The 141,282-nt window shown below is 40.8% G+C and overlaps 5 protein-coding genes across 12 annotated transcripts; 3 read left to right on the top strand and 2 right to left on the bottom strand.

The window, feature by feature from the left end:
* Positions 1-4,819: 4,819 nt before the first annotated feature.
* Positions 4,820-71,669, bottom strand: slc30a6 (solute carrier family 30 member 6). Its single transcript, XM_051418162.1, has 15 exons — positions 71,462-71,669; positions 69,580-69,626; positions 68,079-68,165; positions 59,327-59,411; positions 37,776-37,818; positions 36,490-36,555; positions 32,090-32,170; positions 29,433-29,468; positions 27,192-27,286; positions 20,710-20,758; positions 11,170-11,289; positions 10,120-10,222; positions 9,946-9,993; positions 9,155-9,223; positions 4,820-6,180 (listed from the first exon to the last, which is right to left on the bottom strand). The coding sequence occupies exons 1-15, from the start codon at positions 71,643-71,645 to the stop codon at positions 5,551-5,553; spliced, it is 1,743 nt and encodes a 580-aa protein (XP_051274122.1). The 5' UTR covers positions 71,646-71,669; the 3' UTR covers positions 4,820-5,550.
* An 8,027-nt stretch (positions 71,670-79,696) lies between these two features.
* sult6b1 (sulfotransferase family, cytosolic, 6b, member 1) lies at positions 79,697-96,055 on the top strand. Its single transcript, XM_051418339.1, has 7 exons — positions 79,697-80,081; positions 84,982-85,094; positions 89,830-89,919; positions 90,234-90,357; positions 92,624-92,718; positions 93,071-93,227; positions 94,522-96,055. The coding sequence occupies exons 1-7, from the start codon at positions 79,898-79,900 to the stop codon at positions 94,647-94,649; spliced, it is 891 nt and encodes a 296-aa protein (XP_051274299.1). The 5' UTR covers positions 79,697-79,897; the 3' UTR covers positions 94,650-96,055.
* Positions 96,056-97,144: 1,089 nt separating this feature from the next.
* znf365 (zinc finger protein 365) lies at positions 97,145-111,025 on the top strand. 8 transcript variants are annotated; one of them, XM_051418259.1, is made up of 7 exons: positions 97,145-97,269; positions 99,337-99,997; positions 101,405-101,712; positions 101,803-101,974; positions 103,195-103,241; positions 104,494-104,706; positions 110,720-111,025. In XM_051418259.1, exons 2-7 carry the CDS (start codon positions 99,347-99,349, stop codon positions 110,784-110,786), a joined length of 1,458 nt encoding a protein of 485 aa, XP_051274219.1. In that variant the 5' UTR covers positions 97,145-97,269; positions 99,337-99,346; the 3' UTR covers positions 110,787-111,025. The 8 variants fall into 8 exon arrangements, with proteins under 8 accessions (XP_051274219.1, XP_051274238.1, XP_051274203.1 ...); XM_051418243.1 differs by having other exon boundaries at positions 97,146-97,276; positions 99,337-100,001; positions 101,403-101,712; positions 110,720-111,016; XM_051418227.1 differs by having other exon boundaries at positions 97,146-97,309; positions 99,337-100,001; positions 101,403-101,712; positions 110,720-111,015.
* A 15,754-nt stretch (positions 111,026-126,779) lies between these two features.
* Positions 126,780-129,884, top strand: adob (2-aminoethanethiol (cysteamine) dioxygenase b). The gene has a single exon (XM_051418378.1). It carries the CDS (start codon positions 126,845-126,847, stop codon positions 127,613-127,615), a length of 771 nt encoding a protein of 256 aa, XP_051274338.1. The 5' UTR covers positions 126,780-126,844; the 3' UTR covers positions 127,616-129,884.
* A 2,820-nt stretch (positions 129,885-132,704) lies between these two features.
* Positions 132,705-135,802, bottom strand: LOC127373648 (early growth response protein 2b-like). The gene is made up of 2 exons (XM_051418300.1): positions 135,465-135,802; positions 132,705-135,266 (listed from the first exon to the last, which is right to left on the bottom strand). The coding sequence occupies exons 1-2, from the start codon at positions 135,637-135,639 to the stop codon at positions 134,191-134,193; spliced, it is 1,251 nt and encodes a 416-aa protein (XP_051274260.1). The 5' UTR covers positions 135,640-135,802; the 3' UTR covers positions 132,705-134,190.
* Between the last annotated feature and the right edge of the window lie 5,480 nt (positions 135,803-141,282).

Genomic DNA, 141,282 nt, shown 5'->3' on the forward strand with positions numbered 1-141,282 from the left:
TTTTATGTGGAAGGACATGCATTCAACATATTTGTGAGGGCTTGAGGAATCCTAGTGTGTTCTGATGAGAAACACTGAATGTCACCAGACCCCGACCTGGGCTTTCATTTCTTTTGCAGAAGTTAAAGTGGGTTTTTCAGTGAGCCTCTGGTAATGTTTGGCACTTCTACAGTCGCTGCATCTTTAGATTTCAAACAAACCCAGTTATCAATGAGTACTGGTCCGGAAAAAAAGGGGGAACTTGGGCCTATTAGTGGTTTTTGGAGACCAGGCGGGTCTTTCAGTAATGGGGTCAGGAGTCTGTTGGCCTCCTAACACATTGCGACTCTGCCGGACTCTAAGCTGTCTCCTCACTTCAACCTCACGCGGCGGCCCGCAGCGCCGCTCATTCATTTGAATATTTTCTGGGCTGATGAGGATGCGAGGGCGACGAACTGTGGGCCAAAAGAATAACATGATTGCAGGGGACAAAATAATGACCAGACGCTGCAAAGTTGCTAAAGTGTGTCATACATTATTATGCAAGCAGTGCAGCGTGTGGCTAAAATAGAATGCAAGAGAAGGAACATTGTTGGGTTTGTGCCGTTTGCCAAAAGAGTCCAAATGAGTCTGACGCAGTTTGCTTTTTATTAATGCTTTGGTGTTTTCTCTCTGTTAACAGAAGTCAAGTGAATGCAGCAATACCACAGTCAAATGACACTTAATTACTCTTTAATGTGGCTATAATCTGTATTTTAATATTAACAATGAATGAAATGAAAATGTATTTGGTGTCTCTGGTAGATAATATTGCTGAATCGTCAGCTTCCTCTGCTTTACAGAGCTTTATAGAGTGTCAGATCATTGTTTGTCTGTCTGGCCACAACTTTACTTTACTTTACATAAGAGTTATTTTAGGAGAAAAAGCTGTAAAAATGCATATTAGTTGTACATTAGCTGATCAGCAGCACAAACACAGTGACACAGCAGCTAAAGAGCCAAAGAATGAAGGAAAGGCAAATGAAGGAGGGACATATGTACGGAAGCCTAGAAATGCTGTGCTTGCCATTATTTTTTTTAATGCCGTTTAATGCAGAAAAAAAAATCCAATTTCCTGAGACAGTGAGATAATTCATCGGGAGAAAATAGCTTTTTTAAAATTGGATAATTATGGAGAACTTGAAAATGAGGTTCATTTTATCTCTCCTGATTTCAGTGTTCAAGATCAGTATCATGACTGTCGGGGAGGATTCATTACTCAACTTAAAAGAGTTGTTCCCAGAATGAACATCTGAGAGTTCATTTCAGATATTAATTGTCCAGCAATGTGACGTAATATAGTGACAAAATATATCAGGAGAAGATGGAGACTTATTAAATGAGCTCAAAGATTCTTTTCATGCTCTTTATCCTGGCTGCTGGTCAGTGAGAAAATGAATGTTAACTTCCACGTTGTCTGTCATTCCTCCATGCATTGTCCATTATGTTGAACCAATGCTACATCTATAATATGCCAACTATGCATGCTGGGATAGCACTCCTGACTTCTGATAAGCATTATGAATAAAAAGGAAACAACCGTTGGTTTTCTTGTGATAACAGGGTGATTATCTCGTTACTTGTGAAGATATGTGCTTTTGTTTTTAGGATTGTGTTGTTTAGTTGTTTTAACATAATTTAGAATATATAACATGTCAAAAGTTCTAAGTCACAAAAAGTGGACATGTTTGTGAAAAAGAAAAGACCTGACAACCAGATCTCTCAGACACTCACACAATGTTGTAATTAATAGTGCATTAATAAAAGTAAGGAAATATATTCAGAAAGTTTTTTTTTTTTTACATTTGCTGTCTGTGGGTTTTTTAAAGATCTTGCAAGAGTGTGTGGCCGGCCTTGGCATGGAAAAGTTTGGGAACCCCTGACTTATACAACAGGATTAAAGATTTACACTCTTTTCTCTGGATTCTCAGGGTTTCTTGCAGTAGAAGAAGTTTGATTTTAAAAACAACTGTAGGTAATAAATCATTAATTTACTTTTATACTGTACCACAATTGAAGAACTTGTTTGTCAGTGCTGTAATGGAAATGAGTATCATCTTTACAACAGATGCTGTAGGGTCAGAAAGTCACCAGTTCACGCCAGCGACAATGAGGAGAACAGGTTTCCCAGAAAGCCTTGAGGGAGCGAAAGACTCATACACTAATGTAGATCAGTGACGCCTGGAGAAGCAAATGGATTACACAGAGACAACTGACTTTCCTTTGGATTAAAAACAATAAGGGCACTGGTTTGGACACAATGTGGAGGAAAGAACAGCCCGTATCTCCCTCGCTCCTATAACGAATTTATCACAGTGTGAGATCGACACTATGAAGGCTCAATAAAGTCAAACCTTCATCTGCGTTAACTGCCTCTAATTATAAATTACAATGTGGACAAGTTAAAGTTCCCCTTCTTTGCTCTTTAAACCCCTTAGAAGAAATGTCCATTTTGTGTCGATTCTGGCAGCCCCTGTGAACAACAGTGGTAGTGTTTCTACAGCTTCGTTTATTGATTTCAAGGGGAATCCGACCGAATCTGACCCAGTGGCAGGCATTAAGACTAATGCATGATAGCCAATCTTCTCACTGATGGTATGGTCTGTTTATGAGGGTCATATAGAGACATCAGTATTACATTTCAGATCCAATTAAAAACAGGATGTAAGGTGTTTGTTCTGTTTGGTTCCTGATTTAATGCCAAATTAATCCACTATGTGTTTTTGTTTTTTGACTTCCAACCTCAGAAAACAAACCAACACAGCACACAAGACCAGGACATTCCTACTTTTCAACTTGAGTCCATGTTACAGATTTGTTTAAAGCCAGCAGGTGACGGCTGAGATACAACAGATGAAGAAATGATGAGAAAAAGTATCAAATCTCATGACCTGTTTTAAATAACAGTCCCAGTCGGTATTTTTAAATAAACAGGGAATATGTCTCATGAGGGTGCAGTGTCCGATTGAAGGTTTTCCAACAATACTGTTTATTCTATAAAGTTGCCATGTTACTGCACGTTTGCCTGTTCTGTGTTATACCGTAATATTGTTTATTCTCCATATTGATTTCTCAGCTCTGATGCAACCATTCAACATTTTATCCATGTTTAAGGGCGGTTTGATTCTCTAAATGGGAGAAAGACAGCCTATAAGGAATGAACAAGGAGTTAAAGTTTTATAACACTCAGCCCCGAATTCAGATTAAAAACATAAATAAAAAGAAAAAAAATCTCATCCTCCCAGTCAAATATTCACTCCCAGTAGAGTACATGAAATCGTCCCCTTCATGAAAATCAGACCCGTTCAATTCTACTCCCTCACAGGCTCCATCAAACCTTTCTTCCCAGACCTCTAAATCTGGCTTTTTTTTTGAGGCTGTAAAAGAGTCTGAAGAGGCAAATGTCTGCAGAGCTTCTGCTGACCACATGGAGGAAAACCACTAATGTTTCCTAACTTGATAATGTTTGTTTTTAAGGGAAGATTCTGCCGATAATTTGTCAGCAAGACACGCACTGAGAGCTGCAACAATTAGTCTGCGAATCTGCGAATATTTTGGTATCTGATGAATTGTTCAGGAAAAAAAACCACAAAGAAATGTGTTGGTTCCAGTTTATCAAATGTAAAGAGTCGCCATTTCTTCTACATTTATGAAACTAAAGTGTAACTAAACCTCTAAATTCTGCTAGCTCTCTCCATCCCAGCAACCTATTCAATAAACAACAATAAAATGCAGCAGAAAATCATTTGTCTTGTAATTTCATATAAAGCGTGTGGTGCAGGAGGTAACACTGCCCAGAGTGACAGAGTACCACTCAGTGTAGCAGGAGTACAGCTGCCGGTAGTCAGAGCTAACCGGGCTAACCAGCCAGGAGCTTTGACACTAGAAGCACATTTAGAGCTGTTTGGAAGTTTCTGGAAGTTTCTGGAAGTTTCTGTGTGGTACCTGTGTTGTAAAGTTAGCTTTACGGCTCAGAGAGGCTAACTCTCCGGTGTCAGCTAAACACACACACCTCCCTGCACTGCTTCACAACACTGTCCGATTACCAGCATGCCGGCCCAGAGATAATAAACTATAAAGGCACAAAAAGACATTACCTTACGAGTCATGGTTCTGGAGAATGGCTCTTCAGGTGAGTTTAAATAGTGGTTTCCACACGATTATAATCTAACAGACATTACTGATGAATTACAGTATGAACAGTCAACAGTTGGCAATTGAAAAGGTTTAGGTTATATCCTGCTAAATGATAAGATTATGCCACCTGTTGTACATTTGTGCCAGCAGTGGGTAGTAATAGTAAAGGGGAGACTGACAGGCTGCAATCTACTAAATACCCATATATGGAGCTTTTCAGCTAAGTGGTTTGGGGGTTTAGTTACTCTTTAAAATGAAAATCTTGTGTCAAATAGAGTTTGAGAAAACCGCAATGGTATTTTTCTTCACTTTCTTACATATCAGAGACTAAATTATTGAACGTCGTATAAAAAAATAATGTGCAAATGATATAATTAAGTGTTAGCCCTACACAAGAAGACATATACTATTTTGTTTTTCATGTGTTCCTCAAGGTGACAAACTGTACAGTACTTTGTTTTAATGGCAGCAGCAGTTCTGTAGTCAAAACATTTAATGTTTGTACTGACGAACTTCAGAGCAGAGGAAAAAAAGTTCAATTCAATTACCAATAAGTGGACAGGGAAATATACAAATGTGATTTGGGAAATGAGGCTGGCCTGGAACCACAACAGAGGAGGAGCGAACTGAAGACTTTTACTCACAAATGAAAACAATCATGCTGTTTTGGTTTTAAAGATGATATTTCATGTTTGAATTCAGGTCGTGTGGGCGTAAAACACTCAGGACACATTATGGCAACACATTAGAGCAGATGTCTCAATGATTTTCAGCTGGACAGAAAAAAAAAAGATGTTTTCTAAATCTTCTCCGTCAGTTTGGTCCAATACGCTGTCTTCATACCTCCCTTTGTCTTATCATTCATAGGACACTAGATATCATCAGTCTGTTGTCGCCTCTGACCTTTCACCTCCTGACTCTGAAATCTAAAATATAACGCAGGAATTTAATTCAATTCAAGACTTTATTTCCTCTCACCTGGAATGCTATTTGATGACATTTCCTCGCAGCCTTTATTCTTACAAAATAAACATACAACGTAATAAGTACGGACACCCTGCTCTCTTACAGTCAGCCCCACACTGGCGCTGTTTCCCAAAATCTGGATTAAAAAAACTGACTCAAACATCCCAAATTCAAGTCAACCTTTTGGTCCCCTTGTTGATAAAATAAATACCACAACACACTCACCATCTCTCTTCTAAAGTTGGGGGGCTCACACTACAAGAGTTGACAAAGCTTCGCCTTCTAAAGTTATCATCTTGTTGTCACACTGGGAGTAAATGTTGTTGTCAGCCGTCCGTAAATCTTATCAGAGTTTCAAATATCTGAACTGAGGTGTGGAGAAACCGACCTTCATCACCTCTACAGAAGAAGAGTTCTGGCCCGGCACAATCAGGGTCTGTATTGTCTGTACTGCGACTGTGAAGCCAGAGGGTTGCCGGTTCCGAACCGGAGTGGTGCCGTCGACCCTCCGAAGGCAGTTCTGTAGCTCTGAGAGGAAGGCACCCCGCTCCCGCTCACACCCAATCCGTACCCCGCCCCCAGACCCTGCACACCGAGTCCCAGCCCGCCGCCGGGCCGTGCCAGGCCCTGGTTCATCATCCCTGTGTAGGGAGGCGCTCCGTAGGGGAGTCCCAGGCCTCCGTAAGGCCTGTGGGCGTGGTGCCCCGGGGCAGGGAGGACCACCGGCTGCACATTTCTCCCTGGTGTGTCGAAGGCAAACTCTGGAGGGGGGCTGCTGGGTTTGGCGGGCGTAGATGTCAGCGGGTCTAGCTCTCCTCCTGAGGACATCAGCATAGGAGGCAGAGAGGAGGAGGAGAGGGCGGCGTAGCCTTCAGCAGGACCCAGAGGGGCAATAGAGGCGGAGGAGGAGAGGGCCCCGGTGAGGAGCGGTCTGGTCCAGTCATCTTTGAAGATCTGGACCGTCAGCGTGGAGACGAGCGGCAGCAGCCGGTTGGTGACGTGAGCCAGAACCAGCTGCTCGTTGGCGTCCCGGCGGATGCGAACGTGGGCAGAGCCGGCCTGGAACACAAAGGTACAGAGGGGCAGGGAGGGCAGTGAAGGGGTATGAGGCAGGAAGAGGTAAATTAATAAAATATGGCTTCACATTTAGATACTTTCACAGCAATAATTACAAAGTGCTTTCCAAAACAAACACTGTTCCAACAAATTATTATGTTTTTCACACATTTTTGTCTCTGAAAGTTTTAATTCTGGATGCATTCAGGCACAGTTTTCAGTGTAGGTCACCCACGTATTGGCATCACTCAGAGCCCAACACACAATCACTCGAGTAGCGCACATAAAACAGAAGAAAATAGACCTGAAACGTAAAAATACGTAGCCTCTGTAGAAAGCTGGATCGATTACAATAGACGCAAACCTGTTCCGTCAAGACACCAGATGGACGACTGAAAAACACAGCTGAAACATCTCCTGTGTAGAGGTTTTGAAAGGGAAGAGAATGGAACTGAATGATGCAGCAAATATTTGCTGAAAGCATGAAAATCCAATTGTTGCACCATGTATGAAGAGCTGCATGCTCACTTCCGATCCATCAGACTGGATTTTATTGCAGTTCAGTTGTTAAGCCACGATGCTGCTTTTTTAAAAGAACAAACCGTCCAGCAGCTGGTTAAATAAACTAAAATCAAAAAGACTCAATGACCTTCATCACAGCTCGCCTCACCTCAACATTCAGCCTCTAACTTCTAAATCTGACCTTAAAACACTAAACTGAGTTCTTCATTTTGTCCTTGTTTGCTAATTTTACCATCCTCATGGGAATATTCAGACCTCAAAAGGACAGAACAGACACACACACACACACACACACACACACACACACACACACACACACACACACACACACACACACACACACACACACACACACACACACACACACACACACACACACACACACACACACACACACACACACACACACACACACACACACACACCGTGGGGCAGAAGTGCAGTCAGAGGGTCAAATGAGTTTGGACAGCTGCTCTGTTAGCAGTGGGCCAACAACCAACAGTTGTGTAACTGCAGCAACATCAGTGACAACAACATCGATAACATAAATAAAAACAACAATAAACACTGCATCAAAGCTGAGGTAAACAGAAGACGCTGCTCCACCTGCAGGCAGTCGGAAGTACAACTGCTACCTAGAAACACACACACACACACACACACACACACACACACACACACACACACACACACACACACACACACACACACACACACACACACACACACACACACACAGTGACTAAGACTAACATCAGTGATTTAAAAAAGGAGACAGAGGGATTCATTTGCATAACGTCACACACTTGCCACGTCATTCTACAGATTCACTGTTTCATAAACAATAGATGTCTCACACGCAGAAATATTGAGGCCATGACGTCAAAAAATACCAAAAATCAGGACTTTAAAACCCTGTGAAATATTCAAGTGCTATATTTGGGTACAACCATGTACACAGATTCTTACATAAAACCAATGTGATAAACCCAAGTGACGGTTAAAAGAGGAATGAGTTTGTCTTTAAGTGTCCTGAATGTTGAGTGTTATCTCTGTGTGTGTTCTTTCCTCATTTGACCTCCACGTACAGAACGTTCTTTCCTTTTCCTTTACCTATTTACTTTAATTCACATTATTGTGGTTGATTCATTATGAAAGCTGCTGAAAATGTGCATCCCAAACGTGTTAAGTGCATATTATACACCTCTCACTTTCCTGTCTGTATCTCTACCACCACAATTAAATAATGGAAAGACTTCCCAAAATTAAAAAACATAAAAACAGTTTGGCAAAAAATCCTCAATACAAGGTCCATTTAGCTGGTGTTTTTGAAGTTTTCAGCCTTGTAGGAGGTGGGCACAGAATAAGCCTCACAGAAAGTGTTCCTTATGTTGAGAAGTCAAACTGCAACTTCCATCAAGAATTAACCCTCAGGGTAAACAACAGTTCAGTTTAATTAGTCCCAATTAATAATTTGTATTCCATTCTCACAGCAGAGTGTGTTTCTGAGAGATGTTTGTGTGTGTGTGTGTGTGTGTGTGTGTGTGTGTGTGTGTGTGTGTGTGTGTGTGTGTGTGTGTGTGTGTGTGTGTTTCCAAGGAAAGCCAGCTGGGCTTGTTTGCTGTCGCTACAACAACGTGCAACACAGACGACGACAACTCAACACAAACAACAACAACAGTGTTCCCTCCAAAAACTGGAGAAGAGAGAGAGAGAGAGAGAGAGAGAGAGAGAGAGAAAATCTCCGCATGAATGACTTGTTCCTTCTTTTCGTCTGGGTGAACAAATCCCTTCAGATCGTCACGCTGAACCAACGAATGACAGAGAGGGATGAACGAGACGAAGGAGGGAAGAAGGGGGAGGGAGAGAAATCTAGAAAGTGTTTCTACTGTGTCTGTGTGTGCTGGTTGCATGTTAATTGGAAATGTGTTATAGAATTTGCTGCCCATTATATCTTGCTTCACAGGGGGCATTTTCTTGAATAAAGTTGATCAAATTACTACAAACTAACTGACTAGGGTGAGCGTATTCAAACCCCCAAACTGGGACCCTTAGTGTACCACATATTCATCTAGTGCACCATAGGCGTTTTCATCAGGATGGGGGTGATTATCTCAGCACTTAGCACGCCTACCGAGCGCAACTTTCAACACCATGGCCACCATTAACGCAGCATTTTTGTTTCTGGGTACTTTAGGAGTAAGCGTCCTGGAGCTCTTAAGAAGAGACAGACTTTCTCTCAAGTTCTGATATAACCCTAACCTCTTTAGCAGCTGCTATTGTTGTTTAATGAACAGTGTCTTGTCCTGCGTCAGAGCTAGCACCCACCCCCGTAGCTGCGAGTACTTCCTCAAAGGACGCTGATTAGTCTAGTACCACTGTACCAGCCCCAAACACATAGAGAGAAGAGCAAGATGGATTCTCAAGATTATAGTTCTGTGGCTGAGAAACGTACCAGAGATCCAAAGCCAACAGTCCAGAAGTGCTCGTTGCGAACCTCCAGCACACCATCCAGAGTTGACACCTGATTGGACACAAAGAAGAACAAATAACCAATAAGAATCAAAATGTCATGAACTTCACATGTTGCCTGTCTGTTGATTCTGACAGACACGTTTGGGACATATTCAGGAAAATAAAGTCTAGATCATTTTTGATTCTAAAAACTTCTTGTCTTCCAGCCCTGTTAAAGTACTGTAGCTGTGCTGGATGACATTTATATTCCTTATACTGCCGACTTTAATTTAAATGATTATCAAGAGTAGAACCTACAGGCTAAAAATTAAGCACACAGATTCTATTTGACCTGAGAATAGAACCTTGATTAGTATCAATAGTAACACCTGTGTTTACCCTACTATTTCATGTCAAAATGGCAAATACTCATTAGGTTTGACAGAGTTTCATCAGGTTAAAACTTTTTAAGACCTTTTCAAGATAATAAAGAATGCACTTTAAGATCTAATTTATGTCCATACTGACAAAAAAGGATATGAAAGAAAATAGAGATTGGTTCCATGTCCGTTTGGTTCTGTAGATGTTACAGCATGACCAATACAAATGATCCCCCTTTTTAAGACCCTACTGAGACCATTTTTAAGAAGACTTGTGGATGGCCATTAAAAGGATGAGGTTTATAACAGCAGAGCAAAGCTTTAATGTGTCCAAGGGTAAGTCAAATTACAGATGTCAAGTTTGCTTTGGAAGTTGATATTACTGCTGATGTAACACAGATTACTGACTCACCTCTCTGAGCAGTTTGTCCAGTTGGCCGATGATGTGGGACGGTGTGGTCTGTGATTGAGAGACAACAAAAACATTTAATCAAGCTACCTGCTTGCTTGAAGAGTGCTGTATAAGAAAAGTTTATTATTATTATTACCTACAAAATACGAATAGAGAAACATGTGTTCGTCTTACCTGCAGGAGCACTTTGCCGCTGTAGACGCTCATGGGATACATGGTACCGAAGGTCATAAGAGCAATGGCGACCGCCGACGCTGTGTCAACTGCATTATAGTTACTGAGCAAACACACACAGCACAGGAAATCAACATGAATAATGTTTAAAAAAAAATAAAATAAAAGATAAAAATCGTTCTGGCTTAGTGTGTGGTCTCTAAGATTAGGAATTCAAGGTGAATACAGACTTTTGATCATTCTTCTTTGGCATCAAAAAAATATACAGTATTTAATTCTTATCTTTGAGAAAACAATCACAACACAAGGTCCATTTATAAGCTTTTTAATCTTATCACATGATCTTCCTCACCAGATGGAGTTTGCCCATGTTGTCATGGAACAGTAGATTTTCTGAACAGTGATTATGATTATGCAATATCACAAAAAGCCCCAGAAGAGCAAATAAATGGACCTCGTCGTTTTCTCAGCTGCTGTTTCCAAGCTCAAGAATTAACTTTGAACCTCAGCTTTTAAACCGAAATGCACAATAAGTCCCTAATGTGCTCAGTAAAAACTGAAACTTAAAACAACTACAGCTCTATCTGCAGAGGATGTGATGTGATCAAAAGCTGAGTGATTTGTAACATAGACTTACTCAATGATTGTATGGGACCATAGTTTGTATTTTTCCATAATCTGAGCCGGTGGAAGCATGTTGGGGAACTCCCTCATTTTTATATTTTCATCATCGGCACTCTAAATAATTTAAAGAACAAGATTCACTTCACTTCACTTTTGCCATCAATTTAAGAGAATCTGAGTCTCATTTCCTGTCCCATGTCTGCATGCTCTTTCCACACCAGTGTTTTGCATCAAGACACATTTACAGTTCAGTGCAGATAAAGATCAGGGCAGTTTAAAGCAGAGAGAGGGAATTTCCAGCAGTGGCGATGGAAACCTGACATCACTAAACCCAAGCAAAGCAAAGGTTTCAATGTGTTGGTTAAACAGTGACGGACGCTGGTTAATTTGGGGATTTACCAGCCGCAGAGGGAGATGAATTCTTACTTGATTTCTATGAGCATGTAGGTGATGCAGAGGGAAAGAGCTCCTGCCATGTTGATCAGGACGAACGGGTTCATACGAGGCAGCAGCACACTGCTCAGACCTGGAATGATGCCACACAAACTGTACACACACATACACAAACAAAAACACAACGGGATTAGTGCACATGATCACCTCCAGACTTTCCCAATAAATCAAATCCAAATGGTCTACAGCTCAGCTTCAAAAATGGAAACACAATACAAAGTGAATTAAATAAGTATCATCAAAAAGAAAATTTGAAAAAAAAAATTGGACAAATTAAGAAACATAAGTCACTTGAGTTGTTTTTCATCCAGCCTAAGCAGAACAACATGTTACACCAAGACACAAAACATGTGTTTTTAGATGAGCATCAATTCAACACACATTTATAAAAAACAAATGAATAAATAACCATCAACAACCTTCTTCCTCTCTTCTCGGCCTTAGTTTGCTGCTAAAAGAGTTAAAGAAGCAGATGGATTTAATAGCTTCCAAGAGTGGATTAAAAGATCAATGACAGGAGACGGAAAGGAACTCTTTTTTGCCCCATTGAGTTTTTAAAAAACTAGCATTATATTTACTTTACTGCTAGTTCAATCAAGTATGTTCAATTTTAGCATTAATACGCTCCGTTGCCAGTTTATTAGGTACAAGTAGCTACAATTAATGGAATTGAATACAACAATGAATCCTCCTTCATCGAGGTTATAAAGTTCTGTTATTGTTGAAACAGATTTAAAAAGGTGTTCTACTAGATGCTTGTTTTGGAGGCTGTAGTTTGCAGCGCTGAATTATATTGAACTGGAGTGTATCTCCAAGTTCTCCGCTAAAATTTATATTTTGTTTTTTTTTGGTTTCTGGGGAAAAGTGCCGGAGGTGTTTGTACTTTTGTCTGTTGATTCATTTTTGTTTATTTCACAATTGTTTTTAATTTGACGAGAGTATGGCCAAAGGCAAATATTCAACCAATAGTTTGTACACTGGAGTCAACCAGTCCCAGAAACATAAATAATAACAGAGGTTAATTCATATTATAGATAGATCGATAGCTACTTTATTTATCCCGAGGGAAATTCAAGTATCCAGTAGCATACAAAATACAAAACATACATTAAACATACATCAGACTAAAATTAAAATCCCTAACCTTAAGAATAAAATAAAAAATAAAATAGAAGATAAAATAGAAAGTATTATATATATATATATATATAATATATATAAAATTAACAGTAGCTACAGTAAACAGTGCAAACAATAAACTAAACGAGCCAGCTTCTGCATCTGCTCCCTCCTCCTCTCTAAGCTGTAGCTCTGTGTTTATGTTTGTCTTTAGGATTAGGCCTTTAACCCGATCACACCGTCATAATGGACTTTAGGGGAATTGAACTGGAGTTGATGGGATCATTGTTGTTTTGTTTCATGTTTTGTTGGTCTAAGACAGCACTCTAAGCTGCTTCGACAACAGTGAAGGAAGCTACACAGTTCAGACAGAAAAGTCACTCCTGAAACAACTCTACTGTCTCACAAGTCAGTGAGTGCAAACTCTGATCTAGAAGTGGCACTGGAGAAGATTTTGTCTTAGTTTAGAAGGCTAATTTGGGCTGTAACACTGACCAGGTAATCATCCCTGCTCAGCAACAGTCTGCAGAAGCTGATGGATCCCCACTTAATCCATAAAACATTATTCTTCCTCTCTTGTTCATCTGGTTCTTCGGTATTAAATATCTGACAGCTGATTATTTTTCCATTTAGCCTATACAATGTTAAACAATAGTCAAAAATGTGCATCATAATTTGAAAGAGCCTGAAGAGGCCTGAACCAGTTTGGTATGTTTTCTCAATAAATGAATCACTGACTAATTACACTGACTTTCAGCACTAAATATTGCACACACTGCAGAGCACAGAGTGTTTAAAAATAAAATGTTATGATGATTTTCTCAGGATTGTGACAGTGTTTGCCATTGCACTTCAAATGAATTAAAAATGTACAATACTAAAGTTATTATTATTATTATTATTATATACTAAGAAGTAATTTTTAGGAAATGTGGAAACTTTACTAGTTCCAGCTTCACCAGTGTGAATGTTTGCAGCTTCTTCTTTAAGATGCTGAATATTTGATCTGAATATCTTTGGGTTTTGGACTGTTGATCAAAATAATTGATCACAACTTCCTGGTTCTACATTAACCTGCAAGAATACATTTTAACATTATCAGATCTCTTTGTCACATTAATAATGGTGGGGAAGTTTTTTTCTCTATTTTCACACCTCGGAGCAGAGTGCTCTACAGAGCAGCACCTGTGGAGCTGCAAAAGATTGAGCGTCAATTCAGCAGGAAGTGATGGATCTGATGTGGTTCAATGTGGTCTGACTCCATGATGTGATGCAGCATGGTGTGACACATGAAGACAGGACGCGGGATGCTGTCGTGATGAAGCATCACGTGACACAGCGTGACAACGTGCTTTTAACAACAGCTGCGTGCTCTGGATGCCCGGGCTGAGAAGCAGATTTAATCAGCGGGACTTGACTGCTGTTAGTTTAATTGAACGAGGTCACTGAGGACACACATCAATAACTCCTCTTCCATCAACTGAGACAAAACAGAGCCTGTAAAATTGTTTTTTTAAGGGCTCAACATCATCCTGCTGGCAGAGAAGTTGATTTAAAGGCAAGAATGATCTTCTATGACCTAGTAAAAAATTCTCAAATCAATGTTCTCGTATTATACATAGAAATCAGATGGAGCCAAAGAGGTACACGATAGAGGGTGACACAGGAGCAGATTTTCAGTCCTGTCCCATCACACTCCCACAAAAATACTCCTGTTCCGTCCCATCCCGTTCCCATCTTGAGTCTTCCAGCAATGCAATGATTTTGATTGAAGTGTTCAGTTTATTCATCTTAGAACTGCATATTTATGAAACTGATCTATTGTTTTTATGATCCCTGTCCTGCAAACTCCCATTGACTTTTTCTCCTGTCCTGTCCCATGAATAGTGAAATTGACTCACATCCCATAGTACTGCAAATGTATTTTTGCCGTGTGCAGTGTGTGCTGCACGTGTCAAATGATGCAATGCTACGCAGCGCAGCCCGGTTACTGTCACACTTGAGTAAGAATACCGATGCCTTTGCTTCTTCAATTTAAAATGACACTTTTTAATCCTGGTGGAGCAACCTGTCTTAAGACCAAGCAGATTTTAGATGTCAGTTGTAAGAATAAAACATATCAGTTCATACAGCTTCAACTTTTCTCTGCAACGTTCTAAACGGTTTCAACTTGTTGTGTCTCCCTGTCTGACCTCGGCTTAACAGAAAGCTAGAAGTCCATCCCATCAATGCTTCTGAAAAATAAAATCATGTCCCCATTCATACAGCTATTTGTCTTGGATAAGAAAAGAAATCTATTAAAATGTCCTTTCCTGACTTTCCCCTTCTTGCATAAATAGCAGACGTGAATTTGGATTCTTCGGCCCGGTTTGGCCCTGCAGGGAAAATCAAACATTCAACTGATTCCCCAAAACTCTAAACAGAGACGACCCTGCATGCTCTCTGAGTAACACACCGGCCCGGCGTTCCTGGAACCGATTAACGGGTCAATGAACGCATCTCCGGGGCGGATTGGCCCCCGTGCTGAGTGTCAGATTGAATTTCCGATACGTCAAAGGCTAGCACTCTGAAGCCACTGCGGCGGATGGCGTCGAGCGCTGTCATAAACATGAGGAGGAGCACAGTGCCTGGGTGCCGCAAGGTGTTTGTCATTAGATAATGTTTAAAAACAAAACAGTGACATGGATGTCAACTCGCAATTAATGTCAAACATGTCATTTAGACAGTCACATGTTTGCCACGGGCAGGACTTTCAGAAAACTGGAAAAGGAGTAAGGGAGAGGACGTAAAAGGAAAGAAAGCGGGGGAAGACTAACTAAAATATGTGTGTGGGTTATGAAAGTTTTTCACTACCTATTAGTTTGTTTAGCCCTAACAATAAAATCAGATGTTATTTCTTTAATGCAGTGCAGCTTAGTTTTAATGAGTGAATCTGAAGCAGAGTCTCGTTTAGCTGGACAGCGGAGACAGAGGGTGGTGATGATGTCATCTGAGACGGATCCTACAGCGGCTCCTCAGACGGTGAATAATGGAAGGACTGCTGGGAGTGTGTGACAGCGGCCGTGGTGATGTTACTGGGATGTATGAGCACAGGTTGTGATTCACTGCTGGACGCTCTGGGTTCATATCAAACCCACAGAGTCAGTCAATCCCACAGAGCCTCGGTTTCCTAAAGCTGAGCAATGAGTCACAACATTTGAGCCAATGGGTTCGCACCGTCATCTTTAAGATTCTTTTTTCTTCGGATTCGTGCAGACACTACGGTTTCATGTTTAGTTCCGCAGCCTCACATACATCTGTTCATAACTGTGACATCTGAAGCTATACACAGTAGCATTATCTTTCTACTTCTACCCTTTTTACACCAAAACTAGTGAGTATTATGCAGGTTGTTTAAATGCAGGTAAACTCTTCAAAATAGGTGATTTGCCTTGTTTTTCTGATCTGTCACGTTTAAAGTCACAGACGAGCTGCAAAATAGGGTTAGCCAACAGTAGAAAGCAGCATTTGGTACTTGCCTTGATATGTTGTATTTCACACTCTGTCTCTGAGTGCCAGCAGTTTAGCACAGACGTTATTAACACAATGGTCGGAATGAAACTGCCAAATGTGCCATAATGCAAGAATCAAAAGAAAATTTGAGAGTTGGGGATGAGATTGACAGTCCAGGCGCTCCCATAATCCCCCTAGATGCATTGATATAATTTGACATGTGACCTTGTGTGTGTATGTGTGTGTTAATCCAGACACGTTGCAGACAGAGAGCGATGGATTAAAGCAGAGAGACGAACAAACACTTGATACTCAGGTCTGTTGGCTCCACACTGGACTCAGTAATGAACAGGGGACACAAAACCGTCACTAAACACAAGATCACATCCTAAATATTAAAGCTGCAGTAGGTAACTTTTATGAAAACTATTTTTTTGTCGTATTTGCTTTCACTATATCCAGAGTAGTACATGCTTGTAAGTGCTTCTAATGTGAACAAAAACAACCAATCAGAGCTAAGAAAGCTGATTGTTGAGTCTCATTCTAAGGTGGCCTGAACCTTTGGAACCCCAAATGTTTGTTTTTGATGACCTGGGAATGAAACTTAACAATTAACTGTCTTTCTTAGCTCTGATGGGTTGTTTTTGTTCAGGTGTGGTGGATTTTTGCAAATGCCATTAGGAGCATCTTTTACAGATTATCTGTCTCAGGTACTACTGTCAGAATATAGTGACAGCTTTAGCAAATATGACAAAACAATATTTTTATAAATGTTACCGACTGCAGCTTTAAACTTATTCTTTCGCTAGATTTAAACATCTATGATAACTGTATAATGTAATTTATTTAAGATTTTTTTAAACAGTTGTTGGTTTTTGAATATGACAATTTTTCATAAACCTACTACAAGTATTTTTTCACTGGTTATAAAACCAACCAATTTAATACTGTTGCCTCTATATGACCTACATAAACAGACAAGACCATCAGTGAGAAGGTTGGCTATTTCTGTGTCGTTATTATTATATATAATATTAATGCCTACCATCGGGTCAGATTTGGTTAGAGTCCCCTTGAAATCAATGAAACGAGGCAGTGGAAACACTACCGCTTGTGTCCACAGAGGCTGCCAGAAACAATACAAAAGGAAAGTACCTTGTAGGGGCTTTAAACAAATATGGTTAAATAGAAAACTCACAGTAAGTAAGTCTGTTTTCAATAATGAGAATGGTACATTCATTTAGATTAACAACCAGTTTTCACCTGGCATTACCCTCTGATTTGTATATGTTCTGTGGATGAGATCGGATCACGGGCCTTTGCATGGCGGACTAACAACCGTGGTTTGCTCAGGTGAAGCAAAGCGATGCAGGACACTCTGAAGGGATCAGTTTGGCGTGCATGGACAGGGTTACATAACAGCTGAAGTCATCCTTTGGCTAATTTTCAGTAGCCTTGCTAACTATACTCACATTGCTTAGATCAGATCACATTTGGGGGTGGTTTGACATTCTGACTGCAATGTGTCACTGCATGTATTTACACCTGCATTAACATGATTCAGATAAGCTGTCCAGATGCAAATGTTAAAAACTGCTGCTTTTTAATGCCAGAGGGAGGTGAGGACAAAGGGAATTCAAAAATACCTTTTTGTTTAAGAGCAATGATTTCCTTTATTAAATCTGCTGAAAACTAACCTAATGAGTTCACTTTCTATTACAGTAATGAGACAAGAATGAGGATCAGGATCTGATAACGACAATCAGCTAAATTTCTCTTTCTTTCTTTGTCATACAGTTTTTTTTTAAATATCTGTCTGCCTTCTCCCCAATGACACACACACACAGACACACAAACACACAGACAGACACAGACACACAAACACACAGACACACACAGACACACACAGAGAGAGAGCTCAGGCCTCTGGCTGGTGAGGCCAACAGAGCAGCAGGCTTTATATAACCCAGTTGGCCCCCAGACCCTGCTGGGGTTAAGTAGGGACGGGCTATTACAACACAGACAGTAACACACACACACAGTCAAGCAAACACAATATATGCAAGCACACACTGGGAAACGCACACATGCAGACACAAAGTGCGCGTATGAAGGCATAGCATCTCTGTCTCACTCTCGCTTACACACACGCACACACACACACACACACACACACACACACACACAAACACTCAAAGACTGGAAACTAGGCTGGGACGTCCTGTTCATTTCTGCCCTTTCAGCCAATCACAGCTCAGTTCTGCTGCACAACTCTCCAGGCTGTCGCCCCGAGTAACCTGCACCAACTAAGCTGCTGACTCTGTGTGTCTATGTGTGTGAGTATACTTCACCCACTTCAGATGTGGGAATACACAGTGGGATGTAATATTTATCACAACAGTCGACACTGAGCATCAGTCTACTTTGGAGTCAGTGTATATGTTACTATAGCCGCTTTTCTACCACATGCTACAGCTCGACCCTACTCGCTCTTTTTGCTTTTCCATTATAGATTGTACCTGCTGCTGCTATTTAATGGTTGTTAAGACCGAACATCACAATAGGAAATAAATGAGATCCAAGTGTGACAGAGTATCTAAGAAATCGCTTATCTCCTCATATGTTCATGCATATGAGTTTCTACAGTCTCATTCATCCAACAGCCCAACAGTATATGAGCATCAGTTCTCCGAGAAAAAATGTGACAATGAAGATGATAAAGTAAGAATGCTAACACAATGAATGGTACTCAGTACAAGAGAGATGTGCCTATGACAGTGGCCACTGAGTGTAAAATGTGGCACACTGCATATTTAAAAGCTATGCTGTCCAGCTGCAAACTGACATATTTACTGGACAGCAGTTTTGAGCCAATACTACTTTGAAAATCTATAAAAAAGAAAAAAATCTACTACTTTCTACTTCTAAATCAGACTACATGATAACAACCCAAAAACATTTTAATATATTTCCCTTGTCTTGCCACATCATCTCAATGCTTCAGATGCTAGAGCTCTTAACATTTCTCACCTGTGAAGACCTCTGGAACTTTCTTTTCAAGCAGGTTGTGAAAAAAACTATTATTGATCAGAGTTAAAGGAAATGTGACCAACATATATACTGACTGAGACGTTTTACATGTGGAAAATAAACATCAGTGCTCTCTAGTGGGCATACGGTTTCTAAATGACCTCACATTACTGTACAGCAGTTCTTGTTATATATCAGTTGACAATGTTTACACCGATACCACTACATCTGACATGTATGTACAATTTACTTGTATTTTCTTACCCTGGGTTGAATAGTTTTACTGAACCAAGTCCGGTTTTAAAGGCTTTTTCTCCCCCACTGGCAAAAAATTGTGCAAGAACCAGAGAACTCTTTGGGGAATCATTTTTCATCAACAGAATTTAAGAGCTATTCAATTCTGGTGCAACGTATCAGCTTCTAACCACGAATATCAAATGTCCAGTGGTCAGACTTCTAGCTTAGAACAGAAACACATTACAGCCTCACATCTGCAGGGAAACAATCTGTTCCAGAGTGTTTATTCAAGAAAAAATGTGAAATTAGGAGCGATAAATATGACAGAAAACACCTCAAGAATGTGTCATTGGTAAACAAGGTGAAATATTGTACTTTATGATACAGTTATGATGAACCACTCCAACATTCACTTTATAGCCCTAAAGTGGCTTGAAAAGTACATTACGGTTCTATCTGCTGGTTCGAGCACTTAATTGAAATATTGTACAGTATATTCAGCCAAATATCAAAATCAAGTATAATCTAGATATCTTTTTGTATTTAGTGCACACTTTTAAGCACACTTCCCCAGATTCTGCCTGTCATACATAGTGATCTTGACTACAATTAAAAGAATATTCTGTAGGTTTGAATATAGCTTGTTGCTTCAACACAAGTTTGAAATTATGGAGCTGCTGGAGTAAAGCAGATTATTCTCATTATTGAGTAATCTGCAGATTATTTTACTAATTAATTGTTAAGGGTTTGGTGTACAAAAGGTCAGAAAAGATAAATATGGGTATAAAATGTCAGAAATGTCTTGTTTTGTCCAACCAACAGACTTTCTGTATACTGAGACAAATTTAACCATATACATATTTGCACTGTAGAAAAAGCTTAAATGCTCTGTGGAGTCGAAGGAGTTGCACAATGACCTCTCTGACACATCCTGTAGCTAAAAAAGCCTGCATCTGGATTGGTTCTGAACCAAGGCTTTTAAAATGACACTGACCTTCATGACAGTAGTGTTACTGAACTGGCCACACACACACACACACACACACACACACACACACACACACACACACACACACACACACACACACACACACACACACACACACACACACACACACACACACAGCTGACAGCTGATCAGTCAGCTATGGATAAAGTGTAGTTTTACCAAAAGATCATTATGATAACAATGACCTGTGACCTTTGACCCTTGAACTCAGGTTAACAGGGGGAAGCTGAGCAGATGTGTCTGCGTTCCTGTATGTACCCTTTGGGAAACAATGCAACAACTGATCTTACAGCTCTTTCTGAGACGCTCAATCAATGAGCCACCACAATGACCGAGGGCAACCTTTGACCTTACAGAAAGGCCATATGTGCCTGCATATACACACACATGGACACCCAGATTCCCACTGTAAGCAGTGACACGCAGGGTGGGTACTTATACCCCTGTCAGGAGAGAGTGTGTGTTGAGTCAGTGTAAGTGGATCCTTCCTGTTCCTACCTGAGAGCGAAATCTGCTAACAATGCAGAAAGAGAGAGTAAGAGAGAAAGGCTGAAAAACAGAGAGGATGGATGAGAGGAAGAGATGGGCAGAGAGAAAAAAGGATGAATTGATGAAGATGTTCTTACCTTCGACTCAGATCCGCCACATGTTCTTGAAGCCAACTGCTGCTGGCCGCTGGAGAGAAAGAGAGAAAGAGAGAAAGAGAGAGAGGCCTTCAATGACCAAGAAAAAAATGATTTCAAATAACAACAAATAAACAGAGCTTCTACAATCTATCAGGGGGTTTATGAAGGTTGCTGTCTTTTCTAAATGCTTTGTAAATTGGGAGATTAGTGAAACCCCATTTCCTCAGGTGTTTCGAGTTTCTCTTGGTGCAAGGAACTAGTCTTTACTGAAGTTTCAAGTCCATCCAAATGCAATACATTTCTGCACTCATGGTCACATTTCTACATCTATATTTATTCAGTCATGCATCTTTTATTCACACATCACAGTTTTTATCTTAAAACCTGCCATTTTGAATTTTGGGATGTTAAAGGTTTTATACAATTGCAGCCCCAAAGAAGTTTAACTCCAATGTATAGGATTTAGTGGCATCTAGTGCTGTGGTTGCTAATTAAAACCAAAAAATACTTAGCTGCTGATTATTTTACTTTTGATAAACTTATTCGATTAATCAACCAATTGCTTCAGCTCTTGTCAAGGTAACTGTCTAATCCAAAACACTTGAATAAAACTTGTGTGCTTGTGGAGATTTCATGTTGTCTCATAAGCAACATACTTCCCTGGAGTATACATTTTCTATAGTCTGACATGAACTGAGGAACAGAGAAGTTTCTGATGGAAGAAAGAACAGAAACATCTTTCTAGTTCAATGCTGCATGAAATATTAAGACACACAGCTGTTTTATTTCACAGCTGACTCCATCTGCTCTGTCCTATAGATGTAAGCATCGTCTGGAAGGCTGCAGTTTCACATTAAACAACCTCACAAACTGCAGTATTGAAGGGACAGTTCATCCAAAATACATGTTTTCCCTCCTACCTGTAGGGTTATTTATCCATCTAAATTGTTTTGGTGTGAGTTGCTGAGTTTTGGAGATATTGGCCATAGAGATGTGGAGATCTTCTCACTAAAATAATGGAACCAGATGGCACTCGGCTTGGCGCTCAAAACGCCAATCGGCACATTTGAAAAACTCAACAGCATCGTCTCTTTCCCTTGTCTTGCCTACTTTGACAACATTTACAACATCATCTGTGATGCTTCAGATGCTAGAGCTCTTAACATTTCTCACTTGCGAAGAACTCTGGAACTTCCTTTACAAGCAGGTTGTGAAAAAAACTATTATTGATCAGAGTTAAAGGAAATGTGACCAACATATAAACTGACTGAGACGTTTTATATGTGGAAAATAAACATCAGTGCTCTCTAGTGGGCAAACGGTTTCTAAATGACCTCATATTTCTGTACAGCAGTTCTTAGCAGTTATATATCAGTTGACAATGTTTACACCAACAACTCACAACGAGGTTCGTAGATTATCTGGAGTAATCAGGTCCTGATTTCTGGAAAGAGATGCAACAAGACTTTTTCAAAAGTAACTTTTTGCCATTGAGCACCACAAGCTGAGTGCCATTTGGTTCCATAATACTGGAGAGAAGGCTGACATCTCTACAACCGATACCCCGAACTTCAGCAACTCACACCAAAACTATCTAGATGGCTATATAGCACAACAGGTAAGAGTAATATGTATTTTTTAATTTTGGAACTTTGTGAACTGTTCCTTTAAGTTTTTCTCAGATCCAAGACCAAAACTCTGATCGAATTCAAACAGAGACGCGTAGGAGCAGTCAACCCCACCGTCACGATGAGCGAGGAAGGAGGGGCTACCGTATCGCCCACTCGTTTTTAAAAAAAGATAAGCACTCTCGCTCTGTTGCGTCGTCCCACCTTTAATGTTTGACGACACTGTGGGGCCCGAAGGCTCTGCGTCGGGTCAAAGGCCTTTCACATCCCATCCTGCTCATACCTTAGTGTGTGTGTGAGTGTGTGTGTGTGTGTGTATGTGTGTGGAGGGGGGGTTTGTTTGTTTTGCTAGCAGCGTGAGTCAGTCTAAACAAACATTTTAATAGAGTGACTTATTTATGATCTGTGTGTACGAGGAGGACGTACGATGTTTCTGAGTGTGAGTGTGTGTGTGTGCGTGTGTGTGTTTGGGTGCATGTGAGTGTGTGTTGGCATGTCTCTCTGCCCGCCTGGCCCTCTGGCACACTACATTACCACTGTCTGGGACATGGTTGCGTAATGCACTTTTAGTCTCGCTCTGTCAGAGAGAGAGAGAGAGAGAGAGAGAGAGAGAGAGAGAGAGAGTGTGTGTGTGTGTGTGTGTGTGTGTAATGAGTGAGAGATATTGTGTGTTTTGGCAAAGTTAAGTGTCTGTGTGTGTTTATGTGTGTGTAGTAATGCCGCTCCCTCCCAAAATGTCAGATGTTAAGTGATGTTGAGACTGCTCCGAATGCAAGAGCAGACAGCTGACACACACATACGTGCGCGCACGCACACACACACACACACACACACACACACACACACACACACACACACACACACACACACACACACACACACACACACACACACACACACACACACACACACACACACACACACACACACACACACTCTCTCTCTCTCTCTCTCTGACCTAATTCATCAGTAGACTGTTCATACAGATAGTGAGTCAGCCTGAAAGGACCGGAGAGGACAAAACAGGGAAGAGGAGAGAAAGGGAGAGGAGGACAAAATAGGAAAGAGGGGAGGAGCAAATGGAGGAGAGGAGAGGATGAAACTTGGAGAGGAGAGGAGAGGAGAGGAGAGGAGGGGAGCAAATGGGTAGAGGACAGGATGAAAACACAGAATAGTGGAGAGGAGAAGAGAGGACGAAACTCAAGGCAGAGGTGAGAAAGAAATGGAGAGAGCAGAGGAGAGGAGGAGATGGGAGGGTAGAGAAGGATAAAACGGGAGTAAAGAAGAGAGGAGAAGAGAGAGGAGAAGCCAGAGAGGAGAATAAAGAAGGAGAGGAGGAAATGGGGAGAGGAGAAGAGAAGATAGGAGGGGAGGAGAAGAAAGGTTGGAGGGGAGAACAAAGAAAAGAGGGAGGAGAGGAGGAAATGGGGAAAGGAGCGGAGAAAAAGGGGCAGTGGAGAGAAGAGGAGAGGCGGAAATGGGGCACAGGACAGGAAAAAAAGAGGAGAGGAAGAAAAAAGAGAGGAGAGGAAAAAATGGAGGAATGGAAAGAAAGGTTGAAATGAAAAGAAGAAAAAAAGGGAGAGAAGGATGAGAGGATTAAACAGCGGAGATGAGATAACAAGTGAGGAAAGTGAGAGGAGCAGGAGAAGATGAGAGACGAGGATCTTTCCCTTCTGTCACCCATCTTCTGACCTTTTTTCCTGGCCTTCGACAGTTGCCTCCATTTTTTCATTTTGACAATTTGTGTCCTATTCAGAAAGAAATGATGGGAAGTAGAGGAAGACAGTAAGAAAGAAGGAAAGAAAGAGAGAGATGGGACGAGGAGAGGAAGAGAATAAAGAAAAGTTGGAGGGAGATAGGAAGGAGTATGAAATAGGGAGGATGGATCTTTGGATAGGGATGTTTTATACCAGATTGTAATCTCCTCCTTTTTTCATCTCCTAAAAAGTGTGTGTGTGTGTGTGTGTGTGTGTGATGGGGCTGGCAGCCTGTGTGTGTGTGTGTGTGTTTCAGTCAGTCTGTATTAGCATAAGACTGAGTCTCAGTGAGGTTAATATGTCCTGGGGTCGACATTGGCCCGGCCTGCCCTCCCTCCCTCCCTCCCAGTCTGCATCAGTGTGTACATATGTGTGTGTTTGTGTATGTGTTTCTACTCTCTCACATATAATACACCGATCAGCCATAACATTGTGAGCACTGACAGGTGAAGTGAATAACACTGATTATCTGGTAATCATGGCTCCTGTCAGTGGGTGGGATATATCAGGCAGCAAGTGAACATTTTGTCCTCAAGTTGATGTGTTAGAAGCAGGAAAAATGGCTTTGACAAGGCTCATTGAAGCTTGTGGGGAGTGAAGGCTGGCCCGTGTGGTCCGATCCAACAGACGAGCTACTGTAGCTCAAACTGCTGAAACAGTGAATGCTGGTTCTGATAGAAAGGGGTCAGAACACACAGTGCAGAGCAGTTTGTTGGTCTGGGGCTGCAGAACATTATGACCACCAGGGGGCCCAGGGGCTCACAATGTTATTGCTGATGTATGTGTTTTTATGTTTCCATGTAAAGTTGGTACTAGTCTTTATATTTTTATCTTGTGCTCATGCAGGTGTATGTATATCATGTAGGTGAGTGTTTGTGCTCATGTACTAGGTTTGTAAGGACTGGAGACATTTCTTCCTCACAAAGAGTTTGTGAAACTCTAATCAGGTACTTCACTTTACTAGTCACCCTCCATTACGATTAATGTTCCATTGTTCAATCTGAGGAATCATAACTTTACATGCTGTTTATATTAGAGACTGCATGGAGACCATGGAGTCAATAAATGAAGTTGAAAAGAAGATTAAAGTTTGATTTTACAAAAACCCGCAAAGCAGGGCAAGTCTGATATTTGGAGAAAGTCTTTTCACCTGCAGGACAAAAGAAGACACAAAATCTCTATTGTGTGCGTGCGAATGGTCATCATTTTTGTGGTTGCAGGCGAAGTGAACACACACATAGCGGGAGCAGCCGGTAATGGTCAGAAATACAGCAGGAGCGGGATTAAGAAAACAGTCCCGCGCAGGGCTCTAGTTTATATGATGCTTATAGACATACGGTCTGCTGCCAGTTCACAGGCTGAGGAACAACATCCCAAACGTCTGTGCAAATAAATGAAGGAACAGTTTAAAGGATAACTTTGGTATTTGATGTCAACCTGGGCAGTATTTGGAGTGCAGCCAGCAGACACATAACTGGCAACAGGCGTTTAACCTTTTTTGTTTAACCATAAACAGCAGTTCTATCGGTGTTCAAACAACCAGACAGTAAGTTTACTTCCTACCTACTATAACTAGATGTACATGGCTGCAGCGTCCTCTCTGGATACTAGAACAATTTCAACAACAATTCTCCCCATATCCCATTATGGGATGGGAAAACAGGGTCCAGGTTGAAAAATACAGGTACCCTTTAAGTAAGGTGCTGTCCTACTACTGATTTTTGAATTCAGCACCCATCTATACATACAGGGAGTTCACAATGACACTGACTCATTATCTATTCATATGCTCTGTTAACCAAAACGGAGGTTAAGGTCTCATACAGACAGGCAGTTAATTTCAAGAAACTTCATCCTGTTTACACAAATCTGTCTGCTTGACATTAAAGATAGTCTGAAATTGGCACAAAGACATGATGGTGGGTTTGATGGTACCAAGTGAGTCAACAGGAAGAAAAACTGGTCATTATGGTTGGAGCTTTGGTTAAGGTCTCTTCTGATGAGATAATGGAGAATTACGTTAACTCTTCCATTGAGCTGCATTTTAATCTCTCAGCATCAGACTCGACTACAGGACTAGCAATGTCTTCTTGCTCTTGCTTTTGTAAACAAATATCCCAGAGACATTTGTCCTGCTGTGGAAACTTTGCAGGGGCAGAGAATTAAAGAAGCCTGATTAAAGTCATGCAGAAGCTGAATGGCAGCTGGTGATTTTTTTCTTTTAAACTGGAAACATTAAACCAGAGAAGAAGAGGCTTTTCCTCAGTCAACAATATTTTATTTAATTAATCAATTAGTCTGTTAACAGAAGACTGATCATCAGCAGTTTTTATTATCTAATTCAATAACCAAGCAATATTTCTGTTATTTCCTCTGTTTTTTGTCATTGTGAATTGAATATTTTGGGGTTTTAGACTGTGGGTCGGGCAAAACAAAATATTACGTGTGACCTTGAGGTCTGGGGAACTGGGATGGTCATTTTTTTAAATTTTCCAACATTTTACGAAACAATTAATCAAACGCTGTCACAATCGTTAGCTTCAACCCTAAGAAGGACAAAAATGTCAGTACTAGTTTGGTACATGTGCCGACATATAACATGTTTGGTTTGAATCCAGCTCATACATACTGTGCTGCATGTCAACTCACAGCCATATTTCCCGTCCCTCTATTCTGCCAAAACACCCCAAAAATAATCTTTGAAATTAATTTGAAAAACATATATTGTCATATTTTAAGACCAAACAACTTTGTGTGGTTTTATAACTTACTGATGTGTGCGAGGGACTAACCTCTGATCCCACTGCTGCCATTTGTAATTTATTTACTGACAAAACAGTGAGCCAGCATTTAATTTTACTTCAATAATCCCCCAAAATATAACAAAAGCCCTGTTCCCCAGTGAGGGGGGGGATTACCTATCCTCAACTGTCCAGAGGAGAAACCCAAAAGACACAAAAATCACTAAATCCACCCTGCCTGCCTCCTTAAAAACACTGTTTAAAACACAGCGAAAAATCAGGTATGATGGTGTAACATCGCCACAAAACACACACTGTTTGAGTTAACAGGGAGTGAGGGGGGGTGACTGTACCTTCTGAGACGTAGGAAAACGGTTTGTTCCTGACCGACAGCAGAGTCAACAGGTTGAAGAACAGAGCGACGAAAGTCCCGACCAACAGACGACCACTGCAGAGAGAGACAGAGCATGACTGTAATAATACACTGCATTCACCAATGGAGAAATATTTAACACAGTGTTAAGAGGGTTGTCTAACAGTTAGCAGCTGGATCAAACCTACTGTGAACATATGGTGCACTTCATAATTGAAGACAACTTTAGTGTGGAGACGTTGGGAGTGCAGTGCATTGTGGGACAATCTACCTTTATGGTACCTATGGAGTGCTGCAGGAATGACGTATATGACGCCAAACTTTTGTCATGTGCAGGTGGAGCCAATAAATAATGATTATTTTCATTTTGGGTTTATCTGTGAATCATTTTCTTGATTAATTGATTATCCATTGATAATCCATTATCACTATAGCTGGTTATTCATTTAATAGCTGACAATTAATCAACTAATCTTTGCAGCTCTACCCTCAGAGAGAAGACATGTGGGGTCCAAGACAAAGGGGTCCAGCACTCAAAAAAGGCTGAGAACCACCAATGGGATTTTTTCTAGTTCCTATCAGTATATAAAACACTTTCAGGGCAGAAAACATTCTGTCTTCTGTGTTATTTGTAATTTATATTTATGGGTCATAATGTTTAAATAACCAAAAACACTTATAATAAACCAAACAAACCCGGCTCGTAAGCACAAACAACACAGACACACAGAGCACACAACTGTACTCTTCAATACACTAATCACATGGGACAATCCATTTAAGAGCCTAAAATTGGTCCAAACAATCAGTGGGAGGCGAAGGGCTGCCCGACAGTGAGCCACAATAACTGGATGATAAACCCCCCCAAACCCCAACGCACCTCCCTCTAAGAACAGATTAAAGAGAGAGAGAGTGTGTGCGTCTGTCTCTCTACTCAGCAGACACCTGTCCCTCCGGTTAGCGGCCGTCTCTCATGCCGTCCAATCGCATCCACTCAGAGAAAAAGAGAGTGAGAGCGAAAGACAAGAGGGGAGTGAGGGGGGGGCGAGGGGGGTAATCTCGTCACAGGAGACAGGTTTAAGTCTCGCTGTGTTTTAGGTTATAAAAGCCGCCACTAATCTGTTTTATTATGGAGAGATGATGGACGGAGGAGAGAGAGAGAGAGAGAGAGAGAGAGAGAGAGAGAGAGAGAGAGAGAGGAAGCAAACTACAGAGCAAAAGAGTGAGCAAAGCAGGTGATCCGCCTGTATGAATCTGAGTGCTGGGCGAGAGAGGTAAAAGAGCAATGAAAGAAAGAGAAAGAGAGAGAGAGTCTGAGTCAAAGCCTTACTAATCAACAGCCCGTGTTTCATCAGTGGATTGATTAACAACCACAGAATGAATTGATCAGTCTCTATTGATCATAACTGACAGAAATGATAGACAGAACTGTGAAAATAAGACTTGAGTTGTAAACTGAGGGAGAACATGCTGCTTTCTGTCTTTCAGGAATCAATTTTAGCACATTTAAGTGATTTGATACACAGGTGTCTCTACACACTGATAAGATGTTTCCAGCTGAGGCTGCTTTAATTCTTCAAGGAAGCTTTAAAGGTCCAGTGTGTAACATTGAGGAGGATCTATTGGCAGAAATGGAAGGTAATATTTATAGGTATGTTATCATTAGTGTAAAATCACCTGAATATAAGAACTGAGAGTTTGAGGGGAGCTTAAAACTTTTCAGTAAAATAAACAACAAAATGTGTGTCTTACATAAACAACTTTTGGTCTTCTCCTATTGCATTTTATAAGCTGTTAAAAAATATTTGTTGTGTCTCCGACAGAGCTGATGTTACCCTGAGGCGAGTGTTCAACACAGTCTCTATGTGTTTAATTAACTCTGCTGGTGTGGACACATATACACACTGTCAGAGTGTGAAATTAACAATGAACGTGTCGCTGTCAGTCAGTCTGATTCTTTGACTCCCTGACTACGTAATTCTGTCTGTCTGTTTGTCTGACCCAAATGTTTGGGATGTTCTGTTCTGACAACAGCTGGCACGGTGTGTGTGCGGTTTTACATGGGGACACAGGAGTGTATCATGTTGTGTCTGTTTATTTTAGAACGTGATGAGGGAATTTGTGTTTGTGTGTGTGTGTGTGTGTGTGTGTGTGTGTGTGTGTGTGTGTGTGTGTGTGTGTGTGTGTGTGTGTGTGTGTGTGTGTGTGTGGTAATACTTACGTATGGACCTCAGGCTGCTCCATGAAGCGCTCCACACTGACAAAACAGAAACAAACACAGTCAACAACACTGGCCAGGTGGGACTACTCTGGCTGTGTGTGTGTGTGTGTGTGTGTGTGTGTGTGACAGAGAGAGAGAATGAGTGAGCTGGAGAGACAGTGATGGAGACAAATGAAATGAACGAAAGGAGACAAGGAGCGAACAAACAGAGAGAGAAAACAGGAAATACATTAACACACACAAGCATGCACTCCCAACACCACACATACATGAAAAAAACTAAATGGTACACACACACAGTCCTCTGTCTCCTCGCTCTGTGCCGCTGCCCTACTGAGCCATTCATGACAGGCACTGTATGGGTTGGCAACTGTGTGTGTGTGTGTGTGTGTGTGTGTGTGTGTGTGTGTGTGTGTGTGTGTCTCAAACATGCAGGGAAATGGCAAAACAAAGACAACAGCACAAAGAGGGATAGAAATGTTCACTGTGATACTTCCAGGTCTCTGCAGGGTTCATCAAGGAACATTTGAAACTTTTTGTGACCTTTGAATACCACGCAGGATGCACTTTAATACCATCTTAATGGTCGAACCAGCCAAAGTAAGTAAACAAGTATAGAAAACAAAAATAAAATCGATATCATTTTTATACTTGACCGTCTATGTGTTCAACTATTGCCTGCCCAGATACTGCGGGGGAAAATTTGCGATTCTGGCTAACTCTGGCACATTTCCAGAAATCAGAATCAGAAAGAGAAAGAAGGGTTTATTGCCAAGTAGGTTGGTGCATTTAACAAATTAAACGAAGTTCCATATAGTCTGAAGCATCAATAATGTTGCTATGGTTACCTACAGTTCTATATACCTTGACCTGTAATTTAAAACAATGGTTACAGTTGTCAATCAGAACTACATTTGGCAATTTTAAATCAGAAATCAGTAATGAGAAGTCAGTATTATCTTTTGCGACATTATGAAGTAAAATAAATACATCAAGAGTCTAGGGATGTCCCGATCAGATCTCAAAGATCAATATTGGGGCTGATTGAGGCATACTTTAACTCATTGGTATCAGCTATACTGAGCTATATTGAACCCGATACGAAACCACACACACACACACACGTGTTAGCAGGCAGTGTTAGCAGGCAGTGTGCTAACTGCTTGACCCGCATTTGTGTGTTATTGTGTTGTTATTCTGGAAATGTACCCCTCCCTACCCTAAGAGATGACCGCAAGACAACCCCACACAGGGCGCCTGGAGGTGTGTGTGTACGTGTGTGTGTGTGTCACAATGACAGACACAGCCAGGCAGTGACATTCCCACAGCCCTAAAAAATTCAGTTGTTAACACCCCCCCCCCGCGCGCACACACACACTGACACACACACTCCTCCCCTTTAAGAGTAAGTCCATGACCACCCCTCTAAAGCATTACTGTGTTCTCAGATGCTGAGAGACAAAGTTGTCAACAGATTTTACCAGTCTCTCTCTCACACACACACACACACACACACACACACACACACACACACACACACACACACACACACACACACACACACACACACACACACACACACACACACACACACACACACACACACACACACACACACACACACACGATATTGAAAGTCATTTGGTCTTGAAATGTGCAGATTCTCGTGTGTGTTACCAAGGAAGATCTTTATGTCCCAACAGCTTCAAATCTGGCATCTTTAGACTGTGGAAGTGCGTTTACATGTTAAAAGGTTCAAAACTGGGAAGAACCACGTCTCCCGTGAATTATGGAGAGACCTCTTTTTTTCTTTGTTTTTTTACTTAATTTACTAGGGCTGCAACAGCATAGGATTTTCACAGCATGATACCCATCTCTGAAAATATCACGGTTTCACAATATTACACAATTATTATAACAGTTAATTTAACAGTTACAAGATTTTTTTGGTTGAACAAATGATTATACTTTCACAAAATATTATGTCCTGACAGACATGAAACTTGATATAAACCTGAAACCTATATTTTTTAGATAACATTCATACGGTAGAATTCAATAGCAAAGAATAGCAAGTGTAAACAGTATGATAACAACCCGAATACACCATATCATATATTATAGCACTGTATTACTACTTTTTACATTTTATTTATTATTGCTAATATATCTGATGATGATAATCTGGGTTATAATAAATGAAAACTTTTGTTGCAGATGTGGCTCTAATATCCTGGGGTCCAATTATTGCATTTTTTAAATTGTCTGATGGCAAAGTAGAGCTGAGACCGGAGAAAAACATGCACCCTGAGAGGATAATTAATAATGAGGACAAAGACACAGACAAAAGAGAGAAACAATTGGAAGTATTTTGTGTATTGCTTTGGAAATATTGATTGTGTTGTTGCGTTGAGTCACGCAAAGAAAATAATTGAAATTTTAATCGAGAGAGACAGAGTGAGAGAGACACAGAAAGAGATGCAGACAAAGATGCGTGGGACATGGGATCTTAATCTGGCTCCAAGTGCTGATTTGTTTAATTTTGATGAATTCATTCCTCATATTTAGTCCTTTATTGTCTCCTTTTAAAGTTGAAATCACTGATTCAAGTGTGTTTACACTTTCTACGGGTGTTTGTGTTTGGGAGACATACACACCTCTCCTTCAGGATGAACAAGGCTCCCAGCTGGACGAGAACAGTGGAGGCAAAAACTGCCAAAACCTCCAGTCTTTCAAACCTGGAGAGACAGAGAGAGGCAGAGAAAATGAGACACTGTCATCCATACTGGGACAAAATGTCCACAACAACACTCTGAGGTTGCTTTTCATCCCTGACCAATCCACTTATTCCAAGACCAACAATGCTCTTTAAGCCATATTTCCACTACATGGTGTGGCTCCACTCAATGTTGGTACTTCGTCTTCCACAGTAGATAGCACCCTCTCAACGTCGGCCTAGCTGACGCAGTTGGGAAACAACCAGGCCTTAGGATATTCTTATTTGTTGAAATCTTAATGCTCATGCGCAGGAACATAGCCTGATATCACCTTTCAGTGAGAGAGAAATACACAACTGACCAACTTCTGACCACTAACTTGCCCTACGGACATGATTATCACGGTGTGGTCAACAAGAAGAAAAAACAGCTGAAGCTCTGTGGAAGCCCAGCTCTGCATCTCATCAAAGGGACGGTACAGAGGTCTAAACAATGTTAGATACATTCATTCATTTGCAGCATTCTCAGATTATTTCATCTGAAGATGTAAAACAGGAAATAAACTCAAAGATGTACAATAACTCCAAAGTAGGGATGTACGATTATTATTCAGCCAATTCCAAAACCAATACCTGCTTCTCATGGCCAATACTGACAACCAACAACTTCTCATTTTATTATTTTAAAAAGAAGATCATAACCTGTAGTTTATGCACACCTGACGGTAAGAAAGGCTAAAATGTAATAAGCCAAGATGGATGATTTAATATTCCATAGCTCTGTAGTTAACATAACAGAAAAAATCTGTTCTGATGATAAAAAAATGTTTGTATCGTACATCCAAAAATCCACAAATAAATTATTATTATCAAACGATTATTCATCTGCAATAATTTACTAATATAAATTTGGCAGTACCATCCAATAATATATCAGCCCTGATAATTATCTTACCTACTTCAAATGGTTTATGTCACGTTGTTCTACCACATTTACATTTATGTTAAAGATGAGATAAGATTTAGACTTTATTGATCACACAACGGGGGAACTTTTTTTTTCAAGAGACAACACAAGACAATATACTGATAGATAAGTATATATTTTATACATAAAATAAAAAGAAAAAAGAAAAACACAAGACGTAATTGGAACAGAAAATAAGAGCTATTATTACCTTGACTTAAGATTAGTGCTTTGCCACTGGGAAGAAAGTATCAGGGGACTGTTGCAACATGGAGCTCTGTCGTAACACTGGGGGTCACTTACTGGTGCACAGTTGCATATGCTGATTGTACTAGCTGCTGCCACTAGATAGTGAGCTGTCCTATTTCCTGACTGTACCTGGGACTGGGAACCCAGGGGACGGGTTGTTAAACACTACTAGCGTAGGAGCGGGGGGGTTCAGTGGGGGAAACTGCCAAAGCTCAGCCTCAATGGAGGCCATCAAATCTATATGAACCACTAATTAATGTTCACTTAAAATGTACAAAAAGGATGTGCGCTGAGACAAGCGTGTTGTTTGAGCCCCTAATTCTTCAGTATTTATAGAAATACATGCGTTCATTAATTAGAGCAGTCCACATTCTCTCTATTTATATGTGAAACGTGACAGACAACACTAACAAAATGTCAACGTCGGGCCCATACATGAATGTAACTGTTGCTGAACTTCTAACCTTATGACAAGGTCACAGGTCGATCCTGTTGCAGTCTGTTCAGGATGAGCAGCTTTGTCTCAGTGAGTGGTCTGTTGGGCTTATCGGGGTTAAACCTGGCGCTGACTGTCAGTGATCTGATGATCTGTCGCTCTACAGCAACATGAAACCACTAAACTAAGAGCTTCTGACAGAACTAAGTGAAGTACATTACGGATTAGCGCAGGAGAGACGTGACCACGTACGTGTAGAGGGTGAACAGGGGTGACATGAGGACACATTAATACTGAGAAAAATGGAGATACAGCGACAGACATAAAAACTGTGAGGCTGCAATTTAAACACTATTGTTTTTTTTTGTTTCAGTTAATGACTAACGACTATATTTTGTGTGTTAAGGAAAAGTCCTTCTGAATTGTTTCTGTTAGAGGTGCAAACACAAAATCTGCTGTGGAAACTGTCAACACATGAACAAGATTATTCAACAATTATCATGCCTTAACTGATAGACAAAGTAGATCTTTTTGTTTGCAAAAAAAAAGATCCAAAAACAAGTCTAACATTCATTTGACATGTTCACAGTGTCCCACAACTGTTTCATTCACAATCATACAAAAAAGAAAAAAGCAGTACTCACATTTAAGAACCTGGTAACAGCTAATGTTTAGCATTATTGCATTAATCATTATTTATTTTTTTTTCATAATAGCTACTACAGTCTTATTATACCGTGTTATCATGACTCATTAAAATACCAAATATTTAGATAATAATAAAGAGAACATTATTAATATGACATAGAACATGTTAGTGTGTGGACTATATCAACTAAAACACTGTACATAAATTATGTTCCAATATTTAGGAAAAACACCACATTTCTATTCCGTTTGTGAGGTCGGGGCATCTGGATATACTGTAAGTGTGGACCTCTGTGTGTGTGTGTGTGTGTGTGCGTGCGTGCGTGCGTGCGTGTGTGTGTGTGTGTGTGTGTGTGTATGTGTATGAGTGAAGAAGCTTGTTAATAGTCCCTTTTTCTTGTGTGTGCATGTGAGACTAAAAGAGAGACCTTTGTCCAACCGATGAGCCAATGAACAAACACCCACAGGTTAATAGGTTGTCTATGTTTACTGGGACTGCTGGATGAACACACACACACACACACAATATCTACACACTCCATCTCCCTTCGAACATTTGGCGCCCACTGTTTGGCCTGATCTCCTCCATGCTGCTGGGTCAGAGGTCACGCTCTACACAGCCAACAGCCTGTGGTTAATCCATGGGGCGCCACTTAAAAAATCGGCTGTCTACTGGATACTGACTCAAATCATCGTCTGTCTCTGCCACGATATGAATACATGGTTCTCCACAGCGGTTTAGAGCAGCAGTGGTCCACTGCCTACTCTAACGTCAGTAAAAATGAATACGCTTACACTGATACACTAAAATAAGTCATTAACTTGAGCTGCCAAAGTCGCGCGTTTGGTTAGAGATCATCCAGTAAGGTAAGAAACAATGACAAAAACAGAACAGAGGAGTCGGGAAAAAGGATGGGAGGTTTATGAAGAAAGAACGAAAATGTTCTTTCATGAGGCCTAATGGCTTAAATAAATCTGCAGATTGAAGTCAGTATGCAGGCATTACATCGCCATTAAACGTTCATTTCCTACAGCAATGCCTGCAGGGATGTGTGTGTAGATACAATATTCTCTCAATATAGCTAACCAGAAATGTTGTTTTTTCTTTACTACGGCTTGCAGTTGAGGTGAAGGGGATCAGACTAATTCCTGGAAGGCCCGGCTCTGCTGCTACAGGGTTTAAAAGAGTCAGAAGCTGCTGCTGGTTAAACTTGGCAATCTGCAGCTGAGCCATTGTTCTGTAACTGGCAGTCCACACACACACACACACACACACACACACACACACACACACACACACACACACACACACACACACACACACACACACACACACACACACACACACACACACACACACTCTACTCAAACGAACACACATGCATGTAGTGATGCCCAAAAAAAAAAAAAACCCACACACACAGATGTAAACTTAAACTCAACCCCACACACACACACACACACACACACACACACACACACACACACACACACACACACACACACACACACACACACCATTATAAGAGCCAAGTGAAGCTGAAAAGCAGATTTCCACTCGATCACTACTCTTCTACACCTTAAGGTCAGAGGTCACCTGTCAGCAGCAAATACACTGTGTTTACAGTGTGTGTGTGTGTGTGTGTGCGTGTGTTTGTGTGTTTGTGTGTGTTACGGGACACCGTAAATGGGAGCACATAAACAAACACAGATGGAGCTTTGACTAAAAAAATCTATCTATTAAAGCTACAGCCCATGATTTAAATGTATAGCAAAGGGTCTTTAAACGCCAGATTGTTAATGTTGTTAGAGGAAAAGGACGATATTTTCAATTATAATCAGAGGAGCTGATTCGTCATCTATTTGACAAACTCTTCAGTTATATAAAGAGTACGTGAATATACAATTAATTAAAAGCAGCTCCATTCTCAAAGAGAGATTGCCTGGCTGAAGCATATTTTTCGGTCTTTCTCAGAGACTGGTCAAACTCTGTGATGTATTGCTGTGTACACTATATAACAGATCGCCATGGTGAACTCACCCAAATGAGTAGACCTGACTGGGTTTCTTCATGGTCACCCAGGAACTGATGAGACAGGTGATCAAACTGAAGGAGGAGAGGGGGAGGGAAGAGAGGAAAGGTGATAACAGCGAAAGAGAAAGTTATAGATGGAGACACAAAGACACAGAATGACAGGAGGAGGAGGGACAGGAGGAGAGAGTAAATAGGAAGAGAGACAGAGAGGTCAGCTACAGTTCAATTCTTGTTTAATTTATCTTTTATTCATCATAATCTCAGATTTAATTTTTCATGAGTGGAAATTCTCCATCAAAACATCAAACCCCCACACAGCTGAGCAGACTTATCTCACATCTGAATGTGTTTCTATACGTTTTACACTTCAAAATGAACTATACATATTATTTGTATTATTGATTCAACTGCCAGAACACTTTTCCAATTAATCAATTGTTTAATCTATAAATCTATCTATATAAGAAAGTAATGAAAAATGTCTTTACAATTTCCCAGAGCCTAATATAATGCCGTTAAATGCCCTTGGTCTCAATGAAACAGCTTGATTTACTATCTTATCAGACAAAATGAGCAATTATGAAAATTGTTGTAACCAATCACTGAAACCAATTGTTTCAGCTCTAATGCATAATATTTTCACAAGAATAATATTTTTAGGGATAGTGGGTAACTGGAAAATTTCCTGGACATTGATCATTTATTATATTTTAGGGTTTTCTTTCTTTTTGTTCAAAAAATGTATATTAGTGCTGGGAGGTATGACCACAATTTGTATCATGGGATTATTTAAGATTTTGGGTTTCACTGTATTTATTTATTTTTTGCATGAGTAGGCCTTTATTTTGGTTTATAGTGGCTTATTCTACTGTCGGGAGTGGATATACTGAAGGCTTTGATTGATATAGGGTTTTCTTGGCCCAAGAAAATTATACAATATATGAAAGAATCCAAATGTAAACAATTTTTGTGCAACATAGTTAAAACAGAATTTAAAAATTAAAAAGATATGCCAACAACTTTAACATTGCTTCCATTTCAATGCTAAATATTTTCAAACAGTATAAAGTGACATAACATACTGAAAATATTCAAGTATTCAAGGAGATATTTCTGAAATACTGTTTCAGCTGTGCACTGCTATACTTGTATTTAAAAAGTTCATATAATATAGGAAATCAAAACCAGTATCATCCAGTATATCGCCCAGCACTTATTGATACGAACAATATTTTGGGAAAAATGCTGGTAAGAGAAACTTATCATGTTTCCTTAGAGGAGGACACACTCACCTAAAGAGGTCGAAGATGGTGAGGTACGTGTAGGCAGTTAAGGCTGAAATGACAAAACAAAGGAACAAAGACTGTCACAATTCAAATACAAGGTTTGGCATTGTAAAGACAACCCAAAGAACCAAGTTAGATACTTGATTAGTTAATTCATCATTTTGATGGTGTAGCATTATTTCAATCAACATCTATTCAAGGACGATAACTATCACAATACAGGGGTTCAAGATATTGCAATAAATTGCAAGTTCAATCAAATCAAAGTTTAAAACAGTGTTTAAAATTGTAAACAGTGTCATATATATGTACCAGCAATATATATTCTGCTTTAAAAGGTCCACATTCTGTTATAGTATGTATGCTAGCCACAACCACTGCCACAAATGTTTGCATGTAAACTATGTATTACAAATAGACACAGTGTTAAGTGTCAAATTAACCCTTGTGTAGTCCTCCCGTCAACCATGCGACTTTCAAAAATGACCCGATGATATTAGACTGTTTTTAGGACATGTAGAAAAAAATAATTAACTTCAAGTCAAGACCAACACATCGATATATAATTTTCACCTTTTTTTCCGGAAATAATGTTCAGTTTTAGTCAAATATACAAAATAGGCCTCATTTACGAGTGGAAAAAAAGTAATAAAACCTGAAACTTTTTTTTAATAGTTATATTGACAAAATATTGACCACAGAGTGGGATATGTGAAGTTTTGGTCAAACTTATGTTTTGAAAGCATTGTAAATTCTTGGACGGCAGCAAAAACAATGACAAAATCACACCTGTGGTCCTCCCGGGTCAAAAATGACCCGGTACAAATGAACCGTGTAGAGCCAATATAGACAAAACGTATAATTTTTTTTTGTTTTGTTATAACTTCTCAGTCAATTCACAACACATTGAACAACAACACATTTATTCAGTATTTTCAATCACAAGCTGTTGTACGTCAAATATTGTGTGTATCTGTATGTGTGACTATGTGTGCATGCATGGGTGCTTGTTGCTCTGTGTGTGTGCATCCTTATAAGATGATATCTATCTGTGTGTGTGTGTGTGTGTGTGTGTGAGTGTGTGTCTATGATTCTGTGGGCCTTGTGTGTGTGTGTGTGTGTGTGTGTGTGTGTGTGTGTGTGTGTGTCTCTATGATTCTGTGTGCCTGTGTGTGGGATTGTGTGTGCGCTTGCCTTTATATGCATCATGGATAATGTGTGGTCACAGTTCTGTGACTTTTGCAAATATACGCATTGCATTTGCTACACTTGATACTTGTTTTGTTGTCGTTACTGCAGAATTTACACCGTCTCCTTGTGTGTGAACGGGTCATCGGGACTGACAATCATGCTGTAAAAGACAGCAGTATGAGAAATGCCTCTGGGTGTGCACGTGTGAGTTTATTGTGCCAGAAATGACAATATTGTGACCATTATGCTCCATTTTGTGTGCCGGGTCCATTTGTGTCCTGGAAGACCACAGGTGCTATAAATATCCATAAAACACGTACAAATTTATGAAGCAAGTTCTATAAAGGATGCAGAGGGACACAATCCCTGAAAATTTCACGCAATTCTATGAATTAACCTTTAATAATGATATGGCGAAAATGATTTCGGGTCAAAAAGGACCCGTAGACCACACAAGGGTTAAGTAGAATAATAGAATAATCATCATACTAATAAACCTATTAAAAGAAATGTATAAAGTATAATTGTTTGTTGCATGTACAATTAACAATTATCAACCACAACAACTAATGTAGAGTGAGAGGCTAATGCTATTAATATTTACCAGGACGGCATCGTTTATTTCCAGGATGTTTGTTTATCAATTTATTTCCAGGTTTTTCCATGACTGGAAAACTAATCCGTAAATTTGCAGGTTTTCCAGATTTACAGTATCACAACACACAGTAATACTGAAGTGTATTGATATTTTCTTACACCCATACTGATTTGAACCCGATGTCAATCATATGGTCAGCAATTGGAGCCTCCGTGACACACCGCTCACGGAGGAAACTAAGGTACCTGACAACGCTCAGACAATTTGTGTTAAAAATCTTTTGAATTATAACTCAATTAACATAGAAATCCGCTTAGAAATCATACAAAAAAGCTGCTCCTTATAACTCCAGAACTTGCCTGGCAGTCATTATATTTTACATTTCCTTCATTACCAAAGAAATGCAGTGATTGTTATGAGTACTTTGCAAACAGATATTGCTAATAGCTAATCTGGCATATTTGCTGTGGTGCCAGTTTGACTAAATGTTAACAAATACAGGCAAAAAAAAAAAAACATGCCTTAATTAGCCATCAAGTTAGACAGTCAGAAGCCTTGTCACTAGCTTGTCTGCTAGCCACTGACTCATTAAAGGTAGCAAGTCATTGAATCAGCAGATAGTCAGCCCGGCTTTCCCTGAGTCAATTACCTGGACAGCAACCTGGCTAGCAGCCAGTCGGTCAGCCAACAGGTAAGCTGAAGGGTCAGTTAGTCAGTCAGTAGGTTAATTAGTCAGTCAGCCAACAAGCCAATAAACTAATCAGTCAGTCAACCAGCCAGCTACCGAGAGATTCAGTGTTGTCCAACTGGCTTAAATACCCACTGCCGATCCTGCCTGTCCGTCAGTCCATCTTTCTGCCTGCCTGCCTGTCTGTCTGTCTTAATGCCGACCAACCAGCTTTCTGTAATCAGGCTCTGCTGTGGGGGATGAGGAGAGCGGATTAGAGCGGCTTTGTGCTGAGAGGAACATTTTGTTTCCCCACCACCGGCGTCCATGTTGGCCAACCTGACGCCATGTAATCCTGACAGAGCGGCCCAGACAGACAGACCAACAGAAAGAGAGACAGGCAGCAGGACTGCGGCTGAGTGACAGAGCGACAGGCAGGGAGGGAGAGAGAGAGAGAGAGAGAGAGAGAGAGAGAGAGAGAGAGAGAGAGAGAGATCAGGACAGATATATACGATCAGAGAGAGAGTTTAGTAGACAGATAGACACACTGAGGGACATGTACACAGACAGGCAGCTAGAAAGTGAATGAGAATGAGAGAGAGAGAGAGAGCGGAGAGAGAGAGAGAGAGAGAGAGAGAGAGAGAGAGAGAGAGGATCCCTAAGCTCTGACTATCACTAGAAGCATGTTTATGTCTCTTTGAGGGAGTCAGTGTGTGGGTATCTGTGTTGTAGCCGTGCTAGCAGCTCCACTATGAGTGTGTGTTTTTGTGTGTAGTGCCAGTACATATCCATAGCCCTGCTGTGTATCAAAGTCAATGGTACAGGAGAATCTATGTAGGGTTCCTCTTTAAGTCATTCTAACTGTGGTTTGGATTATACATGATGAACCAGAGCAAATAGGAGCTGATCTGAATAAGTTTATCAGTGCTAAACACAAGTGATAGTTTCAAAGTGGATACAAATCAGACTGCTAGCGGACAGGTCTCACTAACATGTTATGACTTCCATCTAATTCAATTTCCATGCAGTTGTTTGACAGTTGTGAAAGGTCTATGGGTAAACACTGCTTTAGTGTTAGTGAGAGAAGAAACTCAAAAAACATGTTGTCTTGTTTCCCCCTGTGTAGAGAAGGCCTTTTTTACACAGCCCACGATTTCAACAGATCTTGGAGGGAGTAATCAAATCATTTAGTGAGGTAAAAGTAGTAAAAACATAGTGGAAAAGTACTCTATTACAAGACAGAAGCTGCAGATGTTAGCTTGCTAACATGTTAAATTAAGAGCTTCCATATTTTATAATATTTCATGAGATTATGGATATAAATATATATTGTATACTTAATACATGTGTTTTCTAAAAAATCCTTCTATGTCATTAAAACTTCCAGAATCTCTGAATATGCAAATGTAGTTGATTTCTAAAGTTTTCCTGCTGGACACAAGATGTCTCCTCCTTCACTGTAAAGTCCATTCTCAGTGGATGTGCACTGGTGGCTTCAAGTTTCTACATCACACTGTACAAGTTGATACTGGACCAGGACTGACTTCCTAACTATTTGTGATGTCACAAATCCTGCTGGTAGACCCCGCCCCTTAAAATCAGATGTTCAGTGAGCACAGAGAAACTTTCCACTTTCAGCAGATGAATGTGAAAACATCCTTCTAGAGTCAAACTCTGCACAGACATCAAACAGCACGCTGACTGGAGGGGGGCTTTAATTCAGCCTGTATAGCAGACTGTAAATACATTTAGTGAGTTAAACATACATTACTTCTTTTTTTTCCATTTCATTTTCATTTACTTCTATTAATTCTACTTAGTGAAGAAAAAGTGGAATCTTATGTGCAGCACTAAGACCTATTTATGGATGGTATTGAAACTTTTGGAATTATCAGTTGCACTATGATTAATTCCTACATTTATATATAAGTTAATATATATAAGTCCATTTTCCTTCTGCTGCACATTGTTATTGTGATATGTAGCAGCTCATCTATCCACAGCGATCAATGAGCTTTGATGTCATCTTGTTGTGTTGAATTAAAAGCAGCAGACAATAAAAGCAATAATAATACAAACGCTGACATCACAGTGACCCTGAAACAGGCCGGACCAAATCAATACCTGGGCTGAAATTTCCCCTCGCTGTGCTTGGATAGGTTTACATATACACCGCAACACACACACACACACACACACACACACACGGAACCCGGTTCAATTCCTTTATAAATCTCCTGCTTACAAACACTGACACCCAGAGGACGTGTGGATGTGATACTGGGGCAACAAACACAGCAGACGGGACATTATTCTTTCCACACACACACACACACACACACACACACACACACACACACACACACACACACACACACACACACACACACACACACACACACACACACACACACACACACACACACACACACACACACACACACAGTATAAACTGAGAATATGATGCAAAATTTAAACAGCATTATAAAAACACAAAGATGTACAAAAAAACACAAACCAAACACTGAGAAACACAAACATACCAACATATGTACAGACATATAGAGAACACACGAACACACACACGAACACACACACACACACACACACACACACACACACACACACACACACACACACACACACACACAGGGCATGAACTCAATACCCAGAACAGAATGAAGGATTAAAATCCCTGTTTGTTTTCAGAAAAGATCAATAGAGAGAAGAAGAGAGGAGAGGAGGAGAGAGACAGTTTGTCAAACCACTCACTCTTCACTTTCTTCTTTACTTATACAATTTGAAATTCCAATAACTTCATTTTATTTTATTTTGTCCTTTTACTTGAATCCTTCATCTTTTACTACCTTCCCTCCACTTTTCATTTGCTTTAACGCAGCAAACAAGGGGAGGAAAGGTGGAGAGGGACAAGAAAGAAGGAAAGAAGGAAGAAAAGCGTAAGGATTTTAAAAGAAAGGCAGAAGGAGGTAGAAGGAGAGGAAGGAAGCGAGGGGTGAATAGAGAGATGAGAGAGGAGAAATACGAGCAGGAGGATGAATATTTAATGCTGTCTGCAGAGAAGCAGCCCAAACACACACACACACACACACACACACACACACACACACACACACACACACACACACACACACACACACACACACACACACACACACACACACACAGAGTAAATGTGAGATACAAATATGTTATAGCATATTTATAATGTGGGCACTTAATTTATCACTGTTAATCAGCTGAGAGAGGGAACCAGGGAAACTGTAACTATATTCTACAAAGGTCTACATGAATTATCAAAATTTGATTCAAATGCACCAATACTAGTGCTTTTAACTTCTGCAACATTTGTTTGACGGGGAGATCCATCTCATCAAATCAAGCGCACACAACTTCTCCCTCAGCGTCATCGACAAATGAAAAGACCGCGTTAAACCATGTGATCAATCGTGAGCAGGCAGAAGATAAAAGAAACTAAAACTAATGTCTGAGTGAGCGAGTAAAACACAGAAAGCCCAGAAGGTTTAAAGCAGCAAGAATAAGAACAAAAACAACAAGAGATAAGAAAAGGGGATGTACATTTGTCCAGCACAGATTCTGACAACAAGTCTTTAAAGAGGTTTAAAGATAATCCTAAGAGTTAGTGGCTCCATCGCTGCAGTGAGGAAGGGGGGCACAGAACTCTTTTTGTAGGGCTGCTCAATTATGGCAATAAATCATTGATTTCATGAAACATCATCTATTTATAGAAAAACACATCTTTCAAAGTGGATTTCTTCAAACGTTACATATATTTCAACTTACAGCGAATGAAAAAGGAAATGCAATATGTACAGCGGCTTCACTTCTCCTTATTCAGTTCTCTGTGTGATACATTTGAATTTCTCACTAATTCATTCCGTGATTAATGTGCTTGGCGATCAGCGACACGCTGTCAGCTCTGGGCACGTTACCCACACACCCACAGTCATCACTGAGAGTGGATTCATGTGCTGCAAGCTGCCATATGCTCTGGCTCCACCATGGTCAAATAAACATAGCAAAAGTGCCCTCTTGGATGCCCCTGTGGTAGATAAAACCTGATAACGTGCCCTCTAGTGGACAAAATGTGGAAACGTGCCCTTAAGGGTGCTAATCCTAACCCTGACTAAGCTATTTCACCACAGAGTCCACCACCGCAGCGGCCTACCGCTGTAAAAGAAAGGGGTGCAAAACAGAGCTGACAATAGGTATGGACATTTGGACAAGCCTCATACACCACCCCGACATGTTGTTCGTTCTTCAAAAAGTGCAAAATTCAAAAAATGTTATTCATATTCTGTCTCCCGGACCCACACACACACACACACACACACACACACACACACACACAGAAACAGACACACCTACAGCATGAGCAGCTGGATGTGCTAACCACAGCAAATAGCAGCTTAGTATCATTGGTTCCGGTAAACAGTAAAGTGAGACCCAGAACACACACACACACACACACACACACACACACACACACACACACACACACACACACACACACACACACACACACACACACACACACACACACACACACACACACACACACAGTGGGTCGTGGTGTCAGGTCAGCTCTTGTGTGCTGCAGATGTAAACTAAAAGCTTCTATCGAACGCCTCAACTGCTGCGGTGAGGAGGCTCCCCAGGGAGGACGAGGAGGAGGAAGAGGAGGAGGAGGAACAGATGAACCAACGACAGAAGGATGAAGGATGGAATGATAGAAGAGAAGGAGGAGAAAGATGAAGAGGATGAGAAGGAGGCTGGGAACACTGCCCAACACTGACACTGCTGACAACTGAGGGAGAAACATGAGCCTGGACCTGAGGGCTACACACACATACACACACATACACACACATACACACACACACACACACACACACACACACACACACACACACACACACACACACACACACACACACACACACACACACCCCACCCACGCGCAGCACACCTGACATACACACAATGACACAAAACCAGGGATCACAACACTGTTTATTAATATTAACATGCAAACACACATAAATATAAACACAAACACACACGTGATACCAACCCAACCAATAAATCCAAAAACAAACCCTTTAATTAACCCTTTTTTCGATTACACAGTTTTTATCCTCATCATCCTGCTTACGTAAATACCACGGAGGACATGAACTGACTCATTTATGAGTAGAAATGACTAAATAAATTAGTGATATCATTTATTGGGCACACACAAGTTCCCACCCAGGGTGGACACCAGAATAATACTACTGCAGTGGTGAAACATCTGCCAACCAAGAACATAACTTCTTATAACATTAAAATGCAAACAAAGGACTCTCATATAATCATATATTGAGCAATTTAACATGCACTGGTCTTCAATCTTCATCTGAAACCTGCAGTGTTGAACCTCTGGCAGTGAAGGTAATTACACAAAGAATTTGGTGTCCAGCACAGTGTATCATACGGTCAGTGCTCAACACAAAACCCACAGTTCAACTAACAATGAGTGAGTCCCTATCTCAACAGAAACAATCCTCTCTGGGATCCAACGAAGCACACAACACTCAGAGACAACCACTGGCCAACGAAAATAAAACCAAGTGACTTCAATGGACAAGTTTAGTGACTCTCCAACAACTCTGGAGTAACCTCCAGTAGTCTGGCCAGTGAGCTGCTGTCAATCTGAAATTGAACTATGAAATTCAGACTTCTTAGCTCTTTGCCAGTGATTAGCAAGTTAACCCTTCACTCTCGGGATAGGCTAGACTGCTTCCACTGGTGAGTAGTGGTGCCATTTTTGCTTTAAAGAACTGGCATTGCTGGTTGATGCCAAATAAACCAATACTAGTGCTCCAGCACAAGAAAGTTGCCACACTCTGTACAGCATACTGCAAAACACAGAGATGGAGCTGGCGGTGATAGGTACACACAAAACACTGCACACACGTGTGAGGAAGCACAAATACACAGAAACAAGCATGTTTACAAATGGTTAACACACACACATACGCACTCCCTGTTGGCCATGGCCCACACAGACAGCTTGTCATCCTCAGATATGACAAGAACCTTCTGTCGATATGAAACCAGACCGAAGCTCCGCTGCGTGCATTTATGAAGGGATTCTTGTATCTCCACGTGGGATTTGAGAGCCAGCTGGCAGTGATATGTTAAACCAAACACACGGCTACCTACCCCGCCTTCATGCCCCTTGTGCCCTGACCCTGTACCCTGCAAACCCCCCCTGCTGATGATAATCAATGTAACATCATCTGTTAAGACAAAACTGCCATTAGGAAAACTGAGTGCTAGTATGTTAAGTGTTCTCTTGCTGGCCTTTTACCAAGCTTGTCAGGGTGGAGAGAGAAGGTTTAGGATTAAAAGCAGTTTATCAACTTTTATCCTTAGAAATAATTCCCATCTCTGTCCGTGTTTAAAGAGCTCCAGAGGTGCACTAACCTAAGTTGTCACAACCATAGAGAGTAGATTAACAGCAGCTGAAAATCTTGTTTTTGCTGACCTCCACCACCAGCCCTAGTCAGAGACAAGAATTTTATCCATAATAAATGAAACCTTGATCACTCTAGTTTACTATGTATAAAGTTGTGGCTAAAAGCAATTTATAACCGGTATTATACAGAATAACAATAATGAAAACTGGCAATTTTGATGATTGATTGCACATTTGCAGAAGCAAAATGTCAAACATAAGCTTGTTCCAGTTTCTCAAATGTGATGATTTGCTGCTTTTCTCTCTTTTATATAATTTTAAAATTATTAATTATTAGACATTTTATAGACAAACATGCATTCAAACATTTTTCAAATCTGAAATCTATAATAAAAATGATTGTTTTTGCAGCCCAGGTGTTTTGCAATGCGTTGCCCCTTTAAAGGTGGGATCCCATAGGAACAGATTCACAGACACATCATCGGTGTGTTTAGGTGATCGAGTCAGAGAGAGCAAAGCAGATGTGGTGGCTGTTAGGGGAGTAAGAGGAGCTGATCACACAGACAAACACACACACACACGAGTTGGCTGTACTGAAGCCCCCGTGGGATGGACTGCTTCACCAGCTGTGTTCTGACACACAGGAACACTGAGGGCCTGGGGACACACACACACACACACACACACACACACACACACACACACACACACACACACACACACACACACACACACACACACACACACACACACACACACACACACACACACACACACACACACACACACACAGCTCAGATCACATGTGTACACTCAACCATCTCTGGATCTGAAAGAAACAAACTAATGGATATGCACACAAACACTGTGCCACAACACAACACAACACAAACATAATGAAAAAAACATCTCGAAGACAAACCTTATTCATATTATGCTTTTTTTTCTAATCCAAAGCCTCACAGTGTTCCTATATTCAGATATTGTACTGATATTTAGGGTGTCTTTTATTCCATTGTCTCTTCTTGTGTCACAACGTACAACAATAAAGAAATATATTTTAAAATCATAAAAAAGATAACATACTGACAGGAGTTTCTATTATTTTGTCCATCTCATTTAAATCTAAAAGAAACACAACACAGTTCAACTGCATCAAAGACTACAGCCTCCAAAATGATTATAGAGTTGAATCAACACCTCTCTCTGACTGTATATATTAATAATATGGCACATTGGCAATTAAAACATTTGGAGAAAAAAAAAGTTGTCTTTTTGTCCCCATCCTTCACCTATTCTCTGAGCCGACGGCTAAACTTAAAATCTCACAAAAACACACAAACGCACGTCTCCCTGCTTCTTCATCAACACACACTTATCACTGCTTCTGTCTTGATATCTGACGAGGATGAGGAGGAGAAAAGTGAGGAGGAGAAAAGTGAAGAGGAGAACTGAGAGGAGGAGAGGAGCGGGAAGGCTAGGAGAAGAAGGATGAAGAAGAGAGGAGGAGGTGTGTTTATTCGTCTGTGCAACAGACACTTGACCTGGTTTCTCAGAGCTGCTCTGGGCCAACAAACAGCTGGAGACACTCACACACGTACACACACGTACACACAAGTACACACACACGTACACACGTACACACACACACACACACACACACACACAGAGGAATGGATATGCACATGTATACACTGGCAGGCAAATAAAGAGAAAAATACTCTATAATTATAATCATTCAATACTTCCACTTCACAAGTAGACATTGTGTACATGCCAATCCCTCTCAATTGTATCCACGTTTCCCTCACCTGCGTCCTTTACTTGCATCTGAGAAGATGAGGAAAGATGCAGCACAAGATGAAACTGAATCAGTTTCTAATGATGCGGCCAATGGTCAGCTTTCACAGCTCTGTAGTGGTTTTTTACGGTTTGGTGTTTGTATTTGCCGTGTAATAATAATAATAGCATTAATAATAAGAGTGGACGGTTACATCTGCCAGAGCAGCGGTGTGACTCTCTGTGTTTCCTGTGTATTTATAGTGCGTCCAGACCTGTGGTTTGACCTGGACAGGTTTCGATGTACACAGACACGGGGGGCTGTTGAGATGGAAGACAGTCCATCCATCCATCAGCTGGGAGGAGAGGAGGCGACAGGAGGGTGGGGTCAAAGAGTCTTCGGAGACAGACAGGGTGAGAGACAGGTGAAAGAGAGAAGGGGTGAGTTAAGGTGAAAGACAGAGCTGAGGTGTGTGTGTGTGTGTGTGTGTGTGTGTGTGTGTGTGTGTCAGAAAGAGAGGGGGAAAGAGATGGGTTTAAGTGACACAAAGAGGTGGGCTGTGTGTGTTGGAGTGAAAAGAAAGGAAACAGACTGACAGACGGACGAACGGACACACAGATGCCTAAACTGCTACAGTGTGTGTGTGTGTGTGTGTGTGTGTGTGTGTGTGTGTGTGTGTGTGTGTGAGAGACAAAAAGCTGATGTCTTTACTTTGTAAAAAGCTGAAAGTTGATCCAGTTGTCCACTGCACAATTTGATACGAGAGGACCAGTCTGACTGCGCACACACACACACACACACACACACACACACACACACACACACACACACACACACACACACACACACACACACACACACACACACACACACACACACACACACACACACACACACAGTTCTGTAGATTCATCATCAGCTTATGTTTCAGCAACAGTGCAACAACGAGTCTGCTTGAACAGCACTTAGACACACGCACGGACACACAACCCAACCTTTATGTGCACAAACACACACGGCCGCTGGTTGTAGCCCGATGTGTTCGGTTGAGTCAAGCAGAGTAGCGTGAAACAGAGGACAGTCATCACTGAGTCAATTAAAATAAAGCAGATTTAAAAGTAGAATGGAATGCAGCAGAGCCCCGTGTGCAGTGAGAGAAAAGGCACTGACAATAGACTGAAGCTTCAGGAGCATCAGTGAAGACGTATTTTCACTCAATCTACTCACTTACAAAGAACTGGAAAGTTGAACAGTTGGCCCCAGTTCCACCTAAAACAAAGCAAATCCAATACTTATCTGTCCCTTGGTTCTCACCATTGTTGAGAAGCCACACTGATGTTGACTCTGGTTTGACCTCTTGCTGTATCCAACCTCTTTTCGATTGGAGCCTTTTCTGCCTCTGTGTTTCTTTTCTTGCTTTGTCTAGCAGTTCAGGCTGTTGTAGGTAGAGGTGGAACTATACATTTTGGCTGCTATTTCACTGACATTCTTGTGAGACTAGGTGGACAGCTTGAGCAATATCTGCGTGGCTGGCTTGTGGAAGACTCCGGAGTGTGTCCAGGTAGGTAATAGAGGTCAGCCAGCCAATCATTTCTTTCAGTGTAAATGAAATGATTGGAGTAAATAATGTAAAGAGAAATACAACCAATATAATAAAAAAATGCATCTGTTACAGATTACCTACTCTAGCTTTAATTAAGTGATTCTTCCTCATTTGTTGACAAAAGATCACACTGTACAATATTTTAAAGCTGCACTAATGAAAAAGCTAAAAAGACAGATATTTTTCTCAGGAGTTGGTGAGACCAAGCCAGAAGTAAAAGAGTGAATATTGGACTTGTTCATCAGGTAGCCATAAACACCACTCCAATGGGATCAAGCTTACACTGACAAGTTGTAAAACTAAATTGGTCGATACATGTGCTGCTTTCCATTCAAAGGAGCGCAACAGAAGGTCAGTCACTCACATTCTACTTGTAGGAAACAACAATGTTACTTCTTATAAGTGAACATCTTTTTTTCACCTCACAAAACTTTTCACACGTTTGTGAATCTTAGAAAACACGTGTAAATACTGTCTACACCATGTTCCCTCCACAGTCAGTGAGCTGGAAAACATGAATCCCCACACACACACACACACACACAGACACACACACACACATCTGGTCCCATGTTCTCTCAACTGACGTACACACAACCACACACACAGGAATGACACTAGGAACAGTGGGTCTGGATAAGCTGCAGCGTGATTATCTCTTTGGGCAGCTTCACGGGTCGACCAAGGGTTAACCGCCTCAGCGCGCCAGGGAGGCATGTATAGAGTTTATACCGTCGTGTGTGTGTATATGAGTGTGTGTGCATGCATGTGTTTGCAAACAGGCTGACAGCCAAGAAGAGAACATTAGACCAGATTGCTCTGTGTGTGTGTGTGTGTGTGTGTGTGTGTGTGTGTGTGTGTGTGTGTGTGTGTGTGTGTGTGTGTGTGGTATAGTGTATGTATTTACACGTCTGTTAAGCCGTTAGTCATGAGCTAATGGGGCCAAAGCAGTGTGTGTGAGTGTGTGTGTTTCCATGCATGTGTTCCTGCAGTAGAGTGCAGGAATGTACAGAATGTACATATGAGGCTTTGTCAGTGTGGCAGTTGCTCTAGAACATGGTATTAGACTTGCAAAGGGGGGTCAACAGGGACGTGGACGTGTGTGTGTGTGTGTGTGTGTGTGTGTGTGTGTGGGGACAGACTTCTATGTGGGTTATGCTTCATTTAAACGAAAGGCGGAAATGCACTGGAGGCGTTGGATGTACAGATTTTCCTAACGTACAAACTGTTCCAACTGACCGACATGCACTGGAAAAAACAACGGACGTTGCATCAAATACTGAATTTGAAGCAAAGACTTATTAACTCAAAAATATAATACAATGCCTGCAAAATCAAGCATTTGATTTTGTTACAATACATGTAATTATTCTGAATTTTGCATGGTCCAAAGAAGACATAAACATGCCCGTGAGCATAAAAGAGGGTCAAGTATGTCTTCACAGTGTGGAGGCCTTATAATGTTTCTGAAACAGATAGCGAAGTTGCTATTTGCTATATTGCTATTGCAAAATGTAATTACACATCTTAAGAGCCTTCATCCTGATAACTGCAACAAATTTGTGTAGAAGAAAGAGAAATCAGTGAAAGACACCAGTAGTAGTCGGACTTTGTGGACTACGTTGAGCCTCACGCTACGGGGTGCCTACATGATGTCACATGTATTTTTCTGATGTGGCCTTACCTCAACAGCAAGCTGTCATCCTATTTTTTAAATTATTTATTCAGTTAATATATTATTGAGTTGAAGCATCAGTCTGTAAAGCATATGTAGCCTGCTAATTTAGGCTCAGTTATTCATCAGTGTGAAAAGAGAACACTATGTCTATCAATGTCCTTTCAGTTGACTTTAATTACTGTACAGTTGTAGAATGAACTTACGTTCGAATGATCCCTGTGGACAAAGATCACATTCATTTACCTGATTTGCAAAATAGGTCAAATTTGCCCTGACTGTTGTCTCAGAGAGAGCATCATCCAAACCTGTTAAAGTAGGATGAATTTTATAGTTTAGATGTGAACGTGTACATTTATTTTTTGTCTGCATCTGTCAGTGGGCCATCACAGTAAGAGTAGGCATAATAATATGTTAATTCCCCCACAGGAGACAATTGTTGTTCTCTGCAAATAGGTTGGGAAAAAAGACTTGCATATATCTGCAATCAGCCAAAATTAGCTGGAAAATATGGGCATATCTGCAAAAATCTAATATTGTGAATAAACAGGAACGCGGTGTAATGTGATGTAATCGCTCCTATGAAGTATCACAAGTGGAAGGTCAGGTCAAAGGTTAGAGCATAAGTCTCTAACCTTTGACCTGCCTGCTACTGATTAGCTTGCTGGAAATAAAAAGTAAATTCTGCCTACAGCATTTCCCCTCTTAAACCTCGACTCAAAAAGTGAAGACACGCAATTACACATCAACAATAACTACAACTACAAACTGTGGAAAGGACAAGAAAGGCTGATATCATAAAAATACCACATGTGAGTTTGTAGTTGTGACCTCATGAAGAAATGCCTGTGTGTCTGTGAGGTACACAAATGCATACATACACAACACATTTAAATGTGTGTGTGTGTGTGTGTCGCCTCAGTCTAATGATGTGGAAACACTGAACGCTCCACATCATCACTAAGAACATGAAGAGATCTCATTGGCCCTGACACACACACACACACACACACACACACACACACACACACACACACACACACACACACACACACACACACACACACACACAGAGAGAGAGAGAGAGAGAGAGCCATACTAAGACATATAACCACACATTAGGATGAAACACAGACTGTGTTCAGTCAGTAAGTGAGATTGTTGGCAGAGAGTGAATGAGGTTTCTTATAATTCCATTCACTTAATTTAGATTTCTTCCTCCATTCAGGTACATAAAGTGAAACAGGTCAGCCCCTTCTAGAGATTTAAACACTGTTTACGTGCCACAAACAAAAAGTGGAACAGAAAAAACATCAGGCTGATGATTTACCTGTTCATACAGGCCTACTTTTATCCTAATGGTGGCGCTACAGCAAAGGCCAGGAAGTCCCAAAATCAAAAGGATCCTTCGTGTCGGGTTCAGATATGGAGCTTATTAAGACTTACACACACAGTACACATACTGAGCTGTGGAGCCAGGGTATTTTCACATCTAACGGTGGTGAATTTAGGGTTTATTTCCACTAGTTTGACCACAAAGAATACAGTTAAAAGGTGATGCTCCAAACAAGACTCTTATTCTGGGGACGATGAGGAGGCAGCAAGGACAGGAGAGGAAGAGAGCGGGACGGAGTAAGACAGGAGAGGGATGGACTGGGACAGGAGAGGGACGGACTGGGACAGGACAGGGACGGGAGAGCGGCGAAATGGTAAAGGGGCAAGGGAGGTCGGGGGCACCATAGAGGCAGCGTGAGTTGGTGATAGTTGCAACAGTGTAAAGACTAATGAGAACAGTTTGGTGACTTTTATTTCGTTTTATCGAGTTTGAATAATGTGTTTAACAACGTCTTAGTTCGGTATAAGAGAGAAACTTTAGAGGGCGGCTGTGCCACAGAGGCAGAGCAGGTCAATCCCTAATCGGAAGGTTGTTGGTTCGATCCTCTGACTTCTCCCGCCACACGTCAAAGTATCCTTGAGCAAGATACTGAACCCCAAATTGCTCCCGATGCTGTGCATCAGTGTGAATGTGTATGAATGTGTTAGTTTCTGTTTGATGTTGGGTGAATGTGGCACTCGTAAAAGCGCTTTGAGTGGTTGGAAGACTAGAAAGGCGCTATACAAGTACAGATCATTTAGCATTACCAGAAGGTGTGCGGTTGTATTTTTCTGTTTAATGGGGAAAACTTTTCTTTTCCTTTCTTGAAATTTTAGTTAAGTTTATTTTGTTCAATAAAGCTGTTTGAACTTGTTGCATGTAGAGAACTCGCTGCTCACCTCCCAGCTAAACCTACTGGGGCGGTGACTGAGGGGGTTGGGGCACTGGCACAGCACACACAGATTGTTGGACTGACAGTGGCCGGTTGGAAAATTTTAACATATATCCCAACCCTACATCACATTGACACAAAATGTACTATTGCCCCAAAGCAACCCTGCTTACTGAATTGCGACAATTCTCAAAATAAACTAAAACAGAGATAGTAGAAAGGTTTGTTACTATGGTAGAAACAGTATAGAAAAATCTCTGTTAGTAGACAGATTTTAATCATCTCCAGTTCTATCATCAAGCCCTAACAGAATAAGCTGTGAAGTAATGAAAGTAATGTTTTCATTATGCAGTAAAATGCTTTCCTGTCGGTGTTTTTATTATTATATCTGATGTTTTTGGATTGATATTACTGCTGCATTAATGTTGCATTTTACTGCTGTAGATGTTTATGGTTAAGCTTACTTTTTTTAAACTGTGGGGGAGTTTTGGCCTTGATGCCCCAATAAATTTGTATTTATCGAAGGCCATGGTGACCTTTTTTCCAAGACTGAAAAACTACCGGTTTTGTAGTGGCACCCAAATATGGGCATATGAATACACTATCAGACACATACAATTAGGGAGTTTTAAGTTTAAACACCAGCATCATTCTTTATTCACAAGGAAGTCTCCAAAATGTAAAAATCACAAGTAAAGTAGGCGATGGACTGAATGTGTGAATGTCGGGTTTGCTGATCCCGTGAGCAGAGGAGACTTTATAAATGAGGAGGAATCTGACTGACGGTATTGAGACCAGGCCGTTGTCTGCTACTGTTGTTCTCATCGGGGCCGAGTATCGACGGCGGTGTCCCCTTCCCTCTTTGTTCGATACCTGTCCTCCGCTTCCTGTCTGCGCGACACCCGACGCCGCCGCTGTAAGTGTGTGTGTGGCTTATGCTGCAGTATTTGCAGGCAGAGCGGGTGAGCTGGGATAAGGTTGCATGTTGTTCTTTTCATGGCAGCATTTTCCTGAGTGATGGAATCCCTGAGAGGATTTAATGTTGGTGGCAGACACGAGCCTCGCTGACCATAAACACTGTGTCTCACTGCACAGCTGTCTCACTGCACAGCTGTATGCAGGACTCAGGTGAGAGAAAGGCAGGGAGACAGGTGGCACAGAAATATGTGCATGTTTACAGTTGACTTCATTAGCCATGTTTACATCAACACATTTTGAAGTATCTCATAAGAAAAGTTTGATGGAAATCACAAAATCTGAAAAAACTTTGCCAAAAAAGTTCTGACAAAACTTAACTGATGAGCTGTTCTGGTCCAACAGTCTCCTCATCGCTCTCATGGCTCTATAATACATCCATGATCACTGCACACAGATCTGATAGGACCTTCCTCACATCAATACAAAAAACTAACAGAAAATTGTTTTTCACTGTTTGAGGTTTGACTGCAGCTCTTTTAATTACCTCATCCTTTTGTTTCCTCTTCTTTTGGTTTTCTGACTGGAGAATTGGCACCAACTGCTGCTTATCTCAACGAAACAACTCCTAATAAACAAGTATTCATTCATTTTCTTTTGTGATACATTTAGATGGAAACGCAGCTTCTGATGAAAGACCCAAAAACATTCAACTGACTTCTGTTTAACGTTACTGACTCTCAAATACTCAATCTATCTGGAGAGTAGGGCTGGGTATTGTTAAGAACCTCACGATTCGATTTTGATTCTTTAGGTCACAATTCGATTCGATATTGATTTAAATGCTTTGATATCGATTCAGTGCCGACTTCAACGACTCCAAAACCGACGGCGATTTCTGTCATGTGTTTGCGTGTTGGTATTGCGTATCTTGGTTCCAGTGTGTATACCATCTTCTTAAAACCCCCGTTTTCCATGACACTGTACGGTCGTAGGTCCTTTACATATGAAGACGGCCACAGACTCTGTTATCTTCTGTGCGCGGGCAGAGTTTGGCGGCAGTTTGCAAAGGAAGGATCTGTTGAGTTGCGTCTGTTTTGAATCCACAGGTTTAGCCGCGGGTTACTACAGAGCATCTGCATGGTGTCGGCTTAAGTGGTTGCGCAAATTTGTTGTGTTATTGCAGTATTTTAGTACTGCCTGGCACAGCTTACGCACTACCTTACCTTTGTCTATTTCCTGTGTTCCGGGTTTACACTGCTTTTAAAGTTGAAGGCGCTGGTTTAACACTGCTGCTAACTGCGTTGGTTGCCATGTTGTGGTTGTGTGGTCGAATGCGGCCTCCGTCCCTACAATGCAAATCACACAGAGGTGTTGCTCAACGTGCCCCCACTGGCCAGGGGCTTGAATCGATTCAGAGGATTTAATGAATCGATATTGAATTGGGAAAAAATATATTGCAATGCATTGGTGAATCGATATTTTTACCCACCCCTACTGAAGAGGCCAACAAAATTCATCAATTTAATAAACTTGCACTCTCCCACAGACCTTACTTCCTCTTTAACCTTAAAATCTAGACACTTGGCTCCCATGGTCTCCCATACCTGCAAGCACTGCTGCCTATATGGAAGTTTGAATTTGTTCTTGTGTGTGCGTGTGTGTGTGTGCGTGTGTGCGTGTGTGTGTGTGCGTGTGTGCGTGTGTGTGCGTGCGTGTGTGTGCGTGTCTTTTGGCGTCCTAAATATAAGCTCGTCACATCGTCCAGAGCGAAGCCAGTGGACAGCTCAGCTGAGGCAGAGAAATGGTTTTAAGTGCTGCTGCTCTGCTCACACAGCACACTACGGAACACAAACACACTTTCACAGTTGAGACCAACACTGGTATTTATGGAAGCTACTGACAACCAATATTTCATGCACATATTCAAAAAGCCCAAAACTCTCAGTACTTAATACTCCCAGAGCAGAACAGGATTTTCTGCAACAGTATTTGGACACATCACAGGACACTAAAATCCCCCGCCAGAATAAAAACCACAGCAGAGTACCCGTCGACATGAAGCAATGAACTGCAGGTGACAGGAAACTTGGGGCAGTGAACGAGACTGTGTGAAAGAGACTGTGTGAACATTTCTGACCGTAGGCAGCGACAATCAAAGCCCAATGTAGGGCTTTATCTGGTCACATATTTGCCATTGTATTCGGTGCATTTACAATGACAAACAATGCAGAAACATCAGCAAGAGATGCTTTAGTGGTCTGATCAATGCAGGAAAAGTAAGATTTATGTACTTGATTAGTTTTTCAGTGTTAACAGTGAAAAAGCGAATATTGTTTATTACAACTAATCATTATCAGTAATTACAACACTGTACTCGTCAAGTTCATATCTTCGACCTGGGAACAGGAGCAGTCAGACGATCTGACTGCGAATTGTGTGCTCACGGCTACAGTAAGTACAGTAGGTCAAACCTGAAGCAGGAAGCTGGTCCATTTTATGGCTGGGTGATCTGGACCAAAAGTCATATCCCGATATATTTAGGTTGAATATCGATATACGATATAAATCCCGGTATTTTTTCCACAAAGTGAGAGCAAATGTTCAGTTTTTTTTTTTTTCTCTCTCTCTCTCTCTCTCTCTCTCTCTCTCTCTCTCTCTCTCTCTCTCTCTCTCCACACACACACACACACACACATATACACACCTACACACACGTTGTGACCAGAAGTTAGACTGCATTATAACTTTTAAATTAATATTTTCAGAAGGCAGTAAGGCTGTTACCACTCACCAAAACTGCTACCGTTATTACACAAGCAAGTACAATTACGTTAAAACAACGTAACGTAGGTTAACGCTATTACTGAGCTGTACATTAGGTTGACTCAGCAACAAGTGTCTGTAACGTTAGTAACATAACGTTAATGACATGATAAAGATTTGCTGCCTGTAAACAGAACAAGCAACCCATCCCGACTAAAACCACACTCAATATTAACGTTGGGTTTTGCTAACATAAATCATGCCGAGCTTAACAAGCTAACGTTAGCTAATGTTAGCAGGTTAAGTTACCTATAACATCAGTTAATTACTCAGCAGTTAGCTAACCTAACAGTCTGACAACGTTACAGTCTAAATTATGGATGTGAACACAAACATTACGTTAGGTTATTGAAAGAGGAGGGGTGGTGGCGGGGGCGCGGGGAGCAGTGCAGAGGGCTCCGGGTCAGCAGCTTGCTTGGAGCAAGGACCACAGCGCAAATCTGAACTATATCGATATATATCACATTTAAAAATATATCGATATATTTTTTATATCGATATATCGCCCAGCCCTAGTCCATTTGGGTAACAATTTTAATGTCAACCTTCATTGTCTCTCCCAAATAAGTCCGTCTAGTTACTGATAGAATTGATGGACCAAACTAGAAGAATAGGACTCGAGTTGTTATAAACTGAAAATAAATAACAAGACTTTTAAATACCATTATGAATGCAATTAAAAACCTACTTCATCTCTATACTGGCCTAAAAAAAAGTACAAAGCATATGAAGGGGGATCGGTATTTGGTTCCATGTTGGCTTCATTTTGTAGTTGTTAGAGCATGATTGATACAAATGTTTCGCAAAAACACCATTAAAAGTGAGACTGAAAAATGCAGCTTTACACAAGTAACGTCAACTTCATTCATTCAATCAATTTTTAAGACCTGTCAAAATCATATTTAAGACATTTCAAAGCCTAAAATTCAGATTCTTTGATTTGACACGTTTTAAGACCCTGGGGCACCCTGTTTATGGAGAGGGAAAAAAATGTGCTCGTCAATATGACAGATGTGTTCTCTGTGTTGTAGCACCGGAGGGTAAAAACAGACGCTGTGAAGGACTCTGTTTCTTCAACATGCCCTTTAAAGTGCCATATTTTGACTGAGGTGCCCCCCTCAAACACACGCACACACATACAGTATATACAGATACACACACACACCTACATCAGCAGCAGTAGTAGCCCCCCTGGTGAGACGACACTGCTAACACACTTCCTAAAGACTTCACAGTGTGTGTGCATAAAGCTGCAGCACTCACACATGCTTCCATGTGCATGTGTTTAAGTGTGTGTAACTGTCAATCTGTGTTTACTGTGTGTAGACAGGTATCTCCATGTGTTAATGTCTGTGTCCGAGTCTCAAAGAGTGGGGTTTTTTTTGTGTGTTTCTGCCAGCCTGTGTACATCTGTGTGTGTGTGTGTGTGTGTGTGTGTGTGTGTGTGTGTCAGTTTGCATGTGTCTATCTGCATCTCCCTCTGTCACTGCGTTTGTTTTATGTGTGTGTGTGAGTCTGGATGTGTGTGCTCACCCATGCTGTTGGTGGAGCTGCACCACATCAGCAGACAGCCGGTACACAGCAGGTTGAGAGCCCCAAACAGCAGGATCCTCCACGACTGGAAACGACAACAAACAGACAAAATAACTGTTAAAGAACAATGACAAAAGGAGCAGAGTGGCTCAACCTTTGACCCCCCACAGGGGTCATTCATTATGCACATGGACTGATGGGGATCTTATTCCTTTATGTAATGTTCCTTTAGGAGAAAAAAAAAAACAAAATCATGCCATACTTAATTCCTGATGAGAATTTTGAGACTAGTCAATTTATCGGACGATTTCAGATTATCACAGAAATATCAGTGTCAATGTAAAAACTGTCAGAGAACTTTTGAAATAATTTGTCTACCAGAGAACACTGACACTTTGCACTAAAAAAGGTCCCCTGAGTACAGAACAATTCTTATCAAACAATTTATTGGCTAATATATTGTTATTAGGCGTTTTAAAACTAACCTAAATTATATTAAATCAGTGAAAAACATCCTAAGGCCTTTTTTAATGGAAACTGGAAATGAACTAAAGACTAATTTAAAAGCCAAAATTTCCAGTTAAAACCAAATGTTGATTATCAGTAGAGAAGGACAGGAAATCCATAGATAGGGACTGTTTGTTATTTATCTGTTTGTGTTTTATCATGAGCCCCCCAAAAAAATATTTCTCACTGAGCCTCCCTGACTGACTAGGGGAAAAAGCATGACCCCCCTCTCCACCATAACTCACCATATTTGATTATATTCACAGCAAATGTAGGTAGTATTCTCCAATACTATAAAAAGCAACCATTTTGCCATTACTCTGATCTGTGACTCTTAAACCTTGGTCCTCTGACGTCCTTTGTCCGGACTAAAAGCAAACTACCAGCCCGACTTACTGCGTCCTCTCCTATAGTACTGTAAAAGTTGCCTATGACAATGTAAGCTCTGAATAAAATGCTAACTTTGATGGTCCAACAAATGCAACAACCACACAGCATGGAGGGAGTGAGAGTTCTCGTGGGCTGAGCAGGGTTTCCCCGACTGTCAGTCAGCGTCCCGCAGCAGACACTCTGGCAGATGACCAGCCGCTGTCTAATCTAAATCCAAACCTACAAACCAACTGGGAGCTGCTGTGTTTTGCTGCTGGATGGAGAGTGAGTTGCCTACCCCGTGGTCAACCTGGTATGTCTGAGATTTGGGGGAATTCTCTGACTGAACAAGGCCTGGCCGTGTGGCCTAACATGTTCGCTACAGTCTGAATCAGTTCATCACAAAAATACCAGCTCAGGGGAAGGTCACTTTCAGAGGACGTGAGAGCAGAGAACAGGCTGCGGAGAAAGAGCAGCTCTGCTCATCAGTAATATCTGCAGATTTTCACACTATATATTTTAGAAATGTATTTGCAAGGAATGTAGCTCTAACTGCAACTTTAATATACTGAACAAGTATTAAGGGACTTGGTAGTTTATTATTAATCATCTTCTGATGAATCTATGAGTCTACAGGCAGAATAAAAACACACATTAAAAATTCTGCCATTCTAAGCGACCCAAAGTCAACATATCCACATGCCGGCCAACAGGTGCATGCTGGGGCTGACTTTAATGGATAATCTAGCCATGAGTTCTTTAGTTGAGCTTTCTGCTACTACTTGATAATCCCAGTCACAGTAACAAATGTTGGGTGCTCAGTCTACAACCTCACAAGTCCACTATACGGTACAGTGTGTAAAGAATGTGCTCTGTCTCTTTTGGCTTCAGTGTGACTGTGTTTATGTGCTGCAGCGCAGCATTTATACTGCTGTATAGGAAGTACCAAGCTATTTGATTTACGCTATGTATTTATGCATGTTGCACGAGCCATGGTGGCCATAGCCTTTTCATCTTTCATTTTTGTTTAACTGCATGAGTTTTGTGCTATTTTCTGATGAAATCTACCAAGGCTACCTGAGGAAGGTGACTGTACATTTATAAGTTTTGGATGCATAGCCTGCAAAGTGCCCACCTAGTGGAAAAGTTAATTAGTTTAGATATTTCTCAATGTTATACTTTTTAGTATTAGGCAACCAAAACTAACTGGTCAAGGTTAGGAGATTGAGGCCTGACTGTTGGTAGGGGACAGGATGTGAACAACGGTCTCTGGTGTTTAAGTCCAGAACAAAGACCTTCCTATGAGGTTTTGTTGGACATTAAGGTCACCTTATTACTTCCTCCTTTGTTTCTGAGAGACGACCGTTCTTACTCACACAACAACCACAAGTCACCTCTCAGGGCAATGTAAAGATAGGTTGTTTAACTGTTTGGACAAATGCAGTTGTCTTTCATGGGTAAAACAATCTTGCTGTATAACAAAGACCAGGTTTTTTTGCCCCATACAATCTGTATCTGAGCCCATTCAACAGTGTTCTTACTCCATCTGGCTGGATGTCAATTCAGCAGAATTTTCAATGAAGAAAAAATAAAAATAAAACCTTGAGTCTAAACTTGCCCTCTGAGCAGAAAGAGAGAGAGAGTTTGTGTGTGTCAGGAGGAAGAGAGACAAGAAATGGAACAAGGGAACGTGTGTGTGTGTGTGTGTGTGTGTGTGTGTGTCCTGGCCTGTCACTTCGTGTTGGAGTCATATGCCGTGGTGGGGAGCGCCGAGTGCTGTGAAATCTACAATTACTGTGGTGTGCTGTGTTATGACAGCACTGGGGCGTCTGGTGACAGCACTAGCCAGCGACAGGCATGGGAGACCTACAGTGTGTGTGTGTGTGTGTGTGTGTGTGTGTGTGTGTGTGTGTGTGTGTGTGTGTGTGTGTGTGTGTGTGTTTGTGTGCATGGATGCGTGCATGTGCCTGTGTGTGCAAACAGAGAGACAGCATTTGGTCCAAAACATTCCCAACCCCCCTTCACGTACACATACACTCAGCGCCTGGAGGAGAGTGCACAGTTGTTAAACCCTGACGCACTGCTGCCCCCGTCCGTCCGTCAGTGGCGACGCCTGGCTGTCCGCCGGCATAACGGCATGCCAACATATTGAGGTTACATGTGACATTGGAGTGACAGAGCTGCATCGCCCGTACAGCTGCTCAGTCACCAGGTACTGTATTAAATAAGGAGCCCCCACTGACGCCAGGCCTGATTACATCATTGTTGAGCACCATGCCATGCTGCCGCATCACCGGCCAGTGCCGAGCAAATGTGTGTCACCATGGTGAGTAGAGGCGTGACTCATATTATCCTCTGAAGAAGAGAGGAAGAGGAAGAGGAAGAGCAAGAAGGAGAAGTCAGTTTCTTCATAACGGTCAGGGAGTATGTATGAGGGGATTTTTTTTGACCAAACTAAAACCTGCAGCATGCCGCCAACGCAAACTGCCAGGGCTCACTTCCAGTGGCAATGAGAAGACAAAAAATGTCCTCTCCCACTCTTTGTCTACTCAGATCGGAGCCGTCAGGGCTCTGTTTCTCCAGGGTGGCCGTGTTCTCCTCTCAAAATAAACCTACTTACATAATGAATCAGCAGCGGCAGCGGCGGGCGGCGGCAGCCTGTTAACATGGACAGAGGAGTTTTCCGACTGGGTTGCTACAGCAGAAACGAGAGGACGCCTGGTCCTCTCACTCCCCTGTCCTCCAGTCATGTCTTTCCTCTGCTGACTGCCTGCTGTCCCTGCTCCAGTTTCATCGGGACATTTTGTTACTGCAACAGTGTCTGATGAGCTCAAACCGCAATGTCTATAAACATGAACTGTACAACGGACATGGTGAACGGAGTCTATTACTATTCTTAGGGCTACAGTTAACAGGGAACACAACTGATTTTACCCATACACGTTGAGTTTACTAGTCGTGAGAAATCCGAAGAGAGGTCTACAGGGTCTAATGAGGACACAGTAGTGAGTTGCATTGCACTGCCTCTGCTGCTTCAATATTGAACGTGACTTTTTAAATCTGTTTTTTCCACAAGTCTCCCAATTTTGTGGAGGAAGAATACTATCACTCAGTGTCCAGTAGGCAACAGCATTCAATATGATGAGTGCCTTGCAATAGACTGCATAGATGATCTATGCACAGTTTTATCATTTCTGATTAAGTAAGGAGTGATGGAGGAAGTCTGCTGACACTACAAATACATTTGTTTGATTTGTATTAATTCTTATTCTAACAATTTGCACTTCACAGTTTTACAGATGAGGTCAAAAGCACAGGAGCACATTCTGACCCTGTTCTTTAAAAGAAGATTTAGAGACTAACTGTCTTTCCTGGTCCACCCTGGGATGAGGAGGACTGATTTATAAGGAGGCCCTTTAAATGCAGCTCTATTGGCAGAAATGGAATATAATATTCATAAACTTATCACAGGTCTTTTGTGTAGAATGACTTGAAAATTAAGAATCGTGTTTGTTACCTTAGAGTAGTGGTTCCCACTACTTGACTAAACTGAGAATCCCTGACAAAGTGACATATTTTATGGATATTTCATATTATATTTAATGCATAACAATAACAGTAGAGAACAACTGTAAACTGTACAATGAACCCAAACTGTGAACACAATAACTGTCGGAAGTTTGTGTAAAACAAGTCATTTATGAGATGTGTTTTGATATTTTTAGGAATTTCTCATACAATCCTATGTCTGTATTATTATTCTTTATAATTTTTTAAAATGATACATACTTAATAGACAAATTCAGTGTTTTTCCCATTGATCTATTAGCTCTTTGGTTGTTTTAACTGCATACTTTATATAATATAATGCAGAACGAGGCTGTTTAGCAGAGCTTGAAGGCTCTAAAAATAATTTTGTTTAGTTTTCTTCACAAAAATGAACCAAATGCTGAGATATAGTCCTACAGTAGATATATTTTTAAAGTTAATATCAAGAAAGCCTCACAACCCCCAGCAAAGCTCTGGCGACCCCTAGGTTGGCAACCAGTGCCTCTTTTCTTCTTCTACGGAGTCCGCCGTGTTTCTACAGTAGCTCAGGACAGACAAATCAAACACAGCTGTAGATTTTTCACAAGCTGCAAGGCGAGCAGTATTCCGTTGGTTACAATCTGCAATCTCACAGCGAGATAACACTAAACCTACACACTGGTCCTTTAAACATGGGCAAATAATTAAATGTTTTTGCTTTTAGTAGACGTTTTAAGGGGTAAGGCTCATGAGAGGGACATGTCTATCCTCAAAGGTATTCATGGTGTTACCCTCGGTTGTTCACATGAAAGGTAACAGAAGTAGTTGTGAGAAGAGAGATAAGTTAAAATCCTGCATCCTCTCACACCTGAACATTCATACGGTGGGTGGGCTTGTCAGATCATCAGCTTTGGAAAGCACAAAAACTGTAACTCGCTAGAATTCTGCTGTTGGAAAGGTGTGTGGGGAGGATATTTCCAGAGCTCGTCAATTCAACAAGCACTTAGGTCTAGAGTCGGTTTCTGACATATAGATTTAAAGATAACAGATTTCAGCACAAAATATCATCCATCAGCGACTCTGGTGTAAAATATGCTGCTGTATCCGCCTGTAAAAACTCCTGTATCAGTCAAACTGTACCTGAAATCGGATGTTGACAAGACTTTGGTTTATTTCACAACACAAAAGGTAACAGGAGACCTGAGACGAGGGCGATGAGGTGCTGAGGAAGCACATCTCAACTTTCGCCGGTTTGAACTATGTTTGGCCCCTAAGCCGTGTACGACACCGTGTAATCCAATCCAAGGCTCTATGGGGAAGCAAGACCCCCTGCCAGTGTGTGGTCAAAGTGGATTATAGCACAATAACACTGACACACACACACAAAACAATCATGTCTGAGGTTCTTTCACATTCATTATCATCTCTCCAGTGTTTTCTCTGCAATTTCTACAATCCATTTTTTGCTTAAACTCTACATCTGTCCCTGTTTTGTTGTGATGCACGGTGCACTATTACTTTTTTTGATGTACTCTGTGTAAAAAAACAACATTCCAAGCATTTAAAGCTAACATGTTTTTTCGGGAAAGACCGTTGTTCACTGTTTTCATAGCAGTGAGTTTAGAGTTGGTGCTGATGTGGAATATGTAATTTATGTTTATCAGGCAGATCACAGCATGCAGTAGGAGAAGGCCCTTTCCTGGCAATTAAATCATCATAAAGTAAAGTGTGGCAGACACAGAAGCAGTCATCATGCTCAAAAAGACCAACAGGGACAGGCTTTGGGTGATTTTGAGGATAACTTGGGAGAGTTTTGGTTTGGTGCATAGAGCAGGAGACAGGCAAACAGGGCACAAGTGGCTCTAAAGTATTGCATATCATATTCAAAACTGTTACTGCAAGTGGTTTCATCATTTCTAACAAACTTGCTAAGCTTCTATACCAGGTTGGGAACTACTAGTATACTGCACTGGCTCCCAACCTGGGGGTCCCAACCCCCACTAGGGGTTGCCAGAGCTTTATGGGGGTAACAGGGTCTTCTTTATTTTAAGGGGTGTTAGACTGATTTTGAATAGGCAGTATGCCTGACAGCATTTCATAATTTTTTTTAAATACAATTAAATAGTTATTTTTTAAGTCTAGATTACACCTATCAACCATTTTACACAAACTTCCTGCAGTTATGTGTTTACTGTTTGGGTTCATTGTACAGTTTATCAGTTGTTATGCACAGTATGAAATATCCCTAAAATATGTCACTCAGTTGTCAGTTTACTCAATAACAGAAAAGATGTCCATTTCCCGTTGGGAACCTGTGGTGTCCTGCATTCAGTCATGGCTGGCGATAAATTGTAAGGTCAGAAGTGGGAAACGTCTATCATTTTTGTTTGACTGAAGTACTAAGAACTTTAAATTGTACTGTGAAAGTCTTTTTTTCACTGGACCAGAATTGTTCTAACTTATTTAGCAGGAAAGCTCCTAGCTGAGTTTACAAATCGGTGTCCCAGCCAAGAATTATCTAGAGACCTTACAAAAAGTAGCTCTGTGTGGTGCATTTGCACAAGAAAAACTATTTTACTGCCTTACTGATATGAGCTTTTTCCATCATATTAGTCCATGTTGAGTGGTTTACCCCCTGTAACCCAAAATGCTATCAAATCATAAGTGAGCTCTTTAATGTCAAAACGAGGTCTAATTTCCACTGCACTCTAAATAATTACTGACCCAGAAAGAAGAACAAATAATCAGATGGCGGTGATGCTTGGTGGAACTGGTTGCAGAACTGGTTCAAGAACATTTTAACACAGCGTTAAGTATTATTGCAATTTACTGTATCTGACATGAACCCAAGAAGACCATAGCTGATGCTTGATACTCTAAAAGCATATATTTGGTGGAGAACTGTATTAAGAGGTCTTTTAGTGGGCGCCTAGTTAGCTCAGTCGGTAGAGCTGGCGACCCATATACTTAGTTGCTGCAGCGGCCTGGGTTCGAATCTGACCTGCGGCCCCTTGCTGCATGTCATCCCCTCTCTCTTTACTTTAAAAAAAAAAGGGTCTTTTAGTCTTTCTAGTTTGGTGTAGGGCTTCTCAAGTTCCGGCGATAAAAAGCAAAAGCAGTGCCACAGCAGCAGATATAGAGCCTACAGGTGGAAGCCTTCCTTGAGGACAGGTCAGCCTACCAGACAAAGTGGACCAGCATTCAGCTTAGGCCACGATATGAAGAAGACCTGAGATGTGCAATAACACTTCAATAGTGCGATGAGGATAAGACTTGCTTACCTTGAGGTAAATATAAGAATATCAGCCTGCTTGTCTTTAAATTCAGAACAGAATTAGAACTGAATATTATTAATATAACCACATGTTGTTTTTAGAGCAGCAACAGTAATGTTTACAAAAGCAAAGTCACACTATATACACTCAATAATATCTCACTGGAAACAAATGGCAATGTCAATAAAATAAATCATACTTCTGGCATCACAATACTGAGTGAAGGTTAGAAATAAAGGAGAACACAGACATCATCATGTCATCATGTTTATGCTTGTTGGACAGGTGTATTGATCAAGTACTGGCGTTTTACAATAGAAGGTGTGATTGCACTCACTTTCAGTAACGAGAGTAGCTGTCGTTAACTCGAGTAATCTTTCAGATATCATCACTGTCTTCGCTCTGCATGTGTGTATGTGGAGAACTTAACCCCGACAGAGAGCAGGGAGAGGCTGCAGCGTGATACCAAATACTAGTCTTTAACCCTGGGGCCCAGCTAATACGCGGCCTCAGTACTCATGCCTACATAAAATGATCTTTCTTATTCATCACGTATCAGTCTTTTCGTGCATGTTCATACCACATTGATGATGAAAATGTGATTTATCGGTCAGAACTAATTCAGCTCGTGGCTAATGGTATTTTACTATAAGAGCTTCATCCCTGCTGCTTTCACTAGAACATGGTGACCTGCTTGGAAAACAGGATTACTGGAGGTGTTTGAGTTTGACTGTGTGTATGAGACACACAATGTAACCATCTTACAGCAGAATGGGATTATAAAGTGAGGATTCTGCAGACGCTAACTACTGAGTGCAAACCAAGATGAGGTCTGGATGATGAGTACCAGGCGGATTTAGTTGTTTGATGATCAAAAAAAGTAAATAAGTAAAAATAAAATACCAGAGCTGACAACTATTACATTACACACAGACACAGACACAGACACACACACACACACACACACACACACACACACACACACACACACACACACACACACACACACACACACACACAGACACACAGACACACAGACACACAGACACACACACACACACACTCTCTCTTACCCGTCTATCTGAGGAGACCAGTCTGAATTCTTGCACGAGTTTTCCAAAAATGGATCTGTGTGTCTTCCTGAATGGATGAATGGTGCCCTGCAAATTAAACATATGATAATTAATATTAAATTAATAGATATACATACATTTAGATTCATTTCAGTACAATCAAGTTCATCAAGTCTCTGACAGCGAAGGAGAGTAGGAGGCAATGTGTGACCGACACTGCCACTAAGTGGTGCATCAGTGTATAACAGCTAAACTGGATCCTGCAGGGCAACTTTATTCAAAACTCTGACTCAAGAGGAATTTCAGGTTGAGGAAGAGATAACAACATATCTGCAGGTGAAGATTATTTTCTTAAGCGAATTTAAAAACACACTTTTTACATAAAACAAGCAGATTTTTCTAAGCTGTTAATAATGGCCCTTGCTGTTTAGGTATAGGCTTTCCAAAGTAACCCATCCCTTTAAACCAAATAAGACCAAACATTCCTTTAAACAGAAGTAAAAAACTGAAAACTGTAACAACAAATGTAACACACATACATTTTTACTTTTCTAATTTTACATAGATTCATATGGAGCCCGAAAAGTCCTAAAAGATTCTGTTTATATTTTTACAATAAGTAACTTGTTGTGCCAAACTAAGAATTTAAAAATAGCAACCATTTTTGGCTTCTTTACACAAAGATCCTACTAGTCCAAAAAGCCATCATTTCCAGAAAAAAAGTCCATTCTTCAGTCTTTTTAGAAGTTTTAAACATACTGGTCTAGACAATCTTTAGAGACATGAATAGAGATCAAGAAATGAAGATTAAGCCCCGTCTGAGTTTGACCTTTCCTGACTAATACATTTCAAATAAATGGAAAGTGAGACAGATGCGACAGTTTACCATATGCAGATCAAACTGTGAAGACAAGGACACAATACACAAATGCAGAGAGTTGCCGGTGTTGTGTTGTAAATAATATAATAATAATAAGAACAATATAATTGTGTTCTCTTTTACACAGTCTCAGTAGCATCTTAATGAGAATCATTGTTAAGAAGTTTCAGTGCAACAGTATTAACATGCTTGTTCACTGGATAACCTGCTGTACCACAGCACATAACATGGGTGGTGGGTTTTTTTAAGTGGTCACCAAACTGTAGAAGGAGAGACAGCCAGACCAACAGCAAGGTATTAGTACTAATACTGTGCTTCAAACGGTTGGATTTATGTACACTAGATTTTCCACAGTCATGTGGTGTGCTCATCTCTTAGACAGGTGTGTGGGGAGGGTGAACATTTAAACTTTAGCCTGCAATGCAACAAGGTGGATAAAGGAACATCATCAGTTTTGTGCTTCACAAAAATGAGACAGAAGCTTCTAGCCCAATGAGCAGAATTTCATTCATACACAAACCACAAATTCTATGAGCTCTGAGTTTGTTTGGATGGAATTTGTGTGCGTGCATGTTCCCCTCTGGAGGGAGGTAATCAAAGACTTTGAGATAAGTCACTCACCAAGACGTACGTATCATGCTCATGCTTCTTCCTGTGCATGTGGACATCTGTGGAGGAATACAAATGCCATGTCAACATGTAATAACAACAACACACACTCTGAGGGAACATATGACACGATACTGAACTCCAGAAAGACAGACTTACTTACAGCGACTCAAGGTGTGCAGATTAGGGCTGGATATTGTTCAAAATGTTTCAATACAGGTACAGATACCTTGACTTTTAATAATTAAATAAAATACTCACTATATTCAAAATATAAATAACTGTCTAAGAAATATTAATAACGAAAAAGTATGGCGGCTAGAGGTCCAGTATAACCAAAGAAGAAGAAGGGAATGACTGTGTGGGGGACAGTAAGACCTCTTACTGTCTCTAGAGACCAGATACCCCGGGTCTGACAACAATGGTCGGCCTGTAAACAACACAATGCAACCACATGACGAGAGGATACACTATACTGTAGTGGCTATAGGACCATTGTATAGGACACGTATTTGATGTGTGAGACATTTGTTTAAACCGTTTTCCTAATGAGATGAGATGCAACAGGATCTCATCAGCTATGAGCAACTCTGCCTGTCAACTTTCTGGAAGAAAACCTGGAGGATCTTTTTACTATTTATGCCTAAAGTGGATCAGTGATAGAGACTTAACAATACACTTAACTTACAATTCCATACAACTCCTGATACCGATCATCTCTTATATTTCTATTATACTTTCTTTATCAAATTAAAGAATCCTTTATATTTCTGAGGTATGGTAGAAATTGTACAAAACAATGCACATTTCCTTTTGAGAAGTGAAACTGATGTCTTTGAGCCTTAATACCATCACTCATTTTTCATCACTCATTTTTTTGCCTCAATGTTATGAAGTTTGTTTATGTGTCAAGTATTTAATTCCAGACTAATTTATCCATAAATTGCTTCCCTGCTCTCTAGCTATAACAGGTTCAATAGAAAAGATTTCACACAGGTCACACACTCCTACCACAGTATATAAAAATATATAAAATATACAGCTTCAACCTCAGTTTTAAAGTTGGACAGATTAACTGAAAAAAAAACCAACAGACACAGAGCTCTACACAGAGACAGAGATCTACACAGAGATACAGAGCTCCGAACAGAGACACAGAGCTCCGAACAGAGACACAGAGCTCTACACAGAGACACAGAGCTCCAAACAGAGATACAGAGCTCTACACAAAGATACAGAGCTCTACACAAAGATACAGAGCTCTACACAAAGATACAGAGCTCTACACAGATACACAGAGCTCTAAACAGAGACACAGAGCTCTACACAGAGATACAGAGCTCTACACAGATACACAGAGCTCTAAACAGATCTCTAAAAAGAGATACAGAGCTCTACAGATACACAGAGCTCCAAACAGAGATACAGAGCTCCAAACAGAGATACAGAGCTCTACACAGATGCACAGAGCTCCAAACAGAGATACAGAGCTCTACACAGAGACACAGAGCTCTAAACAGGGAGATAAAGAGCTCTACACAGAGATACAGAGCTCTAAAAAGAGAGATAAAGAGCTCTACACAGAGATACAGAGCTCTACACAGAGATACAGAGCTCTAAAAAGAGAGATAAAGAGCTCTACACAGAGATACAGAGCTCTACACAGAGATACAGAGCTCTAAACAGATACAGAGCTCTACACAGACAGAGCTCTACACTGGCTCACACTGGCCGTTACAGACAACGTTACCGTCGGCGCTGTCATTAAAGCCAGCTAACAGCGACATAAACTGAAAAACTTCCCAGCCAAACTCAGAAACAGCTGTTAGCTAAGTTAGCAGAGCCGCCTGTTTGACTACGTGTTGTTAGCTGCTAGCCTGTTAGCATAACAAACCTGAATCATTGATGTTAATGACATCGACCGACACCATGTCAGGTTTATCCAGCGGCCCCACTTTCCTCTCGGTCACCCCGGACGGCACCACGTCCGGCTTCGGGCCGAACTTTCTGGGGTAAAAGTCCCCGACATTGTGGTAAGACAGACCCGAAGACGTGGACATCATTCCGTCCATCGCCATTTTCAACTTCCTGTACCCATGAGCCTGTTCGATTTGGCTACACGACGCATGCGTCAGACCACAGATCTGTATATCAGCATGTAGTGAAACCAGTGGGCAGAGAACCTGTTCACATGCTGTGGAGATCTGATTCAGAGCCAAACCATTTCCGCCAGGAAAAAACTGATTGAATTTTAGAAATAGCAAAAATAAAAACTACTATAGTAAGATTATGAGATAGTTTCTCAAAAGTTTGACATTTTATATTAAAAATGACGAAAGAGTAAGGCTAAACTTTGTGTAATGTAGTGTCTGTCTGGTACGATGGAGTATTAGGGCAGGCTAAGAAAAAAGAAATAAAAGATTTCTTTGGAAATTACGAGAATAAAGTCATGATATTAGGTCTGCGAGAATAAAGTCGTAATAATACGAGAATAATGTAATAATAAAAATACAAGAAAAAAAGTTGTTTTAATGAGAAAAAAGCTTCGATAGAGTGATGAAGATCTGACGTGAGCAGCTCAACCAATCAGCAGCCTCAGCCTGAGCCCAGCAGCCGCTGGTTGTCTCAGTCAACATGTAAACTAACGTATTGATAATATCGTCGTTAAACAGTTTTGCTGGCTGAGCCAACAGGCTGACAGTTCTCATAGAATTACTACTTTATTCTCGTAATATTATGACTTTATTCTCGTAGACCGAATACTATGACTTTATTCTCGTAATTTCCCCAAAAATATATATTTTTTTCTCTCTTAGTATGGCCCTAATACTCCGTCGTAGTCTTGACATCAAGTCACTTGAGCAGCAGATGAAAATCCTATATAATATTTAAAAAAGGATGAACAGATAAACACAAATTAAATTAAAAAGTTAGCAAAGTCTTGAAAAGGCTGTAACTTTGTACAGCTGTGGCAAATATTTTGTTTCTATACATGTAGCCTAATATATGGAGGCCCTAAACGGTCATAGATTCAACTTTTTTTTAATGCTGTTATCTCGAGATCACAAGTTCATTATTTTGTTACCTCGGGATAAAAAAGCAAGTTTCCAAAAGTTCCCCAAGGGCCCAAAGTTCTACAACCACGAAAGGAAAGCAGGTTAAGAAACTGAACTCAGTGACATTTTCTGTCTGTCTGTCCATCTATCAATCTCCTGTACTCCATTTCATGGTTAGCGCCTCATCCACACACACATTAGCGTTTTTATTTTTCCATTTTACAGCACAAACGGCTGTGGGGCTCATTCTGGTTTCTTAGCCTGCTTGCTAAGAGAGAGAGAGAAAGAGAGACTGAGATGCAAACCATGAACAGCAGTTTCTAAGCGCCTGTGTTTGCAGATTTTGAGTGATAATTGTGAATGCTCTGATTGTATGTCAGTGTAACTGAATAATGCTGTGTTTGTGATGACAGTTTTGTTAAGTGCAGCTGGCACCCAGTCGTCCAATGTGCTCAAGGCGCTGTGGATAGATCACATTCAAATCAGCCTCCATCTTTTAGGGAGAATACTATCACATCCACAACTTCACAGGCAACTACACTGCAGTGACAAAAGACATTTTCTCTTGATAAATGAACTTCTGATCCTGAGGTTTATACCTTCATTAAAAGAAAAATAAACTGTTGCTAATGGAGATTGAATTGGGTCAGGGACAAAGGCAGAGAGTGGTCGACATTCCTAAATAACATATGTACACCAGATGGGAGGGCGTCAAAAACTACAGGAAATTCTTTCGTGGTTATTGGTGTATTGTACCTGCTAGAAAGTGCAGTAGCCCTTATTTTTTTAAACAGCTGACTCACTACACTACCATTGTACTACCATTAAACCACTTATCATAAAATACCCACAGAGTTGAATGTCATTGCAGAAACCTGACATCATGTAGAAAACTGCTTGCTTAGTTTTCAGCTTGATTCCGCACCTGCATGGCCTGCTTCCAGCACAGCCGCCAAACTGTTCCAGGTGAAAATCAGATGCAATGCGAACTTGAATAGCACCTATCATGTAGGTTAGTGCAGTTTGGAGTTCTTTACAGGTGGCTGATAAAATGATCACACCAATACGAAATATATGTGTTAAACAGTGGGTAACCAATGCTCTCACACAAAAGATCAAATAAAAACACAGATTTTAAAGCTGCGGTGTGTTTGTTTTATAACAAGAACTCCTTGTAATATTTGCTGAAACCTTCGCTATATTCTGACAGTAGTACATGAGACAAATAGTGTGTGAGAAAATCAGGTTCCTGTGGCTCCTCCTAGTGTTCTTACTAGTATTTGTAAGAATCTACTGGGCCTGAATGAAAACAACCAATCAGAGGCAAGAAACATAGTTGAGTCTCATGAAGATAGTTGATTACTGGGTCTCCAAAAGCATCAGTATTTGACAACCTGGAAATGAGACTCAACAATCAACTATCCTTCTTGGCTCTGATTGGTTTTCAGTGAGGCATAGGAGATTCTTGCAAATCCCATTAGGAGCACTAGGAGGAGCCAGAGGAACCTGATTTTTTCACAGATTATCTGTCTCATGTTCTACTGTTAGTATATAGTGAAAGTTTCAGTAAACATGACAAAAGGTTAATGTTACTGCAGCTTTAATGTAAGTAAAGTTGTAAAGAGAAACAAATAGAAACAAAATATATAAAAAAACACATTCCAAGCAAAAGCCAGACTAAAAATGTAGGCTTTTACACTTTCAGCTACTTTTACATACAACTGAAACAATTAGTCGATGAATTATTAGGTCGGTTGAAAGGAAATTAATCTGCAACAATTTTTATAAATTATTAATTGTTTAAGTCTGTTTTATTGTGGTTAACTGAATAAGTTTGAGGTTTTGACTGTTGGTTGAGGGTTGTGATGGACATTTTTCACTATTTAGTTTTTTCATTTTATAGACTAAATAATTATTCAAGAAAGATTAATTAAATTACTCATTGGTTGCAGACCTTCTCGTGGATTAAGCAAGTGTTCAGGTTTATCCAAGATGGGTTCATGGTGATGTTCACAGGTCACTGCAACAACCAAAAATATCTAAACTGTAACCATTTTGCAGTTGAACCAAGCCAGACGGAGTCAACAGGGTTTAAAAAATCACTCATGTATTCATGTAAAATACGAGAGAAAGAAGAGGAAGCGTGACAGATTCAAGCGTGGAAATGTGTGTATTATGTCTGGGGCCCCTTAGAACTCTTTGATGTCATTTTCCTCTCTCTCTCTCTCTGTGTGTGTGTGTGTGTGTGCTTGCACATTTCGGTCAAAGTTGAGTGTGTTTGTGGAATATGTGGTTGCTCATTTGTATGGCAGTGAATGGAGATTTTTGTTTGTCAAGTGATGCTGTGAGGCCCCCGAGCTGAGTGGGGTCCTGGGCGACCAACACAGAAATGTATAGAGAGAGAGAGAGAGAGAGAGAGAGAGAGAGAGAGAGAGAGAGAGAGAGAGAGAGAAAGAGGGACAGGGAGCGAGCCAGCATGAAGGAAAGAGAGAGGGTAAGGGAGGGTGAGAAAAGAGTGATATCTGAGGACAAAGAGGGGTCGAAACAGGAAAGGATTATAAAATTGAAATCTTACGTGCAAAAGAATGAACAAGAAAAATAAAAAGAGACCTGAAAAAGAGAATAAGACAGAGAGACAGACGAGGAGTGCAGCCTAACAGTAACAGTATTTTCTCCATCTGGCTTGCAGCCCTGAAAGGCCTCAGGGTCTATTTTCCTGCCACATTTGTCAGCCTTCAGATGAGTGCCCCTGCAACATGAGCATTCGCAATAATACTGCTGATAGTTGCTGCACAGCAGTGGGCATCTGTGGAAGAAAAGCAGCTTTGATATCTCAGCAGCATCTGGCTCCGTCGAGCTCTCTCATTGTATAGATTGCTTTGACAATAATGTGTAAAGTCAGGCTGATTGGTCTGATCACATAGATTTGTTTTCACATGAGAGTTACTGTGACGCAGTGATATACATAATAAATACTTCTAGTTGCAGTACCACAAGAGCTCTCACTCAAATGTTCCTTTAACCCATTTAGAGTAGGAGCCCTTGCAAAAAAACACACTTAAAGATCCCTGTCAGACATGTATGAAGACATATATACAATGGTCCGCTTTGTCTGTGAATGACTGTTTGGCAAAGAAAAATTATGTATATTTCTTCATGCATAGGCCATATAACATATAGAACATGACATATCACCATATTTGGTGTAATAACAATGCTTTAGTTGATTTCCGTATTTGGTCACCTTATTCAAATAACTTTATATTTATTTTTAGTGGCATCTAGCAGTGTAGTTGCAGATTGCAGTCCTCTTGCTTCACCTTCTCCTTCCAAACATGAAGAACAAACTACAGGGGCTGCAAAATGTGTGAAAATGCATTTGGTTTGTCAATATTGGGCTACTGTAGAAACATGACTACACAGAAGACGACATTCTGCTTCTGTAGATGTAAATGGCTCATTCCAAGGTAACAAAAATATAACAATCCTATTTACAGGTGATTATACACAAATAAAAAAAAACATACTTTATATTCAGTTATCTGTATATGAACAGAATTTCACAGGGAGAAAGAATGGAAGTGAAGTTTGTCCCATCTGAGTAAAGAACCTGATGATTTCATGGTCATTGGGGAGAAACCAACTTTTAACAGAAAGCCTGCATTATAAACTAAAGGTGTGCAAAATATGCTATCGCTTTTGCATCATGGGAAATGTAGGATCCAGTGTTTTATTGCTCTAGATCCATACTAGGGAGTAAAACTCAAGATATCTTGACGTCTCTTGCTTAAATTTCTACCTTTCTTTTTTCAGAGCTGCAAGTATGTTTGGAAGTTCAATAGTAAATCCCTGGAATACCATTTAAACATGACTTCACAGAAGACGACATTCTGCTTCTGTAGATGTAAATGGCTCATTCCAAGGTAACAAAAATATAACAATCCTATTTACAGGTGATTATACACAAATAAAAAAAAACATACTTTATATTCAGTTTCTGACAATAGATCATCCTGAATGTCACCACCAAACTTCTTCAAAAAACTTTAAGTTGGACAGTTTGAGTTAGAATAGTTTGCAAGAGCGTAAGTATAAGCACAATGAGGCTGTACAGGCGGAGCTGTAGTTAAAATTCACAGGTGGGGTATTTACTGACATATTTTATGTTGTAGAACAAAATCTGAGAATCTCTTAAGCTTGTGTTAACCAGACTTTATTTAAGGCATCTAACCCAAAGCCCATTAAAAGAGACCCACTGACTTTGAGGAGAGGGAACCGGAGGCGCAAAAATACTAACTCAGTTCTGCGTTTTAGGACTCACTCCTACAGCACTGTCCGACAAACAGGGCTCTTCGGGGTAGTAAGTGACACTAATGAAAAGATTAAATAACACTTTTATCTTTTAATATTACTTTATGACTTCAACCCTTGTCCTATCCACTGTGCATCGGCGGAGGCTTCATAAAGGACTGAAAAGTTAATGTGAAGTAGAAACAGACTATAAAACCCTTTGACAGCATGTCTGCACCGCTGCTGACTTTATAATGCTCCACTTAAATGAAACACATGTGTCAGAGAATGAAGGAAATATCATACAAATGTTCCTGTTAAGCTCCGTCTGGCATTTGTCCAGATAAATGTTATATTATCCTTTTATGTTTTTGAAGGTTGGATTTACACAAAATGTGCTTTCTGCAACACTGTTTTATTACAATTACTGTTTTGTGGACTCAAGATGAAGATTTGCAATAAAGATGTGTGTGTTAATAGATTGGACACTGATCTATTGAGCAGTTATGTTAATTTACTTTAAAATGTTACAAAATCCATAACCTTTTACTACTTCTGTGGCACTCGCTTATTATGTTATGGGGATCTTATTCATTAACAGGGAAAATGCACATTATATAACAGCAGCTATGTGAGCAAAGCCTGAAACCAGAAGAGTGGAGGCTGTTAGAGCAGCAGATTAATGACCATGGCTTTGGCTTTACATGTTCAACTATGGCTCCAATGTTCAGGTGTCCACATACTTTTCAACCATAGGTGGAAAACAACAGCCACAATGAGCATTTCAACAGGTTTATATAAGAAGTAACGAATGACTCAAGGATTTTGTGATATGTAGGAAAAGTCAAAGTACCATTACCAAATGGTTCCCACTTCTGGCCACAGTTGAAGGGAGAGGATGTGAAATTAATTATATTTGGAAAACCACATCCTGTAATCTGACTACAAGCTGCCCTACAGTATTTGAAATGCTGATCCTAAACCTCTCTTTAAGGGGAACCCAACCTGTGTCATTGGAATAGGTTTATATCGTGAATTAATTTTTTGAGTGAATGAAGCGTTACATTTATGAACCATAATGGTCGGGGTCGATGGTTGGAGTACAAAGTGCAGGGCTTTGACACCAGAGAGCGGGGTTTGCATCCTGAGTCCTGTGTGTGGTTAGGTTTGGCCAACAAAACACTAGAAAAGTGCAGCGTGTGTCTAAACATTCAAAAGTTCAATAATGCAGCAGTCCTACAAGCAGATATTTTATTGCAAGACCTGATATTTTGGTGGTAAACAACTGGAATACGTTGTTAGTAAACATTTACCTCCAGAAGTGCCATTTACATTTCCTATTTATGTTAGTAGAAATATAATTTTAATCCAGCCTGTGACTCCTTTTTTTGCTGTTTAAAATGAGCTGTATATGAACAGAATTTCACAGGGAGAAAGAACGGAAGTGAAGTTTGTCCCATCTGAGTAAAGAACCTGATGATTTCATGGTCATTGGGGAGAAACCAACTTTTAACAGAAAGCCTGCATTATAAACTAAAGGTGTGCAAAATATGCTATCGCTTTTGCATCATGGGAAATGTAGGATCCAGTGTTTTATTGCTCTAGATCCATACTAGGGAGTAAAACTCAAGATATCTTGACGTCTCTTGCTTAAATTTCTACCTTTCTTTTTTCAGAGCTGCAAGTATGTTTGGAAGTTCAATAGTAAATCCCTGGAATACCATTTAAAGATGTGAGGAATAAGGGAACACATTCTGAATCAGGTTTATTTCCTAGTTTATTCCCAGGTTTTCAAGGAATTTGCCTTGGATATTTTGGTGCATGAGCATGTAATAGACCCACCGATCCACTAGAGGATATCGTGTCAGTGACACGTTGTGCCTCTCCTACATGTGAAAAGTACGTGTGTATGAAAGTGCAGTGTATAGAGCGTCAAAGTCCACATAGAGAGGAGGTGGATGGATGAATAATGTATTAACTTGCGTCAGGTACATACCATAATGTACCATAATAAATAACTCTACGTTGCATATTTATTGTAATGGGACACTGCCACAGTGGACCGGCGTGTGTATTACACGCTTTTGCGTGATACCGGTTTGCAGTAACATAGAAAGAGAGCATAAGAAAATAAAGTATTGGGAAAAGTGGAAAATAAATCTGCTGGAGTTGTTGTCATAATCATTAGCTTATCCCTGGTGAAAGAGCAATTCAAATATTTTTTATTGCTTAAACCTTATAGGCAAGTACAAGCGGGCCCACTTACACAACAGGAACACAGGCTGGATGAACTCCAAACATCATCTTTCTATTCATTTTGGAAAGGTTTATGTTACAACCCCAGCTGTCTGAGGAAGTGGGAACAGCCTGTAAAATGTCCTCTCTCAAGGTTTCCTTCTGTCTGAGGTTTCTGTGGGGGATTTCTTAGAGCAACCGCTGACGCTGCTGTAAATGCTGTAGAGCCCAAAGCTGTAGAGACTCTGACTGTGAGTCTGAGCTGCACAAAGAAACTAAACTCACAGAAGAAGAAAGTGAAAAACATGATGATTATATGCCGTATGTATGCGTGTGAGAAAGAGAGAGAGAGTGGGGGTCTGCTGTCAGTCTGTCAGTGTGTACCTCCCATCTGGTGAACATTGTACAGGCATCTCCCATCAGTCACACCTCCATGAACATACACATTTTCCTGCATGTGTGTGTGTGTAGTGTAATAAAAGGAGGAGTCTCCAGGCACCTCCTCCTTTTACTATTACTACACACAGTCCCTTTTTCTTGCTCTCGCTCTCTCACTGTTGCTCACTCACTTGCAGGGCAGCAGTGGATGGACACCCAGCTGCACAGAAGGCAGTTCTTCTTTCTCTGGCTACACCCTGTTTACTCTGTGTGCTTTCTTTTTTGAAGCTGCAGTTGGTTTTAAACTGTTGTCTTTAACTCACTTTGAGGAGAGGGTTCTGATCTGTGCAGCTACACAGTACTGATTCAGGATGAGCGCCGCCAACGTGCAGTCCAAAATGCAGATGGCAAAGGAAATCAGTGACGAGGAGAAGTTGTACAGATACAACGGGGTGCTGTACCCACGCATCATGTGCCCCGAGGATCATCTAAAGAGTCTGGAAAACATCACGGCCAGAGAGGATGACATCATGCTGGTAGCGTATCCCAAATGTGGTGAGTTAACTGTGATCCAGTTACAAAAATGCATGAATGAACAGAAGCTGTTCAGTCTGGGGAGTTAAATGCATAAATGGTTAATAAAGTTTTAATAAGGTCACAAGAACATTTGATGCAACTGTTGTGACCTCTGACCTTTGTTTGCCAGTTAGTGTTAATGATTGTAACACTGGTGAAAGTGAAGCCTGGTTTTTAGCTGTAAGTCACTACAGAGTTCATCAGCAAATGCCTAAAATGTAAATATTGATATTAGTAGTATTTTCTAGCTGCATACAGGATTAAAGGTTGTGCAGATATGGTTAGAAATAGTGTAACTTATAATAATAATAACTACTACAGTTACTTCTTCTCAGGAGTCACACAAAGGAAATTGTTTGGAATTACATGATTAAGTTTGGTATCAGAATCAGATGTTATGTCATTCGACCCCCTCAATCAGAAACATATCCCACAAGTGTGTTTCTGTCGAAGGAAATATTTAACTGAGGTGCATGGTAAATCTTTAAAATCAACATACATACACGACAGGCTGCAAATGCAAAGAGCTCAACAGCTGGTTTACTCTATCTGATTTCTCCAGTGAATGTCTGAATTATTCGCCACTTCGCAAGAAAAATAAAGTGATCAGTTGAATAAACCAAATGTGAGACGGACATGATTCATCAGATGATTCATGCAGAAACAGAAAGGTAGTTAATTCGACAACAGAATCAACACATAAATAACTCGGCAGTACAGTTTTTGCTTTTTATACTAACAAAATAAACTATAGAGAATAAAGCTTCTTTTATTCCTTACACTGTACAGACTGCAGTGATTAGAAGGGGAAAGTCGTCTTCTACTAACTTCCTTTGTGTATGTATGTAATTTCCACTTGAGTCAATGAGCTGTAACACATACCACAATCAGCACTCCCCACAAACATCTGCACAAAAACGGAGGGCGGGGGAGAAAAAGAGGAGACGAGGTAGCGTTTGTCAGCTACCAAACCAGTTTGTGAAACCACATTGTGACTACTTTATTTTTGGTTGAACTGCTCAAAACTGTTCACAACTACTATACGTGTGTGAACCAGAACATAGCCGGCTCCATGTTGGTGGAGAAAACAGACACCTGGCCGGCCAGGGACTACAGATGAAAACTAGCCTCTTGGCCAATTCTGCATATTTACAGTAATGTTTATTAATGTGCAGTGTCCCTGAGAAATACATACATTAAATAAAATAAGATTTTAGATTCAACAGCTGGACATTTCAATCAGATTTGCATGATAAATGAGTGTCAGCACTGTGAAAAGTGTAGTGAATGTAGTACCTTCTTATACTAAGCTTTTTGAGTTCATTATATGGTAGCAACATGATAAAAGTAACAGTGGTTGCAAGTTTCAGTTCTATGCAGTGGAATTTTCAAAGAATAAACTGTAACCAGCAGCTGTGAGCAAGGAAGGACTAGAAACTGATGAATGATCACTGGGACTGTGCACTGGTTTCCAGCCCGCGGATCAGGTTCCTGACAAGAGGTCACAAGGTAAACCTGAGGGATCGCGAGATGACTGACAAGGTTGAAAATGTGATCCAGTCCCACCTCGTCAAATACAGCCTTTTAGTCAGTGGACTTCGGCTTCTGGCCGTGCAGGGTTCCGTGGTAAAGTTTAATATAAATATGCAACATCTTGTTAGAGGTTTATAATAAAGCTTGCGTGATTAATGTTGCAAAACAGTCACAGTTTGATAAGGATTAGGCACAAAAAAACTACTTGATTAGGATTGGGAAAAAATTATAAGTTACGTACCTGATGTAACCCGATGTAAAGTGTATTAGTTCAAAGATAGTTTACTTTTGGTTTTATACGGGACGTGAAGAGCCGCCTCCTGAGCCCATCACCTTTAAATGTGGCCTTTCTTTATACTGCTGATGCTACAGGGGTACCTACAGTGAGTGTTTTGAAGCAAAGGGGGCCACAGACTATCATGGTAGTCACGTTCATATTGGACGATTCCACCCATCGTGACCTATGTCGGGTACATGCTTTCATTGCCAATGTAAGAAGTAGTGTGTCCTTTCTGCCCAGTCTCACGGCAAAGCTGTAATAGATCCGCTAATCAAATGCAACATTTTGTGCCGCCTAGACGTGAATAGTGCACATATGTATGATGGTGTAGTATAAAGAGTGACAAGGTCCACATAGAGAGAATTACAGGGTGGATTGATGACAAACAGACAGAGTGTGAGACAAAAAGTCAACACTGATTTGTCAAGTACCAAACACAACTTCTGATCTTTTGCTAAACCTAACCAAATATACTTGTGTTGCATAAAACTAACCAAACTGCATATAACTATGCTCAGAAGCAGGAAGCAATCTTACTTAGAGCTGCATGCTGAGAATTTGAAAAATGTTGGCAGTGAATGTAATCCAGAGTTCTGCTGAGTAATGCAACATCAGTATTCTTGTCACACTTGGATCATTAAATTGAATATTAAATTGAACACCTGTTAATTTAGGTTATTTTTAAATTTGGCCACATTTCAGACTAGGCAATAGGCTAAAAGTTAAATTTGGTGAATTCTAATGGGACCTTTAGTTAAAATATCTTCATTTGGGTGATTTTCCAGGCAAATATTGATATATGTGATTGTTTGTGATTAAATATATATATTTGTGCCACCCCTTAAAGTCTCCATGCCATAAATATTCCTCTAGATCCGCTCCTGGGTCAATAGCATCACGTGAGCCAGTTTGCAGGAATTCTGGGTAGTGCAGTGCATAAATTTGCACTAATACCTGAATGAATGTGGTGGTGATTTGATATTTAAAAGCACCATGTAACACCACCTCTAACCCAAAGCACAGTGTAGTTTCTCAAAGGAGAAAAGTGTGACATTCCTGCTGTTGCCGTGGTGCGTTCAAGGAATGTGACATGTTTTCTTTTTGGGGTGTGTCCTTTCATGAGGCTTTTGTAAACCAGTTCACTGGTGGAGAAAAAGGATGCAAAGACAGATGAGTTAATCGCCATTGGTGGAATGGCAGCTAACACACACAAACCTGTCCCACATCCCAAAGCATGGGGGCCCGTTTGGACTGGGGCCCGCATAGGGGACAACAGAACTATTTATCTATGGGGGTGTGACTATAAATAACCTCCACCAGTTAAGCCAATGGGATCCTCTTTGTAAACGGCTGAACATTTGTTTTGATGTTACAGGAAGTTCAATCAGTGTCACACAGCAGAGCGCTGCAGATAATGGCTTCCTGGTGTCTCTGTGATATGTGGAGGAGATAAAGGAGGATTCTTTCACCTCAGCGCTCTCATGTTTACTGTCTGCTGTAGTTTATTGGCCTGTAATATTTTCTCCTGTCACTGATGTCTGTGTGCTGCACTGCTTGGCTCTAAAGCTGGTTCTCTCATTCCTTTCTGCCCCTGAGGCCATTTTTTCCCCACAGAATTATTCTGAAGAAGCCAGGTGTCATTTTCAAGGGAGTCATATAGTAGCTCCATATTAAACCTCTGAATCTTTAACAGATTTCAGTGTCAAGTGTCAGTGTCAGTCTAAATACTAATTGTTTTTTTATACTTTTTTATAAGGATTTATACTTTTTGATCCACCATTCCATTCATCTGTATTGTAAACAGAAACAAATGTCTACAGAGACAAATTGAAGAAAGAAGACCATGTTAGCCGCAATGTGTTCCTTAAATGTATCAATATTTTTTAAATCTCTCACGACCCATGAAGCACAAAGCATTTTTATGTATGTCACAGCACCGATGGTTGCTTATAGAGAAATCTGGGGAAGCAAAAAACAGGGGAAAAAATACTGAACATTCATACTGGTCAAACGAGTTTGAATGTGCATTAAAAACCCTGTACAACTCCTGTTGAATAGTATTCCTAAAGCAAGTGGTCTGTATTTTAAGAAACATAGTGGGAAACGTTCCAGTAGATGCTCTTCATTGGAGATGCTACAAATCTGTGAGAAAATTTATGTTTAGCATTTATGTCAGCAATTTAATTTTTTTTTCCATTAAACTTGACAGGTCGTAAGCCAGTCCATAAACGCCTTTCTATTACCCAGCCTGATGTTTCTGATGTGATCCAGAGTCATTGTTTAAAAGTGGGATCTGTCGGGGAAACAGGATTATCCCCACAGTGAAGCTGGAGAGTAACACACCGGCTCACTGCCAAAAAAGACAGAAGAGAGAGAGAGTGCAGCAGCTGCAGAGTCCATAATGTATAAAGTTTAAAGGTATTATCATTCATTGTGTTTTAGCTCTAAGTGTAACTGCAGTGGGTTAAAGAATGTACATTAAATAAGCTGAAGTTCCTCAGACGGAATTCCCCTCAGTTTTCCTGAAGTATCTGCAAATTTAAAACGTTTTCCCAGTGTTTGTGAGGATCACATATTCAGTATATGTTGTATCTGTTTACTGTTACTTTGAGGGAAATACTAAAACCAAAAACACAGTTATTTTTGCCAGAGGTGGAAGGAGGAGGTATTTGTACTTCATTACTTAATAAAGAAGAAGATATAGTTTATTCCTAATGGGGAAAAGTTTTTCATTCAGTGTTTCACACACATAGGCCCACAATACAATCATGCACATACAGGGCTCGACACGCAAAGATGGTGGAGCCTTTGCTCAAGGGCACCTCGACAGTGCCCGGGACGTTGAACTGGCACCTCTCCAGCTACCAGTCCATACTCCAGAGTCTTTATAGTATCTGTACTTCTGCTTGAGTAAAGAATGTGTGTACTTACCATGTAAAAGTGTTTTGCAGTATTTTACTCACATTTCCCTGTAATTCAGGTTAACATACAGTGTTTTGTATCATCAGAGATGTTGTCATATTAACCAGAATTTAAACATGAGTGTGTGTGTGTGTGTGCGTGCAGGTTTTAACTGGATGGTGGGGGTGATTAGGAAGATCATTACAGAGGCCACAGGGATGAAAACGGAATCCAAGATGCCGCCACTGATCGAGTTTTTTGGACCAGATGCCTTAAAGGTACACACTGGATGTGAGTGTGTGTGTGTGTGAGTCTACTGTAGATGGGCAGATAGAGGTTGCACGCTAAGCCGTGTAGATAGACAGATGGAGAGGTGTGATTGTGATGGTGTGAGTTTTGTCAAGTCACCTGCATTGAATGTTATGTAAGAGATAACTGCAGTGACAGAATGACAGCCTCATTAATCAATATATCCATTTGTCAGATGAGCGCAAAGTGACAGGAGTAATTTATAGTTGCACAATGACAACTAAAGCTCTATGGAGCTTTTGAATAAATATAATACCTTTATTTATATAGCAGCTTTAAAAAAGAGGATAGTCAACATGGCCAGGCACTAAGGCCAAATAAAGGCAAGACTACAATAAAGAACACTGTGTAAGCGAAAGCCATTGAAAAACATAACGTGATTAAATATAAATGAATACAAACATAAGAGAGAATAAAAGCCATAAAAACAATAAAATAAAATAAATACAAAGACATTAAAGAAAGTCTATAAATGTGGTTTTATGAAAGCTTAACTCCTCAGGCAGGTGGCTCCAAAACTGAGGGGTCCTCATAGTAAAAGCACTGTCAGCACAGAGCTTTGTCAGTGGGTAATATAACATTTATGAAGCACTGCCTGGTTATTCTGGATAATCCACACACATTGTGAACAGTTTCAACTACCAAAGAAAACCCACCACTGAAAGCTTTGGAACTCTCCTTTTCTTTATTTAGAAGATATAATTATATGTAATATATAAATAAAAGGATTCTGCAAGTCATTATAATGCGAAACTTTCTCAAAATAATGATGTTGCTATACTAAGTCAGCAGAGGGCCACTGACCAAGCTGCAGTATATGACATGTTGGGAGTGAGGTTGGAATATATCTATTTGTTTGTGTATATGTATCCAGCTTTTTCTTAAGAATGGTACTGCTAATGAAGTTGCACTTTGAGGTATATATAGGTATGCTTTCATTAGTGTATAATCACCTGAAAAGGATCGTTGTGTGTTTGTCACCTTAGAAGGAGCTGTTTTTATCTACAGGCCCTGTAGCTTGCCTTCTGTGGAGGCCGCTGTGTTTCTACAGTAGCCTAGAACAGACAAACCAAACACTGTGGATAGGGCCATTTGTGTGTTTTGCAGCCACCATAGTTTCTCCTGCACACTTCACAGCCCGTTCTGTCTTCAAATACAGACGCGAGCGGTGTACAGTTAGATGCAACGTGCAACCGCTAGATGCCACTAAATCCAAGACGCCTGTGTGTAACAGCTCAGTGTTACCAGGTTTGGACCCAACAGCACGACTCAGAGACCAGGAAGGTAAAGTTTAAAGTTCAGTTTTACTCGCGTAAAACTTTTAGACCAGCCAGGCTGAGAGTTTCTGATAGAGCAAACAATAGTAAAATACGGTTGATAAGGAGCGTGGCAGTGAAAGTAAAGTATGGAGAGTTGTTGCAACCAGCCAGCACAACACACTGCATTGAGGCCTCACATGTGTTTAAAGCAGGATAAACCATTCCTGTGCAGACAAGGCCACAGACTGTGACAGTTTTCACCTAAATAGCCTCAGCCTCCTCCACACCAAACTCTTTCAAATAACTTGACAGATGCTGTAATTGATCAAAGTGCACATACAAGGGCTTTTTTATTTACTATTTATTTTAGGGAACAAGCACATTGCATGGACCGGTGCCACGTACCACAGTGTTTATAGTCTCCATTAGTTTGCAGGGCTCGTCCCTATGTGGGCCTTTTCACAAATCCACAAAGATCAACGGAAATCCATACAAAAGAGCACAAATAAACACAAGCAGTTACATTGTTGATAGGAAATATTGCAAGGACCATAAACCTGAAATTCCTTGTGCAGCTACACCATGCTGTTTACATGCTTACAACATGTGACTCATACATCGCGGTTCACTCGCAGTCTCTTAATCTGATCCCCAGCCAGATCGGAGAGTGAAGTTATCGATTGAGGGGCTGTGCAGATATTTTATTACAGAAACTAATGACGTCCCAGGAGGGAGGACGATCAATTTCTGATATGTTTCTCCTCAGTGACCTCACTAACCCACTTCCACCTTCCTTCGTAGTACTCCCCTCAGTTTCCAACAGGTTTTAACTGGTTGAAAACCAGCTGTGTCAATTATTCAAATTGAGGTAGCATCACAAGAACAAAACTGCTACTCTAAAGAACAGACATTTTATAAATTTTACCCCTGGTTTGAACCAGCTAATCTCTGGTTTGAACCAGTTTATCTCTGGTTTGAACCAGTTTTATAACTAACTTGGACCACAGATATAAAACTGAATATAAAATATCCATAAAAATCTATAAAACAAAAATAGGGTTATGCACTGGTTTTAAAAAGTGTCAACCAGTTTACCTCAGGTTTTAGTTCAGAATCAATTCAAATCTGTGCTTTGATTATTTACTTCGGATATCCAAATTGTTGCTCCAAAGTCAAACAAAGTTCAGTGTCATTGTGGTTTGATAATGCACCAGTTTGAGCCTGCCCGGGCTTTTCCTGCCTTAAAGCCTGAAGGCATTTATCAGAGACGGCTGTTTTTTCAGAAAACACACACCCTATTTATAAAAAAACAATAAAAGAATTCAAACTGAAATTCAGATATACTGCTATACTATATACTATATTTTAAAGGGGGCCTTTTATGCTCATTTCTAGCTCTATATTTTTGTTCCCCCGCAGCACGATTCACAGATTTCACAATTTATCTTATTCTGGCCCCTCAGTTCATCCTCTGACTGAAACAAGCTGGTTTAGCTCCGGTCTCTGTACGCTCTCCAGTTGCTTTGCCTCAACTTTCAGTGCTTCAGAGTTTCCTGAGGGACAGATAGCTTTACTTGTTGGAGCCCTCACATTGTAAGTGCTGAGGGGCCCTAGGGTCCTAGTGGTCAGCTTACATTTTAAACACCTGAGGTCTGGGGGCCCCTATGGTAAGCACCCAGGGGAACATATCTATCTTTCCTTCACAACCGAAAAAGCTTTCTCTGCGAGCGGGTGGTTGGGTGCGTCTCTGTACTTTGAGGATGTGATAGGTTCCCATTAAAGAATTCTTGGAAACCTCACTGTGAGCTGAGATGTGAAACACACTGCAGGGCCTGTTTCATCTGTTCAATCAGTAACACATGGCTTGGTGCAATAATGTGTGTGAATACTTTGCTGTATTCTAATTAAGCCCCATCCATACATAAACTGAAGTGTCATGTTGTGGTTTTATGGGGGTTTATGTGTGTGATTGTCCTGACCGGGTGCAGTCAGCTGGAGCAACAGTCCTTGTTTCCCTCGTCTATCTACTATTCCCACTATGTTTGAATTTTTGACAAGACAAAATATTGTGTGTGTTTTTTATGGATATGGGGCATTTCCTAGTGACACAACTCTGCTCGCAATCTACCTTTAGGTCAGTGTGTTTTTAGATAAATTGAAGTTAACCTGTTCTCATACTAATCACATTTATATACCACTAATCTAACCACAGATTATGTTCAGGACTTTGAAACTGAAGCCTGTGGTGGTTAGGTTAATGCAAAAAACTAACCTCCATCCTTCATTCATTTGATGTGTGAATAAACACATTCAAGCACATACAGTACAGTACCCACGACCAGTGTTGTATATGTAAGAGTAATATGATAGCATCTACTAGTACTATAATATATAATGTGATAAGTATATAGTCTGCATTTATATAGAAATTTTAATAATATATTATATATGTAATAAAACAGTATAACATATATAAGACCTGATGAGTTAGTTCAATTCAAACTGTTGGAGGTAAATTGCCTTAAACAATTTTAATTTAACATTTTAAGCATGAAAACATTTATTATTGAACTAATTTGTTGTTAATGTAAGGTAAATTAAGTTAATTGTACTTAAAACTAGTAATTATATTATACTCTTATTCCGCATTTCTCCAAACGTATTTAAAATGTGTCAACAGAATTTATCTGAATAAAGTAAGACTAACTTAAATGCATCTTTTTTATAGAAATGTTACCACTTTTACCACATTTACTCAGTTTTGTTTAACTAAAACAAATGATTACATTACCTGTCAAAACAGCTGACGTACGATAAAAACAATTTACAATTAATTGATTATCAATATGGTAACCAATTTATTTTGGGATTTACATTTTTTATAAAGTCAATGTAAAGAAAATGAGTCAATGGAACGAACTGTAATTATATCACCAGAAGTTATTACTTTATTAATTTATTTTTGATTTGGGTTTAATTCATGGGATGAGTGACTAACAATTTTTTGGAGGATTAAGTTGTGTTAGCCTGCTTCTTTTATTAAGATATGCTGTTAGGCTTTACAGTGTACAGTAGTATATTATAATATGGGATATAAAATATAATGTAAACTGAAATCTGGTAATAACTGTATGGTGTATCACAGCAATATATAGAATGAAAAATATACACAATACTGTTGCCAAAGACCAGCTGTGTTTTGCATGTAGCATATTGAGGTCAGATTGGGCAGTTATTTTATTTTGTGGCGAACCAAATCTTCACCATAGATCAGAAAACAGAGATCATTTGGGTTGTTTGGAAGGAGCTGACAAATGACCTACTCTGCTGTTCAGGTATGAGGACTTGGTGAAAAACTCTGGCTGATGTTCTGTTAGCATATAAAAGTAACGTGTAATAGATAAAGCTGACTCCTCCTATCTTCCCTACCCTACTCTCCCCTCAGGTCATGGAAGAAGCTCCCTCTCCAAGGCTTCTGGGAACTCACATGCACCCTGACAACATCCCCAACTCCTTCTATGAAAAGAAGACTAAAGTAAGTTTCACAGACTTCTGCAGCAGGCTTTTCAACTCTGTGAATGCAGACAACAGTGAAGGAGATCACAGCGTCCCGTCAAAGATTTGTATATTCATATAGAGCTGGTTTGAGTTTAAATCAGTGGAGATGGAAAAGGATAAAGTAGAGAGGGACAGTAGAAATTAAGGAATAAAGCACAGTTCTTCATCATATTGATTCAGAATCACTTCAGAATTTATTTGGATTTCAAATTATTTCTCATTTATCTATTTTTATAGTGTACTGGTTCAATGGCTTAAATGTTTTTATTTATTGTGCTGCGTGTTGTACAGATGCTGGTGATCTTCAGAAACCCTAAAGACACTCTGGTCTCCTACTATCATTTCTCCAACAACAACCCCGTCCTCCCAGGAGAGTCCTGGGAATCCTTCTACTCCAACTTCATTAGTGGGGAAGGTGAGCCACAGACATAGCAGACAGTGGCATTTAATAAAAACTACAATAAGCATGTTCTATTGATTATTAAGTGGACCACTTTTTGTTGATGAGGCATTTTACTAAGTCAAAAGTCTGTTGCCATTTTCCTTGGTGGAAAGTTTAGCCTGATTCATATTTAATTTAATAAAGTATATTGTGTGTCGAATTCCAAATCAAAGTGGATGTCTTGTGAGAAACTGAATGGAAGTTTTGCGTTAAGTTCAAGCAGGGTCTGAATTGGACCAAAAAAGGTGCCAGTACTCTAATTCAGCACAACCCTAACCCTAAGTTATGTGTTAACACAGAGACATAGTTACGTGGCCGTACATAGGGTTTTAGAAATACCAAGGTCCAAAAACTGAACTGGCAATTACTTCTACTTCTTACTACCCCTCGAAAAAAAATGCTGAGGTTCGGACTAGTGGTGGGTACGGCCTTGCTCATCAGAGGTGGAGGTACACCCAATAAAATGTAAGGGAACTCGTGGACAAAAATGAGAAGTGCCCATACTCAGTACTTTTAAGTATTTCAGGCCATTTCAGGCACTGAGTTCAAGCAATTCCAGCATATGCTGAAAGAATAAAATAAGTACTGAGCACAAAACATGCAATGCCAGGTAGTGGTTGAAAAATGTCATCCTAACAGCTACCAGCAGTCTACTGACTAGACTAGTTTTAAGATCTGTGACAAAGTTAGTGAGTTTCAACTAATCTCAGGTCAGACCATAACCCCCCGCCGTATATCACCCACCACAATACCACCTTCTGTTTTACATGTGTACATTCACAGTTTGACTTCATGATCCTGAGCTCTGCTGTGTTTATGGGCTAGTAAACAGCTTGTACAGCCGACTCAGCAGGGTCACTGTGAGGCTAAAAGACTGAATAGAATAGACTGTCACTGTATCCTGTGTGTAGTACATGAGACAGATAATCTGTGAAAAAAATCCAGTTCTTTTGGCTCCTCCTACTGCTCCTAATGGCATTTGCAAGAATCCACTGTGCCTGAACAAAAACAACAAATCAGAGCAGAGAAAGATTGATGATTGTTGAGTCTTGTTCCCGGGTCATCAACAGGTGGGAATGAGACTCAACAGTCAACCATCTACAAGCCACCAACCCTGTGTCTGTCTCACAGCATTAACCCCACATGATTATGAAAGTCTAACACAACGTTCTTGCTACCTTGACCGTTAAGTATTTTAAGGATCTACCTCACTGGAAAGCTTTAGTAAACTTCCAATTTATTGTTTTTATTTTGTAAAATCTTAATCTACACAGTAACCAGCCACCACATAAATGTAGAAAGTACAATACATACAACTGAAAAGAAGTGGACTAAAGCTACAAAGTAGCATGAAATGGACAGTACTCTGTCGTGTCTGCAATATGTATCTTAAGCTGCCGTGACTGTCAATCACCATCACCACCCAGATTACAGGGCTGTACAGAGGTTAACTTCATAGCTCTCGTGCATGGCCATGTGCTTGCCAAGCCACTTATCACATTCTCTTATCCCCATCATCAGACCAGCCCCACCTTCCTACGCAGTGCATACCTGTTCCCCTATTAGACCTTAGTACACCTCCATTCATATTCTGCCAGATGGTCTATTGTGTTTTGACTTTGCTGTTCAGCCTTTGTTATTGCATGCCGGCTTTTTGAACTCCTAATGCTACATTCATATGGATTCAGGCAGACAGCCCCTTCCTCACAGCATGAGAAAAACAAACCTTCGGACAGAATGGCCGGACACGCATGACGATATGATGCTATGGTGAAGCTGTATCATTTGCAAAGAATGGAATAAAATATATTAAATAATATTGGCCAACCAATATATCTGTCAGACTCTAGTATTGTATAACAACTGGTCACATGTTTTGTATGTAAAATCTTCATATGAAAAATAATGAGTAATGATAGCTATATAAATGTAGTGAAGTAAGAAGTATAATAATCTGAAACGTATTGGAGTATACATTTGTGTAAAAATACCTCAAACATTGAGCTTAAATACAGTATTTGAGTAAATGTGCTCAGTTCCTTTCCACCACTGAATGTAACATTTACACAGATAAACATCTGTTCGTGGTATAAAAGTTTGTTTGAGGTGCTGCTGATGGGGTATTCCTTTTACAGCTCACTATGCACACAAGGGTGAAAGGTCTTTAGATATGAAAGTCACATATCACTGTTCTTTCAGCAGCATTTCAGTGACCATATTTGTGTATGTGTGTGTCTAGTTTCCTGGGGGTCCTATTTTGACCACGCTTTGGCCTGGGAGAAGAGGATGGACGACCCCAGTGTTATGGTTGTCACCTATGAAGAACTGAAACAGGTAGATCACACACTGATTTTTTCAATGCAAATATATAGAAAATGTAAAATAACATGTTCCAGTGGAGTATGTGAGGCATTCTGACTCAGTGTCACTTTATCACTTTTGTGATGTAATACATTCATATGCGCTTTCTTATAGTTTCTGCTGACCATTTTCCAAATCATGCATCAGTGTTTGAAGGTATTACTTTCAGGCAGTTGCTGGTTTCAGTGCATTTGAAAAATCAACCTGCAGAGGGTTGAAACTTGCTGCAGAGAGAAAATCAATCACAGTCAATATTCAGTTAGTGGTAGAATTTTGGTAGAAGTGTCTGTCTGTAACAGCTCCACTTCTACTTCCTGTCTTGCAGGACCTGACTGAGAGCATCCGTCAGATCACCACGTTCTTTGGCTTCAGCCTGACTGAGGCTCAGGTCCAGCAGATCGCAGAGGGGAGCACCTTCAACGCCATGAAGAAGAACTCCGCTAACTCCCATGCCGGTGTGGGAAACATCATCTTCAGGAAAGGTGCATGAAAGACTAAGAATATTTTTTTTAACAAAACGTTTTATGGAAGTGTTGTTTGTACTGAAATTACTAAAAAACTACATATTTGTTTTCTATACATTAATGTGCATATTTACTGCACATATGTGTTACGTAATATGTATTCCGTATTATATCAATGTATTGTGTAATATTTTTCCTGTAATTTAGCATGTATGTACAATACTTGTCGTCTTAAGAAACTCTGGGCTTAAATAAAGCCTGGCTTTGTAACATGTATTTGTGTAGTCCACTTCAAGCAAATTACGGTGAAGCAGCAGAGTCCAAGTGTTCTGAATGACTCATATTTACACAAGGCTGTGTCATGGAAAATTACATAACTGTATTGAAAAGCGTCATTGCATGCATTTGAACTTGTATTCTCTGTGAGTACAAGCACCATCAATCAACTATTCAGGGAGACTAAAAGGCACAGTTTGCTTATTATTTGCTCTTTTTCAGAGTACAGAGTTGCGTGCTGTAACTGTATTTGACTGGAACTTCTGGAACTTTATCTCAAGATGAGACATTGACATTAATCTAGTCATCTAACTTTTGAACTTTCGAGTGTTCTCATTCATATGTGTGAACTTAAGTGCACAGATACAGAATATAACTTCATTATTATATAGCTACTTCAGAAGAAATTTAAGTGAAAATCCAAATTCAAGAGTTTAGGAAACTGCCCCTCATTTCCTGCTCCTATTAAATGAGGCATCCACCAAGGCTCAATTTTAGACCCTCTCTTATTTTCATTATACATCATATCATTATACTTGGTTCTATCTTCGAGAAATACAATATTCTGTACTACTATTATGCAGATGATCCACAATTCTACCTACCGGTCACACAAGACTATCTGAACAACATCAAATGCTGGACCCTTCTTCAAGCAAATGAAAGAAAAAGTTAAAAAAAGTTTGTCCCTCCTAGCTCTCTCACCAGCCAAAATGCAAAAAATGCAAAATGCATGAATCCGTTGAAGCCGTTTTTTTTTTATCAAAGGTCCTCTTCTACCCAGTCTGCCGTGTTGAAACACCATGACTTACAGTAGCCCAGAATGGACAAACCAAATACTGGCTCTAGACAGGGCCTTTTGCTTTTCGCATACACTGTAGTTTCTCCTAAATGCTCGAAGCTGTGTTCAAATGGTAGCAATCTGTAACTTTACCGCTGGATGCCACTAAATCCTACACACTGCTCCTTTAATTCCGGTTGTTTTTAAATGTTCTATAGATAAGTTGACTTGAATACTATTTTTTTCCCTGGGCAGGCGAGGTTGGGGACTGGAAGAATCACTTCACACCAGAACAAAGCCAAGAGATGGATGAAGCCTTCAACAAGCACCTGGCAGGAACCAGGCTGGGAGCCAAACTCGACTACCAAAAGCATTGTCAGTAGAAAGCAAGGAGGCATGAGAAGAGGAAAAGGGAGGGAAAGTATGTAAAAGAAGAGCTTGCGGGACTTAACTGCCCTGATCTGAGTCCGACAACCCCCCCACCATCTTTAACCTGAAGCATTTAATTGTAAGAGGAGGTTGTTGGAGGCAGTAATCTGAAAGGAAACACTGCCTGAGAGGCTCAGTTCAGGGCCAAAAGTTCCTTAGTGACAAGCTCAAAGAAAGAAGGAAGAGAATGTAGAAAGAGGGATCAAGAAGGGAAAAAGTGCATTATGAGTTATTGTCTTATTCGGACCAATATGTTAAGTTTTGTTGCTGTACAAGTTCTACAACACAGAACATTAAAGGAATAGTTTAACATTTTGGGAGATTGATATCACTCTTATATTTGTCCTTTAAATATAAGATTACAGCTCCAAGACAAGAAGGCACACAACCCACAACTGCACTTTTCCAGATCCAGTCTTTATGCTAAGCTAAGCTAACTGGCTGCTGGCTGTAGCTTCACATAAGAGTGGTATCAATCTTCTCATCTAATTCTCTGCCAGAAAACGAATTAGGGTATTCCCCCAAAAGGTCAGACTATTCCTTAAACACCACCATGGGTTCATCTGAAGTCTAGTTGGGTCCAGGGAGACAAATAAAACCAGGGTTGAAAACCTGACAGACACCTGTTTCAAAGTTCAGTAACACATTAATATTAGTTAGCAGTTAGAGAACAGAGGTTACTGGAGTTTATGTGTGCAGCTTGCCGCCATTTATGTCAGTTTCTACAGACAGAACATTAATTGGCTTAAAGATGGACAGGAGAGTAAGCAAAACAAACAAAAAAAAAAAGCCATCACAGTGAGGTGTGACCTGTCAGCACCTGTTAAAGGCTGCATGATAGTCTCCTTTATGTAGGATTAAAACTTTGGTGCCCCCCAGTGCTGGCAGACAGCAATGCAATCTGAATAATTTGAAAAATGCTGTACAAATTAAAGACTGTATAATTACTGATAGAAGTGTACAGTAGAAGTGGACCTTGTTAATGGCACTTTGTGAAGAGAAAAATGGTTTGTAGTTTTGGAAACATTCAGCCAAGTTGGTTTCTGTTTGCTCTGAGCAAATACTTATCCGGACCAAAGTTTATCAGATTCTCTTGTTTGCCCTCTGGATTGGATTTTCTGCCGTATCAGATTTGTTTTATTTACCAATGTTTTACACCTGATTAAAACACATAACAGTTGAATTATCTTTCTACTGGCAGCTACTCACAGACTTCTCTGGTTGTGTAACTGTTGCTTTGAAACGATACTTCTATGGGCTATAATAAATATGCACAATCACTGTTTGTATGTACTGTATATACTGTATAGTACATCACTGTACATGGTCATGATGAGAAATAAAACTCCTTTCAAGTTCACTTATTTGATCTGAAATTGTTTGATTCTATCTTTGTGGCTTGGAACTCTTTCCCAGAGTTTATATTAGTTTCCGTGTTAGTTTAGTAGTTCAGAACAAGTATTACAATACAAACACTTTGTGAAGGCAATTGACTCACAGTCGTGTAGAAATCCCAGTCTCATGTTTGTTGTTGACAAATTTGATCAAATTTACAAAGACTAAAACTGAAGACATTGTTTCTATTTTTATTTCAGTTAGTTTTGTTTTTTCTAATGTCTAGTTTCTATTTTTATTTCAGTTAAATCCGCAGTAGGTAAATAATTTCATTATTTCTGAAATGTTCACTGTGTTCTGACCAAGTGTGAACCGATTGTGCCTTATCGTCTATTTTACTCTAGGCAGCAAGTGAACATTTTGTCCTCAAGTTGATGTGTTAGAAGCAGGAAAAATGTGCAGTGTGAGGATGTGAGCGACTTTGACAAGGGCCACATTGTGATGGCTAGACGACTGGGTCAGAGCATTTCCAGAACTGCAGCTCTTGTGGGGTGTTTCCGGTCTGCAGTAGTCAGTACCCATTAAAGGTGGTCCAAGGAAGGAAAAGAACCAGAGACAGGGTCATGGGGGGCCAAGGCTCATTGAATCCAACAGACGAGCTACTGTAGCTCAAACTGCTGAAACAGTGAATGCTGGTTCTGATAGAAAGGGGTCAGAACACACAGTGCAGAGCAGTTTGTTGGTCTGGGGCTGCAGCACATTATGACCACCAGGGGGCCCAGGGGCTCATAATGTTATTGCTGATAGTGTATACTCTCAATGGTTGTGACAGTAGTACATGAGACAGATAATCTGAGAAAGAAACCCGGTTTTCCTCTGGCTCCTCCTAGTGCTCCTACTGCTATCTGCTAGAATCCACGGGGCCTGAATGAAAACAATCAGATAGGAAGACGCTTTGGGTTGGACACCTGAAGATAGCTGATTGTGGACTCTGAGTCCCAGAGTCCAAAAGAGTCTGTTTTTGACGCCCTGGGACTAAATCAATTTATCTTTCTCCTTACCGGAAGTAACGTTCACGATTACGTTTTAGGCTTAATTTTGAAAGGGCTAACCGGAAGCCGCGTAGTCATTGCTCGGTGTCTAACTTGACGGTGGTCCACTGTGTGTCTCCTGAATGAATGACATCATGCGGACTGCTCTCTGTCTCCATCTGCGACATGACACCGTCAGACATTAACGGTTAGAGGTTTGTTTAAACTCTGCCACTGAAGTGCACGCGGTAAGAGCAGCACGGTAACCGTTGTCCGTTGAGTCATGATTCAGCGATCGTCGGTCTGTGCTAGCTAACGTTAGCTAGTAGCAGGTAGAGCTAACGGTGCCGCTGGCTGATAATGCTAAAGGTTGTGTGAGGGACTGACCTGTTATTCTGCCTTTCATTCAAAGGCAGAATTAAATGGACGCTGGAGGGAAACTGTAGCATGAACAATATCCTGTTATGTTTGTGTCTGGAGGATAAAGCCGCCGTGTGTCTGCTCAGGTCACCGGCTGTCATCCAGTCTGTCCTCTTGGCTTTAATTCATGTTGGCTCTCACATATCCAACGCAAATCAGTGTGCTGCCATGCTGCTCCATGATGGTACAGTGTGTTTTTAATATAGGAATTAGATTTGAACTCATTGATATATACACGACCGTGTTAAAATGACAGAATTATGCAATGAGCGATGCAAAATCGGGTTAACGTTAGATGCTTTGTCCGTTTTGCACTTTTGCTGCTGAATGTTTCCCCAGAGAGAGAACACATTTCATCCATTTCAGCTGGAAGTTAGACATTTGAATTGGATTAAACTGGACTGGAAATAAAAGGAAAATCAATGGTGGACTGCAACTGAAAAAAAATCTCTCCAATTACTGTTCTTAAGGTACAATTTTGAAGTACTTGTACATGAGTATTTCCATTTTATGCTACTTTATATTTGTACTCCACTACATGTTGTTGGAGGCAATCATTGTACTTAATACTCCACTACATTTATGTGACAACATTAATTCCTAGTTACTTAATTACTCAGTAATGTGTAGTTCAGATTATGATTATTTATGATTATATTGTGATGTATAATCAAATAGGACTCATTGTGTTTTTGTTACCTTAAATTGAGCCGTTTTATCTACAGCAGCTGCGGGCAGGGCCAGGGAGAGCTTTCTGGGGCAGAGCTGTTATGGAGGCCAGCAATAATGATGTTACATGTTTCTACAGTAGCTGTGAGCGAACCAAACAAACACTGGCTCTAGATAAGGTCATTTGTTGTTTTTTTGCGTGTTTCACAGCCACCATAGTTTCTCCTTTACGCTTGAAAGGGGAGGTTCAAACGATGGAATTACAATCTGCAACTTCACCACTAAAAGCGACTTTAAAATATCAAGGAATAGCTCCACCTTTACCAGCTTTAATGCGTCTCTAGTTATATTATGAAACAAGGGTTATTATTCTGAACTGGACATTTTCTCCATAACGTAAATAATACCGCTGCTGCTGACCTTTCCATCACAAACCTGCTGCTACATTTAGGTCACTAGTCAATTAATTGATTGAAAGAAAATTTATTTTAAATTAATTTTGATAACCGATCATTTCATTCATTTTTCAAGAAAAATGTCAAACATTTGCTGGTTCCAGCTTCTTAAGGATTTACTGCTTTTCTTTGTTATTTATGATAGTAAATGAACAGTCTTCGGGTTTTGGACCATAGGTCGGACAGAAGAAGCAAGCTGAATATGTGATTTTGGGCTCTGGGAAATCGTTATGAGCACTTTTCACAATTTCTTGACATCAGTATCAGTGCATCTCTACACTCCACTTACTTACAATCTGTAATGACTAGTTGTGCGGTTTTAGGCCTTAAGCAAAGATCATTTCCATTATCTAGCAATTCTATTCTATAATTTTTTCCCAATAAATACATTTGTAGTTTAGTCTGTAAAATGTCAGAAATTAATCACAATTTCCTTAAGCCCAAGGTGATATCAAATGTCTTGTTTTATCTGACCAACAGCACAGACACAACATTTCAGATAAATGTCTTTAAATTTCTTTTGTGTCCGACCAAACATCCAAAAAAGGATTTTCAGTTTACACTGACATAAAAACAGAAAAAAACTGCAAATCCTCACATTTGAGAATCTGGAAGCAGAGATTTTTTGTTATTTCTGCCAAAAATCAATTCTCAGAATAGTTCTTGTCTATTGATTAATTGAGTAATTACATCAACACCACCATGTTCTTCTCGGTTTCTCCGTCTTCCAGGTGTAGAGTGATGCAGCAGAAGTTGTGTTCCAGAGGTTCTGGTTCTTTCCTCTTAGAGAGGAACGGCCAGGCCTGTGGCGCCGTCACCGTCACCTCCTGCGACCTCCCCTTCCGCTGCCCCCGCTGTGGCGAGCAGGAGCGCTTCCGCAGCCTGGCCTCGCTCCGTGCCCACCTGGAGTACCGCCACTCGTACCGCTCGCCAGACGTGATTACTGGTGGCTTCAGCATCACCGGTAAACTCCCCGACCCGTTGACGGCGGCGATCCCCTGGCACGACATGAGCCTCCCGACCCGCCGGGGGCAGCAGAGCACGGGGCGACCACCTCACGTCCGCTCCCTCAGTGACAGCAGAGACAGCAGTTACCTCCACTCCTACAGCTCTGTGAGGAGACGCACCCAGAGTGTCGGGGTGGGGACGCAGGCTGAGGATGAGGAGGAAGAAGAAGGTGGGACAGAAGATGAAGATGTGGGAGAAGAGGAGGAGGAGGAGGAGGAGGAAGGTGAAGACAGACATGGAGGTAGAAATGAGGAGGATATCAAAATGTCCGTCAAAAAGTCGGACGCAGTTCACCATCACCTCAACCACCATCATCTGCCGTTCCCTATTCCAGCTCCTCTTGGCCCCCCTTTAGACCCAGAACTGGACCTAGACCTGGACCTGGTTGGTGCGTTCAAGCTTACGTACTTCCTTTACCTTTTGGAGCCAAGTTCTATTTATAGATTATACAACCCCAATTCCAATGAAGTTGGGACGTTGTGTAAAACGTAAATAAAAACAGATTATAATGATTTGCAAACCCTTTTCAACCAATATTCACACCACACATTTTCAATGGGAGACAGGTCTGGACTGCAGGCAGGCCAGTCTAGTATCCGCACTCTTTTACTACGAAGCCACGCTGTTGTAACACGTGCAGAATGTGGCTTGGCATTGTCTTGCTGAAATAAGCAGGGACGTCCCTGAAAAAGACGTTGCTTGGATGGCAGCTTATGTTGCTCCAAAACCTGTATGTACCTTTCAGCATTAATGGTGCCTTCACAGATGTGCAAGTTACCCATGCCATGGGCACTAACACACCCCCATACCATCACAGATGCTGGCTTTTGAACTTTGCGCTGATAACAATCCGAATGGTCCTTTTCCTCTTTGGCCCGGAGGACACGACGTCCATAATTTCCCAAAACAATTTGAAATGTGGACTCGTCAGACCACAGCACACTTTTCCACTTTGCGTCAGTCCATCTTAGATGAGCTCGGGCCCAGAGAAGCCGGCGGCGTTTCTGGGTGTTGTTGATATATGACTTTCGCTTTGCATGGTAGAGTTTTAACTTGCACTTGTAGATGTAGTGACGAACGGTGTTAACTGACAGTGGTTTTCTGAAGTGTTCCTGAGCCCATGTGGTAATATCCTTTAGACATTGATGTCGGTTTTTAATGCAATGAGGGATCGAAGGTCACGGGCATGCAATGTTGGTTTTCGGCCTTGCCGCTTACGTGCAGAGATTTCTCCAGATTCTCTGAATCGTTTGATGATATTATGGACCGCAGATGATGAAATCCCTAAATTCCTTGCAATTGTATGTTGAGAAACGTTGTTCTTAAACTGTTGTGCTATTTGCTCACGTAGTTGTTCACAAAGTGGTGAACCTCGACCCATCCTTGCTTGTGAATGACTGAGCCTATTGGGGATGCTCCTTTTATACCCAATCATGACACTCACCTGTTTCCAATTAACCTGTTTACCTGTGGAATGTTCCAAACAGGTTTTTTTTGAGCATTCCTCAACTTTCCCAGTCTTTTGTTGCCCCTGTCCCAGCTTTTTTGGAACATGTTGCAGACATCAAATTCAAAATGAGTGAATATTTGCAAAAAAACAAAAAAGTTCATCAGTTTGAATATTAAATATCTTGTTGTATTCAATTGAATATTGGTTGAAAAGGATTTGCAAATCATTGTATTCTGTTTTTATTTACGTTTTACACAACGTCCCAACTTCATTGGAAATGGGGTTGTAGATTAGTAGTCAGATAGTGTCAAACTTTGTCTGTTTTCCTGTAACCACCAGAGCAGAACTCGTACTCTGGTCTGGAGACGGCGGCAGCCACGGCCGCAGTGCGTCGGCGACTTGCCAGCATCCTTCGAGCAGCAGACAGCACCATGCAGCGCCGGCTGGCCAAGGTGAGCACGGAGCTCGCCCAGACCGACACGGAGCTCCTGTGCGAGCGCGCTCACTCGCAGCACCTGGCCCAGGAGAGGCAGGAAGTTGCGGAGAGGGAAAGGTCGCTGAGCCGACAGGTGGACGTCGCTGTCATGGTGATCGCCGCGTTGAGGGAGCAGCTTAACGCCTCGGAGAATGAGCTGGAACGACGAGAGAGGTAAACAGGCAACAGGTTTGACTGATGTTTCTGAAGGCCTTAAATGTATCTATTCAAGTGCTGTACTTCAATGTATTTTTTGTTTTCCAGGGAGGTGATAACCATCCAGAAGTTTCTGGAAGCAGCAGCTCGGCAGGAGACGTGTGGTAAAGTTCGAATCCAGCGCTTCATCGAGAATCTGCTGAGACGCATCGCTCTAGCCGAGAGACTGGTGGAGTATTACCAGGTTAATGGCAGCCCGCAACAGTGCAACCACTATAAGGTACAACGGCACACACATTTAGAGTCCATTAAGTACATTTACCTAAGTACTATACTTAAGTACATTTCTATGAACTTTACATTAAGTATTTCATTTCCATGTTCCTACTAACTCCACTACATTCTTTTGACTATAGATACTTTTTACTTTAAAAGGAAAGGCTCGGTACACTCACACAGGTGTTTTATTTACTGATTACCCTGGTCAGGTGAAAGTTTGGTGGTTTGCTGGAATACGTACAGGGGGGTTTTCACTAAAAGGTACACAAAACCAACAGAAGGCTGAGGAATATGTCAATCAAGGAGATTGTGTTTGCGTGCTATAGTGGTGTGAGGGCACTAAGATTTTATCACCTCTTTAGCAACGATAAGGTTTGAAACTGAGGACACTAATTGTTGAAGCTTTTTTTTTGGAATTTTTTCCCTTTTTTTTTTAATGTACACTTCAGTTGCTCAACGTGGCTCTGTTTTTTTGGTTTTACATACAAAATATATATTTATTTTAGAAGATATAAAAAATTATTACCACCAAACATATAATAAGTAATAAGAGTTTGTATCCAGTCTGAAGCCACATTTGTACCATCCACTGTTTAGCTCTTGGTGCTTTTTCACTCTAGTATTGAACCAGATGAAGGATTTAGTCATCGGCAGTCTGGATCTAAAGTTTGAGAACAAGCTGAGCTAACGTTACGCAGCTGGCGCCCTCTTCTTTTCTGTCCAACAGCGTGGGAGAAGCAGTGATTTTTAAAGTGGAACTGCTTTATTCAGTGTGTTTAGTGGTTTTAATCAGCGGGTCTGTTTGTTTTGGAGAGGAGGAGACCTCTGTGGATAACTGGGCTCCCGGTAGAAACCTCCTGAACCATGAACACTGAAAGATCCTAATGGGGAGAAGCTGACTGCAATGACGGCAATGGTGGTGAAAACAACAACTCCCATGATCCCATGCCAAAACGTCACCAAACTTCATCTTTTGTTTCCCCTAGTGGCAGAAATTACTTATATTCTGCATTTAAGCTTCAATAATAACAAACCAATACTGGTGGTAAATAACAACATCACACTGACAGGGTCCAGTCTGCATAATGAGTACTTTTACTTTACAAACACTGAATTAATGCTGAGTTTGCAAGCTATTTCCTGCCTGTTTTTGGACCGTTGTTGACGAGTGTTGTCGTGAAAACGTGATCTGACCTTTGACCTTTTCTGTGCCCTCGTCAGCACCAGCAGCCAACTGATAATGGACCTCACAGAATCACTAAAAGCAGGTGAGTACCTCCAATGCACCGACCTGGGACTCGTCACACCAGTTTATGGAGGTTTTAAGCAGAGTTCTGCAAATTCTAGATCCTTTAGGGTGAAAACCCTAATGTTTTAAAAAATAAGTATTACATTAAACCCCGCCCGTAAACTCATGAGGTAGCTGCCAGTTGTTCCTCATTGGACACTGATTGGTCAAAACCACTGTGGTCAGGTACAAGTGCTGAGTTCGCAGCCTGGCAAGATGGATTCTCATGAAAGTTTTGTGACTTTCTGAAAGACAAAAGAATACACAATAGTTATTAGTTAAATAGAAAATCACCTTACACTTATGACACTCAGCTATAAATAGGCTTAATGCTCAACAGGATGATAAATCATTCATGGGGACTGTTGTGTTATCTGTCTGATTTCCGTGTTGCTGCCATGTTTAATTCATCATTAAACATGTGACACTTTGTCCTTCCACTCAGTCACTGGAGTGGGATTACCTGTCTGTCTATGTGCTGCACAGTGTGTGTGCTTTTAGTGTGAGTGTTTTAACCCTAAGCCTCATTGTGGTGTCTTCTTATGTACCTGGAGAATTGGCTCCACAATATGTTTATCCTAATATTTGCTTAACAGTAGGGGACATAAACATGCATTCATTGTCGATTTTCTGCAAATTTGATCAAAATTTGTATGAAAATAAAACATGGTCATTACACATTGTTCACATTGTCATTTGTCATTTAAGGAGGCTTTCACATCAGGGACCTGGGCCCGGATCCAAGTGCATTTTACCCCAAAGTCCAGTTTGTTTTGTTTGTGTGAACACTGTGTACCGTACCCGGGCACGAACCAACAAACCATGCCAGGGTCCACTTGAAAAGGTGGTCTTGAGTGCTGTTCATGTGTACTCATGGCACCTGTCAGTGGGTGGGATATATTAGGCCTCAAAGTTGATGTGGAAGGAAAAATGGGCAGCGTGAGGATTTGAGCGACTTTGACAAGGGCCAAACTGTGATGGCTAGACGACTGGGTCATCTCCAAACCTGCAGCTCTTGTGGGGTGTTCCCGGTCTGCATTGACTTTGCTTGGAGCCAACAACTAGTGGCTTTTTAAAGAACAGACGGAAGGAGACGCCCATTGGAGGATCTTTTGTAAAAGAAAAAGAAAAAAAAGTTTCAAAACTTTGATAAAATTTGCAAAAATGGGTCTGGTTTACAACCTCCTCCCTACTAATATGTTTATTTGTTCATGTTCATATGACATTTCCAGGTCAGCGGGAGGTCAGCTCTCCTCGTCTGGTCTCCACGACAGCAGAACCCACTCTTCCTCCAAGTTTGGCAGCCGTCCTCTGTTCTCCAAACCGGGCAGAGAGCGAGACCGGGAGCTGGAGCACCGGGAGCGGCTGGCCCAGTCGTCCAGGCTGTTCTGCCGACCTGAACACAGAGACGACATCTGGAACCACCAGCGCCGCCGGTCCGCCGGGTACGAGACGTAGAACTGTAGAGAAACACCAGGGAGAGGGGGTGTCAAAGGGTAAAACTTTATATAAGCGATAACTTTATTCCAGTGTGTTAACCTATGGAAAAGTACTGCGAGCTCACATTCACAACCAGCTTCTTTAAAGCAGTTAACTCAGAGGTGTTTCCTGCTTCTGTATAATCATTTCAAACAATACACTGCGGTAAATGTAAATCTCCTCCGATGCTCTTATACAGCTAGAAGAGTGCAGACAAACCTTTTATGCTTAAATCATTTGTTGTTTTGACTAAAATATCTAACTTTTCTGGACAGCAATAACTTCTGAGTCATGGTGACATTTTTGAAATGGCATTTTTCAATTTCTTAGTAGGTGATGATTAAAGCAGGAACAGGAAGTAGTTGTTTATAAAATCTTATTTTGACATGAAAATGTTTGAACCTCTGTAAATTCAGACTAAATGTAAGTGAGTTTCCTGCATATATTGTGCAGGAGGGTATAAACTTAGAAACTTGATTGGCAAATTGTATTCGTTAATTAATAGTTAAGAATGAAAAGAATCCAACACATTTTAGTTTTTAAAAAAAAGGGTTTTTTGCAGAATTTCCTAGAAACTTTGCATATTATGTGAAATAATTTTACAGATGTTAAATTAAATGTTTGTATAGCATTGTATAGCGGAATTATGCTTCCATAGCAATTTGTATGAAATTATTTTTATAATTCAAAGTAACAAAACCATAGAACATAAGAGACGAGATTACACTAAAGTATGAATCAATAACTCTTTTATGTCGGCTGCAGATCCCAATGAGAATGACTACAAACACTAGTGCAAAAGTAACTTTACCAATAGCTTCAAATTGAAGAAATCACATTACACTTCACAGTAACTATTACTGCATAACAGGGTTTAAGAACATAATAATGCAATAACAAATATTATTGCATGACCACAGTGGCGTTGCATTGTATTGAAGATTTTGTATTGGTAACGCTGTGTTATTGCATATAACACAGTTCTTTTCCATAGATTACCATACTGCAATAGACCATTATAAAGGTACTGGGTGCTTTTTCGGGATGTAAACATTCAGTATTCAAACGTATAAATGAATGATAGCTTCTAGTCTTTTGTTTCATTTGTCAGCACAAATCATAATATTTAGTAAAGTATAACAGGTAATCTCAGTCTTTAGTGATACTTCCATTCTGAATCATCTCTGTATTTTAGAGAAACTTCAGGTAAAAATGTGCTTTTGTATTCATCTACTGATTTGATTACAGTTGAGGTCAGATCATGGAAGCAAGTTGAATTTTGAAGAGAGTCTTCTTCCTGAATCTGATGGAATGAGGATAAATAGTTCCCAGTGATGTTGATGACACGTCCTCTCCTCTGGTTGAACCTTTACATCCCGGCCCGGTTCCCCAAAAGGTCCACATCAGTCCAGTTATCTTGACTCTGTCTGTGCTTTGAAGGCCAAACGGCAGCGATCACTGCCTGTGATCATCTTGATAGCTGACGTAGGTCGTCAATCGACTGTTCGCTGAAACCCTCCACCAAACAGGCACTGTCCAATCCTAGCTTAGCAACCAGAGCTAAGCCTTGAAGCTTTTAAAAACCTTTTCTCTTGTGATGTTCATAAGCTAACAGTGTTTCTTTATGGGAACTGTTAGCTTAAGCCCCAGTCTTTCAGCATGCATGTAGCCATCAAGCGTCTATTAAAACGAGTCAGTTTGAAGCATTAAAAGGTCAGCCGGAGACTGCGGTTTCAACCAACTCATGGAGTCAAAGTTAGCTTAATTAGCTTGCTAGCTGCAGCTGATAAAATCTGCCAGCAACAGTTTCATTTTAGCCGACAAAATCACCATTTCCCGGTAAGAAATGAAGAGCCTGCTCTTGTCTACCTCTGTCTGAAATCATGAACCCATCGTTTGGAAACATTTTGAATGGTAAATCTGTCCTTATCCTTGTAAGCTCCATATATACTGCACAAACATCCAACCTGCACTATCTGCACCCCCACCAGCATCCCCCTGTAGGGGCGGTTACAGGGTTCATCCTCACAGATGGAGTCTGTTCCTCTTCAGGCAGGTCAGGCAGACGCCTCTGTAGCCACTAGACTCTCTCTTAAGACTCCTAGTGTCGTTTTTTGCAGCTGTATAGCATTTTTTGATTCAAATTTGGTCCCGCTGCGAGGGGGAACCCATGGTCGTATTTGGGTGCTTCTGTTCCCATCAGAAATGCAATATCTGGCCAATGATAATAGTGAAATAGTTTAGTTATAATTGATTTAGATTAGAATTTCAAAACAGATAACAAACAAAACTGTCGCTCCCATCCTCCACTCATACTGTCACACACGCACACCAAAGCTGAACCTGTTCATCTTTGGTGGCTTTTGAAACAGTAGCTGTAATTGTTATTAATTGCTGTAGATATAATGGTAATGAGTAATCTCATCCATTGAGAACATTTTATTTTGATTGAGTTGTTGTTGTTCTGCCCTCACAGCTCTGGTTTGGTTCGTAAAGCACAGACAGGAGTTTGATGACACCAGACCTGAGTCAAATGAACTTTGCATATAATTCTTGGCTTTAGTTTGTGGAGGTGTCACTACATTAGGACCAATCCAGTTACTGTCCGCTGTTTGTACATAGAGAGAAACATTAGATATATAGACTTGGAAATACTTTATTGTGATTTTTACTTTTTCTGGCAGTCTTGGTCTTATGTTGCCAATCAGCCACCAATCTGCTACCAAAGCAGTATTAAACCAGGGATGTTGTGGAGGGTAAGCCCAGATACACTTTTTTTTGTCATGTAGAATATGGCACCTTTTTTTAAAGTGCAACATTTTTTGGTGGTAAGCTTGTTTTCTGTCAGATGAGAAGATGGATATCAGATTTATCTCTGTCGTACATGTGTTTGCCTAGCTTAGCACAAAGACTAGAGAGCCAATTGTGGATTCATCCGCCGCTGAAAATAGTCCACAACAAATGCACTATTTCCTCCTGTCTGTTAAAAACTACAGTGAGCAGCTTTTGGGAAATTACTGAGCCTTTTTTATTCATGAAACTATATGTTTGAGGGGTGTTTTTTAAAGTTTCTCAACTCCAACCAGCAGGCTTGAATCTGAGAGCCACAGACAGGAAGTCAGAAAGTATTGAGAAAGGGTCTTTTTGTGGAATTTGTTGACAATAACAAAAACATAGAATTACATCAGACCTATTCTTTAATTATACAGCATGTCAATAAAACAGGTTTGGAGTTATTTGGAAGGTTTTTTCACTTTTGGTGGAGCCAGGCAGGTTACCCTGCTTCCAGTCTTTGGGAAACTGCATATTTTACCCTCCACTACATCACCGGATAAAACCAGCCACGTACATGCAGGTTCAGTTTGGCCCAGGTCTGGAGGACCCCACACATATAACGAATGTACTCTTGAGTTAACGTATAGCTCACACTGAAGAGATGCCGTGTTTTAAGACCTAACTTTTGTCTCGTCGTTCAGGCTTAAACTGGCACTCATTCACACAGAAACGGGTGGAGATTCTCCGATCACAAATATATGACGTCGTATCAACGCTTTCATCCAAAGTGACTTACAGTGCCGTGAATGCATACAGTACCTTTGCAGTATACTAAACAGCTCATGACGGCTTGTTTAATAGAATCATTCCTGTCTCTGCATCATTCTGTACGATCTGTTTACACGTCATTTTTGCACTCATCCAATGATAAGAATGTATATGTAAAAGACGGTATTCGGTGTAAAATGTATCTTTGCTGTCGGTGGTTTAGGTTTTGTTGACAGTGGTGATAGATATTTTGTATACAAAGCTATTCTGTGTCGTCAAGTGGAAGTAGTAGTCCTACAGTACTTTAACTTGGCAGGGCATTTATCTGGGTCCCAAACACAAAACATGTCTTTTTACTTTTCAACAGGGTGACTGACTGCAGGTCCTAGAAAGGTCCCTGAAATGATGTTATGTATATATCATATTATATATTGTGTTTTTTTTTTATATATATAGTTGTTTCAAGTTAGTTGATTTTAGTGATTTAAATAGTCAAATTTATAATTGGCATTTAATAAGTTCATAATTAAATCTTAGTGAACAGAGCTTTCGGGCACCTTTTCAAAGACCTGACTAGCAGTTGTGTCAATTATGATTTATTCCAAAGTTATTGGAAGTTGCCAATTTTTAAGCCAAATGTTTTCCTGTATTTTCTTTCATCAGTTGAACAAACCCGATCAGACTGATATGTAACAGTTTCAGTGAATACCTGATTCTGTTTTACAGGCTAAAAAGCATTAGCCTCCTGTCGTTTTGATGCCTTCATGGGCCCTGAGGGTAAACGTGAATTTTGTCACGTTCACTCTCCACTGCTTCTTACCACATGAAAACACGATCCAGATAAATTTGGACAAACTGCCCACTGAGTATTCCAGAGATCCACATGTGATCAGACGTCTGAGTCCTTTAGCACTTTGTGAGTTTTGGCACTGGTGAGCGTTACTGCTGCTGTCAACTAAAAACCCTGTTTGTTCAGGGCTCAACAATAAGGATTGCCTGGTGCTAGTAAATCTAGCAACTCACTTGCCCTAAAAAAAGACACATTGTTTCATGAGCTGAAGCGCCAGTGTGCATGTGGGCCACCTGGCAAGTAAAGAAAAACATGAATGCTGAACCTTGTTGTCTTTGGCTTTCACTAATTGAAAGAACCAAGAACCGATATACGTATATGTGTATCAGCAGCATGAAAGCTTTTGGGCCCTTGGGTCTCAAACCCTGATCGATCACTGATCCCACCAACAATCAGATTGGGGTTTTTATGCGAACAGCAGCATGACTGTTGAAAGACTTGCGTGTGTGTTTGGAGGAGTGTGCACAGTGCTTCAGGTTTGTCTCTGTTGTACTGCTTCCTGTTGTATGTCATTGGAAGGTGGTGGAAGATGCATGAGACAGCCCTACTACTACTACTACTACTACATATGTAGCTATTGTGTTACTGTGAAAGCATGCTTCATATGTAGCAAAAAAAAGTACTTATAAAATACTGTTATCTTGTACTACTATGTGTACTTTTGTAGCAGAGCGAGGTCTATTTTATTGGTACAGTCTTTGAAGGAAAGTTGCACTAAACCAACCCAGAGCACTTCGCTCGGATCTGTCGGATTTCATATGAAGGGAGTGTTGTATACTGGACAATCAGCAGGGTTAATGCACAGGTCTGGAAAATAAATTTAATTACTTCTGTGTTTTCAAATGTTTCGGGAAAATGTGCAAGAGACAGAAAGAGAAAAAAAGCTTGAGAAGTGGGTAAAAACATAACCGAACAAGTATTCTAACTGTTAGTTTGATTATGACACTACTACCTTTCTTGCCGTGAGTCGGTAGAGATAAAGTTAGTTTTATGTTGTGTAAAACCAAGTTTGATATCCTTGGGTTCATCATGTTTGTCTGTAGGGATTTCGTTTGCAGAAGTAATCTCTAGTTTTGTGCCTTCACTCAAAAACTCTGTAGTCTGTATAACACTGTGCAAAATGCAATACTGTGAAGAACTGGAATACTTTTTATGTTGAAACTTGTCGGTCTGTGTGATAACCATCGAAGATTAAAGAACAAACATGACACCAAGAGTATTATCATATGTGTTTTTTATTCAAGTGTATTATTGCAAAATCACTGTTCTCAACAAAAAACCTATCCGATGGCCACGTAGCAGAATCTGATGTTTGGATTTCTTTTTCTGGCCCGGGTTAGGTTTTGTTTTTTTCTTGGGTCTGTTTTGTTTATTAATGATTTAGGTTGTCATTCTTTTTTTTTTAGTTTAAATTTATTTTTTGTGTCTGTAGTTGGGTAGATTTATATCACTAAAATTAGATTAGAATTATAAAATAATACATTTAGCTATTTCTATTACCATATTTAAAGCTCAAAGGTATGTTGTTTTTCCCCTGAGTTTTAAAAATACTGTAACTAAGACTTAATTCAATGTCCTTGTTGCAGTACCCAAAATGGCCGCTTGGTGTCACTCTGCTGCTACAGGAAGGCAGTGAGCTGTCCTGCTCACTGAGGGGGCTGCATCAGGATTCACATGCTTTGTTGCTCTTTTCCTCACCCTGATTGACTTCTTCCTAAGTAATTAATTTCCCAGAATGCCTTCTATGAACTCTTTGCATTCAGCTGGGCTTTACAGTTTTTATTACAGTGGCTTCCGTCAGTCTTCAAAGTATCACATTTTCTAATCCTACACAAAGAGGCTTTAAATAACTGGTGTTTTTTCACATTATGTTGACCACTTTCTAAAGCATATCAATCAATCAATCAATTAAATGTATTGTCCTCCAAGGGGGGAATTCATGATATGATCTGTTTAGCTAGAAATGCAGCTCTCAGGAGGCCAGTGTTGGTCTGTTAGTTGGTCAGCCACCACTTTGGTCCAGACTGAAATATCTCAACAATTGTAGATGAGAGCTGGTATTATTCATTATCCTGTCATCAGACTGGTCCCTTTTGGGTGAAAATAAGTCCTATAGAAGTGCCCCAACCAAACTGAAAAAACTAGTGGCACCATGCGTAGAAGCTGCACATCAAACTATAACCAGTTTACAATTTTCTTTACTTCCCCAAAGAGCAAAGGACACTAAAAGAAGAGATCTGTGGCTTCAGGCCATCTGCAGAGAAAATTAAAATGGTAAACGGGGAACCAGCCAGTCAGTACATCACAGGTTAGTTTTTACTGTGAGACAATATGGCCCTACCACAAAACACCTGCTTTTAGAATGGAATTTGGTTCGGCAGACTATTCCCATAAACTGAACTGACCAACCCTCTAATAAGAACCTTGTAAATAGCATAAAGTATGGTAGGAAGTCGGACAAAAACTGACTGTTTTCCACTTCTCTCGGCTCGTAGTGAAAGGTTGCTTTATGGGCACAAACTAGAAATGTAATGGACTGGTTGCACAAAAGATACATTGACTTCTCAAAGCCAGAAACACACAGATGGACTTAACAATAGTAACTGGCTGAGTTCCATTAAGTGACCCAGTAACAGTGACACAATGCACAATAGCAGGACCTCCCCTAAGTGGAATGCAGCTATAATTAATACACCTGTGAGTTTCCTGCTATGACATGCCAAAAAGTCTGCTGTGCAACCAGTCCATTAGTTTACAGTGAAGTCACATTGGACAGATGACCAGAACAGCTAAATATAGTGACTTAACCACAGATTCCTGGAGATTCAGTATTGTCTGTGTCAGGTTCGTCCACTTCGATGGAGGCAGACCAAAATGATCAGTGCTAATTCTTTGCTTTCCTGGATTTGGGTTCCTAATAGCTAAAAAGCGAAACAGTTTTCTTATTTTTCTGCTAGTAAATTGACCTTGGAATCTGCATTTACCGCCAGTCAAATTAGGGGGGTAAACATTATACCTGCTAAACATGTTAGCGATGTCCCTGTGATCCCGTTAGCATTCTGATGTTAGCATTTGGCTCAAAAATGTCTGCAATTATCCCCATATTTATACAGTATCCTGTGCACTTCTGACCAGTCAGGTCCACTAGCTTCAAATGACCAATCCAGCAGAAGAAAGGCTGTCCTGAGGAGCTGCCCCTGTTGCGTCAGTTGGGTCAGATTTGGAGGGGAACACATAAAACATTAAGAGGCTGCTGTTCTTCCAGTCCACAGAAAAATGGTGGAAGGAGTGAATAGATAGAAAAAACATAATTTTATATTTTTATAATTTCCCAGGAGGGAGAGGTAGGAAAGAAATCAGTGATGTGACAAATGGGAAATGTTTAATTTATGGAATGCACAGAGAAACCTTTTGTAGTGACCATTGATAGAAGAAGTATTCAGATCAGAATCAGAAATACATTATTGATCCCCGGGGGGAAATTGGTTGCGTTACAGTTGCTCAAATTTCTAAACAAAGACAAAAGAAGTAGAACAAATAAGAACATTAAAATATGTGCATTAAATTACAATATGTAACAATATATAGAGAAAATATAAAAATGTAAAATAAGAATATGTATATTATATTGCAGTATATAAAAAATATATGGAAAATAAGACAATCAAAATATATACACTCTCCTCCAAAAGTATTGGAACAGTGAGGACAATTCTTTTATTTTTGCTGTAGACAGAAAACATTTGGGTTTGACATCAAACATTGATTATTCAAACAATAAAGAGCGCTGAATGTCTATGCTCAGTTTCAGATTTGGGTTTTGCCCGTGCATTTATAGTTAGAGGTGTAACCAACATGAAAACCAGAGAGCTGTCTATGGGTGAAAAACAAGCAATTGTGAAGCTGAGAGAAGACGGAAAGTCCACCAGAGCCATTGCACAAACATTGGCCATAGCCAGTACAACCAACTGGAATGTCCTGAAGAAGAAAGAAACCACTGGTGTACTAAATAACAGACGCTGAACGGGTAGACCAAGGAAAACAGCAGCAGTTGATGACAGAAACATTGTGAGAGCTGTAAAAAAAGACCCTTAAACAACTGTTAGTGACATCAGAAAGACCCTCTAGAGGGCAGGAGTGAAGGTATCACAATCTACTGTTCGCAGAAGACTCCATGAACAGAAGTACAGAGGCTACACCAGAAGATGCAAACCACTCATTAGTACGAAGGTACCTCCAATTTGTACTTAAGAACAGTTCTTGAGTAAAGGTATTTAGTTACATCCCTCCCCTGGTAGTGACACAGAAATGTTTCCGAGTGGAGGATGGTCCTGTGGTGTGTAACAGCATGAGAGAATGCAAACTTTTCATTTGTGATGACGATGATAACAGTTCATCATCAGACAGACACACACAAACCCACATGATGATGACGCCAGTGTGTCCACACCGGCTATATTTGCCAGCTAATTATGTAACTGCCGCGTCTGACACACCCACCCCCCCCCACACACACACACACACACACACATACATAAGTTTGCAGCAAAGACAAATAAATAACAAACTAAAATATTTGGAACATTCTTGTTGACAAATATTATTTATTGGTTTAATTTTTTTATTGCAACTGTATTTGGAAATATGTATCATTACAACAATATATCCACTGGAATAGTACCAGACAACAATCAGTAACATCAGTATTATTAAAATGATTTCACTTCATGTCAGTATTAGAGCCCAACAAGGGCTGTATTTTGGAGACCAATACGACTATTGACATTATGATAATAGCTGATATTTGCAGCGATGCACAGTCATCGGGGGTGGAAAAAAAAAAGGTTCCAAAGATTTTATTTAAATATCAGCTTTAAAATGTGGGTTTACAGTCGTTTTCAGCGTGAGCTCAGTCTAAAATTAATGTAATCTTACTGCTACAAAATGCTCTCATTCTGAAATGGAACCAGATGATGTACAATCAACTGACCTACCGCAGTAAATTACATTGCCACCCATATTGGGTTGGGTATTGCATTTGCTGTTTGGTCAATTAAAGCTGCAGTAGGTGATTTTTATAAAATAACTTTTTGTCATATTTTCTGAAACTGTCGTATGTGAGACTGATAATCTGTGAAACAATCAGGTTCCTCTGGCTCCTTCTAGTGCTCCTAATGACATCTGGAAGGATCCACCTGCCCTGAATGAAAACAACCAATCAGAGCTTTACAGATATAAAGACACTTTGGAAACTAGAAGACAAAATTATTTTAATAAAAATGACCTACCACAGCTTTAAAAGACAGGACTTACAATGTTTATAAATTGATTTCACAACCACTTCAACTAAAAGAAAAAAATCACATGGTAATTTCAATTCAACTGCTGTTTTCAGTGAGCTTGGCAATTAACTGGTATCAGGCACTCCATTTAAGTCAATTCTAGCTAAAGGTCTAGACCATTGTGTCATGAAAAAACAAAAGCAAAATTCCTTTAATTACATTGTGGTTATGACAGGATTAGCATAGCTTATTTTTAAATTTAGCATTAAGACAACAGAACCAATTAGATCCTTTTTTTGGTGCCATGGTTTGCAAACCACTCTCTGAAGAACAGAAGCTCCCTGAATCCCACTGTAAAATGGTCCAGTAGGCTGATTGGTGAGTCCCAGCTTAACCCAGCATCCCTGTACAGCAGACAGTTACAGCAGAGAGCCAGCTCCATTTTAAGTGACGGCTCCCACCCTGCACAGTGAGTTTCAGCTCCTTCCTTCTGGACCGAGGTTTTTAGTCCCAAGATGTAGAACAAAGCGATGTAAAAATAGTTTTGTTCCAGCAGCTGTCATTCAGATCAACCAGTGGTAGCAACATGGCACAGAGTTTTTCTTGTTTTTACCTGCATTTATTCTGGTGGTTATTTATTTTAGTGTTTTTTTTTTTATTGTTCTCTCTTTGTAAGCCCTGATTTGTAGAGCCTGTGGCACTTTTATGTTTTATCCTTTATCATGTCTGTATGGTGTTTGTCTGTTGTCTGAGTTGTTTGTTGTTTTTATATCTTTGTCAAGAGGGATGCCTTGTCTTTGACTGTAAACCAAATCTACCTGCGGGTACACATAAAGTTATCTAACCTAACCATCAGGGGCTAATGTTCAGTCGGCACTTTGGCTGAGGAGAAACCTTAGTCACATTAAATGAGTTACATTAGTCCCAGAGCCCTAACGTCAGTAACATTATACAAGTGAAGTTTGGAATAAATAGTTAGTTAACGTTAGTCTCCATGGAAACGCATACATTGGGACAATGGTCACTGGATAATTGTTTGAACAGGATTTCAAATCTACTGCACTGTGACACTGAGGGTGGGAGTTACCAGGATCAGAATCAGAATCAGAAATACTTTAATAATCCCAGGGGGAAATGATTTAATCAGTGACCACACCTGTGTCAGAAAACAAAGAGTGCAAACATTTAAGATAAAAGTATAAAAAGTATGAACATCCATCAGGTGTGCTAACTTTGACTCTGATGAAGGCATAGTAGTGACAAAACGTTAAAGGCAGTGAATTAATCATTGTGCTCCAGTCCTCCTTTGCAAATAACAAACCTTTTCAATAAGGACCCTTTATGTTAGTTTTTAGTTTAGAGCCTCCTAGCGGGTTAATCTGACCATGCTTGTATGTGTGTGTCTACTGTGCGTATGTGTGGATGCTGGGTGAGAACATAAGGAAGACATTACCATGACAACACATTTTCTTTTTCTTCCCAGGCATTGGTGACTATTTCTCAAGTCCAAACTCTCCAAAGCCTGAGGGAATACACAAATATGTTTAAGTGGTAAAACTGTTTTTTAGACAAACGCAGCTATTTGTGGAGGCTTCTTTTTCTTTATTTTAGAGCATTCATCCAAAGTACGCCAGAGCTTTTTGAGCACACTGATGGACTTTAGCAGAGTAAAACCTGGAAACCCTCAAAACTGAAACATAGACCGATGTAGGCTCATGGGTTTCTGCGTTCCAAATATCTCAGTAGGCCCTGAAACAGACTGATCACTCAATTGTTGTTGCCCAGGAATTACTGCTTCACTGCAAAAACTGCCCTTCTAAAAACAAGCTACTTTTCCTAAATATAACCACAGTTTCTTGTATTCAGCCAGTGGGGTGAACCAATTTTGCTTCGAATTTTTAAAACTTGCATAAAAATCTAGTGACTGAAAGACTGTAATGGGCCTTAAAACTATACAAATATGTAAGCAAGTTGTGCTTAATACAAGCAATGAAAACTCGGTTATTTAAGATAGACTTTGTTAAAATAAGTATTTTGGTCACTTTATTGAGCTGAATACATCTAAGATCTTAATCTAAGATTAATAATTAGCAAAAAATAATCTTACAATAAATCTTATGCAATTTCTTTGAACAGCCAGTGCTGGGCTAGTTACTGAAGAAATGTAATACATTACTCATTACTCCTTACAAAAGTAATATTATTACATTTAACTTACTGCCAATAGTAGTTACTCTATAAGGCTTGTTTTTACTTTCTTGAGATTTCTTTTTTGCAGTGTAAAATATAAATCTCTGTGAGGCTGTGCAAGCAAGCATTTGACGGCATATGTGTTTTTATTTATGTGTTTCTTTTTTGCCCTAATTCAGCTTACCATCTGTGCATTGGTAAAAAAAATAGCTGGGAGATGAACTTGAGGGCACAGCAGAATGTTAAATGGCGTGTTATGTTATGGTTCCTAACTGCATTACAGCGTGTCAATAAATACTGCAGGCTGGTGTTGATCTTTCATAGAGAGAGTAAACACAATAACACGACACTTTGACGTCACCGCGGAGGCTCACACAACGCTCTCGGTCCACACGCTCGGCCGTGAAATCACCGCTTTGACGTCAGGTAATCTCTGCAGAGCAAAAAATGTTTTCTGAAACTGTCACGCAGCCATATCAGTGTGAGCATCTACAGATTGTCACCCCACAGGCCGGCCACCGTCTGAGGCCATGTGAGCCACAGATAACAGATTTCTGCAAGCGGAGACACACAGCCAACATGAAAATCAGACACAAAGCAGAGTTGTTGTTGCACAGGGAGAGAGGAGACAATGCAGAAGGCTGATTTTACTTGTGCTTCTAATATGCACGTCTGACAGATAAAGCAGAAATGATCATGCTGGTTGCAGTATTTGTTGCAGAATTTCTTCACACGGCAAACAGTAAAGCCACGAATGCTTGTGTAATTATTGGCCCTACAATTGCGCAATTGTTTCTGGGATAAACTCCAGTTCATCGTCTACTTCCAAAGTAAAACTCAGGGTTATGTGTGATGTCAGTGGCTGCATGTGAAGGTTCCCTGTGGGACTCTTTGACCTCCAGATCCAGTTTCCTGTCTATACCCTGTGGACCAAAGCCTCTGTCAAAAAACACATTTGGATCGACTCAAGTTAAAGTGTCTGAGGGACAATGGCACGCAAACCTCAGATCGGCCTTATTTAGCCTCGACGAAGAAAAAAAAGCGCTGCATGAAATAGAAAATGGATGGAGAAAGAAGATATGTAGACTGTACACTCAGAGGCTGATGGGATTGATGATCTAAAATGTCTTTATTGGTACTTAACAATAACATCTTAAATCTTTTTAAAAATAGCTACCTTAGGGAATTTACTGCAATCTGCAGAGAAAAAGCAGCTGAAATCCACACTTCTCCTGTACCTGGAGGCTATGAAACTGCATTTTTTGTGGAAAATCATTCATCACAAATCAGCTAAACAGTATTATGTTCCAAACTGTATTCAATCAGTGGGCTTTGTGAGTAATGCTTGATTAGTTAGATGTGGGAACGTGCATTCTCTGTGAACTCTTTTCGGTCTGGCTGTGGACGGGCAGGAGAAAAACGTTTTGATATGATCAGTCAATCTTCATTTCCCACGATCCCTTTCACACGCAAATGAGCTCCGATCACATGATCGGAGCTGCCCTCCATCAGAAAAGAGAGAGGAGTCCAGCTTGTGCCTTTAGGCTACAGGAGGCAGATACATGAAGCACTAGAGTCACTATGATTTATAAAGCCGCATGTACGCCTGGTTCTGTTTTATGAGTCTCTGTCATTGTGGAACTGGGCTCCAATAGAACCGAAACAGTACGACTGTGGCTATTTACTGCATATAGTGCCTGTACCTTGGACTCATCACATGTACCTGTGAACCACTGGTACCACACCTTTTTTATTAAGGGACCCCTTTTTTCTATCATTGAGTAAACTGACGACCCCTGACTGAGTGACTTATTTTACATACTGACATATATTCAATGCATAACAATAACAGTACAGAACAACTGATAAACTGTACAATGAACACAAACAGTGAACACAATTTGGATGAATTTTGAGCAGATTATTTCCTGTGAATATTGCATCAGTGGTGAGTTTTCTTGATATTTTTCGGAACTTTTTATACAATTCTCTGTCTGTATTTGGTATTTTAGCAAACATACATAGCAGAGGTGGAACCAAGTCATTGTTTTGCAAGTCAGAAGTCTCAAGACCCAAGTCAAGGCTGACCCAAGTCCTCAAGTGTGACTTTCAAGTCCTAAACAAGTCATAATGTGCTCTTCAAAAAATGTCATTCCATTTTAACAACAGAATTAACGAAATAAAATGTTCTGTCGCATCATTTTTTTAAACTGGTTCTCAGTAGGGCAACATAGTTGGTCATAGTTCTGTCCTGCAACATGATTGCTGTTGGGTTGGTTCAAACAAAGAGAATCTGGGGAACTGAGCGTCAACATGCTGGGAATAAACAGCGTTAACATTAGTTGTTTTAGGAAATAAAGGGAAATAAATTGATTTGTGGTAAATAACATACTTGTTCAAATTGGGCTTGGGGGGAAGGTATCAAGTATTTTCAAGTCAAAAGGCTCAAGTCCAAGTAAAGTCACAAGTCATGTGACTAGAGTCCACACCTCTGCTTAACAGGCACAGTCAGTGTTTCCTTCTCATTGTTCTATTAGCTCTGTGGTTGTTTTAACTGTGAACTTTTCTAATGTAGGATGAGGCTGTTAATCGGAGTGAAGGCTCTGTGAATATAGCTTGTGTTCAGGTGACCTCATCCTGTTTACATCTTACATAATAATCTAAATTTGAAAAATTATCATTTAATTTTCCTCACAGAAATGAATGAAATGCTGATATGTAGGCCAGCTGTATTTATTTTTTTTAATCAAGAAGGCCTCGGGACCTCCCATGAATCTTTTGGTGACATTTTATGATATGAGGCAGGGGGTTTTTTTTTGGTGGGGTCGTCACTGGGCATAATAACCTTTCATCATACTGTAATTCAAGTGGTCGGAGAAAAAAACTGGATTTCTTAATCTCTTGGCTCTTGTTTTCCAGCTTTAAAATCCGCCTGTGACTGTAGGCTTCGGCCAGTCAGAGAGAGAAGGTGCACATGCATGTCCAGATGATGAAAGCCTGATTCAGGCAACTCCTCCCCCATCTCCTCTGCCTACAACAGCATTTAGTACAAAACGTGTGTGAACACATGCTGGCTCACAAAGCTTCGGTCTGATTATGTTCGATGCCACGATGCTCGAATCGCCGGGTGGCAAAGAGGCATGATGACAAACAGTGGGGAATGACTTTTGGAGGGGGGCAGTGGTGTGTGTGGTTTAACGTCTCTCGCCTCTCATCCTGCTGTCCAGCTGCCTCTGAAACCTGGGCGCTCTGCTCCGGGGCTGTGGAATCGCTGGACAGGCATCTTTGAGAAGACGGCAAGACGGACTGGGATCTTGGTGAGGCTCACGGCAACGAGACTGAGCCCTACAATGGATCCAACTCCTGTTGGTGGCGTTCAACTTGCGGGTTCGGTGGGAGGGGCTTAGCAGAGTGAGAGCCGGAAGCTTTTGCATACTGCAGCTGTAAAGTATAACCACCCACTGAAGCTGAAGGGAAAACACACATTTGAAGGTCCAGTGTATAGGATTTAGTGATATCTAGCGGTGTAGTTGCCCCTTCCAAGTATGAAGGAGAAACTAAGGTGGCCACGAAAAGTGTAAAAAACTAATGCACCTCTCTAGGGTCAGTGTTTATTTTGTCCCTTCTGGGCTACTGAAATTTGGGGGTTCAACATGGCGGCCTCTGTAGACGGTGACCTGCGGCGTCTGGGAATATAAAAGGCTAACAAAGGTTAAAAGGTAACTAAAACATAAATATTTATATATTCAGGTGATTGTATACTCATGAAAACATATCTATGAATATTATATATAGAGCCTCCTAAATGTTACACAGTGGACCTTTAACTATTAACTTTTGATTTTATTTAGAGGCAAGTATAGTGCATCTTCTAGCATGTAGGGCAGTCTATAGGGCACTTCGTTTTACTGCACCATAGAGGGCAGTTTATCATATCTATCTACCATAGGGGTAGATCATTTTGCAGCGAGTACAGCAGTGAAAAATGAAGACTAATTCCAGCAAGAAAAAAAAACGTCATAACTTTCATACCACAAAGACTACCTTTGGACGACATCCAAAGAGAGGGAGGGATCTTTTAAAGTCCAGTCTGAACCGGAGGAATGATTACAGCAAGCTCAACCTGTTTCAGTGATCATATGGACACTAACACAGACTTGATCCTTACAGTGGACCACATTGCAATAAAAGCTTCTGCAACATCAAGACTTACATGACAGCGAACCTCAAAAGAGTCTGTAGTCTACACACAACAACATACAGACCTTCTGCTGTTTACTGTTGTGTTATAAATATACAAGGCGTGTGTGTGTGTGTGTGTGTGTGTGTGTGTGTGTGTGTGTGTGTGTGTGTTTGGCCCGGCAGCGACAGCCTGTTGCAGCATAATAATTCATCCTGTTTATTTGATTTGGAAGGACGACCTACGCAGGGCTTCCACAGTTTGGCTCAACATCAGGGCTAAAAGCGTCCGAGCTCTGATTCACGCCGTCTATTTTCGGCCTGCCTTCACTTCCCTCTAATAAAAACACCATGTTGCTTTAGGAGAACCACAACGTCATGCCCCGGCCTGCACACACACTCTAGGGGGTATTTCTGGTGTAAAAACGAGGCCTCGATGTCACATCGTGAGTAGGTGGGTGTCAAAGTGATTCTACGAGATGCGGGCTGAATATTGTGGAGCTGAAAGGAAGTGAGGACGTGAGCTGTGTGGGAGCGGGTGACATCTCCATGGACGGAGCTGAGTGTGTCCTCTTCATCACTCATCGCCTCAGTGTAAATTATCTTTTTATTGTGGGTATTTAAAAAAATTAAAAAGTCAACATGAGGGCATCCTGGCGGGTCAGTGGGCAGGAGGATGTACCACATTCTGGATTCAAATCCGGCTCTGTTCACACTGCAGCGTGTCTCAGATTATCTGACAAATGGACGGCTCAAAATACCAGCCCATCTGGTGGGTGTCAGAAGGGACGTTTTCAGTATTTGTGCCCTCAAATATAGTGATTCACACTCTCAGATTACTTAAAGGGCCACTCCACTGATTTTCAGTGTTGGAAAGTTAGCAAGTAAAGTTTTGAGGTACAATTATTAGTTAAATATTGTACTTTTTAGGCCACTAGATTCATTTGATAGCTGCACTTACTTTTCAGGTGAAGAAAAATAAATTTAATATGTATGAATTTAAAATTGAACATATTAAACCAGTGGTTCTCAACCTTTTTGGTTTGTGACCTCTTTACAAACAAAGTGTAATTTTTCAGATGTCTGTGAGTTATTAGCAGCACAACCGCTCAGATATTTCAATTCAAACGTACAATATGTCATTTCTACCTGCTCGCACATCAAAGTACTAACAAAAGATTAAGTTTGGTGACGTTGTGAAGTAGCGCAGGATCATGGGAGTTGTTGTCTTCACCACCATTGTCGTCATTGCAGTCAGCTTCTCCCCATTAGGATCTTTCAGTGTTCATGGTTCAGGAGGTTTCTACCGGGAGCCCAGTTATCCACAGAGGTCTCCTCCTCTCCAAAACAAACAGACCCGCTGATTAAAACCACTAAACACACTGAATAAAGCAGTTCCACCTTAAAAATCACTGCTTCTCCCACACTGTTGGACAGACAGAGGACGTCCCAGAGGGGCGGCGAGCCGAGCTGCTGCTAATGATAGCTCAGCTTGTTTCTCTGATAACTTTAGATCCAGACGTCCGATGACTAAAATCCTTCATCCGGTTCAAATCTAGAGTTAAAAAGCACCAAGAGCTAAACAGTGGATGGTACAAAACAATTAGTGCGAACATAGGCAGGATATGAACTCATTTTTTTCACTCACACAGCTACTTTTGTCCCCTTTCCTGTGAATATTTGAGTCCAACACCATCAATGTCTGTGTGCACCTGATTTCAAGCGTGGCCATTTGGAACAGCCAGAAACACTTTTTTCTTTCGATGTGCTGGGACAACACCTCACCTCTGCCACAGTTGATCAAAAATTCTGGCTATAGTCAAAAATTCAGCCCAGCGTATGAATACCTGTAGCAGTATATGTCAAAGCCAATTGTGAACCTCTAGTGACGTCGCCCATCAGTTTGTAGAGTACCGTTTTGAAGCCTAGAGTTTGGCATTATGGCCGTCGCCATTCTGTCAATGGCCACGCAGTTTCGACATCCCCATAGCAGGAAACAGCCAATGGAGTTGCCCCCCACTGGCCATTACATAGAGTGCATGTTTAAGACACTTCTGCATTGGCTTCACTTCATAGGCCGGGAAGCTCTGTCCTTTATATATAGTGTCAGTGGTCAAAGCGAAGACATTCCAAACCAACTTCCCAAACATGCTAAAATACTTGGCAGACAACATGGTTTGACATTTGTGCGCAAGGTGAGCTACAAAAAAGCTACTGCGATCATTTTTGTGGGTTTTTCTCAAAATGGAATCAGATACATCCTCCTCGATTAAAAATGAACCAAGAGGAGGAACACAAAATCTGATCACCTCTGGAAACAAAATCCCAGTCCTGACCAGGGTTTCAGTCACATCAGCCCTCTCACTCCCACTGCTTCCTGTTGCTCTCTGCTTTGATCACAGTAATAAACACAAATAAAAAAAAAAAAGTAAGGCCGAAAGATTCCACCAAACAAAATCTCTTCATTAGTTTGAATTTCCATAAAGTGGGTTGTCAACACTCTCCTTTTATGAGCGTGTGTGTGGGTGGGTGTTTCCCAGTATAAGACGTCCAAATGAACTGCCTACGTCTTTAGAATGAGAAATACCAAACAAGGATGCCACAACAAGTGAGTCACGCTCAAATGCATGAGTCACTGTTGATCTTGTGTGTTTCTTACCCACGAGAAGATTATTACTGTTTAATTTTACTGGCCTTCCAGCTGGTGTGATCAGTGTGATGGAAATGCAGCCACATGACCTTTTGACCCCAAACAGCTGAGGAGTTTCATTTCAAAATGTGATGGATAAAGTTGATGTCCACTTATGGGTGGGATTGTTTTAGGCAGTGTGTGAATTATACCATGGCTTTCAGGGGAGTTCACTTTTTCCACTGTTGTGGGGATCTGATATTTTCTGATCTGAAGTCAGTGATATTGTGCAGCCACATTTCAATGGTGATAGCAAGAATAGCAGATTTAAGTAATTTTAAAGTGAATTCAATAAAGTTCAACAGTAGCCTGAGTTCTCCTTGTTTCTAGTGCTGAAGGTGCAGACGTGCAACGTTTCAGTTCCCAAACTCAATGGAACTGGAAGTTTCCTTCAGTTTTTGATGAATTATTTCATTTTCTCTTGCTATTTCATTGCAAAAATGTCTAAAAACATCACAATGTGCATTATTTCTGCATTTCTGCGAGGATAATGTTTTTTAGGAAATTAGCATTGTCTTGGTTCCTTTGCCAAAAAGCCAATGGGATTTTTCCATTTTATTTTGGAATTTTGCAGAAAATCAACTGTGTTTTTGTTCAGCAAGATAATCTTCACAAATGAACACCACTTTTATGATTTTTGAAACATAAATTGAATCGCCAGAAGTAAAAAAGCAAATTTTTGGCTTTAAACAAACTACACTACAAGTTGGAAAGTCTGAGTTAGAAAAGTTTGCAAGAGCACAAACACCAAGACTGTTACAGGCGAACCAGTGAGTAGATAAGTCTCTGTGCTGACATTTAAAGGACCAGTGTGTAGGATTTAGTGGCATAGAAGCCACCCATAGAAGAGGATTCGTATTTTCAGGTGATTATACACTAATGAAAGCATACCTATGAATATTCAATTTCTAGCCACTTGTTAGCAACCGCCTTTTTAAAGACACGTAAATGCTTCATTATTCACGGGTGGGGTATTTACTGACAGATTTTATGTTGTAGAACAAAACCTGTGTTAAACTGGAAGTTATGAACATTATAGACATAAATGCTGAAATTGTTCCGGTATTCTTTATACAACTGAACTTTCAGTGTTTAGGGGAGGTTTGCTTTAGTTTGAAATTGTACTCCTAGTGGAACTGTTTATATATCACTTTTAGACGTTTCAACTTTTCTGCTCACTTGCTAAACCGTTTTCACGTGCTTCAACTCATAACACACACTGAGTGTATATGTGCACACATATGAATCACATTATTCTCAGGCAGCAAGATGATGTTGAGAAGACGTCTTTGACCAACATAATGTCTTTTTCAGCTCATTGAAAATACAGCAGTTACATTTGAGAGAATAGCAGCATTTTGTGTTTTTTCCATTTGTTTTTGCCTTTTTTTTTTTCTGTGATTTGGTTAATGTCCACCTTAATGAGTTTAGAGTCAATGTTAGAGCTTACGTGTTGAATTGTGAGGCAGCCCCTTTGTCAGTTTCTGTAATCAGATCTTTAAGATTTAAACAGTGTGTGTTTCTTAAATACTGACAGATGGATTTCAGTTAAAACACTGAAATGTGCACCATGGAGCCTATGTGTCTGCTGGGGACTACAGGTTCCATCTCTGGGTTTTCCCCTCATTGTCAGAGCAGTTGAGATATTACACATGTTGACAGTGCTGAGGGCAAAGATCATTAAAAGTTAAATATTCTTTCTGTGGCATGTTGGGTATTGTAGTGCATCGTCCTTGTACTTAGTTGGATTTAAAAGTAATAAATTAATTCACAGGGCGACCATCCTCAGTTATATGAAGGGATGCGACAACAATAACAACTCTAATCTGTCAATGTTTGAATGAAACTTGATTTTGAGTCAGTGAGAACAGTACTGATGGTTGGTGGACTACATGTCCCACAATGCACGAGGTGTAAACTGTGAAGCGCCGTCTGGTGCGGACGTGTTTGACAGTTATTCAAAAATGGGGCTCTGAAGTCGTAAAGACTGAAGTCCCATCCTGTCTGAAAACTCAGCGCACACATTGTCATCACCGTGTTTGCTGTGTTATTGTATGTGTACAAACCCTCATGTGTTCATAAGCAAAGAACACGAATGTATGAACACGTGAAGGAGCAGAACTTTAAGTGGGCAATGAACGTGCTGTCGTGCTGACCAAAGAGAAGGAAAAAACGTGAGGTCTCACTCGGCCATCATTTCCGGCTGCCAAAATGTCATCAACATAGGCGACAACTGTGTCCTCTGTCTGGAGCTGTGTAGCTGTATCACATTTGTTGTAGGGGGGAAAAATATTTGAGGAATTCACTCCATTCTTGTTCAGACTGAACTGTTCTCAAATTCTGTGGTAACAATTTCATTCATTTGGATATTTTAATGGTATATACACATAAAACAAAAAGATTTCCACGGTTGTCTTAAGAAGAAGAAGAAGAAGAATAATAAGAAGAAGATATACTTTAATAATCCCCTAGGGGAAATTGTTCTTTTCACTCTTTTTATCACACACACACACACACACACACACACACACACAGGCTGAAATACACACTTCATGCACTTGTGGACATGCAACAGGGAGAGAGATGGTAAATGGTAAATAATAAACCATAATAACCAAGACATTGCAGCCACAGGTATTTATTTACAGATATGGGGGAATAAACATTGTTTTTTTTTTTTATTCATTATTTCATTTGTTAAATGTTTTTAAAGGACCAGTGCGTAGGTTTCAGGGACATCTAGTGGTGAAGTTGCAGATTGCAACCAACTGAATACAGCTCAACCTTCCCAGTGTGTGGGAGAAAGTATGGAGGCCCCAAAACCCACGAAAAACACAAAAGGCCCTATCCAGAGCCAGTGTTTGGTTTGTCCAGGCTACTGTAGAAACATGGCGGACCCCGTAGAAAAGGGCCCACTCCCTCTGTAGACAAAACCAGCTCGTTGTAAGGTAACAGAAACACGACAGTTCTAATTTTTAGGTGATTATACACTAATATAAACATACCAATGAATATTATATTCCATTTCTGACAGTAAATCCTCCTAAATGTCACACACTGGACCTTTATGGGGGTTTTGTTACGTTTAGTTATTTTATGACTTAACCGTCTGTATGGAAGGACACTTTTGAAAAAAAAAGTTGAGTTGAGTTTTCATACGTATAATGACGAAAATGTGTATTTATGTTTGTACAATGTAGTGAAATCAGACTCATAATAGTTTCAACCATCCGCCGGGCCTTAAGGTCAGAGAGCGGTCCGCGGAGTGAGTCGTCTTACTAACAGACGATCTTTGGCGCTAGCTAAAGGGCTACAGCTAACGAGCGTCCAGTGGAGACCGGAGTCACCGGACAGCCGTTCCTCGCTTCGGTATGATGCCAGGTGACAGCGACATGACCTCCATCGTCCAGAGAATAGCTCGGCAGGCTCTCGTCACCTTCAGGAGCCCGCCTCGGGTCGGCGAAGAGGCCGCTAAATCTTTTTTGGAGAACCACAGCAAACTAAAGAGTCTAATGACGGAAGTACGAGCCGCCGACCTGAAGCTCGTCCCGCGGAGAGCCGACGACAGCTCGCCCGGAGTGCCTCCTCCGCTCCCGTACCACCACGGCGCGCCCCCGGTCACCTACATGCACATCTGTGAGACGGACCATTTCAGCATGGGGGTGTTTCTGCTGAAAAGCGGCGCCTCCATCCCTCTGCACGACCACCCGGGGATGCACGGCATGCTCAAAGTCATGTACGGCAAGGTCAGGATCAGCTGCTTCGACCGGCTGGAGCGGCCGGCCGGCAGTCCGCAGGTGGCCCCTCCGCTTCCCCCGGCCCAGATGGACGCTCTGCGGCGCTCCATGCTCCGCTCCACCGGGGAGTACACGGAGGAGAGCGGCCCGTGCGTGCTCTCCCCTGACCGGGATAACCTCCACCAGATTGACGCCGTGGACGGCCCGACGGCGTTCATGGACATCCTGGCCCCGCCGTACGACCCGGACGACGGCAGAGACTGTCACTATTACAAGGTTCTGACAGAAGCGGAGGTTAAAAACACAGAGCAGAAGGAGAAGGAGGTCTGGCTCATGGAGATCTCACAACCCCCGGACTTCTGGTGCGGAGGGGAGCCGTACCCGGGCCCGGAGGTCCGTCTCTGATCCATCTGACTGACCTGCAGCCACCAAATGTCTTCTTTTCTCGGGCTGGTCTGGTTTCTGCACCCTGTAGTGGCACAAGGCCGGGGCCTGGGGCCTGGGGCCTGGGGCCTGTGGACTTGGTTGGACAAACTGAACTGAATGAAGGGTCTCTAAATCATTAATCCATGTGTTAGTGGCACAGGAGGTCATCACAGACACAAATTAGAGGGTCTTAATTGGACCAAGGAAGTCCCTGTGCAGAACAGGAGACTACCTGTTCCTTTAGGGAAAATGATTCAGCACAAAATTAGGTGACCTCATTGTAAGGCATTGTTAACAGTGCTCTCACAGCTGCAACTCTGACATATAATAACTCAAGTTTCCACTTCACTTGGAGCCCCTGGCAATACTAAACAACATCCCGTTGATCCTTCCCTGTTTGTGCATGAAGGCTGTGACTGCCAGGGAAGCAGGTAGTGCCTCATCTCTTGCTTTTAATGCACTCACAGGTCCTGTGTATAATGGGAACACCAAACGACAAACTTCAGATACGTCTTTTACCCCCAGAAAGGGAATGAAACCACACTCTGCATTTGTTTCTCTGACCCTTATTCTCTGACCCTATCCAGCTCAATTTTGGCATCGCTATCTTTCTCCTGTGTTGTCGGTGTGGGCAGCAATCTCTATATCATGTGTGTAACTGAGGAGAGAGAACACTTTGGAGGCCTCCTGTCACACACTTCTGGGTTCCTCTGATGGATTTAGTGTCATTATAGGTGGCGTCATTTTGTAAGTCAGTACAGGAGCGTATGGATGGCAGCTGAAAGGGTTATAAAGGGAAAAGCACCAAAATTGGGAGTTTCAGATGATGTGAGCAAATAGGCTAAAATAAGACCCTGTAAGGTATTTTCAAGGAGAGATGCCAAGAAATGACAAACTGATGATGTGCAGGGTGCAAATGCTGCATTCAAGAAAAGTCAGGAAGTCTGAATTTCGCTCCCTGCATCTGATCAAAGTCGGGGCTTCAAAGTTTTGATTCCAAAATTGAAACATTTGGGGCAGACTTCCGTACCTCGACGCTTTCACACTAAGCATTACGCAGACATACTTTTGATAACCTCTAAATACACTAAATTTCAGTATTGCATGAGCCTCAATATACAACAAGTACTTGCTGGTGGTTTAAAGGTCTGATATTTATTTCAAATGTCTGGTGCATGAGGGATGCAGTGCATGCAGTTTTCCACGCTGCAGCAGTGAAACATAGTAGTTCAATATATAATCTACTAGATTGGAATTCCTGACTTCTGACTGCACCTTGAATGCAGCATTAAAAACGTATGTGTCCTGACCTGAGCTGAGTTTCCCGGGACCCTGGAGTGGCTGTGTTGATGTGTTTTAAATGTCTTCCTGCTTCAGGCTTTGTGACGTTTGTTCCAGTCGGATAAAGAACTGTGTGAATCAGAAATATCTAAAGCTGCAAGTTTTCTTGTCTCGCGTTGTGTTTAGGACTCGACAAACTGTAGACTGCCTTTTTTTTTTTTTTTTTTTTCTTTTCTGGGAAGAGTTTGATCCTCAGGGCTGTTTGTGATCCGTATCACTGACTGATTGTTGGAAAGATGTGCACTAAATTAAGCTTCTGAGTACAAATTTTGGTTTTCACTGTTCGGCAGGAATGTGAGTGTGATTATAAAGTCAGGATCATAAAAAGGTTTGAGTTTGGAATTAATCAGACATGCAAGGTGAATGTGAGGATTATGTTTAGAAACTAAGTTTATGGAGTGAAAACTCTGAAGCTAAACAAACTTCTGAACAAATTCTCTGCTACTTAAAATCAGCACTTAAATTGTACGGTATGTATGGACTAATGAAAAACCATGCTTGTTCTGAAACTAGTGCTGACATGAAAGTAAAGCACCTACTGTCATATTAAAATCTGTTGGGGATTTTTGGAGAATCTGGCTTATTGAAATTGTCTGTTTGGATCACTTTTATTTCAAACTACATTGTAATTTGCAAATAAAACTTTAACTTTTCCAGAGTTATTACAAAATCCTCCTTTGAGGACAGCGACTGAGACTGATGTGCTGTATGTTGTGTCACTGTGGGAGTTTAGACTATAGAGGTCTTCTAATCAGCTGATGTTTCATCAACAGAAAGCTCTTTAAATCAGAATCTGATTCCCAAATCCAGTTGGTGTAAAATGAACAGTCACTGTATCGATGTATTTTGCCTATAATGAAGATTTTCTGTCTGTTCATATAAAATGTGCTGTTTATTTTTGCCTAAACATGTCTCCTTTATTTGCTTCAGAATGTGATGAGCTCTTATTGAAAGAACAAGAAGGCCGAAGTAGCTTTCTAATCAAACATGTCGGCTCTATAAAATCTACTGAATCGAGTTTCCCGCGTAAACTTTTTTGTGCTTTCAATGCAATTATTTAATTTGTGTCTCCAAGCATTGAGCAGTCCTTTAGTGGGTTGATGGTGAAATATCTTTGTTGTGAGCCCAAGGTTAAAGGTTATATATGAGATTTAGAACCGTAATAAAGCAAACAGCTATTCTTTATGTAAAGATATAGTGGAGTCATGGTGTCTCCCTCTGCCTGTGTTGCTATCACATCCTCTCTGTGGTTTGTTTCCATAGCCAGTCTGCTCCGTGTGCAGCTGAGCAGAGCGACTGAAACTGCTGTTTTTATCAGTGCTGATTGTTGGAACAGTTGAAAGACTAACAAAGCGTTTTGGTGAGTTTTTATCTGTTTCTCTCTTTGAATGAAGTAACAATGTACGATGAAATGTGTTCTAATTGTACCAGTTTTGTCTCTGGAGTCTGGTCTGGCTCAGTGAATTTCAGTTTGTTTTGACCAAATCAGAATTGAGATTGTCAAAAGGACCAACAAAGACTGTTTTGGTGAGTTTTATTTAGTTTCTGTCTGGTTTAAAGTGTTTTTTTTTTTACGATTTATCTGCTAGGTAAAATGACTGGTTTTGTAGCTGGAGTCTGGTCATCCGTAGGGCCCATTGTTTTGGTCTGAGATGCTGGTACAGTAATGTGACGTGTAGTGGCAGATGAATTTCGTATATATATCCTTTTTAAAAGTGAGTTAAATGGAAAAGAGTCTTTCACACAGCAGCTGATGAGGTGTAAAGGAATACTACGGTTTTGTGAGGAGTTCAGGCTTTTCAGTGTGTCCATTTGAGACATCCATTAACACTTTCACCTTTAGACATTGTTGGATGACCCATATAAAGGTGGGAACCTTTACAAGGCGATTCGGTTCCAATTCCTGGTGTAACAATGAGTGTTAATTCAATAAATAGAGAAGGAGGCACTAGTTTCAGGCTTTTAATCCAGTGCACCGTGTGCCAAAGCATTCACTGCGTCCTGTACACTAAATTGCAACATGACACATTACTGGCAGTTAAGCTAAGTTCTCACTGTTGAGTTCCACCTTCTTCGTTCGTAACACAGGATTATTCTAAAAGAGAAACTTTTGAAATCTGTGAATTTATTCAGAATTGTAGCAATTAAGACTCATAAAGCTCATGTGAATCAATGTTTTTTTCTCTAACGTTACAGTTTGTTTGAAGGACTCTGAGGCCTTTATGCCTAAAGTTCTTTTGCACCTGTACACGTTCATGTGCCGATGAAAAACCACGTTCCAGCTGCAGCAGTGTCCCAGTTTCACACTGTATATACTGTAAACTCTCAGGGCCTGTATTTATCTCTAGTCTATTATTAGATATTGCCCTTTACAGTATCTTATATCATTGCTATATGTTTGGATCAGCAGAAGCCTCCTTATTTTATGAGATATTGCAAACTCAACACTACATCTGACTGTTTCACATTAAAGCCTCCCTGTAGTTCAGAGGTTATAATCCCTCATGTGGCCAAGAATATGGACACCCAAACATCACACCATGACCACGAGAAACCAAAACCATATCCATTAATGTGTCCATATTTTACATGAGGCACTATTCATTTAACTCAACAAAAAATAAACAAATGGAAAAGAACAAGAAATTGGTTTCACTGTCACACTCCAACCCCAGTTTGACCCCCCGACCCAGGGTTCTTTGCTGGCCAGTCAAGTTTTTAAGTTAAAGTTAGTTTATATTTAGGATGGGCAGGGGTGTCCTCTTAGTTTTGGCCACATAGAGTACTACTTTTGGGTGCTGGTGTTCAAGCAGCTTAAATGAGTTTCAAAATTCATTATTGATAAAAACATTTCAACGTCATGGTGGCGGGAATGGACATGAAAATTCACGATTCCATCTGGGCCAACACCATCTGCTGTGGAAAAGCTCCAGAAGAACCACTAAAATGGCACAGAGGTGAGATTGTGTTGTAAACATATGCCAAAATAAAGAGCAGTGAACAACTTAAAGGTCCAGTGTGTAGGATTTAGTGGCATTTGGTAGCATAATTGCAGATCGCAACTCCCTCGCTTCACCCTCCCCTTCCAAGCAAGAAACTACGGTGGCCATGAAACGCACTCTGAAAAATGTGAACGCCCCTAATTAGAGCCAGTGTTTGGTTTGTTCTTTCTGGGCTACTGTGGAAACATGGCGGATTCCTTGAATGGCGATCCACGTCGTCTGTATAAACGGCTCATTCTAAGGCAACAAAAACACAGATTCCTATATTTAGGATATTATACACTAATGAAAACAAACCTATGAATATTATATTCCATTTCACTGGACCTTAAAGGTACCATGTGGAGTTTTTGACCACTAGTAGCACTACGGAGCAGTGTTTTTGTAATTGGGTCCAAATGTGCATATGTACTGCCAGTTTCACGCTATTCTGGTTGACAGTTTTAGGTGGCAATGCAGAAATATAGCAAACTACCACCAAACACAACACACACCCTGCTAGCAAGAAAACATGTAATCAATGCAATATTTAAAATATTTGACAAAATCTGCTTCACAAATGATTTATGAGGAAGGAAATGCGTTTAACATGTTCATTAGAAAACATTACTCCACCAATTTAGCATTGCACTTCTATAATACTGTCGGACAGTTCCATTTCTGCCAATAGACCTAAATGGTTCCCTCTAGACCTTTGTTAAGAGCAACTGCACAACCACAACAACTCGACAAGTCAACATTTATTTGCATCGACAAGAAGCATCAGTCCGGCAGAATAAAAGCTTTAGTGCTCGACTTGTTTGCATAAAAATTATAAAACACAAACACAGAACTTTTATTTTGTCCAGTGACTCTTTCTCTCACATTCATCGGGTAGAAATGCTGGTTGGATCTTTACAAGTATCAACAGGTCTGTGTGTGCATACACCTGAAAGCAGCTAAAAATAAAATCTAACCAGAAAGTAACACTCTCATAAAATCCCAATCATGTGCTGTAATAAAAGCAAAGTCAGCTCTTTGTAAATGAAACATATTAATATATATAATCGTCTCAACATTTCTAATATGATACAAAACCAGGTTAAAAAAAGCTTCATTTTGCTGCATCTAGCCAAAGAAATTTTCACTGAGTTCGCCACCTTAGCCCCATACCAACCTTTCAAAATGGTGGCGTATTTTAGTGCCTATACAGTGTAGCATCATTAGTGATATTTAGCCTGCTTCATCACAATACAAAATACTGCCTGTGCGTATCTGTCTCATGTAACCCTGAAAATCGTCTTTTAACTTTAATATGAGTTGATTCTTATATATTTTCAGCTACATAATGGTGTTGAACATCACCGAATTTACTGTTGAACATTTGAGGAGAAGATGTGGGGATTGCAGCACAATTAAGAATTGGATGATGAGGTGGGACGAATCCGAAATTACAGTTTTGTCACCACAAAAACAAAACTGTGCAGAGAAATAACCTAGTTGTGTCATTACTGTAGTTTAAAGTGAAACTGATTTTGATTTCGGAAATAGATGTTTAAGTGAAATTGTATCTGCGTGTGTGTTTGGTGGGGGAAAAACTGAGTGCACAAAGTTTAAGTGAGGGATCCAAAAGTGCCCTCTGATACCATGGAGAGTTTTGTGAAATTGACAGGTTCTGTGCATTCTAACTGCAACTGAAACCAAAGCGCCCACACAGCTGGAGGCAGCAGCAGCAGCAGCAGTACAACCCCCTGCATCACTCAGACTCTTGCAGGATTTTGGTCTCATCTTTGCAGCCTGAATTGTAATTGAATCCCTGAGAATGTGAAGCGTAGACAGTGGACACAATGCCTTGCCACAGAGCACTAAAGCAAGCTGCAGCTGTTCTACACACCGACACCGACTGCCATCGCTTTACTGTATATATTCAGTAGTGTAAACCAAACTCCCTTTACATTTCATATAATTTAATGTTCTGTTAATAATCTGGACCACTGGCTGATGAGAGGAATGATGTTTTAGTTAATGTGATAAATACTGAAGGGAGGCATGACCAAACACACACTCTGCTTCTGATTCTCCCTGATTTTTTTCAAGATATGGCTTCCAAAGAGATTTCTTCCATTTTGTTACAAGATTCAGTTTGGGCTTTTGTTGGCAGGCATGCTGTGGAGCTCATTTTCCGATTCAGAAAGTTTACATTCAGCAGCATGGGGCCGTGCGCTCTGAGGATTAGGACGCAGAGGACTTTTTCTCCTTCTGCCGGAGGTGAATCTTCATGTGCCTCCTCCTCTCGTCGCTCCGGGCGAACTTTCTCCCGCACTGGTCGCAGGAGAACGGTTTCTCCCCGGTGTGGGTGCGGATGTGGGTGGTGAGGTGGTCGCTGCGGCTGAAGTTCCTCATACAGATGCGGCACTGGAATGGTTTGTGTCCGGTGTGGATGCGCAGGTGCCGGCTCAGCTCATCCGACCGGGAGAACCTACGGTCGCAGCTCTCCGCCGGGCACGGGTACGGCCTTTGGTGGACGGGCGTCTTGCTCGGACGGTTCGGGTACTTCCTGGGTCTCAAGATCGGCCTGAGAGGGAGGTTCTGGTGGCTGGGGAAAGCGGCGGCCATCGGACCATCTGCGACCGGCGAGGGCGCACCGAGCGTAAAGTTCCTGATGGTGTTGAGAGGCGTGAGAGGCGGAGGCACCCTGAGGGAGTCTAGCGGGTACGGGAGGGATTTCCTATCCGGGAAAGCCGTCTGGATATCTCTCTGGCAGCTCTGCTGGTAGAAGCCTCCGTAGTCAGGCATGATGGACAGCAGCGCGGCGCCGTCTACAGTCGGTTTGGGCACAGAGTTGTAGGACGGGGGCGGGTGGTAGGACACGGCGCAGGTTGACGTCGCCAGGTAACCCCCTGTCGACGGATCCTGGTACATGTCCCCGCTGCAGGAGTAGGAAGGGGCCGGGTGAGAGTGAGGGTGGGGGTGGGGGTGAGGGGCCGCGTACATGTGGCTGATGTCCGGCTGGCCGTGCGCCATGATACCGTCCCCCGCGTCCGCTGCGTCTCCTCCTTCTCCTCCTCCTCCTGCGTAAATATCGGGTGAGGTTGAAGGCGATCCAGCCACCGTGAGTGTTCCCGGGGTGGCGATGTCAGCGCTGACCACGTTGATGACGTCCCCCACTGTCCACGGTCCTCCTCTGGAGTCCACCGAGAACTTGCCGGTAAACGCCACAGGGTGCGTGCGTAAAGTTGCCACGTACTGCGCCAAGTCGCCCTGGAGAAGCAGCTCAGGTGCGCTCTTCTCCTCGAACAGAAAATCACCTGGAAATGTAGAAAGGTGGACTCGGTTAGAACGTAAATGAAATATCATATTAACATTGTCATCCTGAGACATGGTTGCCATCTAACGCGCGGCACTCCACGACGATTGGTTGGTTTTTAATTGTCTAAAGACAGAATGTCCCGCTTTCACCCAAACCTCCATACATCCATTTCAGAACAAATGACACAAAACCTTACCGCTTTCATCCTCATCAGGTTTCCCTTCATGATCTTCATCCCCTACAGCCTCCTCTTTAAAAACAATCGACGTCTGTGAAGACAACCCCCCCTCCGCCGTGTACACCTCTTTAGGAATACTATCCACAATACTGCTGAGAGACATAGAAACTTCATCCGCCACTTTAGCAGTCATTCTGTCTGGGAGTTGGAGATTATTCGTTTTAAAGTAATTATATATTATATAGTCACCGTCCCCAGTTCTCTGCCTCACTGACTCTCAAACATTATGAATATGTTCCCTCATTTTCTCTGTTAACCCTTGTCTGTTCCGCCTCTCATTTCTTGTAAATAGCTCCTGGATGGTGCAGTATGGTTATAAAGGGAATCTCTGGGTGTCCCGTTACGTCATTCACCAAATAAGGACTTTGTGTTTTAAAAAAAAAGAGGGAACTCCAGAAATAGGACTGGTGGAGCGTGCCGTGACGAAACGTGGAAGCAAATAAAATGTACAGGTTCGAGTTGAACTATACACTAAATACCAACGAGAATTTTCAATTTGGGATTTTATTCTAACTTTTTTCCCCACAAACATCAGCACGTGCTTAATGCTGCTGTAAAACAAATTAAAGAAAGCTCCATCATTCGGAATTCCGGTCACACTTTGTCCATAAATGGATTCTCCGGTGAGGTGAGAGGATCTCGGTCTGCTTATATGGCCGGTATCCGGGTAAACTGTGTTACATTGTGTTGTCTTCGTGCCAGCTGAGCCCACACACTGACAGCACAGACCCATTTGTTTTCTCTCTTGCCTTGTCAGGAACAGATTACTGCTCTGACTGAGTCTCGCTATTGTTGGCCCGCTGAGATAGATGAGGTGATTAGTGAGAGAATAATCTTTTAATTTATTTCCTTGAGAAGCTGGTTTGTCTTGATGGTGTGCATTGTTCAAAAATGGATGGGAGGAAACACTTATGCATTTAGTCTTCATGAAGTTTGGTGTCTTTGATTAAGAAATGTACTGAGAAACCTGACGGACATCAAATTCTCCTCAAGAAGAGGCTTGGCCTACACAAACTACAAGATCCTTTGAAAAGTCGGAGTCCATTATTTTGAAATACTAACACCGTTTCGGTTTTCGTCCAAAAATGACAAAACTGCCATCACACATATCTCATTTTCACTCCCCAAAATGTACTTAGAGATCACTGTTGAACTAAGATTTCAAACATTTGAGCTTGAAGTAAGAATTTGCCCCGGCTGAGTGGATCAGACTTCAGTCTTCCACATTTTAACAAAGTTTGTGTGGCTTTCTGGTTTTATAGGTATTTTTCATATCCATTTTCTTTTTGTTCTTTTTAAGTTCTTCAGAGCCATTGCTTCAGGGAAATCTATGCTACCCTAACTGTGTCCCACCAATGCCATTTCATTACACCTGCTATTTTTCATGCATTTTTAATTTACTGGTAATTTGACTCTCCACGGTTCTGCTGTCAGACAAAAAACAGGATCATTTTTTCAGACCCCCTGTGGATCTTTTTATATATATTTTGCCTCTGTTTTTATTGGATGGCAAAGCTCAAGATAAACAGGAAAGGAGGACAGAGAGAGGGAGGTAACATGCAGCAAAGGGCAACAGTCTGAACTCAAACCCATAGAAAAGGTAGAAGCTTGGTTTTATCCACAGGGAGTGAAACGCTGGAAATTTCTTGTCATATGTACAAAAAGAAGTGGTGCATTTCAACTCAACCTTAACTCAAGATGACCTGAACCAAAATAACTGACCTTAGCCTAACCCCAAAAGAAAGTGGACTAAAACCGATTAATCCGTAGCAACATTTTCTTTTACATTTTTTTCACGCATTACAGCAAAAACATACACAGTTGTTGTTAACTATCAAATTGCAACTTGCTCACTTCACCCACGAAGGAGAAACTACGGTGGCCACAAAACACACAAGAAATGCGAATGCCCCAATCTTGATCTTAATGGAAGGCGACACGCAGTGTCTGTAGATATAAATGGCTTATTCTAAGGTAACAAAAAAATAAGGATTCCTATATTCAGGTGATTATACATTTTAAATTAAAACACAGTTGTGAATATTATATTCCATTTCTGCAAATAGATCCTCCGAAATGTTTCACACAGGAGCTTTAAAGGTACCCTGTGGAGTTTTTGACCACTAGTAGTGCTATGGAGCAGTGTTTTTATAATCGGCTCCAAATGTGCATTGACGGTTGACAGTTTTTGGTCGTAAAGCATAAAGAAATATAGCAATGTACCACCAGGAAGAAGACTGCTAGCAAGAAAACATGGATGTAATCAATGCAATATTTAAAATCTGCTTCACAAATTATTTATGAGGAAGGAAACGTGTTGTGACCTCAAGGATTAATAGAGGGTTTTGGATTGAATAAAGAGAAAACTCCACAGGGCACAAAAAACACAATTTCACCAATTAAGCATTGCGCTCCTATAACACTGTCAGACTCACGCTGGACCGTTTTAAAAAAAGGATCAAAATCGATGCAGGACAACCAGACTTTTGATATTTCACACATTCTTCCATGTCAAAACCTACATTACCCACAATGCGTGGACCGTTTGGTCAGAGATTCAGGTGTTAACCTCATAAGCCTGAGAACCTGCTGAATCTGCAAGCTGCTTTATTTGTTCTGATCCCCCCTCTCATTCAGACTGACTAAAATAGGGCAGGGTTTTATATGATGACTGTACAGAGGAGCACAACATTATTGGCCGTCGGGACCTGTTTTGTACACAACCAAGATGGCTGCCGCTAATGTGGAACTGTTTCTGTACAATCTGCTATCACATCAGTTTTAAACCTGACTGTATATTTTCTCTAAAAGAACAAACAACTGCACTTAAAGCTTTTGTTGATAAGAATTTGCAAATTTTGCCATTACAGAACTTCTGGCAGGATTTGGTAAGGTTATGCTACGTCACACGTTTCACTGCTCTGATTGGTTGTAGGTCTATTCAATTGCATCCAGAGACATTCTTGGCTGTGCCCACTGACGATGCCCCTTGGAAATCGGACATGAACGGGTTCAGGCTAATTTGCATTGTTGTATTAGCCTTGCAATGCCAGGCTAGCGTGTTATGCTAGCAGTGGCTAATGCACCCTGGAGCCTCTAACTCCACACCAACAGATTTGTTTCATTTTCAGGCTTGTAGTCTTCAACTGACACTGAATCAAACATCACTTGAGGACATTTATCGGACTTCACACAGCTCCCTCTGGAGACACTGAAGGCTTTATAGTACTACCTTTAAAACATAGTAGAACTCCGCAACACCTGCAGTCAGATTCTAATGTGTAGAATTGGTGGAGTTTGGTGCAGATCTTCTGTATATACCCCAGAGGATGATCTTTCCTTTAGCCACACCTTCAGCTCAGAGTTTATATTCATTTATAAGACAAATCCACGTAGGATTCATCTTTTTTATTCTGCATACCTCATGAGGAAAGACAATCTGGTCGTAAACGCTGAGTCCTTTTAGATATTTTGAATGTAAAAAGAACATATTTAAGCTGTGATGCTGCTTCTGTTTGATTTGTTGATTAGAGAGTTGATCAAGATGAAGCCTTCTGCTGGATCACTGAGCTGTGGAGACGAACAGAGCGAGCAGGAGGACTGCAGCTCTCCGAGCCTTTTGAACGCCCACAGTTACAAAAATGTTGGTGTGTATTGTCGTTGTGTGGCGAGCCGCCCACCCTGTGGCAGATGGGGGTTTGGTCGGTGCACATGCACACACACACACACACACACACACACACACACACACACACACTGCAATGAACCAACTCAGAAATTAAATGCACACATTTAGGCAACACACAAACACTCCCACATACACACACAAATACACACTTTGACTTGGATTTTCACTGAGTCTCTGCAACAAATATACACACCAACACACACACTTTCTCTGTCAGAATCTGTCGAACAAACGCACACAAATCCACCCACACACACAAAATCTTTCTCTTTCCTCTCTCTGTGCACACAAACACACACACACACAAACACACACAACACACACAGCTCCGTGGGGACGGTGCCCTGCTTCCACCCTTCGCCCACGCTCCTCCGGGCTGCCGAGGCTCTGGGGGGTTTTTGGTTTTGTGTTTGGTGGCTCAGGGTGTCAGCCGGGGGTCCGGCGGCTCGGCAGACCCCACCACGCCGATTAATCATCTGTCATCTGCGGTTTTTGTTAATATGGATCTTTGTCTTCGTCCTCAAACGACGCTCGGGTCGGGCCGGCCGGCCTGCTTACCGCCTGCCGCCCTCGTTTCCATTTTTGCAACCAAACGTCACCGAAAAACAACAAAAACAACCAAACTGCTTTCTGTGGCTTTCGTTTCCCAAGTCGAGGTTTTTATGCAGTCATCTGCTGTTCGAGCAAAAATTGTGACCTTTCGAGACCTCATTGACACCTCACTTCTGTAGCATCAAAAATACGGGAACAGAAACCAAATTATTCTTTCCTCCCAATGACGAAATTTTATTTGGTTTGATTAAGATTTGTACCTCAAATTCCGAATTTCTTTCACATAGTAGTGTCGTGTGTCTAATGCTAACTGCTGCTAGCTGCTTAACACAGTAATCCTCTATTTTCATGCACTTCTTGAGACTTGATGAAAGCATTTTTGTAATATCAAACATACAGACATACAGAGAGATTAAGAATCCTTTTCGTCAGTTCTTGACAAACTCTGTTTTTTCCAGACCTCCGCCATTTTTAACTTTCCATTTATACGTCTGTTATGCTAAAGACCAAAAACGAGGGTTCTAAATGCTTCATACCTGATCTTCTTCAACCCATTATCTCTACATGTATCAATATATTTTAATTCTTACATTGCTTTTTATGCGTTTTCTTGTTTGAGAAAAGCAAAGAGTAGATGATGTGTAAGTTCGGATGTGCTCTGGAAATACATCAAATCCATTTCTGAAAATGAAATCCCCGTATCTGGAAGAAATGATCCAGGTTGACATCAGGTTGAATCATTTTTTTTCAACAAAAGATGCTCCGACTTTAAATAAACACCATAAACGATCACAATTTTCTGCTGCGGTTGGTGCCAGAATGGTAGGTGTTTTTTAAATGGTGGATGACTCATTTAGGACGCTTGTCCTGCTTTTACCCTGCAGCAGATTTAGATTATAAAAACAAGTAAATGTTTGATAAATGATCCGCCAAGGCCTTAATGTACCTAACGCTCTTTTATGAAAGTACCATAAGACATAACTTGTGTTAAACCCGTAGGCGTTGCTTAATTTGGTGACGGGAACCTCCATGACGGGACGTTTGGAGAACAAATAAAGCACCATAAATCATTCTGATGTGCTCCTGTGCTTCATATTAAATTGGTCTCTGTCTCAGATTTCTCATTTTGGGATTGAAATTCTTGATCAACCTGCAGATGAGTCAGGGTTTGGGAGGTTTACGCAATGAACCCTCTAACCGAGCCATCAATGGAAGCGATTGCATATTCATGGGAAATGTATTGACTGCTGAGTGTCGGATAATAGACAGGCACATCAATGACCGTGGAGCCGCAGTGAAAGACTCAACAGTATCTCTGCGACCCACGATGTGTCGATGGTTACTCTCAGAGCTTGTCGACTGATATCAAATGAGGATAATTAGCCTTCTGAATCCGGATCCGGATCACTTTTATCGTTTGTGAACATTTGAGACAAGTTATCAATATTCATTGTCCATTTGCAGAATAACTAAATAAAACTAAAATAGAGAATAATCTGTTGAAGAGTGTAGCTGCACTACAATTATTTTTTTTAA

The sequence above is a fragment of the Dicentrarchus labrax genome, unplaced genomic scaffold, assembly GCF_905237075.1.
Source record: "Dicentrarchus labrax unplaced genomic scaffold, dlabrax2021, whole genome shotgun sequence".
Lineage (NCBI taxonomy): Eukaryota > Metazoa > Chordata > Actinopteri > Moronidae > Dicentrarchus > Dicentrarchus labrax.

Bases quoted from the DNA above. Each gene is read 5' to 3' on its own strand.
- slc30a6 (XM_051418162.1), bottom strand. From the start codon at position 71,645: ATGGCGATGGACGGAATGATGTCCACGTCTTCGGGTCTGTCTTACCAC. The intron at 32,171-36,489 runs GTGAGTTCACCA...CTGTCTCTCCAG, and splicing joins AGTCAGGTCTACTCATTTGG to GTTTGAAAGACTGGAGGTTT. The intron at 9,224-9,945 runs GTGAGTCAGTAA...GTGTCCAATCAG, and splicing joins TGGACAAACTGCTCAGAGAG to GTGTCAACTCTGGATGGTGT.
- sult6b1 (XM_051418339.1), top strand. From the start codon at position 79,898: ATGAGCGCCGCCAACGTGCAGTCCAAAATGCAGATGGCAAAGGAAATC. The intron at 92,719-93,070 runs GTAGATCACACA...CCTGTCTTGCAG, and splicing joins CCTATGAAGAACTGAAACAG to GACCTGACTGAGAGCATCCG. The intron at 93,228-94,521 runs GTGCATGAAAGA...TTCCCTGGGCAG, and splicing joins AAACATCATCTTCAGGAAAG to GCGAGGTTGGGGACTGGAAG.
- znf365 (XM_051418243.1), top strand. From the start codon at position 99,347: ATGCAGCAGAAGTTGTGTTCCAGAGGTTCTGGTTCTTTCCTCTTAGAG. The intron at 100,002-101,402 runs GTGCGTTCAAGC...TGTAACCACCAG, and splicing joins CCTAGACCTGGACCTGGTTG to AGCAGAACTCGTACTCTGGT. The intron at 101,975-103,194 runs GTACAACGGCAC...TGCCCTCGTCAG, and splicing joins AACAGTGCAACCACTATAAG to CACCAGCAGCCAACTGATAA.
- adob (XM_051418378.1), top strand. From the start codon at position 126,845: ATGATGCCAGGTGACAGCGACATGACCTCCATCGTCCAGAGAATAGCT.
- LOC127373648 (XM_051418300.1), bottom strand. From the start codon at position 135,639: ATGACTGCTAAAGTGGCGGATGAAGTTTCTATGTCTCTCAGCAGTATT. The intron at 135,267-135,464 runs GTAAGGTTTTGT...CTACATTTCCAG, and splicing joins ACCTGATGAGGATGAAAGCG to GTGATTTTCTGTTCGAGGAG.